Source organism: Symphalangus syndactylus, chromosome X (genome assembly GCF_028878055.3).
Source record: "Symphalangus syndactylus isolate Jambi chromosome X, NHGRI_mSymSyn1-v2.1_pri, whole genome shotgun sequence".
Taxonomy (NCBI): domain Eukaryota; kingdom Metazoa; phylum Chordata; class Mammalia; order Primates; family Hylobatidae; genus Symphalangus; species Symphalangus syndactylus.
This window is the reverse complement of record NC_072447.2, coordinates 6,231,928-6,376,106: the sequence shown is the minus strand read 5'-3', so window position 1 is coordinate 6,376,106 and position 144,179 is coordinate 6,231,928.

The window sequence follows — 144,179 nt, the reverse complement described above, 5'->3', positions numbered from 1 at the left end:
AACCTTACTTTTGATTGAGCCGTTCTGAAACACTCTTTCTGTAGAAACTGCAATTGGACATGCTAAGCGCTAAGAGGCCTACATTGGGAAAAAGAATATCTTCAAATAAAAACTACAAAGAGGCATTCTGTGAAACTTATTTCTGATCTGTAAATTCAGTTAACAGAGATAAAACATATTTTTGATTGAGCAGTTATGAAACACTCTTTGTGTAGAAAATGCAAGTGGAGATTCGGAGCGCTAAGAGGGTAATAGTGGAAAAAGGAATGTCTTCAGATATAAACTACAGAGAATCATTCGGTGGAACTTCTTTCTGATCTGTGCATTCAGCTAACAGATTTAAACCATACTTTTGATTGAGCAGATCTGAACACTCTTTCTGTAGAAAATGCAACTGGACATTTGGAGCGCTAAGAGCGTAGTAGTGGAAAAAGGAATATATTCAAATATAAACTACACAGAAGCATTCTGTGAAACTTCTTTCTGATCTGAGCATTCAGCTAACAGAATTAAACCATACTTTTGATTGAGCAGTTTTGAAACACTCTGTCTGTAGAAAATGCAACTGGACATTCGTAGCGCTAAGTGGGTAATAGTGGAAAAAAAATATGTTCAAATATAAACTACACAGAAGCATTGTATGAAACTTCTTTCTGTTCTGTGCATTCAACTAACAGAGTTGAACCTTACTTTTGATTGAGCCGTTCTGAAAAACTCTTTCTGTAGAAACTGCAATTGGACATTCTGAGCGCTAAGAGGCCTATATTGGGAAAAAGAATGTCTACAAATAAAAACTACACAGAAGAATTGTGTGAAACTTCTTTCTGTTCTGTTTGTTCAACTAAAAGAGTTGAACCTTAGTTTTGATTGAGCCGTTCTGAAACACTCTTTCTGTAGAAAATGCAAGTGGAGATTCGGAGCGCTAAGAGGGTAATAGTGGAAAAAGGAATGTCGCCAAATATAAACTACACAGAATCATTCTGTGAAACTTCTTTCTGATCTGTGCATTCAGCTAACAGAGTTAAACCATACTTTTGATTGAGCAGATCTGAACACTCTTTCTGTAGAAAATGCAACTGGACATTCGTAGCGCTAAGTGGGTAATAGTGGAAAAATAATATATTCAAATATAAACTACACAGAAGCATTGTATGAAACTTCTTTCTGTTCTGTGCATTCAACTAACAGAGTTGAACCTTACTTTTGATTGAGCCTTTCTGAAACACTCATTCTGTAGAAACTGCAATTGGACATTCTGAGCGCTAAGAGGCCTCTACTGGGAAAAATAATATCTTCAAATAAAAACTACACAGAAGCATTGTGTGAAACTTATTTCTGATATGTTCATTAAGCTAACAGAGTTAAACCATACTTTTGATTGCGCAGTTCTGAACACTCTTTCTGTAGAAAATGCAAGTGGACATTCGGAGCGCTAAGAGGGTAATAGTGGAAAAAGGAATATATTCAAATATAAACTACACAGTAGCATTCTGTGAAAATTCTTTCTGTTCTGTGCATTCAACTAACAGAGTTGAACCTTACTTTTGATTGAGCCGTTCTGAAACACTCTTTCTGTAGAAACTGCAATTGGACATGCTAAGCGCTAAGAGGCCTACATTGGGAAAAAGAATATCTTCAAATAAAAACTACACAGATGCATTCTGTGAAACTTATTTCTGATCTGTAAATTCAGTTAACAGAGATAAAACATATTTTTGATTGAGCAGTTATGAAACACTCTTTTTGTAGAAAATGCAAGTGGAGATTCGGAGCGCTAAGAGGGTAATAGTGGAAAAAGGAATGTCTTCAAATATAAAATACAGAGAATCATTCGGTGAAACTTCTTTCTGATCTGTGCATTCAGCTAACAGAGTTAAACCATACTTTTGATTGAGCAGATCTGAACACTCTTTCTGTAGAAAATGCAACGGGACATTTGGAGCGCTAAGAGCGTAGTAGTGGAAAAAGGAATATATTCAAATATAAACTACACAGAAGCATTCTGTGAAACTTCTTTCTGATCTGAGCATTCAGCTAACAGAGTTAAACCATACTTTTGATTGAGCAGTTTTGAAACACTCTGTCTGTGGAAAATGCAACTGGACATTCGTAGCGCTAAGTGGGTAATAGTGGAAAAAAGAATATGTTCAAATATAAACTACACAGAAGCATTGTATGAAACTTCTTTCTTTTCTGTGCATTCAACTAACAGAGTTGAACCTTACTTTTGATTGAGCCGTTCTGAAACACTCTTTCTGTGGAAACTGCAATTGGACATTCTGAGCGCTAAGAGGCCTATATTGGGAAAAAGTATGTCTACAAATAAAAACTACACAGAAGAATTGTGTGAAACTTCTTTCTGTTCTGTTTGTTCCACTAAAATAGTTGAACCTTAGTTTTGATTGAGCCGTTCTGAAACACTCTTTCTGTAGAAAATGCAAGTGGAGTTTCGGAGCGCTAAGAGGGTAATAGTGGAAAAAGGAATGTCTCCAAGTATAAACTACACAGAATCATTCGGTGAAACTTCTTTCTGATCTGTGCATTCAGCTAACAGAGTTAAACCATACTTTTGATTGAGCAGATCTGAACACTCTTTCTGTAGAAAATGCAACTGGACATTTGGAGCGCTAAGAGAGTAGTAGTGGAAAAAGGAATATATTCAAATATAAACTACACAGAAGCATTCTGTGAAACTTCTTTCTGATCTGAGCATTCAGCTAACAGAGTTAAACCATACTTTTGATTGAGCAGTTTTGAAACACTCTGTCTGTAGAAAATGCAACTGGACATTCGTAGCGCTAAGTGGGTAATAGTGGAAAAAAGAATATGTTCAAATATAAACTACACAGAATCATTGTATGAAACTTCTTTCTGTTCTGTGCATTCAACTAACAGAGTTGAACCTTACTTTTGATTGAGCCGTTCTGAAACACTCTTTCTGTAGAAACTGCAATTGGACATTCTGAGCGCTAAGAGGCCTATATTGGGAAAAAGAATGTCTACAAATAAAAACTACACAGAAGAATTGTGTGAAAGTTCTTTCTGTTCTGTTTGTTCAAATAAAAGATTTGAACCTTAGTTTTGATTGAGCCGTTCTGAAACACTCTTTCTGTAGAAAATGCAAGTGGAGATTCGGAGCGCTAAGAGGGTAATAGTGGAAAAAGGAATGTCTCCAAATATAAACTACACAGAATCATTCGGTGAAACTTCTTTCTGATCTGTGCATTCAGCTAACAGAGTTAAACCATACTTTTGATTGAGCAGATCTGAACACTCTTTCTGTAGAAAATGCAACTGGACATTTGGAGCGCTAAGAGCGTAGTAGTGGAAAAAGGAATATATTCAAATATAAACTACACAGAAGCATTCTGTGAAACTTCTTTCTGATCTGAGCATTCAGCTAACAGAGTTAAACCATACTTTTGATTGAGCAGTTTTGAAACACTCTGTCTGTAGAAAATGCAACTGGACATTCGTAGCGCTAAGTGGGTAATAGTGGAAAAAAGAATATGTTCAAATATAAACTACACAGAAGCATTGTATGAAACTTCTTTCTGTTCTGTGCATTCAACTAACAGAGTTGAACCTTATTTTTGATTGAGCCGTTCTGAAACACTCTTTCTGTAGAAACTGCAATTGGACATTCTGAGCGCTAAGAGGCCTATATTGGGAAAAAGAATGTCTACAAATAAAAACTACACAGAAGAATTGTGTGAAACTTCTTTCTGTTCTGTTTGTTCAACGAAAAGAGTTGAACCTTAGTTTTGATTGAGCCGTTCTGATACACTCTTTCTGTAGAAAATGCAAGTGGAGATTCGGAGCGCTAAGAGGGTAATAGTGGAAAAAGGAATGTCTCCAAATATAAACTACACAGAATCATTCTGTGAAACTTCTTTCTGATCTGTGCATTCAGCTAACAGATTTAAACCATACTTTTGATTGAGCAGATCTGAACACTCTTTCTGTAGAAAATGCAACTGGACATTTGGAGCGCTAAGAGCGTAGTAGTGGAAAAAGGAATATATTCAAATATAAACTACACAGAAGCATTCTGTGAAACTTCTTTCTGATCTGAGCATTCAGCTAACAGAGTTAAACCATACTTTTGATTGAGCAGTTTTGAAACACTCTGTCTGTAGAAAATGCAACTGGACATTCGTAGCGCTAAGTGGGTAATAGTGGAAAAAAGAATATGTTCAAATATAAACTACACAGAAGCATTGTATGAAACTTCTTTCTTTTCTTTGCATTCAACTAACAGAGTTGAACCTTACTTTTGATTGAGCCTTTCTGAAACACTCTTTCTGTAGAAACTGCAATTGGACATTCTGAGCGCTAAGAGGCCTCTATTGGGAAAAATAATATCTTCAAATAAAAACTACACAGAAGCATTGTGTGAAACTTATTTCTGATATGTTCATTAAGCTAACAGAGTTAAATCATACTTTTGATTGCGCAGTTCTGAACACTCTTTCTGTAGAAAATGCAAGTGGACATTCGGAGCGCTAAGAGTGTAATAGTGGAAAAAGGAATATATTCAAATATAAACTACACAGTAGCATTCTGTGAAAATTCTTTCTGTTCTGTGCATTCAACTAACAGAGTTGAACCTTACTTTTGATTGAGCCGTTCTGAAACACTCTTTCTGTAGAAACTGCAATTGGACATGCTAAGCGCTAAGAGGCCTACATTGGGAAAAAGAATATCTTCAAATAAAAACTACACAGATGCATTCTGTGAAACTTATTTCTGATGTGTAAATTCAGTTAACAGAGATAAAACATATTTTTGATTGAGCAGTTATGAAACACTCTTTTTGTAGAAAATGCAAGTGGAGATTCGGAGCGCTAAGAGGGTAATAGTGGAAAAAGGAATGTCTTCAAATATAAACTACACAGAATCATTCGGTGAAACTTCTTTCTGATCTGTGCATTCAGCTAACAGAGTTAAACCATACTTTTGATTGAGCAGATCTGAACACTCTTTCTGTAGAAAATGCAACTGGACATTTGGAGCGCTAAGAGAGTAGTAGTGGAAAAAGGAATATATTCAAATATAAACTACACAGAAGCATTCTGTGAAACTTCTTTCTGATCTGAGCATTCAGCTAACAGAGTTAAACCATACTTTTGATTGAGCAGTTTTGAAACACTCTGTCTGTAGAAAATGCAACTGGACATTCGTAGCGCTAACTGGGTAATAGTGGAAAAAAGAATATGTTCAAATATAAACTACACAGAAGCATTGTATGAAACTTCGTTCTGTTCTGTGCATTCAACTAACAGAGTTGAACCTTACTTTTGATTGAGCCTTTCTGAAACACTCTTTCTGTAGAAACTGCAATTGGACATTCTGAGCGCTAAGAGGCCTCTACTGGGAAAAATAATATCTTCAAATAAAAACTACACAGAAGCATTGTGTGAAACTTATTTCTGATATGTTCATTAAGCTAACAGAGTTAAACCATACTTTTGATTGCGCAGTTCTGAACACTCTTTCTGTAGAAAATGCAAGTGGACATTCGGAGCGCTAAGTGGGTAATAGTGGAAAAAGGAATATATTCAAATATAAACTACACAGTAGCATTCTGTGAAAATTCTTTCTGTTCTGTGCATTCAACTAACAGAGTTGAACCTTACTTTTGATTGAGCTGTTCTGAAACACTCTTTCTGTAGAAACTGCAATTGGACATGCTAAGCGCTAAGAGGCCTACATTGGGAAAAAGAATATCTTCAAATAAAAACTACAAAGAGGCATTCTGTGAAACTTATTTCTGATCTGTAAATTCAGTTAACAGAGATAAAACATATTTTTGATTGAGCAGTTATGAAACACTCTTTGTGTAGAAAATGCAAGTGGAGATTCGGAGCGCTAAGAGGGTAATAGTGGAAAAAGGAATGTCTTCAGATATAAACTACAGAGAATCATTCGGTGGAACTTCTTTCTGATCTGTGCATTCAGCTAACAGAGTTAAACCATACTTTTGATTGAGCAGATCTGAACACTCTTTCTGTAGAAAATGCAACTGGACATTTGGAGCGCTAAGAGCGTAGTAGTGGAAAAAGGAATATATTCAAATATAAACTACACAGAAGCATTCTGTGAAACTTCTTTCTGATCTGAGCATTCAGCTAACAGAATTAAACCATACTTTTGATTGAGCAGTTTTGAAACACTCTGTCTGTAGAAAATGCAACTGGACATTCTTAGCGCTAAGTGGGTAATAGTGGAAAAAAAATATGTTCAAATATAAACTACACAGAAGCATTGTATGAAACTTCTTTCTGTTCTGTGCATTCAACTAACAGAGTTGAACCTTACTTTTGATTGAGCCGTTCTGAAACACTCTTTCTGTAGAAACTGCAATTGGACATTCTGAGCGCTAAGAGGCCTATATTGGGAAAAAGAATGTCTACAAATAAAAACTACACAGAAGAATTGTGTGAAACTTCTTTCTGTTCTGTTTGTTCAACTAAAAGAGTTGAACCTTAGTTTTGATTGAGCCGTTCTGAAACACTCTTTCTGTCGAAAATGCAAGTGGAGATTCGGAGCGCTAAGAGGGTAATAGTGGAAAAAGGAATGTCTCCAAATATAAACTACACAGAACCATTCTGTGAAACTTCTTTCTGATCTGTGCATTCAGCTAACAGAGTTAAACCATACTTTTGATTGAGCAGATCTGAACACTCCTTCTGTAGAAAATGCAACTGGACATTTGGAGCGCTAAGAGGGTAGTAGTGGAAAAAGGAATATATTCAAATATAAACTACACAGAAGCATTCTGTGAAACTTCTTTCTGATCTGAGCATTCAGCTAACAGAGTTAAACCATACTTTTGATTGAGCAGTTTTGAAACACTCTGTCTGTAGAAAATGCAACTGGACATTCGTAGCGCTAAGTATTTAATAGTGGAAAAAAGAATATGTTCAAATATAAACTACACAGAAGCATTTTATGAAACTTCTTTCTGTTCTCTGCATTCAAATAACAGAGTTGAACCTTACTTTTGATTGAGCCTTTCTGAAACACTCTTTCTGTAGAAACTGCAATTGGACATTCTGAGCGCTAAGAGGCCTATATTGGGAAAAATAATATCTTCAAATAAAAACTACACAGAAGCATTGTGTGAAACTTATTTCTGATATGTTCATTAAGCTAACAGAGTTAAACCATACTTTTGATTGCGCAGTTCTGAACACTCTTTCTGTAGAAAATGCAAGTGGACATTCGGAGCGCTAAGAGGGTAATAGTGGAAAAAGGAATATATTCAAATATAAACTACACAGTAGCATTCTGTGAAAATTCTTTCTGTTCTGTGCATTCAACTAACAGAGTTGAACCTTACTTTTGATTGAGCCGTTCTTAAACGCTCTTTCTGTAGAAACTGCAATTGGACATTCTGTGCGCTAAGAGGCCTACATTGGGAAAAATAATATCTTCAAATAAAAACTACACAGAAGCATTGTGTGAAACTTATTTCTGATAGGTGCATTCAGCTAACAGAGTTAAAACATACTTTTGATTGCGCAGTTCCGAACACTCTTTCTGTAGAAAATGCAAGTGGACATTCGGAGCGCTAAGAGGGTAATAGTGGAAAAAGGAATATATTCAAATATAAACTACACAGTAGCATTCTGTGAAACTTCTTTCTGTTCTGTGCATTCAACTAACAGAGTTGAACCTTACTTTTGATTGAGCCGTTCTGAAACACTCTTTCTGTAGAAACTGCAATTGGACATTCTAAGCGCTAAGAGGCCTACATTGGGAAAAAGAATATCTTCAAATAAAAGCTACACAGATGCATTCTGTGAAACTTATTTCTGATCTGTAAATTCAGTTAACAGAGCTAAACCATATTTTTGATTGAGCAGTTCTGAAACACTCTTTTTGTAAAAAATGCAAGTGGACATTCGGAGCGCTAAGATTGTAATAGAGGAAAAAGGAATATCTCCAATTAAAAACTACACAGAAGCATGCTCTGAAACTCGTTTCTGTTCTCCGCATTCAACTAACAGAGTTGAGCCTTACTTTTGAAGGAGCAGTTCTTAAACACTCTTTGTGTATAAACTGCCAGTGGATATTCGGAGCGCTAAGTGGGTAATAGTCCAAAAAGGAGTATCTTCAAGTAAATACTACACAGAAGCATTCTGTGAAACTTCTTTCTGTTCTGTGCATTCAACTAAGAGAGTTGAACCTTACATTTGATTGAGCCGTTCTGAAACACTCTATCTGTAGAAACTGCAATTGGACATTCTGGGCGTTAAGAGGCCTATATTGGGAAAAATAATATCTTCAAATAAAAACTACATAGAAGCATTTTTTGAAACTTATTTCTGATATGTGCATTCAGCTAACAGAGTTAAACCATACTTTTGATTGCGCAGTTCAGAACACTCTTTCTGTAGAAAATGCAAGGGGACATTCGGAGCGCTAAGAGGGTAATAGTGGAAAAAGGAATATATTCGAATATAAAATAAACAGAAGCATTCTGTGAAACTTCTTTCTGTTCTGTGCATTCAATTACCAGGGTTGAACCTTACTTTTGATTGAGCCGTTCTGAAACACTCTTTCTGTAGAAACTGCAATTGGACATTCTGAGCACTAAGAGGCCTATATTGGGAAAAAGAATATCTACAAATAAAAACTACACAGAAGCATTCTGTGAAACTCCTTTCTGTTCTGTTCATTAAACTAAAAGAGTTGAACCTTAGTTTTGATTGAGCCGTTCTGAAACACTCTTTCTGTAGAAAATGCAGGTGGATATTCGGAGCGCTGAGAGGGTAATAGTGGAAAAAGGAATGTCTTCAAATATAAAATACACAGAATCATTCTGTGAAACTACTTACTGATCTGTGCATTCAGCTAACAGAGTTAAACCATACTGTTGATTGAGCAGATCTGAACACTCTTTCTGTAGAAAATGCAACTGGACATTTGGAGCGCTAAGAGGGTAGTAGTGGTAAAAGGAATATATTCAAATATAAACTACACAGAAGCATTCTGTGAAACTTCTTTCTGATCTGAACATTCAGCTAACAGAGTTAAACCATACTTTTGATTGAGCAGTTTGAAGCACTCTGTCTGTAGAAAATGCAACTGGACATTCGTAGCGCTAAGTGGGTAATAGTGGAAAAAAGAATATGTTCAAATATAAACTACACAGAAGCATTGTATGAAACTACTTTCTGTTCTGTGCATTCAACTAACAGAGTTGAACCTTACTTTTCATTGAGCCTTTCTGAAACACTCTTTCTGTAGAAACTGCAATTGGACATTCTGGGCGCTAAGAGGCCTATATTGGGAAAAATAATATCTTCAAATAAAAACTACACAGAAGCATTGTGTGAAACTTATTTCTGATATGTGCATTCAGCTAACAGAGTTAAACCATACTTTTGATTGCGCAGTTCCGAACACTCTTTCCGTAGAAAATGCAAGTGGACATTCGGAGCGCAAAGAGGGTAATAGTGGAAAAAGGAATATATTCAAATATAAACTACACAGTAGCATTCTGTAAAACTTCTTTCTGTTCTGTGCATTCAACTAACAGAGTTGAACCTTACTTTTGATTGAGCCGTTCTGAAACACTCTTTCTGTAGAAACTGCAATTGGACATTCTAAGCGCTAAGAGGCCTACATTGGGGAAAAGAATATCTTCAAATAAAAACTACACAGATGCATTCTGTGAAACTTATTTCTGATCTGTAAATTCAGTTAACAGAGCTAAACCATATTTTTGATTGAGCAGTTATGAAACACTCTTTTTGTAGAAAATGCAAGTGGACATTCGGAGCGCTAAGATTGTAATAGAGGAAAAAGGAATATCTCCAATTAAAAACTGCACAGAAGCATTCTCTGAAACCACTTTCTGTTCTCTGCATTCAACTAACAGAGTTCAGCCTTACTTTTCAAGGAGCAGTTCTGAAACACTCTTTGTGTAGAAACTGCCAGTGGATATTCGCAGCGCTAAGTGGGTAATAGTCCAAAAAGGAGTATCTTCAACTAAATACTACACAGAAGCATTCTGTGAAACTACTTTCTGTTCTGTGCATTCAACTAAGAAAGTTGAACCTTACATTTGATTGAGCCGTTCTGAAACACTCTTTCTGTTGAAACTGCAATTGGACATTCTGAGCGCTAAGAGGCCTATATTGGGATAAATAATATCTTCAAATAAAAACTACACAGAAGCATTGTTTGAAACTTATTTCTGAAATGTGCATTCAGCTAACAGAGTTAAACCATACTTTTGATTGCGCAGTTCAGAACACTCTTTCTGTAGAAAATGCAAGTGGACATTCGGAGCGCTAAGAGGGTAATAGTGGAAAAAGAATATTTTCAAATATAAACTACACAGAAGCATCCTGTGAAACTTCTTTCTGTTCTGTGCATTCAAACACCAGGGTTGAACCTTACTTTTGATTGAGCCGTTCTGAAACACTCTTTCTGTAGAAACTGCAATTGGACATTCTGAGCGCTAAGAGGCCTATATTGGGAAAAAGAATATCTACAAATAAAAACTACACAGAAGTATACTGTGAAAGTTCTTTCTGTTCTTTTCATTCAACTAAAAGAGTTGAACCTTAGTTTTGATTGAGCCGTTCTGAAACACTCTTTCTGTAGAAAATGCAAGTGGAGATTCTGAGCGCTAAGAGGGTAATAGTGGAAAAAGGAATGTCTTCAAATATAAACTACACAGAATCATTCCGTGAAACTTCTTTCTGATCTGTGCATTCAGCTAACAGAGTAAAAGCATACTTTTGATTGAGCAGATCTGAACACTCTTTCTGTAGAAAATGCAACTGGACATTTGGAGCGCTAAGAGTGTTGTAGTTGAAAAAGGAATATATTCAAATATAAACTACACAGAAGCATTCTGTGAAACTTCTTTCTGATCTGAGCTTTCAGCTAACAGAGTTAAACCATACATTTGATTGAGCAGTTTTGAAACACTCTGTCTGTAGAAAATGCAACTGGACATTCGTAGCGCTAAGTGGGTAATAGTGGAAAAAATAATATGTTCAAATATAAACTACACAGAAGCATTGTATGAAACTTCTTTCTGTTCTGTGCATTCAACTAACAGAGTTGAACCTTACATTTGATTGAGCCGTTCTGAAACACTCTTTCTGTAGCAACTGCAATTGGACATTCTGAGCGCTAAGAGGCCTATATTGGGAAAACAATGTCTACAAATAAAAACTACACAGAAGTATTCTGTGAAACTTCTTTCTGTTCTGTTCATTCAACTAAAAGAGTTGTACCTTAGTTTTGATTGAGCCGTTCTGAAACATTCTTTCTGTAGAAAATGCAAGTGGAGATTCGGAGCGCTAAGAGGGTAATAGTGGAAAAAGGAATGTCTTCAAATATAAACTACACAGAATCATTCTGTGAAACTTCTTTCTGATCTGAGCATTCAGCTAACAGAGTTAAACCATACTTTTGATTGAGCAGATCTGAACACTCCTTCTGTAGAAAATGCAACTGGACATTTGTAGCGCTAAGAGGGTAGTAGTGGAAAAAGGAATATATTCAAATATAAACTACACAGAAGCATTCTGTGAAACATCTTTCTGATCTGAGCATTCAGCTAACAGAGTTAAACCATACTTTTGATTGAGCAGTTTTGAAACACTCTGTCTGTAGAAAATGCAACTGGACATTCTTATCGCTAAGTGGGTAATAGTGGAAAAAAGAATATGTTCAAATATAAACTACACAGAAGCATTGTATGAAACTTCTTTCTGTTCTGTGCATTCAACTAACAGAGTTGAACCTTACTTTTGATTGAGCCTTTCTGAAACACTCTTTCTGTAGAAACTGCAATTGGACATTCTGAGCGCTAAGAGGCCTATATTGGGAAAAATAATATCTTCAAATAAAAACTACACAGAAGCATTGTGTGAAACTTATTTCTGATATGTGCATTAAGCTAACAGAGTTAAACCATACTTTTGATTGCGCAGTTCCGAACACTCTTTCTGTAGAAAATGCAAGTGGACATTCGGAGCACTAAGAGGGTAATAGTGGAAAAAGGAATATATTCAAATATAAACTACACAGTAGCATTCTGTGAAACTTCTTTCTGTTCTGTGCATTCAACTAACAGGGTTGAACCTTACTTTTGATTTAGCCGTTCTGAAACACTCTTTCTGTAGAAACTGCAATTGGACATTCTAAGTGCTAAGAGGCCTACATTGGGAAAAAGAATATCTTCAAATAAAAGCTACACAGATGCATTCTGTGAAACTTACTACTGAACTGTAAATTCAGTTAACAGAGCTAAACCATATTTTTGATTGAGCAGTTAGGAAACACTCTTTTTGTAGAAAATGCAAGTGGACATTCGGAGCGCTAAGATTGTAATAGAGGAAAAAGGAATATCTCCAATTAAAAACTACACAGAAGCATTCTCTGAAACCCCTTTCTGTTCTCCGCATTCAACTAACAGATTTGAGATTTACTTTTGAAGGAGCAGTTCTGAAACACTCTTTGTGTAGAAACTGCCAGTGGATATTCGGAGCGCTAAGTGGGTAATAGTCCAAAAAGGAGTATCTTCAACTAAATACTACACAGAAGCATTCTGTGAAACTACTTTCTGTTCTGTGCATTCAACTAAGAGAGTTGAACCTTACATTTGATTGAGCCGTTCTGAATCACTCTTTCTGTAGAAACTGCAATTGGACATACTGAGCGCTAAGAGGCCTATATTGGGAAAAATAATATCTTCAAATAAAAACTACACAGAAGCATTGTTTGAAACTTATTTCTGAAATGTGCATTCAGCTAACAGAGTTAAACCATACTTTTGATTGCGCAGTTCAGAACACTCTTTCTGTAGAAAATGCAAGTGGACATTCGGAGCACTAAGAGGGTAATAGTGGAAAAAGGAATATATTCAAATATAAACTACACAGAAGCATTCTGTGAAACTTCTTTCTGTTCTGTGCATTCAACTACCAGTGTTGAACCTTACTTTTGATTGAGCCGTTCTGAAGCACTCTTTCTGTAGAAACTGCAATTGGACATTCTGAGCGCTAAGAGGCCTATATTGGGAAAAAAATATCTACAAATAAAAACTACACAGAAGCATTCTGTGAAGCTTCTTTCTGTTCTGTTCATTCAACTAAAAGAGTTGAACCTTAGTTTTGATTGAGCCGTTCTGAAACACCCTTTCTGTAGAAAATGCAAGTGGAGATTCGGAACGCTAAGAGGGTAATAGTGGAAAAAGGAATGTCTTCAAATATAAACTACACAGAATCATTCTGTGAAACTTCTTTCTGATCTGTGCATTCAGCTAACAGAGTTAAACCATACTTTTGATTGAGCAGATCTGAACACTCTTTCTGTAGAAAATGCAACTGGACATTTGGAGCGCTAAGAGCGTAGTAGTGGAAAAAGGAATGTATTCAAATATAAACTACACAGAAGCATTCTGTGAAACTTCTTTCTGTTCTGTGCATTCAGCTAACAGAGTTGAACCTTACTTTTGATTGAGCCGTTCTGAAACACTCTTTCTGTAGAAACTGCAATTGGACATGCTAAGCGCTAAGAGGCCTACATTGGGAAAAAGAATATCTTCAAATAAAAACTACACAGATGCATTCTGTGAAACTTATTTCTGATCTGTAAATTCAGTTAACAGAGCTAAACCATATTTTTGATTGAGCAGTTATGAAACACTCTTTTTGTAGAAAATGCAAGTGGACATTCGGAGCGCTAAGATTGTAATAGAGGAAAAAGGAATATCTCCAATTAAAAACTACACAGAAGCATTCTCTTAAACACCTTTCTGTTCTCCGCATTCAACTAACAGAGTTGAGCCTTACTTTTGAAGGAGCAGTTCTGAAACACTCTTTGTGTAGAAACTGCCAGTGGATATGTGGAGCGCTAAGTGGGTAATAGTCCAAAAAGGAGTATCTTCAACTAAATACTACACAGAAGCATTCTCTGAAACCCCTTTCTGCTCTCCGCATTCAACTAACAGAGTTGAGCCTTACTTTTGAAGGAGTCGTTCTGAAACACTCTTTTTGTAGAAACTGCAATTGGACATTTTGAGCGCTAAGAGGCCTATATTGGGAAAAATAATATCTTCAAATAAAAACTACACAGAAGCATTGTGTGAAACTTATTTCTGATATGTGCATTAAGCTAACAGATTTAAACCATACTTTTGATTGCGCAGTTCCGAACACTCTTTCTGTAGCGAATTCAAGTGGACATTCGGAGCGCTAAGAGGGTAATAGTCGAAAAAGGAATATATTCAAATATAAACTACACAGTAGCATTCTGTGAAACTTCTTTCTGTTCTGTGCATTCAACTAACAGGGTTGAACTTTACTTTTGATTGAGCCGTTCTGAAACACTCTTTCTGTAGAAACTGCAATTGGACATTCTAAGTGCTAAGAGGCCTACATTGGGAAAAAGAATATCTTCAAATAAAAGCTACACAGATGCATTCTGTGAAACTTACTACTGAACTGTAAATTCAGTTAACAGAGCTAAACCATATTTTTGATTGAGCAGTTAGGAAACACTCTTTTTGTAGAAAATGCAAGTGGACATTCGGAGCGCTAAGATTGTAATAGAGGAAAAAGGAATATCTCCAATTAAAAACTACACAGAAGCATTCTCTGAAACCCCTTTCTGTTCTCCGCATTCAACTAACAGATTTGAGATTTACTTTTGAAGGAGCAGTTCTGAAACACTCTTTGTGTAGAAACTGCCAGTGGATATTCGGAGCGCTAAGTGGGTAATAGTCCAAAAAGGAGTATCTTCAACTAAATACTACACAGAAGCATTCTGTGAAACTACTTTCTGTTCTGTGCATTCAACTAAGAGAGTTGAACCTTACATTTGATTGAGCCGTTCTGAATCACTCTTTCTGTAGAAACTGCAATTGGACATACTGAGCGCTAAGAGGCCTATATTGGGAAAAATAATATCTTCAAATAAAAACTACACAGAAGCATTGTTTGAAACTTATTTCTGAAATGTGCATTCAGCTAACAGAGTTAAACCATACTTTTGATTGCGCAGTTCAGAACACTCTTTCTGTAGAAAATGCAAGTGGACATTCGGAGCACTAAGAGGGTAATAGTGGAAAAAGGAATATATTCAAATATAAACTACACAGAAGCATTCTGTGAAACTTCTTTCTGTTCTGTGCATTCAACTACCAGTGTTGAACCTTACTTTTGATTGAGCCGTTCTGAAGCACTCTTTCTGTAGAAACTGCAATTGGACATTCTGAGCGCTAAGAGGCCTATATTGGGAAAAAAATATCTACAAATAAAAACTACACAGAAGCATTCTGTGAAGCTTCTTTCTGTTCTGTTCATTCAACTAAAAGAGTTGAACCTTAGTTTTGATTGAGCCGTTCTGAAACACCCTTTCTGTAGAAAATGCAAGTGGAGATTCGGAACGCTAAGAGGGTAATAGTGGAAAAAGGAATGTCTTCAAATATAAACTACACAGAATCATTCTGTGAAACTTCTTTCTGATCTGTGCATTCAGCTAACAGAGTTAAACCATACTTTTGATTGAGCAGATCTGAACACTCTTTCTGTAGAAAATGCAACTGGACATTTGGAGCGCTAAGAGCGTAGTAGTGGAAAAAGGAATGTATTCAAATATAAACTACACAGAAGCATTCTGTGAAACTTCTTTCTGTTCTGTGCATTCAGCTAACAGAGTTGAACCTTACTTTTGATTAAGCCGTTCTGAAACACTCTTTCTGTAGAAACTGCAATTGGACATGCTAAGCGCTAAGAGGCCTACATTGGGAAAAAGAATATCTTCAAATAAAAACTACACAGATGCATTCTGTGAAACTTATTTCTGATCTGTAAATTCAGTTAACAGAGCTAAACCATATTTTTGATTGAGCAGTTATGAAACACTCTTTTTGTAGAAAATGCAAGTGGACATTCGGAGCGCTAAGATTGTAATAGAGGAAAAAGGAATATCTCCAATTAAAAACTACACAGAAGCATTCTCTTAAACACCTTTCTGTTCTCCGCATTCAACTAACAGAGTTGAGCCTTACTTTTGAAGGAGCAGTTCTGAAACACTCTTTGTGTAGAAACTGCCAGTGGATATGTGGAGCGCTAAGTGGGTAATAGTCCAAAAAGGAGTATCTTCAACTAAATACTACACAGAAGCATTCTCTGAAACCCCTTTCTGCTCTCCGCATTCAACTAACAGAGTTGAGCCTTACTTTTGAAGGAGTCGTTCTGAAACACTCTTTTTGTAGAAACTGCAATTGGACATTTTGAGCGCTAAGAGGCCTATATTGGGAAAAATAATATCTTCAAATAAAAACTACACAGAAGCATTGTGTGAAACTTATTTCTGATATGTGCATTAAGCTAACAGATTTAAACCATACTTTTGATTGCGCAGTTCCGAACACTCTTTCTGTAGCGAATTCAAGTGGACATTCGGAGCGCTAAGAGGGTAATAGTCGAAAAAGGAATATATTCAAATATAAACTACACAGTAGCATTCTGTGAAACTTCTTTCTGTTCTGTGCATTCAACTAACAGAGTTGAACCTTACTTTTGATTGAGCCGTTCTGAAACACTCTTTCTTTAGAAACTGCAATTGGACATTCTGAGCGCTAAGAGGCCTATATTGGGAAAAATAATATCTACAAATAAAAACTACACAGAAGCATTCTGTGAAACTTCTTTCTCTTCTGTTCATTCAACTAAAAGTGTTGAACCTTAGTTTTGATTGAGCCGTTCTGAAACACTCTTTCTGTAGAAAATGCAAGTGGATATTCGGAGCGCTAAGAGGGTAATAGTGGAAAAAGGAATGTCTTCAAGTATAAACTACACAGAATCATTCTGTGAAACATCTTTCTGATCTGTGCATTCAGCTAACAGAGTTAAACCATACTTTTCATTGAGCAGATCTGAACACTCTTTCTGTAGATAATGCAACTGGACATTTGGAGCAATAAGAGGGTAGTAGTGGAAAAAGGAATATATTCAAATATAAACTACAAAGAAGCATTCTGTGAAACTTCTTTCTGATCTGAGCATTCAGCTAACAGAGTTAAACCATACTTTTGATTGAGCAGTTTTGAAACACTCTGTCTGTAGAAAATGCACCTGGACATTCATAGCGCTAAGTGGGTAATAGTGGAAAAAAGAATATGTTCCAATATAAACTACACAGAAGCATTGTATGACACTTCTTTCTGTTCTGTGCATTCAACTAACAGAGTTGAACCTTACTTTTGATTGAGAAGTTCTCAAACACTCTTTCTGTAGAAACTGCAATTGGACATTCTGAGTGCTTAGACGCCTATATTGGGAAAAATAATATCTTCAAATAAAAAATACACAGTTGCATTCTGTGAAACTTATTTCTGATCTGTAAATTCAGTTAACAGAGCTAAACCATATTTTTGATTGAGCAGTTATGAAACACTCTTTTTGTAGAAAATGCGAGTGGACATTCGGAGCGCTAAGAGGGTAATAGTGGAAAAAGGAATATATTCAAATATAAACTACACAGTAGCATTCTGTGAAACTTCTTTCTGTTCTGTGCATTCAACTAACAGAGTTGAACCTTAGTTTTGATTGAGCCGTTCTGAAACACTCTTTCTGTAGAAACTGCAATTGGACATTCTAAGCGCTAAGAGGCCTACATTGGGAAAAAGAACATCTTCAAATAAAAACTACACAGATGCATTCTGTGAAACATATTTCTGATATGTAAATTCAGTTAACAAAGCTAAACCATATTTTTGTTTGAGCAGTTATGAAACACTCTTTTTGTAGAAAATGCAAGTGGACATTCGGAGCGCTAAGATTGTAATAGAGGAAAAAGGAATATCTCCAATTAAAAACTACACAGATGCATTCTCTGAAACCCCTTTCTGTTCTCCGCATTCAACTAACAGATTTGAGCTTTACTTTTGAAGGAGCAGTTCTGAAACACTCTTTGTGTAGAAACTGCCAGTGGATATTCGGAGCGCTAAGTGGGTAATAGTCCAAAAGGAGTATCTTCAACTAAATACTACACAGAAGCATTCTGTGAAACTTCTTTCTGTTCTGGGCATTCAACTAAGAGAGTTGAACCTTACATTTGATTGAGCCGTTCTGAAACACTCTTTCTGTAGAAACTGCAATCGGACATTCTGAGCGCTAAGAGGCCTATATTGGCAAAAATAATATCTTCAAATAAAAACTACACAGAAACATTGTTTGAAACTTATTTCTGATATGTGCATTCAGCTAACAGAGTTAAACCATACTTTTGATTGCGCAGTTCCGAACACTCTTTCTGTAGAAAATGCAAGTGGACATTCGGAGCGCTAAGAGGGTAATAGTGGAAAAAGGAATATATTCAAATATAAACTACACAGTAGCATTCTGTGAAACTTCTTTCTGTTCTGTGCATTCAACGAACAGATGTGAACCTTACTTTTGATTGAGCCGTTCTGAAACACTCTATCAGTAGAAACTGCAATTGGACATTCTGAGCGCTAAGAGGCCTACATTGGGAAAAAAATATCTTCAAATAAAAACTACACAGATGCATTCTGTGAAACTTATTTCTGATCTGTAAATTCAGTTAACAGAGCTAAACCATATTTTTGATTGAGCAGTTACTAAACACGCTTTTTGTAGAAAATGCAAGCGGACATTCTGAGCGCTAAGATTGTAATAGAGGAAAAAGGAATATCTCCAATTAAAAACTACACAGAAGCATTCTCTGTAACCCCTTTCTGTTCTCCGCATTCAGCTAACAGAATTGAGCCTTACTTTTGAAGGAGCAGTTCTGAAACACTCTTTGTGTAGAGACTGCCAGTGGATATTCGGAGCGCTAAGTGGGTAATAGTCCAAAAAGGAGTATCTTCAACTAAATACTACACAGAAGCATTCTGTGAAACTTCTTTCTGTTCTGTGCATTCAACTAAGAGAGTTGAACCTTGCATTTGATTGAGCCGTTCTGAAAAACTCTTTCTGTAGAAACTGCAATTGGACATTCTGAGCGATAAGAGCCCTATATTGGGAAAAATAATATCTTCAAATAAAAACTACACAGAAGCATTGTTTGAAAGTTATTTCTGATATGTGCATTAAGCTAACAGAGTTAAACCATACTTTTGATTGCGCAGTTCAGAACACTCTTTCTGTAGAAAATGCAAGTGGACATTCGGAGCGCTAAGAGGTTAATAGTGGAAAAAGGAATATATTCAAATATAAACTACACAGAAGCATTCTGTGAAACTTCTTTCTGTTCTGTGCATTTTACTACCAGGGTTGAACCTTACTTTTGATTGAGCCGTTCTGAAGCACTCTTTCTGTAGAAACTGCAATTGGACATTCTGAGCGCTAAGAGTCCTATATTGGGAAAAAGAATATCTACAAATAAAAACTACACAGAAGCATTCTGTGAAAGTTCTTTCTGTTCTGTTCATTCAACTAAAATAGTTGAACCTTAGTTTTGATTGAGCCGTTCTGAAACACACTTTCTGTAGAAAATGCAAGTGGAGATTCGGAGCGCTAAGAGGGTAATAGTGGATAAAGGAATGTCTTCAAATATAAACTACACAGAATCATTCTGTGTAACATCTTTCTGATCTGTGCATTCAGCTAACAGAGTTAAACCATACTTTTGATTGAGCAGATCTGAACACTCTTTCTGTAGAAAATGAAACTGGACATTTGGAGCGCTAAGAGAGTAGTAGTGGAAAAAGGAATATATTCAAATATAAACTACACAGAAGCATTCTGTGAAACTTCTTTCTGATCTGAGCATTCAGCTAACAGAGTTAAACCATACTTTTGATTGAGCAGTTTTGAAACACTCTGTCTGTAGAAAATGCAACTGGACATTCGTAGCGCTAAGTGGGTAATAGTGGAAAAAAGAATATGTTCAAATATAAACTACACAGAAGCATTGTATGGAACTTATTTCTGTTCTGTCCATTCAACTAACAGAGTTGAACCTTACTTTTGATTGAGCCGTTCTGAAACACTCTTTCTGTAGAAACTGCAATTGGACATTCTGAGCGCTAAGAGGCCTATATTGGGAAAAATAATATCTTCAAATAAAAACTACACAGAAGCATTGTGTGAAACTTATTTCTGATATGTGCATTCAGCTAACAGAGTTAAACCATACTTTTGATTGCGCAGTTCTGTACACCCTTTCTGTAGAAAATGCAAGTGGACATTCGGAGCGCTAAGAGGGTAATAGTGGAAAAAGGAATATATTCAAATATAAACTACACAGAAGCATTCTGTGAAACTTCTTTCTGTTCTGTGCATTCAACTAACAGAGTTGAACCTTACTTTTGATTGAGCCGTTCTGAAACACTCTTTCTGTAGAAACTGCAATTGGACATTCTAAGCGCTAAGAGGCCTACATTGGGAAAAAGAATATCTTCAAATAAAAACTACACAGATGCATTCTGTGAAATTTATTTCTGATCTGTAAATTCAGTTAACAGAGCTAAACCATATTTTTGATTGAGCAGTTATGAAACACTCTTTTTGTAGGTAATGCAAGTGGACATTCGGAGCGCTAAGATTGTAATAGAGGAACAAGGAATATCTCCAATTAAAAACTACACAGAAGCATTCTCTGAAACCCCTTTCTGTTCTCCGCATTCAACTAACAGATTTGAGCTTTACTTTTGAAGGAGCAGTTCTGAAACACACTTTGTGTAGAAACTGCCAGTGGATATTCGGAGCGCTAAGTGGGTAATAGTCCAAAAAGTAATATCTGCAACTAAATACTACACAGGAGCATTCTGTGAAACTTCTTTCTGTTCTGTGCATTCAACTAAGAGAGTTGAACCTTACATTTGTTTGAGCCGTTCTGAAACACTCTTTCTGTAGACACTGCAATTGGACATTCTGAGCGCTAAGAGGCCTATATTGGCAAAAATAATATCTTCCAATAAAAACTACACAGAAGCATTGTTTGAAACTTATTTCTGCTATGTGCATTCAGCTAACAGAGTTAAACAATACTTTTGATTGCGCAGATCAGAACACTCTTTCTGTAGAAAATGCAAGTGGACATTCGGAGCGCTAAGAGGGTAATAGTGGAAAAAGGAATATATTCAAATATAAACTACACAGAAGCATTCTGTGAAACTTCTTTCTGTTCTGTGCATTCAACTACCAGGGTTGAACCTTACTTTTGATTGAGCCGTTCTGAAGCACTCTTTCTGTAGAAACTGCAATTGGACATTCTGAGCGCTAAGAGGCCTATATTGGGAAAAAAATATCTACAAATAAAAACTACACAGAAGCATTCTGTGAAACTTCTTTCTGTTCTGTTCATTCAACTAAAAGTGTTGAACCTTAGTTTTGATTGAGCCGTTCTGAAACACTCTTTCTGTAGAAAATGCAAGTGGAGATTCGCAGCGCTAAGACGGTAATAGTGGAAAAAGGAATGTCTTCAAATATAAACTACACAAAATCATTCTGTGAAACATATTTCTGATCTGTGCATTCAGCTAACAGAGTTAAACCATACTTTTGATTGAGCAGTTCTGAACACTCTTTCTGTAGAAAATGCAACTGGACATTTGGAGCCCTAAGAGGGTATTAGTGGAAAAAGGAATATATTCAAATATAAACTACACAGAAGCATTCTGTGAAACTTCTTTCTGATCTGAGCATTCAGCTAACAGAGTTAAACCATACTTTTGATTGAGCAGTTTTGAAACACTCTGTCTGTAGAAAATGCAACTGGACATTCGTAGCGCTAAGTGGGTAATAGTGGAAAAAAGAATATGTTCAAATATAAACTACACAGAAGCATTGTATGAAACTTCTTTCTGTTCTGTGCATTCAACTAACAGAGTTGAACCTTACTTTTGATTGAGCCGTTCTGAAACACTCTTTCTATAGAAACTGCAATTGGACATTCTGAGCCCTAAGACGCCTATATTGGGAAAAATAATATCTTCAAATAAAAACTACACAGAAGCATTGTGTGAAACTTATTTCTGATATGTGCATTCAGCTAACAGAGTTAAACCATACTTTTGATTGCGCAGTTCCGATCACTCTTTCCTTAGAAAATGCAAGTGGACATTCGGAGCGCTAAGAGGGTAATAGTGGAAAAAGGAATATATTCAAATATAAACTACACAGTAGCATTCTGTGAAACTTCTTTCTCTTCTGTGCATTCAACGAACAGAGTTGAACCTTACTTTTGATTGAGCCGTTCTGAAGCACTCTTTCTGTAGAAACTGCAATTGGACATTCTGAGCGCTAAGAGGCCTACATTGGGAAATAGAATATCTTCAAATAAAAACTACACAGAAGCATTCTGTGAAACTTATTTCTGATCTGTGCATTCAGTTAACAGAGCTAAACCATACTTTTGATTGAGCAGTTATGAAACACTCTTTGTGTAGAAAATGCAAGTGGACCTTCGGAGCGCTAAGATTGTAATAGAGGAAAAAGGAATATCTCCAAATAAAAACTACACAGAAGCATTCTCTGAAACTCCTTTCCGTTCTCTGAATTCAACTAACAGAGTTTAGCCTTACTTTTGAAGGAACAGTTCTGAAACACTCTTTGTGTAGAAACTGCAAGTGGATATTCAGAGCGCTAAGTGGGTAATAGTCAAAAAAGGAATATCTTCAACTAAATTCGACACAGAATCATTCTGTGAAACTTCTTTCTGTTCTGTGCATTCAAGTAAAAGAGGTGAACCTTACTTTTCATTGAGCCGTTCTGAAACACTCTTTCTATAGAAACTGCAATTGGACATTCTGAGCGCTAAGAGGCCTATATTGGTAAAAAGAATATCTTCATATAAACACTACACAGAAGCATTCTGTGAAACTTCTTTCTGATCTGTGCATTCAGCTAACGGAGTTAAACCATACTTCTGATTGAGCCAAATAACGAATTCCTTTATGCATAGATATATATATACACATATATACACATATATATATACATATATACATACGCACACATATATATACATATATATACACACACACATACATATACATGTATATATACACACATACATACTTATATACACTTTTATACCTGCCAAGAAATGTAAGTTTGTCACTGCTTAGAGATTGCTGAAAGTAAAATGAAAGAGTTCCATCAAGTGGTCATATCAAGACACAGCAGTTTGTATTTCACCAATAGAAAGAGGAAAACAATTTCTCTGAAATCTAGTTCAGACATAGATTTCTAACCGAGCTATTAAAATTTTATGCCATGCAACATTAAAAAACACAATTAAATGCATTTTAAACATTATTACTAATTCATTTTCCAATTCATTTTTAAACTGCAAAGAAAATAGAAACTATGTGATTTTTATTTTTTATCTTTTTCATAACTAATACTCTCTCCATATAGTTTGCAGTTGAAAATGCGTGGCTATAATCTTAATTTGCATGTTAGTCATTTTTTTTAAATTAGCAGGTAAACCACAGGTAATACTAAACTAAGTATTTGGATTGCACCGAAAATTCAGAAACTAACTACTTGCAAATGACCTATACATCTTAAAATAGTACAAAATAAATACAAAGAAAACTCTACTCAAGGTTGTTTTAAAAAATAAAATAAGTTATAAAACATAAACATGAGTTAACTTGCTTCTTTTAACAATCTATAGTTTTTGCCTTGCCAAATTTCATCTCCTTCATAAAGACAGACAAAACAGGCATCTTTCTTTTTAAAGTATAATTGATTTAAGGGGTCATTTTCTCATTATTTTGGAAAAACCATCATGGCTTATTTTAATGTTATAAATGCTACTTCTAAATATATATTACAGATTAAGATTTGTTTCTTGCTTAATAAAGCAGTAGTTCATTTAAGCAACCATTGTTTAATTAAACTTTCTGAATATTATATATATATTACTAATGAGATGAGGTTAAACAATAGATTTTTATATAAAACCTATGAAATATATATTATCTAGACATAAAATTGGAAGCAATGTATTTAATGATTAAGATCATGGATTTTGGCATCAGAGAGATTTGATTTGAATCTAATCTCTTCCACTTTTTTTCTCTGTAACCTGGAGCAATGACAAGCGTACTTTGTTTCATTGCACTTTTCTTGTAGATGTTGTGTTTTTTACAAATTGAAAAACCATACTTTTGATTGCGCAGTTCTGAACACTCTTTCTGTAGAAAATGCAAGTGGACATTCGGAGGGCTAAGAGGGTAATAGTGGAGAAAGGAATATATTCAAATATAAACTACACAGTAGCATTCTGTGAAAATTCTTTCTGTTCTGTGCATTCAACTAACAGAGTTGAACCTTACTTTTGATTGAGCCGTTCTGAAACACTCTTTCTGTAGAAACTGCAATTGGACATGCTAAGCGCTAAGAGGCCTACATTGGGAAAAAGAATATCTTCAAATAAAAACTACACAGATGCATTGTGTGAAACTTATTTCTGATCTGTAAATTCAGTTAACAGAGATAAAACATATTTTTGATTGAGCAGTTATGAAACACTCTTTTTGTAGAAAATGCAAGTGGAGATTCGGAGCGCTAAGTGGGTAATAGTGGAAAAAGGAATGTCTTCAAATATAAACTACACAGAATCATTCGGTGAAACTTCTTTCTGATCTGTGCATTCAGCTAACAGAGTTAAACCATACTTTTGATTGAGCAGATCTGAACATTCTTTCTGTAGAAAATGCAACTGGACATTTGGAGCGCTAAGAGCGTAGTAGTGGAAAAAGGAATATATTCAAATATAAACTACACAGAAGCATTCTGTGAAACTTCTTTCTGATCTGAGCATTCAGCTAACAGAGTTAAACCATACTTTTGATTGAGCAGTTTGGAAACACTCTGTCTGTAGAAAATGCAACTGGACATTCGTAGCGCTAAGTGGGTAATAGTGGAAAAAAGCATATGTTCAAATATGAACTACACAGAAGCATTGTATGAAACTTCTTTCTGTTCTGTGCATTCAACTAACAGAGTTGAACCTTACTTTTGATTGAGCCGTTCTGAAACACTCTTTCTGTAGAAACTGCAATTGGACATTCTGAGCGCTAAGAGGCCTCTATTGGGAAAAAGAATGTCTACAATTAAAAACTACACAGAAGAATTGTGTGAAACTTCTTTCTGTTCTGTTTGTTCAACTAAAAGAGTTGAACCTTAGTTTTGATTGAGCCGTTCTGAAACACTCTTTCTGTAGAAAATGCAAGTGGAGATTCGGAGCGCTAAGAGGGTAATAGTGGAAAAAGGAATGTCTCCAAATATAAACTACACAGAATCATTCTGTGAAACTTCTTTCTGATCTGTGCATTCAGCTAACAGAGTTAAACCATACTTTTGATTGAGCATATCTGAACACTCTTTCTGTAGAAAATGCAACTGGACATTTGGAGCGCTAAGAGAGTAGTAGTGGAAAAAGGAATATATTCAAATATAAACTACACAGAAGCATTCTGTGAAACTTCTTTCTGATCTGGGCATTCAGCTAACAGAGTTAAACCATACTTTTGATTGAGCAGTTGTGAAACACTCTGTCTGTAGAAAATGCAACTGGACATTCGTAGCGCTAAGTGGGTAATAGTGGAAAAAAGAATATGTTCAAATATAAACTACACAGAAGCATTGTATGAAACTTCTTTCTGTTCTGTGCATTCAACTAACAGAGTTGAACCTTAGTTTTGATTGAGCCTTTCTGAAACACTCTTTCTGTAGAAACTGCAATTGGACATTCTGAGCGCTAAGAGGACTCTATTGGGAAAAATAATATCTTCAAATAAAAACTACACAGAAGCATTGTGTGAAACTTATTTCTGATATGTTCATTAAGCTAACAGAGTTAAACCATACTTTTGATTGCGCAGTTCTGAACACTCTTTCTGTAGAAAATGCAAGTGGACATTCGGAGCGCTAAGAGGGTAATAGTGGAAAAAGGAATGTCTTCAAATATAAACTACACAGAATCATTCGGTGAAACTTCTTTCTGATCTGTGCATTCAGCTAACAGAGTTAAACCATACTTTTGATTGAGCAGATCTGAACACTCTTTCTGTAGAAAATGCAACTGGACATTTGGAGCGCTAAGATTGTAGTAGTGGAAAAAGGAATATATTCAAATATAAACTACACAGAAGCATTCTGTGAAACTTCTTTCTGATCTGAGCATTCAGCTAACAGAGTTAAACCATACTTTTGATTGAGCAGTTTTGAAACACTCTGTCTGTAGAAAATGCAACTGGACATTCGTAGCGCTAAGTGGGTAATAGTGGAAAAAAGAATATGTTCAAATATAAATTACACAGAAGCATTGTATGAAACTTCTTTCTGTTCTGTGCATTCAACTAAAAGAGTTGAACCTTACTTTTGATTGAGCCTTTCTGAAACACTCTTTCTGTAGAAACTGCAATTGGACATTCTGAGCGCTAAGAGGCCTATATTGGGAAAAATAATATCTTCAAATAAAAACTACACAGAAGCATTGTGTGAAAATTATTTCTGATATGTTCATTAAGCTAACAGAGTTAAACCATACTTTTGATTGCGCAGTTCTGAACACTCTTTCTGTAGAAAATGCAAGTGGACATTCGGAGCGCTAAGAGGGTAATAGTGGAAAAAGGAATATATTCAAATATAAACTACACAGTAGCATTCTGTGAAAATTCTTTCTGTTCTGTGCATTCAACTAACAGAGTTGAACCTTACTTTTGATTGAGCCGTTCTGAAACACTCTTTCTGTAGAAACTGCAATTGGACATGCTAAGCGCTAAGAGGCCTACATTGGGAAAAAGAATATCTTCAAATAAAAACTACACAGATGCATTCTGTGAAACTTATTTCTGATCTGTAAATTCAGTTAACAGAGATAAAACATATTTTTGATTGAGCAGTTATGAAACACTCTTTTTGTAGAAAATGCAAGTGGAGATTCGGAGCGCTAAGAGGGTAATAGTGGAAAAAGGAATGTCTTCAAATATAAACTACACAGAATCATTCGGTGAAACTTCTTTCTGATCTGTGCATTCAGCTAACAGAGTTAAACCATACTTTTGATTGAGCAGATCTGAACACTCTTTCTGTTGAAAATGCAACTGGACATTTGGAGCGCTAAGAGCGTAGTAGTGGAAAAAGGAATATATTCAAATATAAACTACACAGAAGCATTCTGTGAAACTTCTTTCTGATCTGAGCATACAGCTAACAGAGTTAAACCATACTTTTGATTGAGCAGTTTTGAAACACTCTGTCTGTAGAAAATGCAACTGGACATTCGTAGCGCTAAGTGGGTAATAGTGGAAAAAAGAATATGTTCAAATATAAACTACACAGAAGCATTGTATGAAACTTCTTTCTGTTCTGTGCATTCAACTAACAGAGTTGAACCTTACTTTTGATTGAGCCGTTCTGAAACACTCTTTCTGTAGAAACTGCAATTGGACATTCTGAGCGCTAAGAGGCCTATATTGGGAAAATGAATGTCTACAAATAAAAACTACACAGAATGATTGTGTGAAACTTCTTTCTGTTCTGTTTGTTCAACTAAAAGAGTTAAACCTTAGTTTTGATTGAGCCGTTCTGAAACACTCTTTCTTTAGAAAATGCAAGTGGAGATTCGGAGCGCTAAGAGGGTAATAGTGGAAAAAGGAATGTCTCCAAATATAAACTACACAGAATCATTCTGTGAAACTTCTTTCTGATCTGTGCATTCAGCTAACAGAGTTAAACCATACTTTTGATTGAGCAGATCTGAACACTCTTTCTGTAGAAAATGCAACTGGACATTTGGAGCGCTAAGAGAGTAGTAGTGGAAAAAGGAATATATTCAAATATAAACTACACAGAAGCATTCTGTGAAACTTCTTTCTGATCTGAGCATTCAGCTAACAGAGTTAAACCATACTTTTGATTGAGCAGTTTTGAAACACTCTGTCTGTAGAAAATGCAACTGGACATTCGTAGCGCTAAGTGGGTAATAGTGGAAAAAAGAATATTTTCAAATATAAACTACACAGAAGCATTGTATGAAACTTCTTTCTGTTCTGTGCATTCAACTAACAGAGTTGAAAGTTACTTTTGATTGAGCCGTTCTGAAACACTCTTTCTGTAGAAACTGCAATTGGACATTCTGAGCGCTAAGAGGCCTTTATTGGGAAAAAGAATGTCTACAAATAAAAACTACACAGAAGAATTGTGTGAAACTACTTTCTGTTCTGTTTGTTCAACTAAAAGTGTTGAACCTTAGTTTTCATTGAGCCGTTCTGAAACACTCTTTCTGTAGATAATGCAAGTGGAGATTCGGAGCGCTAAGAGGGTAATAGTGGAAAAAGGAATGTCTCCAAATATAAACTACACAGAATCATTCTGTGAAACTTCTTACTGATCTGTGCGTTCAGCTAACAGAGTTAAACCATACTTTTGATTGAGCAGATCTGAACACTCTTTCTGTAGAAAATGCAACTGGACATTTGGAGCGCTAAGAGAGTAGTAGTGGAAAAAGGAATATATTCAAATATAAACTACACAGAAGCATTCTGTGAAATTTCTTTCTGATCTGAGCATTCAGCTAACAGAGTTAAACCATACTTTTGATTGAGCAGTTTTGAAACACTCTGTCTGTAGAAAATGCAACTGGACATTCGTAGCGCTAAGTGGGTATTAGTGGAAAAAAGAATATGTTCAAATATAAACTACACAGAAGCATTGTATGAAACATCTTTCTGTTCTGTGCATTCAACTAACAGAGTTGAACCTTACTTTTGATTGAGCCTTTCTGAAACACTCTTTCTGTAGAAACTGCAATTGGACATTCTGAGCGCTAAGAGGCCTCTATTGGGAAAAATAATATCTTCAAATAAAAACTACACAGAAGCATTGTGTGAAACCTATTTCTGATATGTTCATTAAGCTAACAGAGTTAAACCATACTTTTGATTGCGCAGTTCTGAACACTCTTTCTGTAGAAAATGCAAGTGGACATTCGGAGCGCTAAGAGGGTAATAGTGGAAAAAGGAATATATTCAAATATAAACTACACAGTAGCATTCTGTGAAAATTCTTTCTGTTCTGTGCATTCAACTAACAGAGTTGAACCTTACTTTTGATTGAGCCGTTCTGAAACACTCTTTCTGTAGAAACTGCAATTGGACATGCTAAGCGCTAAGAGGCCTACATTGGGAAAAAGAATATCTTCAAATAAAAACTACACAGATGCATTCTGTGAAACTTATTTCTGAACTGTAAATTCAGTTAACAGAGATAAAACATATTTTTGATTTAGCAGTTATGAAACACTTTTTTTGTAGAAAATGCAAGTGGAGATTCGGAGCGCTAAGATTGTAATAGTGGAAAAAGGAATGTCTTCAAATATAAACTACACAGAATCATTCGGTGAAACTCCTTTCTGATCTGTGCATTCAGCTAACAGAGTTAAACCATACTTTTGATTGAGCACATCTGAACACTCTTTCTGTTGAAAATGCAACTGGACATTTGGAGCGCTAAGAGCGTAGTAATGGAAAAAGGAATATATTCAAATATAAACTACACAGAAGCATTCTGTGAAACTTCTTTCTGATCTGAGCATACAGCTAACAGAGTTAAACCATACTTTTGATTGAGCAGTTTTGAAACACTCTGTCTGTAGAAAATGCAACTGGACATTCGTAGCGCTAAGTGGGTAATAGTGGAAAAGAGAATATGTTCAAATATAAACTACACAGAAGCATTGTATGAAACTTCTTTCTGTTCTGTGCATTCAACTAACAGAGTTGAACCTTACTTTTGATTGAGCCGTTCTGAAACACTCTTTCTGTAGAAACTGCAATTGGACTTTCTGAGCGCTAAGAGGCCTATATTGGGAAAAAGAATGTCTACAAATAAAAACTACACAGAAGAATTGTGTGAAATTACTTTCTGTTCTGTTTGTTCAACTAAATAGTTGAACCTTAGTTTTGATTGAGCCGTTCTGAAACACTCTTTATGTAGAAAATGCAAGTGGAGATTCGGAGCGTTAAGAGGGTATTAGTGGAAAAAGGAATGTCTCCAAATATAAACTACACAGAATCATTCTGTGAAACTTCTTTCTGATCTGCGCATTCAGCTAACAGTGTTAAACCATACTTTTGATTGAGCAGATCTGAACACTCTTTCTGTAGAAAATGCAACTGGACAATTTGAGCGCTAAGAGAGTAGTAGTGGAAAAAGGAATATATTCAAATATAAACTACACAGAAGCATTCTGTGAAAATTCTTTCTGATCTGAGCATTCAGCTAACAGAGTTAAACCATATTTTTGATTGAGCAGTTTTGAAACACTCTGTCTGTAGAAAATGCAACTGGACATTCGTAGCGCTAAGGGGGTAATAGTGGAAAAAAGAATATGTTCAAATATAAACTACACAGAAGCATTGTATGAAACTTCTTTCTGTTCTGTGCATTCAACTAACAGAGTTGAACCTTACTTTTGATTGAGCCTTTCTGAAACACTCTTTCTGTAGAAACTGCAATTGGACATTCTGAGCGCTAAGAGGCCTCTATTGGGAAAAATAATATCTTCAAATAAAAACTACACAGAAGCATTGTTTGAAACTTATTTCTGATATGTTCATTAAGCTAACAGAGTTAAACCATACTTTTGATTGCGCAGTTCTGAACAGTCTTTCTGTAGAAAATGCAAGTGGACATTCGGAGCGCTAAGACGGTAATAGTGGAAAAAGGAATATATTCAAATATCAACTACACAGTAGCATTCTGTGAAAATTCTTTCTGTTCTGTGCATTCAACTAACAGAGTTGAACCTTTCTTTTGATTGAGCCGTTCTGAAACACTCTTTCTGTAGAAAGTGCAATTGGACATGCTAAGCGCTAAGAGGCCTACATTGGGAAAAAGAATATCTTCAAATAAAACTACACAGATGCATTCTGTGAAACTTATTTCTGATCTGTAAATTCAGTTAACAGAGATAAAACATATTTTTGATTGAGCAGTTATGAAACACTCTTTTTGTAGAAAATGCAAGTGGAGATTCGGAGCGCTAAGAGGGTAATAGTGGAAAAAGGAATGTCTTCAAATATAAACTACACAGAATCATTCGGTGAAACTTCTTTATGATCTGTGCATTCAGCTAACAGAGTTAAACCATACTTTTGATTGAGCAGATCTGAACACTCTTTCTGTAGAAAATGCAACTGGACATTTGGAGCGCTAGGAGCGTAGTAGTGGAAAAAGGAATATATTCAAATATAAACTACACAGAAGCATTCTGTGAAACTTCTTTCTGATCTGAGCATTCAGCTAACAGAGTTAAACCATACTTTTGATTGAGCAGTTTTGAAATACTCTGTCTGTAGAAAATGCAACTGGACATTCGTGGCGCTAAGTGGGTAATAGTGGAAAAAAGAATATGTTCAAATATAAACTACACAGAAGCATTGTATGAAACTTCTTTCTGTTCTGTGCATTCAACTAACAGAGTTGAACCTTACTTTTGATTGAGCCGTTCTGAAACACTCTTTCTGTAGAAACTGCAATTGGACATTCTGAGCGCTAAGAGGCCTATATTGGGAAAAAGAATGTCTACAAATAAAAACTACACAGAAGAATTGTGTGAAACTACTTTCTGTTCTGTTTGTTCAACTAAAAGTGTTGAACCTTAGTTTTCATTGAGCCGTTCTGAAACACTCTTTCTGTAGATAATGCAAGTGGAGATTCGGAGCGCTAAGAGGGTAATAGTGGAAAAAGGAATGTCTCCAAATATAAACTACACAGAATCATTCTGTGAAACTTCTTTCTGATCTGTGCGTTCAGCTAACAGAGTTAAACCATACTTTTGATTGAGCAGATCTGAACACTCTTTCTGTAGAAAATGCAACTGGACATTTGGAGCGCTAAGAGAGTAGTAGTGGAAAAAGGAATATATTCAAATATAAACTACACAGAAGCATTCTGTGAAATTTCTTTCTGATCTGAGCATTCAGCTAACAGAGTTAAACCATACTTTTGATTGAGCAGTTTTGAAACACTCTGTCTGTAGAAAATGCAACTGGACATTCGTAGCGCTAAGTGGGTATTAGTGGAAAAAAGAATATGTTCAAATATAAACTACACAGAAGCATTGTATGAAACATCTTTCTGTTCTGTGCATTCAACTAACAGAGTTGAACCTTACTTTTGATTGAGCCTTTCTGAAACACTCTTTCTGTAGAAACTGCAATTGGACATTCTGAGCGCTAAGAGGCCTCTATTGGGAAAAATAATATCTTCAAATAAAAACTACACAGAAGCATTGTGTGAAACCTATTTCTGATATGTTCATTAAGCTAACAGAGTTAAACCATACTTTTGATTGCGCAGTTCTGAACACTCTTTCTGTAGAAAATGCAAGTGGACATTCGGAGCGCTAAGAGGGTAATAGTGGAAAAAGGAATATATTCAAATATAAACTACACAGTAGCATTCTGTGAAAATTCTTTCTGTTCTGTGCATTCAACTAACAGAGTTGAACCTTACTTTTGATTGAGCCGTTCTGAAACACTCTTTCTGTAGAAACTGCAATTGGACATGCTAAGCGCTAAGAGGCCTACATTGGGAAAAAGAATATCTTCAAATAAAAACTACACAGATGCATTCTGTGAAACTTATTTCTGAACTGTAAATTCAGTTAACAGAGATAAAACATATTTTTGATTTAGCAGTTATGAAACACTTTTTTTGTAGAAAATGCAAGTGGAGATTCGGAGCGCTAAGATTGTAATAGTGGAAAAAGGAATGTCTTCAAATATAAACTACACAGAATCATTCGGTGAAACTCCTTTCTGATCTGTGCATTCAGCTAACAGAGTTAAACCATACTTTTGATTGAGCACATCTGAACACTCTTTCTGTTGAAAATGCAACTGGACATTTGGAGCGCTAAGAGCATAGTAATGGAAAAAGGAATATATTCAAATATAAACTACACAGAAGCATTCTGTGAAACTTCTTTCTGATCTGAGCATACAGCTAACAGAGTTAAACCATACTTTTGATTGAGCAGTTTTGAAACACTCTGTCTGTAGAAAATGCAACTGGACATTCGTAGCGCTAAGTGGGTAATAGTGGAAAAGAGAATATGTTCAAATATAAACTACACAGAAGCATTGTATGAAACTTCTTTCTGTTCTGTGCATTCAACTAACAGAGTTGAACCTTACTTTTGATTGAGCCGTTCTGAAACACTCTTTCTGTAGAAACTGCAATTGGACTTTCTGAGCGCTAAGAGGCCTATATTGGGAAAAAGAATGTCTACAAATAAAAACTACACAGAAGAATTGTGTGAAATTACTTTCTGTTCTGTTTGTTCAACTAAATAGTTGAACCTTAGTTTTGATTGAGCCGTTCTGAAACACTCTTTATGTAGAAAATGCAAGTGGAGATTCGGAGCGTTAAGAGGGTATTAGTGGAAAAAGGAATGTCTCCAAATATAAACTACACAGAATCATTCTGTGAAACTTCTTTCTGATCTGCGCATTCAGCTAACAGTGTTAAACCATACTTTTGATTGAGCAGATCTGAACACTCTTTCTGTAGAAAATGCAACTGGACAATTTGAGCGCTAAGAGAGTAGTAGTGGAAAAAGGAATATATTCAAATATAAACTACACAGAAGCATTCTGTGAAACTTCTTTCTGATCTGAGCATTCAGCTAACAGAGTTAAACCATATTTTTGATTGAGCAGTTTTGAAACACTCTGTCTGTAGAAAATGCAACTGGACATTCGTAGCGCTAAGGGGGTAATAGTGGAAAAAAGAATGTGTTCAAATATAAACTACACAGAAGCATTGTATGAAACTTCTTTCTGTTCTGTGCATTCAACTAACAGAGTTGAACCTTACTTTTGATTGAGCCTTTCTGAAACACTCTTTCTGTAGAAACTGCAATTGGACATTCTGAGCGCTAAGAGGCCTCTATTGGGAAAAATAATATCTTCAAACAAAAACTACACAGAAGCATTGTTTGAAACTTATTTCTGATATGTTCATTAAGCTAACAGAGTTAAACCATACTTTTGATTGCGCAGTTCTGAACAGTCTTTCTGTAGAAAATGCAAGTGGACATTCGGAGCGCTAAGACGGTAATAGTGGAAAAAGGAATATATTCAAATATCAACTACACAGTAGCATTCTGTGAAAATTCTTTCTGTTCTGTGCATTCAGCTAACAGAGTTAAACCATACTTATGATTGAGCAGTTTTGAAACATTCTGTCTGTAGAAAATGCAACTGGACATTCGTAGCGCTAAGTGGGTAATAGTGGAAAAAGTAATATATTCAAATATAAACTACACAGTAGCATTCTGTGAAAATTCTTTCTGTTCTGTGCATTCAACTAACAGAGTTGAACCTTACTTTTGATTGAGCCGTTCTGAAACACTCTTTCTGTAGAAACTGCAATTGGACATGCTAAGCGCTAAGAGGCCTACATTGGGAGAAAGAATATCTTCAAATAAAAACTACACAGATGCATTCTGTGAAACTTATTTCTGATCTCTAAATTCAGTTAACAGAGATAAAACATATTTTTGGTTGAGCAGTTATGAAACACTCTTTTTGTAGAAAATGCAAGTGGAGATTCGGAGCGCTAAGAGGGTAATAGTGGAAAAAGGAATGTCTTCAAATATAAACTACGCAGAATCATTCGGTGAAACTTCTTTCTGTTCTGTGCATTCAGCTAACAGAGTTAAACCATACTTTTGATTGAGCAGTTTTGAAACACTCTGTCTGTAGAAAATGCAACTGGACATTCGTAGCGCTAAGTGGGTAATAGCGGAAAAAAGAATATGTTCAAATATAAACTACACAGAAGCATTGCATGAAACTTCTTTCTGTTCTGTGCATTCAACTAACAGAGTTGAACCTTACTTTTGATTGAGCCTTTCTGAAACACTCTTTCTGTAGAAACTGCAATTGGACATTCTGAGCGCTAAGAGGCCTCTATTGGGGAAAAATAATATCTTCAAATAAAAACTACACAGAAGCATTGTGTGAAACTTATTTCTGATATGTTCATTAAGCTAACAGAGTTAAAACATACTTTTGATTGCGCAGTTCTGAACACTCTTTCTGTAGAAAATGCAAGTGGACATTCGGAGCGCTAAGAGGGTAATAGTGGAAAAAGGGATATATTCAAATATAAACTACACAGTAGCATTCTGTGAAAATTCTTTCTGTTCTGTGCATTCAACTAACAGAGTTGAACCTTACTTTTGATTGAGCCGTTCTGAAACACTCTTTCTGTAGAAACTGCAATTGGACATCCTAAGCGCTAAGAGGCCTACATTGGGAAAAAGAATATCTTCAAATAAAAACTACACAGATGCATTCTGTGAAACTTATTTCTGATCTGTAAATTCAGTTAACAGAGATAAAACATATTTTTGATTGAGCAGTTATGAAACACTCTTTTTGTAGAAAATGCAAGTAGAGATTCGGAGCGCTAAGAGGGTAATAGTGGAAAAAGGAATGTCTTCAAATATAAACTACACAGAATCATTCGGTGAAACTTCTTTCTGATCTGTGCATTCAGCTAACAGAGTTAAACCATACTTTTGATTGAGCAGATCTGAACACTCTTTCTGTTGAAAATGCAACTGGACATTTGGAGCGCTAAGAGCGTAGTAGTGGAAAAAGGAATATATTCAAATATAAACTACACAGAAGCATTCTGTGAAACTTCTTTCTGATCTGAGCATTCAGCTAACAGAGTTAAACCATACTTTTGATTGAGCAGTTTTGAAACACTCTGTCTGTAGAAAATGCAACTGGACATTCGTAGCGCTAAGTGGGTAATAGTGGAAAAAAGAATATGTTCAAATATAAACTACACAGAAGCATTGTATGAAACTTCTTTCTGTTCTGTGCATTCAACTAACAGAGTTGAACCTTACTTTTGATTGAGCCGTTCTGAAACACTCTTTCTGTAGAAACTGCAATTGGACATTCTGAGCGCTAAGAGGCCTATATTGGGAAAAAGAATGTCTACAAATAAAAACTACACAGAAGAATTGTGTGAAACTTCTTTCTGTTCTGTTTGTTCAACTAAAAGATTTGAACCTTAGTTTTGATTGAGTCGTTCTGAAACACTCTTTCTGTAGAAAATGCAAGTGGAGATTCGGAGCGCTAAAAGGGTAATAGTGAAAAAAGGAATGTCTCCAAATATAAACTACACAGAATCATTCTGTGAAACTTCTTTCTGATCTGTGCATTCAGCTAACAGAGTTAAACCATACTTTTGATTGAGCAGATCTGAACACTCTTTCTGTAGAAAATGCAACTGGACATTTGGAGCGCTAAGAGAGTAGCAGTGGAAAAAGGAATATATTCAAATATAAACTACACAGAAGCATTCTGTGAAACTTCTTTCTGATCTGAGCATTCAGCTAACAGAGTTAAACCATACTTTTGATTGAGCAGTTTTGAAACACTCTGTCTGTAGAAAATGCAACTGGACATTCGTAGCGCTAAGTGGGTAATAGTGGAAAAAAGAATATGTTCAAATATAAACTACACAGAAGCATTGCATGAAACTTATTTCTGTTCTGTGCATTCAACTAACAGAGTTGAACCTTACTTTTGATTGAGCCTTTCTGAAACACTCTTTCTGTAGAAACTGCAATTGGACATTCTGAGCGCTAAGAGGCCTCTATTGGGAAAAATAATATCTTCAAATAAAAACTACACAGAAGCATTGTGTGAAACTTATTTCTGATATGTTCATTAGGCTAACAGAGTTAAAACATACTTTTGATTGCGCAGTTCTGAACACTCTTTCTGTAGAAAATGCAAGTGGACATTCCGAGCGCTAAGAGGGTAATAGTGGAAAAAGGGATATATTCAAATATAAACTACACAGTAGCATTCTGTGAAAATTCTTTCTGTTCTGTGCATTCAACTAACAGAGTTGAACCTTACTTTTGATTGAGCCGTTCTGAAACACTGTTTCTGTAGAAACTGCAATTGGACATGCTAAGCGCTAAGAGGCCTACATTGGGAAAAAGAATATCTTCAAATAAAAACTACACAGATGCATTCTGTGAAACTTATTTCTGATCTGTAAATTCAGTTAACAGAGATAAAACATATTTTTGATTGAGCAGTTATGAAACACTCTTTTTGTAGAAAATGCAAGTGGAGATTCGGAGCGCTAAGACGGTAATAGTGGAAAAAGGAATGTCTTCAAATATAAACTACACAGAATCATTCGGTGAAACTTCTTTCTGATCTGTGCATTCAGCTAACAGAGTTAAACCATACTTTTGATTGAGCAGATCTGAACACTCTTTCTGTTGAAAATGCAACTGGACATTTGGAGCGCTAAGAGCGTAGTAGTGGAAAAAGGAATATATTCAAATATAAACTACACAGAAGCATTCTGTGAAACTTCTTTCTGATCTGAGCATTCAGCTAACAGAGTTAAACCATACTTTTGATTGAGCAGTTTTGAGACACTCTGTCTGTAGAAAATGCAACTGGACATTCGTAGCGCTAAGTGGGTAATAGTGGAAAAAAGAATATGTTCAAATATAAACTACACAGAAGCATTGTATGAAACTTCTTTCTGTTCTGTGCATTCAACTAACAGAGTTGAACCTTACTTTTGATTGAGCCGTTCTGAAACACTCTTTCTGCAGAAACTGCAATTGGACATTCTGAGCGCTAAGAGGCCTATATTGGGAAAAAGAATGTCTACAAATAAAAACTACACAGAAGAATTGTGTGAAACTTCTTTCTGTTCTGTTTGTTCAACTAAAAGAGTTGAACCTTAGTTTTGATTGAGTCGTTCTGAAACACTCTTTCTGTAGAAAATGCAAGTGGAGATTCGGAGCGCTAAGAGGGTAATAGTGGAAGAAGGAATGTCTACAAATATAAACTACACAGAATCATTCTGTGAAACTTCTTTCTGATCTGTGCATTCAGCTAACAGAGTTAAAACATACTTTTGATTGAGCAGATCTGAACACTCTTTCTGTAGAAAATGCAACTGGACATTTGGAGTGCTAAGAGAGTAGTAGTGGAAAAAGGAATATATTCAAATATAAACTACACAGAAGCATTCTGTGAAACTTCTTTCTGATCTGAGCATTCAGCTAACAGAGTTAAACCATACTTTTGATTGAGCAGTTTTGAAACACTCTGTCTGTAGAAAATGCAACTGGACATTCGTAGCGCTAAGTGGGTAATAGTGGAAAAAAGAATATGTTCAAATATAAACTACACAGAAGCATTGTATGAAACTTCTTTCTGTTCTGTGCATTCAACTAACAGAGTTGAACCTTACTTTTGATTGAGCCTTTCTGAAACACTCTTTCTGTAGAAACTGCAATTGGACATTCTGAGCGCTACGAGGCCTCTATTGGGAAAAATAATATCTTCAAATAAAAACTACACAGAAGCATTGTGTGAAACTTATTTCTGATATGTTCATTAAGCTAACAGAGTTAAAACATACTTTTGATTGCGCAGTTCTGAACACTCTTTCTGTAGAAAATGCAAGTGGACATTCGGAGCGCTAAGAGGGTAATAGTGGAAAAAGGGATATATTCAAATATAAACTACACAGTAGCATTCTGTGAAAATTCTTTCTGTTCTGTGCATTCAACTAACAGAGTTGAACCTTACTTTTGATTGAGCCGTTCTGAAACACTCTTTCTGTAGAAACTGCAATTGGACATCCTAAGCGCTAAGAGGCCTACATTGGGAAAAAGAATATCTTCAAATAAAAACTACACAGATGCATTCTGTGAAACTTATTTCTGATCTGTAAATTCAGTTAACAGAGATAAAACATATTTTTGATTGAGCAGTTATGAAACACTCTTTTTGTAGAAAATGCAAGTAGAGATTCGGAGCGCTAAGAGGGTAATAGTGGAAAAAGGAATGTCTTCAAATATAAACTACACAGAATCATTCGGTGAAACTTCTTTCTGATCTGTGCATTCAGCTAACAGAGTTAAACCATACTTTTGATTGAGCAGATCTGAACACTCTTTCTGTTGAAAATGCAACTGGACATTTGGAGCGCTAAGAGCGTAGTAGTGGAAAAAGGAATATATTCAAATATAAACTACACAGAAGCATTCTGTGAAACTTCTTTCTGATCTGAGCATTCAGCTAACAGAGTTAAACCATACTTTTGATTGAGCAGTTTTGAAACACTCTGTCTGTAGAAAATGCAACTGGACATTCGTAGCGCTAAGTGGGTAATAGTGGAAAAAAGAATATGTTCAAATATAAACTACACAGAAGCATTGTATGAAACTTCTTTCTGTTCTGTGCATTCAACTAACAGAGTTGAACCTTACTTTTGATTGAGCCGTTCTGAAACACTCTTTCTGTAGAAACTGCAATTGGACATTCTGAGCGCTAAGAGGCCTATATTGGGAAAAAGAATGTCTACAAATAAAAACTACACAGAAGAATTGTGTGAAACTTCTTTCTGTTCTGTTTGTTCAACTAAAAGATTTGAACCTTAGTTTTGATTGAGTCGTTCTGAAACACTCTTTCTGTAGAAAATGCAAGTGGAGATTCGGAGCGCTAAGAGGGTAATAGTGAAAAAAGGAATGTCTCCAAATATAAACTACACAGAATCATTCTGTGAAACTTCTTTCTGATCTGTGCATTCAGCTAACAGAGTTAAACGATACTTTTGATTGAGCAGATCTGAACACTCTTTCTGTAGAAAATGCAACTGGACATTTGGAGCGCTAAGAGAGTAGCAGTGGAAAAAGGAATATATTCAAATATAAACTACACAGAAGCATTCTGTGAAACTTCTTTCTGATCTGAGCATTCAGCTAACAGAGTTAAACCATACTTTTGATTGAGCAGTTTTGAAACACTCTGTCTGTAGAAAATGCAACTGGACATTCGTAGCGCTAAGTGGGTAATAGTGGAAAAAAGAATATGTTCAAATATAAACTACACAGAAGCATTGCATGAAACTTATTTCTGTTCTGTGCATTCAACTAACAGAGTTGAACCTTACTTTTGATTGAGCCTTTCTGAAACACTCTTTCTGTAGAAACTGCAATTGGACATTCTGAGCGCTAAGAGGCCTCTATTGGGAAAAATAATATCTTCAAATAAAAACTACACAGAAGCATTGTGTGAAACTTATTTCTGATATGTTCATTAGGCTAACAGAGTTAAAACATACTTTTGATTGCGCAGTTCTGAACACTCTTTCTGTAGAAAATGCAAGTGGACATTCGGAGCGCTAAGAGGGTAATAGTGGAAAAAGGGATATATTCAAATATAAACTACACAGTAGCATTCTGTGAAAATTCTTTCTGTTCTGTGCATTCAACTAACAGAGTTGAACCTTACTTTTGATTGAGCCGTTCTGAAACACTGTTTCTGTAGAAACTGCAATTGGACATGCTAAGCGCTAAGAGGCCTACATTGGGAAAAAGAATATCTTCAAATAAAAACTACACAGATGCATTCTGTGAAACTTATTTCTGATCTGTAAATTCAGTTAACAGAGATAAAACATATTTTTGATTGAGCAGTTATGAAACACTCTTTTTGTAGAAAATGCAAGTGGAGATTCGGAGCGCTAAGAGGGTAATAGTGGAAAAAGGAATGTCTTCAAATATAAACTACACAGAATCATTCGGTGAAACTTCTTTCTGATCTGTGCATTCAGCTAACAGAGTTAAACCATACTTTTGATTGAGCAGATCTGAACACTCTTTCTGTTGAAAATGCAACTGGACATTTGGAGCGCTAAGAGCGTAGTAGTGGAAAAAGGAATATATTCAAATATAAACTACACAGAAGCATTCTGTGAAACTTCTTTCTGATCTGAGCATTCAGCTAACAGAGTTAAACCATACTTTTGATTGAGCAGTTTTGAAACACTCTGTCTGTAGAAAATGCAACTGGACATTCGTAGCGCTAAGTGGGTAATAGTGGAAAAAAGAATATGTTCAAATATAAACTACACAGAAGCATTGTATGAAACTTCTTTCTGTTCTGTGCATTCAACTAACAGAGTTGAACCTTACTTTTGATTGAGCCGTTCTGAAACACTCTTTCTGCAGAAACTGCAATTGGACATTCTGAGCGCTAAGAGGCCTATATTGGGAAAAAGAATGTCTACAAATAAAAACTACACAGAAGAATTGTGTGAAACTTCTTTCTGTTCTGTTTGTTCAACTAAAAGAGTTGAACCTTAGTTTTGATTGAGTCGTTCTGAAACACTCTTTCTGTAGAAAATGCAAGTGGAGATTCGGAGCGCTAAGAGGGTAATAGTGGAAAAAGGAATGTCTCCAAATATAAACTACACAGAATCATTTTGTGAAACTTCTTTCTGATCTGTGCATTCAGCTAACAGATTTAAACCATACTTTTGCTTGAGCAGATCTGAACACTCTTTCTGTAGAAAATGCAACTGGACATTTGGAGCGCTAAGAGAGTAGTAGTGGAAAAAGGAATATATTCAAATATAAACTACACAGAAGCATTCTGTGAAACTTCTTTCTGATCTGAGCATTCAGCTAACAGAGTTAAACCATACTTTTGATTGAGCAGTTTTGAAACACTCTGTCTGTAGAAAATGCAACTGGACATTCGTAGCGCTAAGTGGGTAATAGTGGAAAAAAGAATATGTTCAAATATAAACTACACAGAAGCATTGCATGAAACTTATTTCTGTTCTGTGCATTCAACTAACAGAGTTGAACCTTACTTTTGATTGAGCCTTTCTGAAACACTCTTTCTGTAGAAACTGCAATTGGACATTCTGAGCGCTAAGAGGCCTCTATTGGGAAAAATAATGTCTTCAAATAAAAACTACACTGAAGCATTGTGTGAAACTTATTTCTGATATGTTCATTAGGCTAACAGAGTTAAAACATACTTTTGATTGCGCAGTTCTGAACACTCTTTCTGTAGAAAATGCAAGTGGACATTCGGAGCGCTAAGAGGGTAATAGTGGAAAAAGGGATATATTCAAATATAAACTACACAGTAGCATTCTGTGAAAATTCTTTCTGTTCTGTGCATTCAACTAACAGAGTTGAACCTTACTTTTGATTGAGCCGTTCTGAAACACTGTTTCTGTAGGAATTGCAATTGGACATGCTAAGCGCTAAGAGGCCTACATTGGGAAAAAGAATATCTTCAAATAAAAACTACACAGATGCATTCTGTGAAACTTATTTCTGATCTGTAAATTCAGTTAACAGAGATAAAACATATTTTTGATTGAGCAGTTATGAAACACTCTTTTTGTAGAAAATGCAAGTGGAGATTCGGAGCGCTAAGAGGGTAATAGTGGAAAAAGGAATGTCTTCAAATATAAACTACACAGAGTCATTCGGTGAAACTTCTTTCTGATCTGTGCATTCAGCTAACAGAGTTAAACCATACTTTTGATTGAGCAGATCTGAACACTCTTTCTGTTGAAAATGCAACTGGACATTTGGAGCGCTAAGAGCGTAGTAGTGGAAAAAGGAATATATTCAAATATAAACTACACAGAAGCATTCTGTGAAACTTCTTTCTGATCTGAGCATTCAGCTAACAGAGTTAAACCATACTTTTGATTGAGCAGTTTTGAAACACTCTGTCTGTAGAAAATGCAACTGGACATTCGTAGCGCTAAGTGGGTAATAGTGGAAAAAAGAATATGTTCAAATATAAACTACACAGAAGCATTGTATGAAACTTCTTTCTGTTCTGTGCATTCAACTAACAGAGTTGAACCTTACTTTTGATTGAGCCGTTCTGAAACACTCTTTCTGTAGAAACTGCAATTGGACATTCTGAGCGCTAAGAGGCCTATATTGGGAAAAAGAATGTCTACAAATAAAAACTACACAGAAGAATTGTGTGAAACTTCTTTCTGTTCTGTTTGTTCAACTAAAAGAGTTGAACCTTAGTTTTGATTGAGCCGTTCTGAAACACTCTTTCTGTAGAAAATGCAAGTGGAGATTCCGAGCGCTAAGAGGGTAATAGTGGAAAAAGGAATGTCTCCAAATATAAACTACACAGAATCATTCTGTGAAACTTCTTTCTGATCTGTGCATTCAGCTAACAGAGTTAAACCATACTTTTGATTGAGCAGATCTGAACACTCTTTCTGTAGAAAATGCAACTGGACATTTGGAGCGCTAAGAGAGTAGTAGTGGAAAAAGGAATATATTCAAATATAAACTACACAGAAGCATTCTGTGAAACTTCTTTCTGAAGTGAGCCTTCAGCTAACAGAGTTAAACCATACTTTTGATTGAGCAGTTTTGAAACACTCTGTCTGTGGAAAATGCAACTGGACATTCGTAGCGCTAAGTGGGTAATAGTGGAAAAAAGAATATGTTCAAATATAAACTACACAGAAGCATTGTATGAAACTACTTTCTGTTCTGTGCATTCAACTAACAGAGTTGAACCTTACTTTTGATTGAGCCTTTCTGAAACACTCTTTCTGTAAAAACTGCAATTGGACATTCTGAGCGCTAAGAGGCCTCTATTGGGAAAAATAATATCTTCAAATAAAAATTACACAGAAGCATTGTGTGAAACTTATTTCTGATATGTTCATTAAGCTAACAGAGTTAAACCATACTTTTGATTGCGCAGTTCTGAACACTCTTTCTGTAGAAAATGCAAGTGGACTTTCGGAGCGCTAAGAGGGTAATAGTGGAAAAAGGAATATATACAAATATAAACTACACAGTAGCATTCTGTGAAAATTCTTTCTGTTCTGTGCATTCAACTAACAGTGTTGAACCTTACTTTTGATTGAGCCGTTCTGAAACACTGTTTCTGTAGAAACTGCAATTGGACATGCTAAGCGCTAAGAGGCCTACATTGGGAAAAAGAATGTCTTCCAATAAAAACTACACAGATGCATTCTGTGAAACTTATTTCTGATCTGTAAATTCAGTTAACAGAGATAAAACATATTTTTGATTGAGCAGTTATGAAACACTCTTTTTGTAGAAAATGCAAGTTGAGCTTCGGAGCGCTAACAGGGTAATAGTGGAAAAAGGAATGTCTTCAAATATAAACTACACAGAATCATTCGGTGAAACTTCTTTCTGATCTGTGCATTCAGCTAACAGAGTTAAACCATACATTTGATTGAGCAGATCTGAACACTCTTTCTGTTGAAAATGCAACTGGACATTTGGAGCGCTAAGAGCGTAGTAGTGGAAAAAGGAATATATTCAAATATAAACTACACAGAAGCATTCTGTGAAACTTCTTTCTGATCTGAGCATACAGCTAACAGAGTTAAACCATACTTTTGATTGAGCAGTTTTGAAACACTCTGTCTGTAGAAAATGCAACTGGACATTCGTAGCGCTAAGTGGGTAATAGTGGAAAAGAGAATATGTTCAAATATAAACTACACAGAAGCATTGTATGAAACTTCTTTCTGTTCTGTGCATTCTACTAACAGAGTTGAACCTTACTTTTGATTGAGCCGTTCTGAAACACTCTTTCTGTAGAAACTGCAATTGGACATTCTGAGCGCTAAGAGGCCTATATTGGGAAAAAGAATATCTACAAATAAATACTACACAGAAGAATTGTGTGAAACTTCTTTCTGTTCTGTTTGTTCAACAAAAGGAGTTGAACCTTAGTTTTGATTGAGTCGTTCTGAAACACTCTTTCTGTAGAAAATGCAAGTGGAGATTCGGAGCGCTAAGAGGGTAATAGTGGAAGAAGGAATGTCTACAAATATAAACTACACAGAATCATTCTGTGAAACTTCTTTCTGATCTGTGCATTCAGCTAACAGATTTAAAACATACTTTTGATTGAGCAGATCTGAACACTCTTTCTGTAGAAAATGCAACTGGACATTTGGAGTGCTAAGAGAGTAGTAGTGGAAAAAGGAATATATTCAAATATAAACTACACAGAAGCATTCTGTGAAACTTCTTTCTGATCTGAGCATTCAGCTAACAGAGTTAAACCATACTTTTGATTGAGCAGTTTTGAAACACTCTGTCTGTAGAAAATGCAACTGGACATTCGTAGCGCTAAGTGGGTAATAGTGGAAAAAAGAATATGTTCAAATATAAACTACACAGAAGCATTGTATGAAACTTCTTTCTGTTCTGTGCATTCAACTAACAGAGTTGAACCTTACTTTTGATTGAGCCTTTCTGAAACACTCTTTCTGTAGAAACTGCAATTGGACATTCTGAGCGCTACGAGGCCTCTATTGGGAAAAATAATATCTTCAAATAAAAACTACACAGAAGCATTGTGTGAAACTTATTTCTGATATGTTCATTAAGCTAACAGAGTTAAACCATACTTTTGATTGCGCAGTTCTGAACACTCTTTCTGTAGAAAATGCAAGTGGACATTCGGAGCGCTAAGAGGGTAATAGTGGAAAAAGGAATATATTCAAATATAAACTACACAGTAGCATTCTGTGAAAACTCTTTCTGTTGTGTGCATTCAGCTAACAGAGTTGAACCTTACTTTTGATTGAGCCGTTCTGAAACTCTCTTTCTATAGAAACTGCAATTGGACATGCTAAGCGCTAAGAGGCCTACATTGGGAAAAAGAATATCTTCAAATAAAAACTACACAGATGCATTCTGTGAAACTTATTTCTGATCTGTAAATTCAGTTAACAGAGATAAAACATATTTTTGATTGAGCAGTTATGAAACACTCTTTTCGTAGAAAATGCAAGTGGAGATTCGGAGCGCTAAGAGGGTAATAGTGGAAAAAGGAATGTCTTCAAATATAAACTACACAGAATCATTCGGTGAAACTTCTTTCTGATCTGTGCATTCAGCTAACAGAGTTAAACCATACTTTTGATTGAGCAGATCTGAACACTCTTTCTGTAGAAAATGCAACTGGACATTTGGAGCGCTAAGAGCGTAGTAGTTGAAAAAGGAATATATTCAAATATAAACTACACAGAAGCATTCTGTGAAACTTCTTTCTGATCTGAGCATTCAGCTAACAGAGTTAAAGCATACTTTGATTGAGCAGTTTTGAAACACTCTGTCTGTAGAAAATGCAACTGGACATTCGTAGCGCTAAGTGGGTAATAGTGGAAAAAAGAATATGTTCAAATATAAACTACACAGAAGCATTGTATGAAACTTCTTTCTGTTCTGTGCATTCAACTAACAGAGTTGAACCTTACTTTTGATTGAGCCGTTCTGAGACACTCTTTCTGTAGAAACTGCAATTGGACATTCTGAGCGCTAAGAGGCCTATATTGGGAAAAAGAATGTCTACAAATAAAAACTACACAAAAGAATTGTGTGAAACTTCTTTCTCTTCTGTTTGTTCAACTAAAAGAGTTGAACCTTAGTTTTGATTGAGCCGTTCTGAAACACTCTTTCTGTAGAAAATGCAAGTGGAGATTCGGAGCGCTAAGAGGGTAATAGTGGAAAAAGGAATGTCTCCAAATATAAACTACACAGAATCATTCTGTGAAACTTCTTTCTGATCTGTGCATTCAGCTAACAGAGTTAAACCATACTTTTGATTGAGCAGATCTGAACACTCTTTCTGTAGAAAATGCAACTGGACATTTGGAGCGCTAAGAGAGTAGTAGTGGAAAAAGGAATATATTCAAATATAAACTACACAGAAGCATTCTGTGAAACTTCTTTCTGATCTGAGCATTCAGCTAACAGAGTTAAACCATACTTTTGATTGAGCAGTTTTGAAACAGTCTGTCTGTAGAAAATGCAACTGGACATTCGTAGCGCTAAGTGGGTAATAGTGGAAAAAAGAATATGTTCAAATATAAACTACAAAGAAGCATTGTATGAAACTTCTTTCTGTTCTGTGCATTCAACTAACAGAGTTGAACCTTACTTTTGATTGAGCCTTTCTGAAACACTCTTTCTGTAGAAACTGCAATTGGACATTCTGAGCGCTAAGAGGCCTCTATTGGGAAAAATAATATCTTCAAATAAAAACTACACAGAAGCATTGTGTGAAACTTATTTCTGATATGTTCATTAAGCTAACAGAGTTAAACCATACTTTTGATTGCGCAGTTCTGAACACTCTTTCTGTAGAAAATGCAAGTGAACATTCGGAGCGCTAAGAGGGTAATAGTGGAAAAAGGAATATATTCAAATATAAACTACACAGTAGCATTCTGTGAAAATTCTTTCTGTTCTGTGCATTCAACTAACAGAGTTGAACCTTACTTTTGATTGAGCCGTTCTGAAGCACTCTTTCTGTAGAAACTGCAATTGGACATGCTAAGCGCTAAGAGGCCTACATTGGGAAAAAGAATATCTTCAAATAAAAACTACACAGATGCATTCTGTGAAACTTATTTCTGATCTGTAAATTCAGTTAACAGAGATAAAACATATTTTTGATTGAGCAGTTATGAAACACTCTTTTCGTAGAAAATGCAAGTGGAGATTCGGAGCGCTAAGAGGGTAATAGTGGAAAAAGGAATGTCTTCAAATATAAACTACACAGAATCATTCGGTGAAACTTCTTTCTGATCTGTGCATTCAGCTAACAGAGTTAAACCATACTTTTGATTGTGCAGATCTGAACACTCTTTCTGTTGAAAATGCAACTGGACATTTGGAGCGCTAAGAGCGTAGTAGTGGAAAAAGGAATATATTCAAATATAAACTACACAGAAGCATTCTGTGAAACTTCTTTCTGATCTGAGCATACAGCTAACAGAGTTAAACCATACTTTTGATTGAGCAGTTTTGAAACACTCTGTCTGTAGAAAATGCAACTGGACATTCGTAGCGCTAAGTGGGTAATAGTGGAAAAAAGAATATGTTCAAATATAAACTACACAGAAGCATTGTATGAAACTTCTTTCTGTTCTGTGCATTCAACTAACAGAGTTGAACCTTACTTTTGATTGAGCCGTTCTGAGACACTCTTTCTGTAGAAACTGCAATTGGACATTCTGAGCGCTAAGAGGCCTATATTGGGAAAAAGAATGTCTACAAATAAAAACTACACAAAAGAATTGTGTGAAACTTCTTTCTCTTCTGTTTGTTCAACTAACAGAGTTGAACCTTACTTTTGATTGAGCCGTTCTGAAACACTCTTTCTGTAGAAACTGCAATTGGACATTCTGAGCGCTAAGAGGCCTATATTGGGAAAAAGAATATCTACAAATAAAAACTACACAGAAGAATTGTGTGAAACTTCTTTCTGTTCTGTTTGTTCAACAAAAGGAGTTGAACCTTAGTTTTGATTGAGTCGTTCTGAAACACTCTTTCTGTAGAAAATGCAAGTGGAGATTCGGAGCGCTAAGAGGGTAATAGTGGAAGAAGGAATGTCTACTAATATAAACTACACAGAATCATTCTGTGAAACTTCTTTCTGATCTGTGCATTCAGCTAACAGAGTTAAACCATACTTTTGATTGAGCAGATCTGAACACTCTTTCTGTAGAAAATGCAACTGGACATTTGGAGTGCTAAGAGAGTAGTAGTGGAAAAAGGAATATATTCAAATATAAACTACACAGAAGCATTCTGTGAAACTTCTTTCTGATCTGAGCATTAAGCTAACAGAGTTAAACCATACTTTTGATTGAGCAGTTTTGAAACACTCTGTCTGTAGAAAATGCAACTGGACATTCGTAGCGCTAAGTGGGTAATAGTGGAAAAAAGAATATGTTCAAATATAAACTACACAGAAGCATTGTATGAAACTCCTTTCTGTTCTGTGCATTCAACTAACAGAGTTGAACCTTACTTTTGATTGAGCCTTTCTGAAACACTCTTTCTGTAGAAACTGCAATTGGACATTCTGAGCGCTACGAGGCCTCTATTGGGAAAAATAATATCTTCAAATAAAAACTACACAGAAGCATTGTGTGAAACTTATTTCTGATATGTTCATTAAGCTAACAGAGTTAAACCATACTTTTGATTGCGCAGTTCTGAACACTCTTTCTGTAGAAAATGCAAGTGGACATTCGGAGCGCTAAGAGGGTAATAGTGGAAAAAGGAATATATTCAAATATAAACTACACAGTAGCATTCTGTGAAAACTCTTTCTGTTCTGTGCATTCAGCTAACAGAGTTGAACCTTACTTTTGATTGAGCCGTTCTGAAACTCTCTTTCTGTAGAAACTGCAATTGGACATGCTAAGCGCTAAGAGGCCTACACTGGGAAAAAGAATATCTTCAAATAAAAACTACACAGATGCATTCTGTGAAACTTATTTCTGATCTGTAAATTCAGTTAACAGAGATAAAACATATTTTTGATTGAGCAGTTATGAAACACTCTTTTCGTAGAAAATGCAAGTGGAGATTCGGAGCGCTAAGAGGGTAATAGTGGAAAAAGGAATGTCTTCAAATATAAACTACACAGAATCATTCGGTGAAACTTCTTTCTGATCTGTGCATTCAGCTAACAGAGTTAAACCATACTTTTGATTGAGCAGATCTGAACACTCTTTCTGTTGAAAATGCAACTGGACATTTGGAGCGCTAAGAGCGTAGTAGTGGAAAAAGGAATATATTCAAATATAAACTACACAGAAGCATTCTGTGAAACTTCTTTCTGATCTGAGCATACAGCTAACAGAGTTAAACCATACTTTTGATTGAGCAGATTTGAAACACTCTGTCTGTAGAAAATGCAACTGGACATTCGTAGCGCTAAGTGGGTAATAGTGGAAAAAAGAATATGTTCAAATATAAACTACACAGAAGCATTGTATGAAACTTCTTTCTGTTCTGTGCATTCAACTAACAGAGTTGAACCTTACTTTTGATTGAGCCGTTCTGAAACACTCTTTCTGTAGAAACTGCAATTGGACATTCTGAGCGCTAAGAGGCCTATATTGGGAAAAAGAATGTCTACAAATAAAAACTACACAGAAGAATTTTGTGAAACTTCTTTCTGTTCTGTTTGTTCAACTAAAAGAGTTGAAACTTAGTTTTGATTAAGCCGTTCTGAAACACTCTTTCTGTAGAAAATGCAAGTGGAGATTCGGAGCGCTAAGAGGGTAATAGTGGAAGAAGGAATGTCTACAAATATAAACTACACAGAATCATTCTGTGAAACTTCTTTCTGATCTGTGCATTCAGCTAACAGAGTTAAACCATACTTTTGATTGAGCAGATCTGAACACTCTTTCTGTAGAAAATGCAACTGGACATTTGGAGTGCTAAGAGAGTAGTAGTGGAAAAAGGAATATATTCAAATATAAACTACACAGAAGCATTCTGTGAAACTTCTTTCTGATCTGAGCATTCAGCTAACAGAGTTAAACCATACTTTTGATTGAGCAGTTTTGAAACACTCTGTCTGTAGAAAATGCAACTGGACATTCGTAGCGCTAAGTGGGTAATAGTGGAAAAAAGAATATGTTCAAATATAAACTACACAGAAGCATTGTATGAAACTTCTTTCTGTTCTGTGCATTCAACTAACAGAGTTGAACCTTGCTTTTGATTGAGCCGTTCTGAAACACTCCTTCTGTAGAAACTGCAATAGGACATTCTGAGCGCTAAGAGGCCTATATTGGGAAAAAGAATGTCTACAAATAAAAACTACCCAGAAGAATTTTGTGAAACTTCTTTCTCTTCTGTTTGTTCAACTAAAAGAGTTGAAACTTAGTTTTGATTGAGCCGTTCTGAAACACTCTTTCTGTAGAAACTGCAATTGGACATTCTGAGCGCTAAGAGGCATCTATTGGGAAAAATAATATCTTCAAACAAAAACTACACAGAAGTATTGTGTGAAACTTATTACTGATATGTTCATTAAGCTAACAGAGTTAAACCATACTTTTGATTGCGCAGTTCTGAACACTCTTTCTGTAGAAAATGCAAGTGGACATTCGGAGCGCTAAGAGGGTAATAGTGGAAAAAGGAATATATTCAAATATAAACTACACAGTAGCATTCTGTGAAAATTCTTTCTGTTCTGTGCATTCAACTAACAGAGTTGATCCTTACTTTTGATTGAGCCGTTATGAAACACTCTTTCTGTAGAAACTGCAATTGGACATGCTAAGCGCTAAGAGGCCTACATTGGGAAAAAAATATCTTGAAATAAAAACAACACAGATGCACTCTGTGAAACTTATTTCTGATCTGTAAATTCAGTTAACAGAGATAAAACATATTTTTGATTGAGCAGTTATGAAACACTCTTTTTGTAGAAAATGCAAGTGGAGATTCGGAGCGCTAAGAGGGTAATAGTGGAAAAAGGAATGTCTTCAAATATAAACTACACAGAATCATTCGGTGAAACTTCTTTCTGATCTGTGCATTCAGCTAACAGAGTTAAACCATACTTTTGATTGAGCAGATCTGAACACTCTTTCTGTTGAAAATGCAACTGGACATTTGGAGCGGTAAGAACGTAGTAGTGGAAAAAGGAATATATTCAAATATAAACTACACAGAAGCATTCTGTGAAACTTCTTTCTGATCTGAGCATTCAGCTAACAGAGTTAAACCATACTTTTGATTGAGCAGATCTGAACACTCTTTCTGTAGAAACTGCAATTGGACATTCTGAGCGCTAAGAGGCCTATATTGGGAAAAAGAATGTCTACAAATAAAAACTACACAGAAGAATTCTGTGAAACTTCTTTCTGTTCTGTTTGTTCAACTAAAAGAGTTGAACCTTAGTTTTGATTGAGCCGTTCTGAAACACTCTTTCTGTAGAAAATGCAAGTGGAGATTCGGAGCGCTAAGAGGGTAATAGTGGAAGAAGGAATGTCTACTAATATAAACTACACAGAATCATTCTGTGAAACTTCTTTCTGATCTGTGCATTCAGCTAACAGAGTTAAAACATACTTTTGATTGAGCAGATCTGAACACTCTTTCTGTAGAAAATGCAACTGGACATTTGGAGTGCTAAGAGAGTAGTAGTGGAAAAAGGAATATATTCAAATATAAACTACACAGAAGCATTCTGTGAAACTTCTTTCTGATCTGAGCATTCAGCTAACAGAGTTAAACCATACTTTTGATTGAGCAGTTTTGAAACACTCTGTCTGTAGAAAATGCAACTGGACATTCGTAGCGCTAAGTGGGTAATAGTGGAAAAAAGAATATGTTCAAATATAAACTACACAGAAGCATTGTATGAAACTTCTTTCTGTTCTGTGCATTCAACTAACAGAGTTGAACCTTACTTTTGATTGAGCCTTTCTGAAACACTCTTTCTGTAGAAACTGCAATTGGACATTCTGAGCGCTACGAGGCCTCTATTGGGAAAAATAATATCTTCAAATAAAAACTACACAGAAGCATTGTGTGAAACTTATTTCTGATATGTTCATTAAGCTAACAGAGTTAAACCATACTTTTGATTGCGCAGTTCTGAACACTCTTTCTGTAGAAAATGCAAGTGGACATTCGGAGCGCTAAGAGGGTAATAGTGGAAAAAGGAATATATTCAAATATAAACTACACAGTAGCATTCTGTGAAAATTCTTTCTGTTCTGTGCATTCAACTAACAGAGTTGAACCTTACTTTTGATTGAGCCGTTCTGAAACACTCTTTCTGTAGAAACTGCAATTGGACATGCTAAGCGCTAAGAGGCCTACATTGGGAAAAAGAATATCTTCAAATAAAAACTACACAGATGCATTCTGTGAAACTTATTTCTGATCTGTAAATTCAGTTAACAGAGATAAAACATATTTTTGATTGAGCAGTTATGAAACACTCTTTTCGTAGAAAATGCAAGTGGAGATTCGGAGCGCTAAGAGGGTAATAGTGGAAAAAGGAATGTCTTCAAATATAAACTACACAGAATCATTCGGTGAAACTTCTTTCTGATCTGTGCATTCAGCTAACAGAGTTAAACCATACTTTTGATTGAGCAGATCTGAACACTCTTTCTGTTGAAAATGCAACTGGACATTTGGAGCGCTAAGAGCGTAGTAGTGGAAAAAGGAATATATTCAAATATAAACTACACAGAAGCATTCTGTGAAACTTCTTTCTGATCTGAGCATACAGCTAACAGAGTTAAACCATACTTTTGATTGAGCAGATTTGAAACACTCTGTCTGTAGAAAATGCAACTGGACATTCGTAGCGCTAAGTGGGTAATAGTGGAAAAAAGAATATGTTCAAATATAAACTACACAGAAGCATTGTATGAAACTTCTTTCTGTTCTGTGCATTCAACTAACAGAGTTGAACCTTACTTTTGATTGAGCCGTTCTGAAACACTCTTTCTGTAGAAACTGCAATTGGACATTCTGAGCGCTAAGAGGCCTATATTGGGAAAAAGAATGTCTACAAATAAAAACTACACAGAAGAATTTTGTGAAACTTCTTTCTGTTCTGTTTGTTCAACTAAAAGAGTTGAAACTTAGTTTTGATTAAGCCGTTCTGAAACACTCTTTCTGTAGAAAATGCAAGTGGAGATTCGGAGCGCTAAGAGGGTAATAGTGGAAGAAGGAATGTCTACAAATATAAACTACACAGAATCATTCTGTGAAACTTCTTTCTGATCTGTGCATTCAGCTAACAGAGTTAAACCATACTTTTGATTGAGCAGATCTGAACACTCTTTCTGTAGAAAATGCAACTGGACATTTGGAGTGCTAAGAGAGTAGTAGTGGAAAAAGGAATATATTCAAATATAAACTACACAGAAGCATTCTGTGAAACTTCTTTCTGATCTGAGCATTCAGCTAACAGAGTTAAACCATACTTTTGATTGAGCAGTTTTGAAACACTCTGTCTGTAGAAAATGCAACTGGACATTCGTAGCGCTAAGTGGGTAATAGTGGAAAAAAGAATATGTTCAAATATAAACTACACAGAAGCATTGTATGAAACTTCTTTCTGTTCTGTGCATTCAACTAACAGAGTTGAACCTTGCTTTTGATTGAGCCGTTCTGAAACACTCCTTCTGTAGAAACTGCAATAGGACATTCTGAGCGCTAAGAGGCCTATATTGGGAAAAAGAATGTCTACAAATAAAAACTACCCAGAAGAATTTTGTGAAACTTCTTTCTCTTCTGTTTGTTCAACTAAAAGAGTTGAAACTTAGTTTTGATTGAGCCGTTCTGAAACACTCTTTCTGTAGAAACTGCAATTGGACATTCTGAGCGCTAAGAGGCATCTATTGGGAAAAATAATATCTTCAAACAAAAACTACACAGAAGTATTGTGTGAAACTTATTACTGATATGTTCATTAAGCTAACAGAGTTAAACCATACTTTTGATTGCGCAGTTCTGAACACTCTTTCTGTAGAAAATGCAAGTGGACATTCGGAGCGCTAAGAGGGTAATAGTGGAAAAAGGAATATATTCAAATATAAACTACACAGTAGCATTCTGTGAAAATTCTTTCTGTTCTGTGCATTCAACTAACAGAGTTGATCCTTACTTTTGATTGAGCCGTTATGAAACACTCTTTCTGTAGAAACTGCAATTGGACATGCTAAGCGCTAAGAGGCCTACATTGGGAAAAAAATATCTTGAAATAAAAACAACACAGATGCACTCTGTGAAACTTATTTCTGATCTGTAAATTCAGTTAACAGAGATAAAACATATTTTTGATTGAGCAGTTATGAAACACTCTTTTTGTAGAAAATGCAAGTGGAGATTCGGAGCGCTAAGAGGGTAATAGTGGAAAAAGGAATGTCTTCAAATATAAACTACACAGAATCATTCGGTGAAACTTCTTTCTGATCTGTGCATTCAGCTAACAGAGTTAAACCATACTTTTGATTGAGCAGATCTGAACACTCTTTCTGTTGAAAATGCAACTGGACATTTGGAGCGGTAAGAACGTAGTAGTGGAAAAAGGAATATATTCAAATATAAACTACACAGAAGCATTCTGTGAAACTTCTTTCTGATCTGAGCATTCAGCTAACAGAGTTAAACCATACTTTTGATTGAGCAGATCTGAACACTCTTTCTGTAGAAACTGCAATTGGACATTCTGAGCGCTAAGAGGCCTATATTGGGAAAAAGAATGTCTACAAATAAAAACTACACAGAAGAATTCTGTGAAACTTCTTTCTGTTCTGTTTGTTCAACTAAAAGAGTTGAACCTTAGTTTTGATTGAGCCGTTCTGAAACACTCTTTCTGTAGAAAATGCAAGTGGAGATTCGGAGCGCTAAGAGGGTAATAGTGGAAGAAGGAATGTCTACTAATATAAACTACACAGAATCATTCTGTGAAACTTCTTTCTGATCTGTGCATTCAGCTAACAGAGTTAAAACATACTTTTGATTGAGCAGATCTGAACACTCTTTCTGTAGAAAATGCAACTGGACATTTGGAGTGCTAAGAGAGTAGTAGTGGAAAAAGGAATATATTCAAATATAAACTACACAGAAGCATTCTGTGAAACTTCTTTCTGATCTGAGCATTCAGCTAACAGAGTTAAACCATACTTTTGATTGAGCAGTTTTGAAACACTCTGTCTGTAGAAAATGCAACTGGACATTCGTAGCGCTAAGTGGGTAATAGTGGAAAAAAGAATATGTTCAAATATAAACTACACAGAAGCATTGTATGAAACTTCTTTCTGTTCTGTGCATTCAACTAACAGAGTTGAACCTTACTTTTGATTGAGCCTTTCTGAAACACTCTTTCTGTAGAAACTGCAATTGGACATTCTGAGCGCTACGAGGCCTCTATTGGGAAAAATAATATCTTCAAATAAAAACTACACAGAAGCATTGTGTGAAACTTATTTCTGATATGTTCATTAAGCTAACAGAGTTAAACCATACTTTTGATTGCGCAGTTCTGAACACTCTTTCTGTAGAAAATGCAAGTGGACATTCGGAGCGCTAAGAGGGTAATAGTGGAAAAAGGAATATATTCAAATATAAACTACACAGTAGCATTCTGTGAAAATTCTTTCTGTTCTGTGCATTCAACTAACAGAGTTGAACCTTACTTTTGATTGAGCCGTTCTGAAACACTCTTTCTGTAGAAACTGCAATTGGACATGCTAAGCGCTAAGAGGCCTACATTGGGAAAAAGAATATCTTCAAATAAAAACTACACAGATGCATTCTGTGAAACTTATTTCTGATCTGTAAATTCAGTTAACAGAGATAAAACATATTTTTGATTGAGCAGTTATGAAACACTCTTTTCGTAGAAAATGCAAGTGGAGATTCGGAGCGCTAAGAGGGTAATAGTGGAAAAAGGAATGTCTTCAAATATAAACTACACAGAATCATTCGGTGAAACTTCTTTCTGATCTGTGCATTCAGCTAACAGAGTTAAACCATACTTTTGATTGAGCAGATCTGAACACTCTTTCTGTTGAAAATGCAACTGGACATTTGGAGCGCTAAGAGCGTAGTAGTGGAAAAAGGAATATATTCAAATATAAACTACACAGAAGCATTCTGTGAAACTTCTTTCTGATCTGAGCATACAGCTAACAGAGTTAAACCATACTTTTGATTGAGCAGATTTGAAACACTCTGTCTGTAGAAAATGCAACTGGACATTCGTAGCGCTAAGTGGGTAATAGTGGAAAAAAGAATATGTTCAAATATAAACTACACAGAAGCATTGTATGAAACTTCTTTCTGTTCTGTGCATTCAACTAACAGAGTTGAACCTTACTTTTGATTGAGCCGTTCTGAAACACTCTTTCTGTAGAAACTGCAATTGGACATTCTGAGCGCTAAGAGGCCTATATTGGGAAAAAGAATGTCTACAAATAAAAACTACACAGAAGAATTTTGTGAAACTTCTTTCTGTTCTGTTTGTTCAACTAAAAGAGTTGAAACTTAGTTTTGATTAAGCCGTTCTGAAACACTCTTTCTGTAGAAAATGCAAGTGGAGATTCGGAGCGCTAAGAGGGTAATAGTGGAAGAAGGAATGTCTACAAATATAAACTACACAGAATCATTCTGTGAAACTTCTTTCTGATCTGTGCATTCAGCTAACAGAGTTAAACCATACTTTTGATTGAGCAGATCTGAACACTCTTTCTGTAGAAAATGCAACTGGACATTTGGAGTGCTAAGAGAGTAGTAGTGGAAAAAGGAATATATTCAAATATAAACTACACAGAAGCATTCTGTGAAACTTCTTTCTGATCTGAGCATTCAGCTAACAGAGTTAAACCATACTTTTGATTGAGCAGTTTTGAAACACTCTGTCTGTAGAAAATGCAACTGGACATTCGTAGCGCTAAGTGGGTAATAGTGGAAAAAAGAATATGTTCAAATATAAACTACACAGAAGCATTGTATGAAACTTCTTTCTGTTCTGTGCATTCAACTAACAGAGTTGAACCTTGCTTTTGATTGAGCCGTTCTGAAACACTCCTTCTGTAGAAACTGCAATAGGACATTCTGAGCGCTAAGAGGCCTATATTGGGAAAAAGAATGTCTACAAATAAAAACTACCCAGAAGAATTTTGTGAAACTTCTTTCTCTTCTGTTTGTTCAACTAAAAGAGTTGAAACTTAGTTTTGATTGAGCCGTTCTGAAACACTCTTTCTGTAGAAACTGCAATTGGACATTCTGAGCGCTAAGAGGCATCTATTGGGAAAAATAATATCTTCAAACAAAAACTACACAGAAGTATTGTGTGAAACTTATTACTGATATGTTCATTAAGCTAACAGAGTTAAACCATACTTTTGATTGCGCAGTTCTGAACACTCTTTCTGTAGAAAATGCAAGTGGACATTCGGAGCGCTAAGAGGGTAATAGTGGAAAAAGGAATATATTCAAATATAAACTACACAGTAGCATTCTGTGAAAATTCTTTCTGTTCTGTGCATTCAACTAACAGAGTTGATCCTTACTTTTGATTGAGCCGTTATGAAACACTCTTTCTGTAGAAACTGCAATTGGACATGCTAAGCGCTAAGAGGCCTACATTGGGAAAAAAATATCTTGAAATAAAAACAACACAGATGCACTCTGTGAAACTTATTTCTGATCTGTAAATTCAGTTAACAGAGATAAAACATATTTTTGATTGAGCAGTTATGAAACACTCTTTTTGTAGAAAATGCAAGTGGAGATTCGGAGCGCTAAGAGGGTAATAGTGGAAAAAGGAATGTCTTCAAATATAAACTACACAGAATCATTCGGTGAAACTTCTTTCTGATCTGTGCATTCAGCTAACAGAGTTAAACCATACTTTTGATTGAGCAGATCTGAACACTCTTTCTGTTGAAAATGCAACTGGACATTTGGAGCGGTAAGAACGTAGTAGTGGAAAAAGGAATATATTCAAATATAAACTACACAGAAGCATTCTGTGAAACTTCTTTCTGATCTGAGCATTCAGCTAACAGAGTTAAACCATACTTTTGATTGAGCAGATCTGAACACTCTTTCTGTAGAAACTGCAATTGGACATTCTGAGCGCTAAGAGGCCTATATTGGGAAAAAGAATGTCTACAAATAAAAACTACACAGAAGAATTCTGTGAAACTTCTTTCTGTTCTGTTTGTTCAACTAAAAGAGTTGAACCTTAGTTTTGATTGAGCCGTTCTGAAACACTCTTTCTGTAGAAAATGCAAGTGGAGATTCGGAGCGCTAAGAGGGTAATAGTGGAAGAAGGAATGTCTACTAATATAAACTACACAGAATCATTCTGTGAAACTTCTTTCTGATCTGTGCATTCAGCTAACAGAGTTAAAACATACTTTTGATTGAGCAGATCTGAACACTCTTTCTGTAGAAAATGCAACTGGACATTTGGAGTGCTAAGAGAGTAGTAGTGGAAAAAGGAATATATTCAAATATAAACTACACAGAAGCATTCTGTGAAACTTCTTTCTGATCTGAGCATTCAGCTAACAGAGTTAAACCATACTTTTGATTGAGCAGTTTTGAAACACTCTGTCTGTAGAAAATGCAACTGGACATTCGTAGCGCTAAGTGGGTAATAGTGGAAAAAAGAATATGTTCAAATATAAACTACACAGAAGCATTGTATGAAACTTCTTTCTGTTCTGTGCATTCAACTAACAGAGTTGAACCTTACTTTTGATTGAGCCTTTCTGAAACACTCTTTCTGTAGAAACTGCAATTGGACATTCTGAGCGCTACGAGGCCTCTATTGGGAAAAATAATATCTTCAAATAAAAACTACACAGAAGCATTGTGTGAAACTTATTTCTGATATGTTCATTAAGCTAACAGAGTTAAACCATACTTTTGATTGCGCAGTTCTGAACACTCTTTCTGTAGAAAATGCAAGTGGACATTCGGAGCGCTAAGAGGGTAATAGTGGAAAAAGGAATATATTCAAATATAAACTACACAGTAGCATTCTGTGAAAATTCTTTCTGTTCTGTGCATTCAACTAACAGAGTTGAACCTTACTTTTGATTGAGCCGTTCTGAAACACTCTTTCTGTAGAAACTGCAATTGGACATGCTAAGCGCTAAGAGGCCTACATTGGGAAAAAGAATATCTTCAAATAAAAACTACACAGATGCATTCTGTGAAACTTATTTCTGATCTGTAAATTCAGTTAACAGAGATAAAACATATTTTTGATTGAGCAGTTATGAAACACTCTTTTCGTAGAAAATGCAAGTGGAGATTCGGAGCGCTAAGAGGGTAATAGTGGAAAAAGGAATGTCTTCAAATATAAACTACACAGAATCATTCGGTGAAACTTCTTTCTGATCTGTGCATTCAGCTAACAGAGTTAAACCATACTTTTGATTGAGCAGATCTGAACACTCTTTCTGTTGAAAATGCAACTGGATATTTGGAGCGCTAAGAGCGTAGTAGTGGAAAAAGGAATATATTCAAATATAAACTACACAGAAGCATTCTGTGAAACTTCTTTCTGATCTGAGCATACAGCTAACAGAGTTAAACCATACTTTTGATTGAGCAGATTTGAAACACTCTGTCTGTAGAAAATGCAACTGGACATTCGTAGCGCTAAGTGGGTAATAGTGGAAAAAAGAATATGTTCAAATATAAACTACACAGAAGCATTGTATGAAACTTCTTTCTGTTCTGTGCATTCAACTAACAGAGTTGAACCTTACTTTTGATTGAGCCGTTCTGAAACACTCTTTCTGTAGAAACTGCAATTGGACATTCTGAGCGCTAAGAGGCCTATATTGGGAAAAAGAATGTCTACAAATAAAAACTACACAGAAGAATTTTGTGAAACTTCTTTCTGTTCTGTTTGTTCAACTAAAAGAGTTGAAACTTAGTTTTGATTAAGCCGTTCTGAAACACTCTTTCTGTAGAAAATGCAAGTGGAGATTCGGAGCGCTAAGAGGGTAATAGTGGAAGAAGGAATGTCTACAAATATAAACTACACAGAATCATTCTGTGAAACTTCTTTCTGATCTGTGCATTCAGCTAACAGAGTTAAACCATACTTTTGATTGAGCAGATCTGAACACTCTTTCTGTAGAAAATGCAACTGGACATTTGGAGTGCTAAGAGAGTAGTAGTGGAAAAAGGAATATATTCAAATATAAACTACACAGAAGCATTCTGTGAAACTTCTTTCTGATCTGAGCATTCAGCTAACAGAGTTAAACCATACTTTTGATTGAGCAGTTTTGAAACACTCTGTCTGTAGAAAATGCAACTGGACATTCGTAGCGCTAAGTGGGTAATAGTGGAAAAAAGAATATGTTCAAATATAAACTACACAGAAGCATTGTATGAAACTTCTTTCTGTTCTGTGCATTCAACTAACAGAGTTGAACCTTGCTTTTGATTGAGCCGTTCTGAAACACTCCTTCTGTAGAAACTGCAATAGGACATTCTGAGCGCTAAGAGGCCTATATTGGGAAAAAGAATGTCTACAAATAAAAACTACCCAGAAGAATTTTGTGAAACTTCTTTCTCTTCTGTTTGTTCAACTAAAAGAGTTGAAACTTAGTTTTGATTGAGCCGTTCTGAAACACTCTTTCTGTAGAAACTGCAATTGGACATTCTGAGCGCTAAGAGGCATCTATTGGGAAAAATAATATCTTCAAACAAAAACTACACAGAAGTATTGTGTGAAACTTATTACTGATATGTTCATTAAGCTAACAGAGTTAAACCATACTTTTGATTGCGCAGTTCTGATCACTCTTTCTGTAGAAAATGCAAGTGGACATTCGGAGCGCTAAGAGGGTAATAGTGGAAAAAGGAATATATTCAAATATAAACTACACAGTAGCATTCTGTGAAAATTCTTTCTGTTCTGTGCATTCAACTAACAGAGTTGATCCTTACTTTTGATTGAGCCGTTATGAAACACTCTTTCTGTAGAAACTGCAATTGGACATGCTAAGCGCTAAGAGGCCTACATTGGGAAAAAAATATCTTGAAATAAAAACAACACAGATGCACTCTGTGAAACTTATTTCTGATCTGTAAATTCAGTTAACAGAGATAAAACATATTTTTGATTGAGCAGTTATGAAACACTCTTTTTGTAGAAAATGCAAGTGGAGATTCGGAGCGCTAAGAGGGTAATAGTGGAAAAAGGAATGTCTTCAAATATAAACTACACAGAATCATTCGGTGAAACTTCTTTCTGATCTGTGCATTCAGCTAACAGAGTTAAACCATACTTTTGATTGAGCAGATCTGAACACTCTTTCTGTTGAAAATGCAACTGGACATTTGGAGCGGTAAGAACGTAGTAGTGGAAAAAGGAATATATTCAAATATAAACTACACAGAAGCATTCTGTGAAACTTCTTTCTGATCTGAGCATTCAGCTAACAGAGTTAAACCATACTTTTGATTGAGCAGATCTGAACACTCTTTCTGTAGAAACTGCAATTGGACATTCTGAGCGCTAAGAGGCCTATATTGGGAAAAAGAATGTCTACAAATAAAAACTACACAGAAGAATTCTGTGAAACTTCTTTCTGTTCTGTTTGTTCAACTAAAAGAGTTGAACCTTAGTTTTGATTGAGCCGTTCTGAAACACTCCTTCTGTAGAAACTGCAATTGGACATTCTGAGCGCTAAGAGGCCTACATTGGGAAAAAGAATGTCTACAAATAAAAACTACACAGAAGAATTGTGTGAAACTTCTTTCTGTTCTGTTTGTTCAACTAAAAGAGTTGAACCTTAGTTTTGATTGAGCCGTTCTGAAACACTCTTTCTGTAGAAAATGCAAGTGGAGATTCGGAGCGCTAAGAGGGTAGTAGTGGAAAAAGGAATATATTCAAATATAAGCTACACAGAAGCATTCTGTGAAACTTCTTTCTGATCTGAGCATTCAGCTAACAGAGTTAAACCATACTTTTGATTGAGCAGTTTTGAAACACTCTGTCTGTACAAAATGCAACTGGACATTCGTAGCACTAAGTGGGTAATAGTGGAAAAAAGAATATGTTCAAATATAAACTACACAGAAGCATTGTATGAAACTTCTTTCTGTTCTGTGCATTCAACTAACAGAGTTGAACCTTACTTTTGATTGAGCCGTTCTGAAACACTCTTTCTGTAGAAACTGCAATTGGACATTCTGAGTGCTAAGAGGCCTATATTGGGAAAATGAATGTCTACAAATAAAAACTACACAGAAGAATTGTGTGAAACTACTTTCTGTTCTGTTTGTTCAACTAAAAGAGTTGAACCTTAGTTTTGTTTGAGCCGTTCTGACACACTCTTTCTGTAGAAAATGCAAGTGGAGATTCGGAGCGCTAAGAGGGTAATAGTGGAAAAAGGAATGTCTCCAAATATAAACTACACAGAATCATTCTGTGAAACTTCTTTCTGGTCTGTGCATTCAGCTAACAGAGTTAAACCATACTTTTGATTGAGCAGATCTGAACACTCTTTCTGTTGAAAATGCAACTGGACATTTGGAGCGCTAAGAGCGTAGTAGTGGAAAAAGGAATATATTCAAATATAAACTACACAGAAGCATTCTGTGAAACTTCTTTCTGATCTGAGCATTCAGCTAACAGAGTTAAACCATACTTTTGATTGAGCAGTTTTGAAACACTCTGTCTGTAGAAAATGCAACTGGACATTCGTAGCGCTAAGTGGGTAATAGTGGAAAAAAGAATATGTTCAAATATAAACTACACAGAAGCATTGTATGAAACTTCTTTCTGTTCTGTGCATTCAACTAACAGAGTTGAACCTTACTTTTGATTGAGCCGTTCTGAAACACTCTTTCTGTAGAAACTGCAATTGGACATTCTGAGCGCTAAGAGGCCTATATTGGGAAAAAGAATGTCTACAAATAAAAACTACACAGAAGAATTGTGTGAAACTTCTTTCTGTTCTGTTTGTTCAACTAAAAGAGTTGAACCTTAGTTTTGATTGAGCCGTTCTGAAACACTCTTTCTGTAGAAAATGCAAGTGGAGATTCGGAGCGCTAAGAGGGTAATAGTGGAAAAAGGAATGTCTCCAAATATAAACTACACAGAATCATTCTGTGAAACTTCTTTCTGATCTGTGCATTCAGCTAACAGAGTTAAACCATACTTTTGATTGAGCAGATCTGAACACTCTTTCTGTAGAAAATGCAACTGGACATTTGGAGTGCTAAGAGAGTAGTAGTGGAAAAAGGAATATATTCAAATATAAACTACACAGAAGCATTCTGTGAAACTTCTTTCTGATCTGAGCATTCAGCTAACAGAGTTAAACCATACTTTTGATTGAGCAGTTTTGAAACACTCTGTCTGTAGAAAATGCAACTGGACATTCGTAGCGCTAAGTGGGTAATAGTGGAAAAAAGAATATGTTCAAATATAAACTACACAGAAGCATTGTATGAAACTTCTTTCTGTTCTGTGCATTCAACTAACAGAGTTGAACCTTGCTTTTGATTGAGCCGTTCTGAAACACTCCTTCTGTAGAAACTGCAATAGGACATTCTGAGCGCTAAGAGGCCTATATTGGGAAAAAGAATGTCTACAAATAAAAACTACCCAGAAGAATTTTGTGAAACTTCTTTCTCTTCTGTTTGTTCAACTAAAAGAGTTGAAACTTAGTTTTGATTGAGCCGTTCTGAAACACTCTTTCTGTAGAAACTGCAATTGGACATTCTGAGCGCTAAGAGGCATCTATTGGGAAAAATAATATCTTCAAACAAAAACTACACAGAAGTATTGTGTGAAACTTATTACTGATATGTTCATTAAGCTAACAGAGTTAAACCATACTTTTGATTGCGCAGTTCTGAACACTCTTTCTGTAGAAAATGCAAGTGGACATTCGGAGCGCTAAGAGGGTAATAGTGGAAAAAGGAATATATTCAAATATAAACTACACAGTAGCATTCTGTGAAAATTCTTTCTGTTCTGTGCATTCAACTAACAGAGTTGATCCTTACTTTTGATTGAGCCGTTATGAAACACTCTTTCTGTAGAAACTGCAATTGGACATGCTAAGCGCTAAGAGGCCTACATTGGGAAAAAAATATCTTGAAATAAAAACAACACAGATGCACTCTGTGAAACTTATTTCTGATCTGTAAATTCAGTTAACAGAGATAAAACATATTTTTGATTGAGCAGTTATGAAACACTCTTTTTGTAGAAAATGCAAGTGGAGATTCGGAGCGCTAAGAGGGTAATAGTGGAAAAAGGAATGTCTTCAAATATAAACTACACAGAATCATTCGGTGAAACTTCTTTCTGATCTGTGCATTCAGCTAACAGAGTTAAACCATACTTTTGATTGAGCAGATCTGAACACTCTTTCTGTTGAAAATGCAACTGGACATTTGGAGCGGTAAGAACGTAGTAGTGGAAAAAGGAATATATTCAAATATAAACTACACAGAAGCATTCTGTGAAACTTCTTTCTGATCTGAGCATTCAGCTAACAGAGTTAAACCATACTTTTGATTGAGCAGATCTGAACACTCTTTCTGTAGAAACTGCAATTGGACATTCTGAGCGCTAAGAGGCCTATATTGGGAAAAAGAATGTCTACAAATAAAAACTACACAGAAGAATTCTGTGAAACTTCTTTCTGTTCTGTTTGTTCAACTAAAAGAGTTGAACCTTAGTTTTGATTGAGCCGTTCTGAAACACTCCTTCTGTAGAAACTGCAATTGGACATTCTGAGCGCTAAGAGGCCTACATTGGGAAAAAGAATGTCTACAAATAAAAACTACACAGAAGAATTGTGTGAAACTTCTTTCTGTTCTGTTTGTTCAACTAAAAGAGTTGAACCTTAGTTTTGATTGAGCCGTTCTGAAACACTCTTTCTGTAGAAAATGCAAGTGGAGATTCGGAGCGCTAAGAGGGTAGTAGTGGAAAAAGGAATATATTCAAATATAAGCTACACAGAAGCATTCTGTGAAACTTCTTTCTGATCTGAGCATTCAGCTAACAGAGTTAAACCATACTTTTGATTGAGCAGTTTTGAAACACTCTGTCTGTACAAAATGCAACTGGACATTCGTAGCACTAAGTGGGTAATAGTGGAAAAAAGAATATGTTCAAATATAAACTACACAGAAGCATTGTATGAAACTTCTTTCTGTTCTGTGCATTCAACTAACAGAGTTGAACCTTACTTTTGATTGAGCCGTTCTGAAACACTCTTTCTGTAGAAACTGCAATTGGACATTCTGAGTGCTAAGAGGCCTATATTGGGAAAATGAATGTCTACAAATAAAAACTACACAGAAGAATTGTGTGAAACTAATTTCTGTTCTGTTTGTTCAACTAAAAGAGTTGAACTTTAGTTTTGTTTGAGCCGTTCTGACACACTCTTTCTGTAGAAAATGCAAGTGGAGATTCGGAGCGCTAAGAGGGTAATAGTGGAAAAAGGAATGTCTCCAAATATAAACTACACAGAATCATTCTGTGAAACTTCTTTCTGGTCTGTGCATTCAGCTAACAGAGTTAAACCATACTTTTGATTGAGCAGATCTGAACACTCTTTCTGTTGAAAATGCAACTGGACATTTGGAGCGCTAAGAGCGTAGTAGTGGAAAAAGGAATATATTCAAATATAAACTACACAGAAGCATTCTGTGAAACTTCTTTCTGATCTGAGCATTCAGCTAACAGAGTTAAACCATACTTTTGATTGAGCAGTTTTGAAACACTCTGTCTGTAGAAAATGCAACTGGACATTCGTAGCGCTAAGTGGGTAATAGTGGAAAAAAGAATATGTTCAAATATAAACTACACAGAAGCATTGTATGAAACTTCTTTCTGTTCTGTGCATTCAACTAACAGAGTTGAACCTTACTTTTGATTGAGCCGTTCTGAAACACTCTTTCTGTAGAAACTGCAATTGGACATTCTGAGCGCTAAGAGGCCTATATTGGGAAAAAGAATGTCTACAAATAAAAACTACACAGAAGAATTGTGTGAAACTTCTTTCTGTTCTGTTTGTTCAACTAAAAGAGTTGAACCTTAGTTTTGATTGAGCCGTTCTGAAACACTCTTTCTGTAGAAAATGCAAGTGGAGATTCGGAGCGCTAAGAGGGTAATAGTGGAAAAAGGAATGTCTCCAAATATAAACTACACAGAATCATTCTGTGAAACTTCTTTCTGATCTGTGCATTCAGCTAACAGAGTTAAACCATACTTTTGATTGAGCAGATCTGAACACTCTTTCTGTAGAAAATGCAACTGGACATTTGGAGCGCTAAGAGAGTAGTAGTGGAAAAAGGAATATATTCAAATATAAACTACACAGAAGCATTCTGTGAAACTTATTTCTGATCTGAGCATTCAGCTAACAGAGTTAAACCATACTTTTGATTGAGCAGTTTTGAAACACTCTGTCTGTAGAAAATGCAACTGGACATTCGTAGCGCTAAGTGGGTAATAGTGGAAAAAAAAATATGTTCAAATATAAACTACACAGAAGCATTGTATGAAACTTCTTTCTGTTCTGTGCATTCAACTAACAGAGTTGAACCTTACTTTTGATTGAGCCTTTCTGAAACACTCTTTCTGTAGAAACTGCAATTGGACATTCTGAGCGCTAAGAGGCCTCTATTGGGAAAAATAATATCTTCAAATAAAAACTACACAGAAGCATTGTGTGAAACTTATTTCTGATATGTTCATTAAGCTAACAGAGTTAAACCATACTTTTGATTGCGCAGTTCTGAACACTCTTTCTGTAGAAAATGCAAGTGGACATTCGGAGCGCTAAGAGGGTAATAGTGGAAAAAGGAATATATTCAAATATAAACTACACAGTAGCATTCTGTGAAAATTCTTTCTGTTCTGTGAATTCAAATAACAGAGTTGAACCTTACTTTTGATTGAGCCGTTCTGAAACACTCTTTCTGTAGTAACTGCAATTGGACATGCTAAGCGCTAAGAGGCCTACATTGGGAAAAAGAATATCTTCAAATAAAAACTACACAGATGCATTCTGTGAAACTTATTTCTGATCTGTAAATTCAGTTAACAGATATAAAACATATTTTTGATTGAGCAGTTATGAAACACTCTTTTTGTAGAAAATGCAAGTGGAGATTCGGAGCGCTAAGAGTGTAACAGTGGAAAAAGGAATGTCTTCAAATATAAACTACACAGAATCATTCGGTGAAACTTCTTTCTGATCTGAGCATTCAGCTAACAGAGTTAAACCATACTTTTGATTGAGCAGTTTTGAAACACTCTGTCTGTAGACAATGCAACTGGACATTCGTAGCGCTAAGTGGGTAATAGTGGAAAAAAGAATATGTTCAAATATGAACTACACAGAAGCATTGTATGAAACTTCTTTCTGTTCTGTGCATTCAACTAACAGAGTTGAACGTTACTTTTGATTGAGCCGTTCTGAAACACTCTTTCTGTAGAAACTGCAATTGGACATTCTGAGCGCTAAGAGGCCTATATTGGGAAAAAGAATGTCTACAAATAAAAACTACACAGAAGAATTGTGTGAAACTCCTTTCTGTTCTGTCTGTTCAACTAAAAGAGTTGAACCTTAGTTTTGATTGAGCCGTTCTGAAACACTCTTTCTGTAGAAAATGCAAGTGGAGATTCGGAGTGCTAAGAGGGTAATAGTGGAAAAAGGAATGTCTCCAAATATAAACTACACAGAATCATTCTGTGAAACTTCTTTCTGATCTGTGCATTCAGCTAACAGAGTTAAACCATACTTTTGATTGAGCAGATCTGAACACTCTTTCTGTAGAAAATGCAACTGGACATTTGGAGCGCTAAGAGAGTAGTAGTGGAAAAAGGAATATATTCAAATATAAACTACACAGAAGCATTCTGTGAAACTTCTTTCTGATCTGAGCATTCAGCTAACAGAGTTAAACCATATTTTTGATTGAGCAGTTTTGAAACACTCTGTCTGTAGAAAATGCAACTGGACATTCGTAGCGCTAAGTGGGTAATAGTGGAAAAAAGAATATGTTCAAATATAAACTACACAGAAGCATTGTATGAAACTTCTTTCTGTTCTGTGCATTCAACTAACAGAGTTGAACCTTACTTTTGATTGAGCCGTTCTGAAACACTCTATCTGTAGAAATTGCAATTGGACATTCTGAGCGCTAAGAGGCCTATATTGGGAAAAAGAATGTCTACAAATAAAAACTACACAGAAGAATTGTGTGAAACTTCTTTCTGTTCTGTTTGTTCAACTAAAAGAGTTGAACCTTATTTTTGATTGAGCCGTTCTGAAACACTCTTTCTGTAGAAAATGCAAGTGGAGATTCGGAGCGCTAAGAGGGTAATAGTGGAAAAAGGAATGTCTCCAAATATAAACTACAAAGAATCATTCTGTGAAACTTCTTTCTGATCTGTGTATTCAGCTAACAGATTTAAACCATACTTTTGATTGAGCAGATCTGAACACTCTTTCTGTAGAAAATGCAACTGGACATTTGGAGCGCTAAGAGAGTAGTAGTGGAAAAAGGAATATATTCAAATATAAACTACACAGAAGAATTCTGTGAAACTTCTTTCTGATCTGAGCATTCAGCTAACAGAGTTAAACCATACTTTAGATTGAGCAGTTTTGAAACACTCTGTCTGTAGAAAATGCAACTGGACATTCGTAGCGCTAAGTGTGTAATAGTGGAAAAAAGAATATGTTCAAATATAAATTACACAGAAGCATTGTATGAAACTTCTTTCTGTTCTCTGCATTCAACTAACAGAGTTGAACCTTACTTTTGATTGAGCCTTTCTGAAACACTCTTTCTGTAGAAACTGCAATTGGACATTCTGAGCGCTAAGAGGCCTCTATTGGGAAAAATAATATCTTCAAATAAAAACTACACAGAAGCATTGTGTGAAACTTATTTCTGATATGTTCATTAAGCTAACAGAGTTAAACCATACTTTTGATTGCGCAGTTCTGAACACTCTTTCTGTAGAAAATGCAAGTGGACATTCGGAGCGCTACGAGGGTAATAGTGGAAAAAGGAATATATTCAAATATAAACTACACAGTAGCATTCTGTGAAAATTCTTTCTGTTCTGTGCATTCAACTAACAGAGTTGAACCTTACTTTTGATTGAGCCGTTCTGAAACACTCTTTCTGTAGAAACTGCAATTGGACATGCTAAGCGCTAAGAGGCCTACATTGGGAAAAAGAATATCTTCAAATAAAAACTACACAGATGCATTCTGTGAAACTTATTTCTGATCTATAAATTCAGTTAACAGAGATAAAACATATTTTTGATTGAGCAGTTATGAAACACTCTTTTTGTAGAAAATGCAAGTGGAGATTCGGAGCGCAAAGGGGGTAATAGTGGAAAAAGGAATGTCTTCAAATATAAACTACACAGAATCATTAGGTGAAACTTCTTTCTGATCTGTGCATTCAGCTAACAGAGTTAAACCATACTTTTGATTGAGCAGATCTGAACACTCTTTCTGTGGAAAATGCAACTGGACATTTGGAGCGCTAAGAGCGTAGTAGTGGAAAAAGGAATATATTCAAATATAAACTACACAGAAGCATTCTGTGAAACTTCTTTCTGATCTGAGCATTCAGCTAACAGAGTTAAACCATACTTTTGATTGAGCAGTTTTGAAACACTCTGTCTGTAGAAAATGCAACTGGACATTCGTAGCGCTAAGTGGGTAATAGTGGAAAAAAGAATATGTTCAAATATAAACTACACAGAAGCATTGTATGAAACTTCTTTCTGTTCTGTGCATTCAACTAACAGAGTTGAACCTTACTTTTGATTGAGCCGTCCTGAAACACTCTTTCTGTAGAAACTGCAATTGGACATTCTGAGCGCTAAGAGGCCTATATTGGGAAAAAGAATGTCTACAAATAAAAACTACACAGAAGAATTGTGTGAAACTTCTTTCTGTTCTGTTTGTTCAACTAAAAGAGTTGAACCTTAGTTTTGATTGAGCCGTTCTGAAACACTCTTTCTGTAGAAAATGCAAGTGGAGATTCGGAGCGCTAAGAGGGTAATAGTGGAAAAAGGAATGTCTCCAAATATAAACTACACAGAATCATTCTGTGAAACTTCTTTCTGATCTGTGCATTCAGCTAACAGAGTTAAACCATACTTTTGATTGAGCAGATCTGAACACTCTTTCTGTAGAAAATGCAACTGGACATTTGGAGCGCTAAGAGAGTAGTAGTGGAAAAAGGAATATATTCAAATATAAACTACACAGAAGCATTCTGTGAAACTTATTTCTGATCTGAGCATTCAGCTAACAGAGTTAAACCATACTTTTGATTGAGCAGTTTTGAAACACTCTGTCTGTAGAAAATGCAACTGGACATTCGTAGCGCTAAGTGGGTAATAGTGGAAAAAAAAATATGTTCAAATATAAACTACACAGAAGCATTGTATGAAACTTCTTTCTGTTCTGTGCATTCAACTAACAGAGTTGAACCTTACTTTTGATTGAGCCTTTCTGAAACACTCTTTCTGTAGAAACTGCAATTGGACATTCTGAGCGCTAAGAGGCCTCCATTGGGAAAAATAATATCTTCAAATAAAAACTACACAGAAGCATTGTGTGAAACTTATTTCTGATATGTTCATTAAGCTAACAGAGTTAAACCATACTTTTGATTGCGCAGTTCTGAACACTCTTTCTGTAGAAAATGCAAGTGGACATTCGGAGCGCTAAGAGGGTAATAGTGGAAAAAGGAATATATTCAAATATAAACTACACAGTAGCATTCTGTGAAAATCCTTTCTGTTCTGTGAATTCAACTAACAGAGTTGAACCTTACTTTTGATTGAGCCGTTGTGAAACACTCTTTCTGTAGTAACTGCAATTGGACATGCTAAGCGCTAAGAGGCCTACATTGGGAAAAAGAATATCTTCAAATAAAAACTACACAGATGCATTCTGTGAAACTTATTTCTGATCTGTAAATTCAGTTAACAGATATAAAACATATTTTTGATTGAGCAGTTATGAAACACTCTTTTTGTAGAAAATGCAAGTGGAGATTCGGAGCGCTAAGAGGGTAACAGTGGAAAAAGGAATGTCTTCAAATATAAACTGCACAGAATCATTCGGTGAAACTTCTTTCTGATCTGAGCATTCAGCTAACAGAGTTAAACCATACTTTTGATTGAGCAGTTTTGAAACACTCTGTCTGTAGACAATGCAACTGGACATTCGTAGCGCTAAGTGGGTAATAGTGGAAAAAAGAATATGTTCAAATATGAACTACACAGAAGCATTGTATGAAACTTCTTTCTGTTCTGTGCATTCAACTAACAGAGTTGAACGTTACTTTTGATTGAGCCGTTCTGAAACACTCTTTCTGTAGAAACTGCAATTGGACATTCTGAGCGCTAAGAGGCCTATATTGGGAAAAAGAATGTCTACAAATAAAAACTACACAGAAGAATTGTGTGAAACTCCTTTCTGTTCTGTCTGTTCAACTAAAAGAGTTGAACCTTAGTTTTGATTGAGCCGTTCTGAAACACTCTTTCTGTAGAAAATGCAAGTGGAGATTCGGAGTGCTAAGAGGGTAATAGTGGAAAAAGGAATGTCTCCAAATATAAACTACACAGAATCATTCTGTGAAACTTCTTTCTGATCTGTGCATTCAGCTAACAGAGTTAAACCATACTTTTGATTGAGCAGATCTGAACACTCTTTCTGTAGAAAATGCAACTGGACATTTGGAGCGCTAAGAGAGTAGTAGTGGAAAAAGGAATATATTCAAATATAAACTACAGAGAAGCATTCTGTGAAACTTCTTTCTGATCTGAGCATTCAGCTAACAGAGTTAAACCATATTTTTGATTGAGCAGTTTTGAAACACTCTGTCTGTAGAAAATGCAACTGGACATTCGTAGCGCTAAGTGGGTAATAGTGGAAAAAAGAATATGTTCAAATATAAACTACACAGAAGCATTGTATGAAACTTCTTTCTGTTCTGTGCATTCAACTAACAGAGTTGAACCTTACTTTTGATTGAGCCGTTCTGAAACACTCTATCTGTAGAAATTGCAATTGGACATTCTGAGCGCTAAGAGGCCTATATTGGGAAAAAGAATGTCTACAAATAAAAACTACACAGAAGAATTGTGTGAAACTTCTTTCTGTTCTGTTTGTTCAACTAAAAGAGTTGAACCTTATTTTTGATTGAGCCGTTCTGAAACACTCTTTCTGTAGAAAATGCAAGTGGAGATTCGGAGCCCTAAGAGGGTAATAGTGGAAAAAGGAATGTCTCCAAATATAAACTACAAAGAATCATTCTGTGAAACTTCTTTCTGATCTGTGCATTCAGCTATCAGATTTAAACCATACTTTTGATTGAGCAGATCTGAACACTCTTTCTGTAGAAAATGCAACTGGACATTTGGAGCGCTAAGAGAGTAGTAGTGGAAAAAGGAATATATTCAAATATAAACTACACAGAAGAATTCTGTGAAACTTCTTTCTGATCTGAGCATTCAGCTAACAGAGTTAAACCATATTTTTGATTGAGCAGTTTTGAAACACTCTGTCTGTAGAAAATGCAACTGGACATTCGTAGCGCTAAGTGTGTAATAGTGGAAAAAAGAACATGTTCAAATATAAACTACAAAGAAGCATTGTATGAAACTTCTTTCTGTTCTGTGCATTCAACTAACAGAGTTGAAAATTACTTTTGATTGAGCCGTTCTGAAACACTCTTTCTGTAGAAACTGCAATTGGACATTCTGAGTGCTAAGAGGCCTATATTGGGAAAAAGAATGTCTACAAATAAAAACTACACAGAAGAATTGTGTGAAACTTCTTTCTGTTCTGTTTGTTCAACTAAAAGCGTTGAACCTTAGTTTTGATTGAGCCGTTCTGAAACATTCTTTCTGTAGAAAATGCAAGTGGAGATTCGGAGCGCTAAGAGGGTAATAGTGGAAAAAGGAATGTCTCCAAATATAAACTACACAGAATCATTCTGTGAAACTTCTTTCTGATCTGTGCATTCAGCTAACAGAGTTAAACCACACTTTTGATTGAGGAGATCTGAACACTCTTTCTGTAGAAAATGCAACTGGACATTTGGAGCGCTAAGAGAGTAGTAGTGGAAAAAGGAATATATTCAAATATAAACTACACAGAAGCATTCTGTGAAACTTCTTTCTGATCTGAGCATTCAGCTAACAGAGTTAAACCATACTTTTGATTGAGCAGTTTTGAAACACTCTGTCTGTAGAAAATGCAATTGGACATTCGTAGCGCTAAGTGGGTAATAGTGGAAAAAAGAATATGTTCAAATATAAACTACACAGAAGCATTGTATGAAACTTCTTTCTGTTCTGTGCATTCAACTAACAGAGTTGAACCTTACTTTTGATTGAGCCTTTCTGAAACACTCTTTCTGTAGAAACTGCAATTGGACATTCTGAGCGCTAAGAGGCCTCTATTGGGAAAAATAATATCTTCAAATAAAAACTACACAGAAGCATTGTGTGAAACTTATTTCTGATATGTTCATTAAGCTAACAGAGTTAAACCATACTTTTGATTGCGCAGTTCTGAACACTCTTTCTGTAGAAAATGCAAGTGGACATTCGGAGCGCTAAGAGGGTAATAGTGGAAAAAGGAATATATTCAAATATAAACTACACAGTAGCATTCTGTGAAAATTCTTTCTGTTCTGTGCATTCAACTAACAGAGTTGAACCTTACATTTGATTGAGCCGTTCTGAAACACTCTTTGTGTAGAAACTGCAATTGGACATGCTAAGCGCTAAGAGGCCTACATTAGGAAAAAGAATATCTTCAAATAAAAACTAAACAGATGCATTCTGTGAAACTTATTTCTGATCTGTAAATTCAATTAACAGAGATAAAACATATTTTTGATTGAGCAGTTATGAAACACTCTTTTTGTAGAAAATGCAAGTGGAGATTCGGAGCGCTAAGAGGTTAATAGTGGAAAAAGGAATGTCTTCAAATATAAACTACACAGAATCATTCGGTGAAACTTCTTTCTGATCTGTGCATTCAGCTAACAGAGTTAAACCATACTTTTGATTGAGCACATCTGAACACTCTTTCTGTTGAAAATGCAACTGGACATTTGGAGCGCTAAGAGCGTAGTAGTGGAAAAAGGAATATATGCAAATATAAACTACACAGAAGCATTCTGTGAAACTTCTTTCTGATCTGAGCATACAGCTAACAGAGTTAAACCATACTTTTGATTGAGCAGCTTTGAAACTCTCTGTCTGTAGAAAATGCAACTGGACATTCGTAGCGCTAAGTGGGTAATAGTGGAAAAAAGAATATGTTCAAATATAAACTACACAGAAGCATTGTATGAAACTTCTTTCTGTTCTGTGCATTCAACTAACAGAGTTGAACCTTACTTTTGATTGAGCCATTCTGAAACACTCTTTCTGTAGAAACTGCAATTGGACATTCTGAGCGCTAAGAGGCCTATATTGGGAAAAAGAATGTCTACAAATAAAAACTACACAGAAGAATTGTGTGAAACTACTTTCTGTTCTGTTTGTTCAACTAAAAGAGTTGAACCTTAGTTTTGATTGAGCCGTTCTGAAACACTCTTTCTGTAGAAAATGCAAGTCGAGATTTGGAGCGCTAAGAGGGTAATAGTGGAAAAAGGAATGTCTCCAAATATAAACTACACAGAATCATTCTGTGAAACTTCTTTCTGATCTGTGCATTCTGCTAACAGAGTTAAACCATAGTTTTGATTGAGCAGATCTGAACACTCTTTCTGTAGAAAATGCAAGTGGACATTTGGAGCGCTAAGAGAGTAGTAGTGGAAAAAGGAATATATTCAAATATAAACTACACAGAAGCATTCTGTGAAACTTCTTTCTGATCTGAGCATTCAGCTAACATAGTTAATCCATACTTATGATTAAGTAGTTTTGAAACACTCTGTCTGTAGAAAATGCAATTGGACATTCGTAGCGCTAAGTGGGTAATAGTGGAAAAAGGAATATGTTCAAATATAAACTACACAGAAGCATTGTATGAAACTTCTTTCTGTTCTGTGCATTCAACTAACAGAGTTGAACCTTACTTTTGATTGAGCCTTTCTGAAACACTCTTTCTGTAGAAACTGCAATTGGACATTCTGAGCGCTAAGAGGCCTCTATTGGGAAAAATAATATCTTCAAATAAAAACTACACAGAAGCATTGTGTGAAACTTATTTCTGATATGTTCATTAAGCTAACAGAGTTAAACCATACTTTTGATTGCGCAGTTCTGAACACTCTTTCTGTAGAAAATGCAAGTGGACATTTGGAGCGCTAAGAGGGTAATAGTGGAAAAAGGAATATATTCAAATATAAACTACACAGTAGCATTCTGTGAAAATTCTTTCTGTTCTGTGCATTCAACTAACAGAGTTGAACCTTACTTTTGATTGAGCCGTTGTGAAACACTCTTTGTGTAGAAACTGCAATTGGACATGCTAAGCGCTAAGAGGCCTACATTAGGAAAAAGAATATCTTCAAATAAAAACTACACAGATGCATTCTGTGAAACTTATTTCTGATCTGTAAATTCAGTGAACAGAGATAAAACATATTTTTGATTGAGCAGTTATGAAACACTCTTTTTGTAGAAAATGCAAGTGGAGATTCGGAGCGCTAAGATGGTAATAGTGGAAAAAGGAATGTCTTCAAATATAAACTACACAGAATCATTCGGTGAAACTTCTTTCTGATCTGTGCATTCAGCTAACAGAGTTAAACCATACTTTTGATTGAGCACATCTGAACACTCTTTCTGTTGAAAATGCAACTGGACATTTGGAGCGCTAAGAGCGTAGTAGTGGAAAAAGTAATATATGCAAATATAAACTACACAGAAGCATTCTGTGAAACTTCTTTCTGATCTGAGCATACAGCTAACAGAGTTAAACCATACTTTTGATTGAGCAGTTTTGAAACTCTCTGTCTGTAGAAAATGCAACTGGACATTCGTAGCGCTAAGTGGGTAATAGTGGAAAAAAGAATATGTTCAAATATAAACTACACAGAAGCATTGTATGAAACTTCTTTCTGTTCTGTGCATTCAACTAACAGAGTTGAACCTTACTTTTGATTGAGCCGTTCTGAAACACTCTTTCTGTAGAAACTGCAATTGGACATTCTGAGCGCTAAGAGGCCTATATTGGGAAAAAGAATGTCTACAAATAAAAACTACACAGAAGAATTGTGTGAAACTACTTTCTGTTCTGTTTGTTCAACTAAAAGAGTTGAACCTTAGTTTTGATTGAGCCGTTCTGAAACACTCTTTCTGTAGAAAATGCAAGTGGAGATTCGGAGCGCTAAGAGGGTAATAGTGGAAAAAGGAATGTCTCCAAATATAAACTACACAGAATCATTCTGTGAAACTTCTTTCTGATCTGTGCATTCAGCTAACAGAGTTAAACCATACTTTTGATTGAGCAGATCTGAACACTCTTTCTGTAGAAAATGCAACTGGACATTTGGAGCGCTAAGAGAGTAGTAGTGGAAAAAGGAATATATTCAAATATAAACTACACAGAAGCATTCTGTGAAACTTCTTTCTGATCTGAGCATTCAGCTAACAGAGTTAAACCATACTTATGATTGAGCAGTTTTGAAACACTCTGTCTGTAGAAAATGCAATTGGACATTCGTAGCGCTAAGTGGGTAATAGTGGAAAAAAGAATATGTTCAAATATAAACTACACAGAAGCATTGTATGAAACTTCTTTCTGTTCTGTGCATTCAACTAACAGAGTTGAACCTTACTTTTGATTGAGCCTTTCTGAAACACTCTTTCTGTAGAAACTGCAATTGGACATTCTGAGCGCTAAGAGGACTCTATTGGGAAAAATAATATCTTCAAATAAAAACTACACAGAAGCATTGTGTGAAACTTATTTCTGATATGTTCATTAAGCTAACAGAGTTAAACCATACTTTTGATTGCGCAGTTCTGAACACTCTTTCTGTAGAAAATGCAAGTGGACATTCGGAGCGCTACGAGGGTAATAGTGGAAAAAGGAATATATTCAAATATAAACTACACAGTAGCATTCTGTGAAAATTCTTTCTGTTCTGTGCATTCAACTAACAGAGTTGAACCTTACTTTTGATTGAGCCGTTCTGAAACACTCTTTCTGTAGAAACTGCAATTGGACATGCTAAGCGCTAAGGGGCCTACATTAGGAAAAAGAATATCTTCAAATAAAAACTACACAGATGCATTCTGTGAAACTTATTTCTGATCTGTAAATTCAGTTAACAGAGATAAAACATATTTTTGATTGAGCAGTTATGAAACACTCTTTTTGTAGAAAATGCAAGTGGAGATTCGGAGCGCTAAGAGTGTAATAGTGGAAAAAGGAATGTCATCAAATATAAACTACACAGAATCATTCGGTGAAACTTCTTTCTGAACTGTGCATTCAGCTAACAGAGTTAAACCATACTTTTGATTGAGCAGATCTGAACACTCTTTCTGTAGAAAATGCAACCGGACATTTGGAGCGCTAAGAGCGTAGTAGTGGAAAAAGGAATATATGCAAATATAAACTACACAGAAGCATTCTGTGAAACTTCTTTCTGATCTGAGCATACAGCTAACAGAGTTAAACCATACTTTTGATTGAGCAGTTTTGAAACTCTCTGTCTGTAGAAAATGCAACTGGACATTCGTAGCGCTAAGTGGGTAATAGTGGAAAAAAGAATATGTTCAAATATAAACTACACAGAAGCATTGTATGAAACTTCTTTCTGTTCTGTGCATTCAACTAACAGAGTTGAACCTTACTTTTGATTGAGCCGTTCTGAAACACTCTTTCTGTAGAAACTGCAATTGGACATTCTGAGCGCTAAGAGGCCTATATTGGGAAAAAGAATGTCTACAAATAAAAACTACACAGAAGAATTGTGTGAAACTACTTTCTGTTCTGTTTGTTCAACTAAAAGAGTTGAACCTTAGTTTTGATTGAGCCGTTCTGAAACACTCTTTCTGTAGAAAATGCAAGTGGAGATTCGGAGCGCTAAGAGGGTAATAGTGGAAAAAGGAATGTCTCCACATATAAACTACACAGAATCATTCTGTGAAACTTCTTTCTGATCTGTGCATTCAGCTAACAGAGTTAAACCATACTTTTGATTGAGCAGATCTGAACACTCTTTCTGTAGAAAATGCACCTGGACATTTGGAGCGCTAAGAGAGTAGTAGTGGAAAAAGGAATATATTCAAATATAAACTACACAGAAGCATTCTGTGAAACTTCTTTCTGATCTGAGCATTCAGCTAACAGAGTTAAATCATACTTATGATTGAGCAGTTTTGAAACACTCTGTCTGTAGAAAATGCAATTGGACATTCGTAGCGCTAAGTGGGTAATAGTGGAAAAAAGAATATGTTCAAATATAAACTACACAGATGCATTGTATGAAACTTCTTTCTGTTCTGTGCATTCAACTAACAGAGTTGAACCTTACTTTTGATTGAACCTTTCTGAAACACTCTTTCTGTAGAAACTGCAATTGGACATTCTGAGCGCTAAGAGGACTCTATTGGGAAAAATAATATCTTCAAATAAAAACTACACAGAAGCATTGTGTGAAACTTATTTCTGATATTTTCATTAAGCTAACAGAGTTAAACCATACTTTTGATTGCGCAGTTCTGAACACTCTTTCTGTAGAAAATGCAAGTGGACATTCGGAGCGCTACGAGGGTAATAGTGGAAAAAGGAATATATTCAAATATAAACTACACAGTAGCATTCTGTGAAAATACTTTCTGTTCTGTGCATTCAACTAACAGAGTTGAACCTTACTTTTGATTGAGCCGTTCTGAAACACTCTTTGTGTAGAAACTGCAATTGGACATGCTAAGCGCTAAGAGGCCTACATTAGGAAAAAGAATATCTTCAAATAAAAACTACACAGATGCATTCTGTGAAACTTATTTCTGATCAGTAAATTCAGTTAACAGAGATAAAACATATTTTTGATTGAGCAGTTATGAAACACTCTTTTTGTAGAAAATGCAAGTGGAGATTCGGAGCGCTAAGAGGGTAATAGTGGAAAAAGGAATGTCATCAAATATAAACTACACAGAATCATTCGGTGAAACTTCTTTCTGATCTGTGCATTCAGCTAACAGAGTTAAACCATACTTTTGATTGAGCACATCTGAACACTCTTTCTGTTGAAAATGCAACTGGACATTTGGAGCGCTAAGAGCGTAGTAGTGGAAAAAGGAATATATGCAAATATAAACTACACAGAAGCATTCTGTGAAACTTCTTTCTGATCTGAGCATACAGCTAACAGAGTTAAACCATACTTTTGATTGAGCAGTTTTGAAACTCTCTGTCTGTAGAAAATGCAACTGGACATTCGTAGCGCTAAGTGGGTAATAGTGGAAAAAAGAATATGTTCAAATATAAACTACACAGAAGCATTGTATGAAACTTCTTTCTGTTCTGTGCATTCAACTAACAGAGTTGAACCTTACTTTTGATTGAGCCGTTCTGAAACACTCTTTCTGTAGGAACTGCAATTGGACATTCTGAGCGCTAAGAGGCCTATATTGGGAAAAAGAATGTCTACAAATAAAAACTACACAGAAGAATTGTGTGAAACTACTTTCCGTTCTGTTTGTTCAACTAAAAGAGTTGAACCTTAGTTTTGATTGAGCCGTTCTGAAACACTCTTTCTGTAGAAAATGCAAGTGGAGATTCGGAGCGCTAAGAGGGTAATAGTGGAAAAAGGAATGTCTCCAAATATAAACTACAAAGAATCATTCTGTGAAAATTCTTTCTGATCTGTGCATTCAGCTAACAGATTTAAACCATACTTTTGATTGAGCAGTTTTGAAACACTCTGTCTGTAGAAAATGCAACTGGACATTTGGAGCGCTAAGAGAGTAGTAGTGGAAAAAGGAATATATTCAAATATAAACTACACAGAAGAATTCTGTGAAACTTCTTTCTGATCTGAGCATTCAGCTAACAGAGTTAAACCATACTTTTGATTGAGCAGTTTTGAAACACTCTGTCTGTAGAAAATGCAACTGGACATTCGTAGTGCTAAGTGTGTAATAGTGGAAAAAAGAATATGTTCAAATATAAATTACACAGAAGCATTGTATGAAACTTCTTTCTGTTCTGTGCATTCAACTAACAGAGTTGAACCTTACTTTTGATTGAGCCTTTCTGAAACACTCTTTCTGTAGAAACTGCAATTGGACATTCTGAGCGCTAAGAGGACTCTATTGGGAAAAATAATATCTTCAAATAAAAACTACACAGAAGCATTGTGTGAAACTTATTTCTGATATGTTCATTAAGCTAACAGAGTTAAACCATACTTTTGATTGGGCAGTTCTGAACACTCTTTCTATAGAAAATGCAAGTGGACATTCGGAGCGCTAAGAGGGTAATAGTGGAAAAAGGAATATATTCAAATATAAACTACACAGTAGCATTCTGTGAAAATTCTTTCTGTTCTGTGCATTCAACTAACAGAGTTGAACCTTACTTTTGATTGAGCCGTTCTGAAACACTCTTTCTGTAGAAACTGCAATTGGACATGCTAAGCGCTAAGAGGCCTACATTGGGAAAAAGAATATCTTCAAATAAAAACTACACAGATGCATTCTGTGAAACTTATTTCTGATCTGTAAATTCAGTTAACAGAGATAAAACATATTTTTGATTGAGCAGTTATGAAACACTCTTTTTGTAGAAAATGCAAGTGGAGATTCGGAGCGCAAAGGGGGTAATAGTGGAAAAAGGAATGTCTTCAAATATAAACTACACAGAATCATTAGGTGAAACTTCTTTCTGATCTGTGCATTCAGCTAACAGAGTTAAACCATACTTTTGATTGAGCAGATCTGAACACTCTTTCTGTGGAAAATGCAACTGGACATTTGGAGCGCTAAGAGCGTAGTAGTGGAAAAAGGAATATATTCAAATATAAACTACACAGAAGCATTCTGTGAAACTTCTTTCTGATCTGAGCATACAGCTAACAGAGTTAAACCATACTTTTGATTGAGCAGTTTTGAAACACTCTGTCTGTAGAAAATGCAACTGGACATTCGTAGCGCTAAGTTGGTAATAGTGGAAAAAAGAATATGTTCAAATATAAACTACACAGAAGCATTGTATGAAACTTCTTTCTGTTCTGTGCATTCAACTAACAGAGTTGAAAATTACTTTTGATTGAGCCGTTCTGAAACACTCTTTCTGTAGAAACTGCAATTGGACATTCTGAGCGCTAAGAGGCCTATATTGGGAAAAAGAATGTCTACAAATAAAAACTACACAGAAGAATTGTGTGAAACTTCTTTCTGTTCTGTTTGTTCAACTAAAAGCGTTGAACCTTAGTTTTGATTGAGCCGTTCTGAAACACTCTTTCTGTAGAAAATGCAAGTGGAGATTCGGAGCGCTAAGAGGGTAATAGTGGAAAAAGGAATGTCTCCAAATATAAACTACACAGAATCATTCTGTGAAACTTCTTTCTGATCTGTGCATTCAGCTAACAGAGTTAAACCACACTTTTGATTGAGGAGATCTGAACACTCTTTCTATAGAAAATGCAACTGGACATTTGGAGCGCTAAGAGAGTAGTAGTGGAAAAAGGAATATATTCAAATATAAACTACACAGAAGCATTCTGTGAAACTTCTTTCTGATCTGAGCATTCAGCTAACAGAGTTAAACCATACTTTTGATTGAGCAGTTTTGAAACACTCTGTCTGTAGAAAATGCAATTGGACATTCGTAGCGCTAAGTGGGTAATAGTGGAAAAAAGAATATGTTCAAATATAAACTACACAGAAGCATTGTATGAAACTTCTTTCTGTTCTGTGCATTCAACTAACAGAGTTGAACCTTACTTTTGATTGAGCCTTTCTGAAACACTCTTTCTGTAGAAACTGCAATTGGACATTCTGAGCGCTAAGAGGCCTCTATTGGGAAAAATAATATCTTCAAATAAAAACTACACAGAAGCATTGTGTGAAACTTATTTCTGATCTGTAAATTCAGTTAACAGAGATAAAACATATTTTTGATTGAGCAGTTATGAAACACTCTTTTTGTAGAAAATGCAAGTGGAGATTCGGAGCGCTAAGAGGGTAATAGTGGAAAAAGGAATGTCTTCAAATATAAACTACACAGAATCATTCGGTGAAACTTCTTTCTGATCTGTGCATTCAGCTAACAGAGTTAAACCATACTTTTTTTGAGCACATCTGAACACTCTTTCTGTTGAAAATGCAACTGGACATTTGGAGCGCTAAGAGCGTAGTAGTGGAAAAAGTAATATATGCAAATATAAACTACACAGAAGCATTCTGTGAAACTTCTTTCTGATCTGAGCATACAGCTAACAGAGTTAAACCATACTTTTGATTGAGCAGTTTTGAAACTCTCTGTCTTTAGAAAATGCAACTGGACATTCGTAGCGCTAAGTGGGTAATAGTGGAAAAAAGAATATGTTCAAATATAAACTACACAGAAGCATTGTATGAAACTACTTTCTGTTCTGTGCATTCAACTAACAGAGTTGAACCTTACTTTTGATTGAGCCGTTCTGAAACACTCTTTCTGTAGAAACTGCAATTGGACATTCTGAGCGCTAAGAGGCCTATATTGGGAAAAAGAATGTCTACAAATAAAAACTACACAGAAGAATTGTGTGAAACTACTTTCTGTTCTGTTTGTTCAACTAAAAGAGTTGAACCTTAGTTTTGATTGAGCCGTTCTGAAACACTCTTTCTGTAGAAAATGCAAGTGGAGTTTCGGAGCGCTAAGAGGGTAATAGTGGAAAAAGGAATGTCTCCAAATATAAACTACACAGAATCATTCTGTGAAACTTCTTTCTGAATTGTGCATTCAGCTAACAGAGTTAAACCATACTTTTGATTGAGCAGATCTGAACACTCTTTCTGTAGAAAATGCACCTGGACATTTGGAGCGCTAAGAGAGTAGTAGTGGAAAAAGGAATATATTCAAATATAAACTACACAGAAGCATTCTGTGAAACTTCTTTCTGATCTGAGCATTCAGCTAACAGAGTTAAACCATACTTATGATTGAGCAGTTTTGAAACACTCTGTCTGTAGAAAATGCAATTGGACATTCGTAGCGCTAAGTGGGTAATAGTGGAAAAAAGAATATGTTCAAATATAAACTACACAGAAGCATTGTATGAAACTTCTTTCTGTTCTGTGCATTCAACTAACAGAGTTGAACCTTACTTTTGATTGAACCTTTCTGAAACACTCTTTATGTAGAAACTGCAATTGGACATTCTGAGCGCTAAGAGGACTCTATTGGGAAAAATAATATCTTCAAATAAATACTACACAGAAGCATTGTGTGAAACTTAATTCTGATATGTTCATTAAGCTAACAGAGTTAAAACATACTTTTGATTGCGCAGTTCTGAACACTCTTTCTGTAGAAAATGCAAGTGGACATTCGGAGCGCTACGAGGGTAATAGTGGAAAAAGGAATATATTCAAATATAAACTACACAGTAGCATTCTGTGAAAATTCTTTCTGTTCTGTGCATTCAACTAACAGAGTTGAACCTTACTTTTGATTGAGCCGTTCTCAAACACTCTTTGTGTAGAAACTGCAATTGGACATGCTAAGCGCTAAGAGGCCTACATTAGGAAAAAGAATATCTTCAAATAAAAACTACACAGATGCATTCTGTGAAACTTATTTCTGATCAGTAAATTCAGTTAACAGAGATAAAACATATTTTTGATTGAGCAGTTATGAAACACTCTTTTTGTAGAAAATGCAAGTGGAGATTCGGAGCGCTAAGAAGGTAATAGTGGAAAAAGGAATGTCATCAAATATAAACTACACAGAATCATTCGGTGAAACTTCTTTCTGATCTGTGCATTCAGCTAACAGAGTTAAACCATACTTTTGATTGAGCACATCTGAACACTCTTTCTGTTGAAAATGCAACTGGACATTTGGAGCGCTAAGAGCGTAGTAGTGGAAAAAGGAATATATGCAAATATAAACTACACAGAAGCATTCTGTGAAACTTCTTTCTGATCTGAGCATACAGCTAACAGAGTTAAACCATACTTTTGATTGAGCAGTTTTGAAACTCTCTGTCTGTAGAAAATGCAACTGGACATTCGTAGCGCTAAGTGGGTAATAGTGGAAAAAAGAATATGTTCAAATATAAACTACACAGAAGCATTGTATGAAACTTCTTTCTGTACTGTGCATTCAACTAACAGAGTTGAACCTTACTTTTGATTGAGCCGTTCTGAAACACTCTTTCTGTAGGAACTGCAATTGGACATTCTGAGCGCTAAGAGGCCTATATTGGGAAAAAGAATGTCTACAAATAAAAACTACACAGAAGAATTGTGTGAAACTACTTTCCGTTCTGTTTGTTCAACTAAAAGAGTTGAACCTTAGTTTTGATTGAGCCGTTCTGAAACACTCTTTCTGTAGAAAATGCAAGTGGAGATTCGGAGCGCTAAGAGGGTAATAGTGGAAAAAGGAATGTCTCCAAATATAAACTACACAGAATCATTCTGTGAAACTTCTTTCTGATCTGTGCATTCAGCTAACAGAGTTAAACCATACTTTTGATTGAGCAGATCTGAACACTCTTTCTGTAGAAAATGCAACTGGACATTTGGAGCGCTAAGAGAGTAGTAGTGGAAAAAGGAATATATTCAAATATAAACTACACAGAAGCATTCTGTGAAACTTCTTTCTGATCTGAGCATTCAGCTAACAGAGTTAAACCATACTTATGATTGAGCAGTTTTGAAACACTCTGTCTGTAGAAAATGCAACTGGACATTCGTAGCGCTAAGTGGGTAATAGTGGAAAAAAGAATATTTTCAAATATAAACTACACAGAAGCATTGTATGAAACTTCTTTCTGTTCTGTGCATTCAACTAACAGAGTTGAACCTTACTTTTGATTGAGCCTTTCTGAAACACTCTTTCTGTAGAAACTGCAATTGGACATTCTGAGCGCTAAGAGGTCTATATTGGGAAAAATAATATCTTCAAATAAAAACTACACAGAAGCATTGTGTGAAACTTATTTCTGATATGTTCATTAAGCTAACAGAGTTAAACCATACTTTTGATTGCGCAGTTCTGAACACTCTTTCTGTAGAAAATGCAAGTGGACATTCGGAGCGCTAAGAGGGTAATAGTGGAAAAAGGAATATATTCAAATATAAACTACACAGTAGCATTCTGTGAAAATTCTTTCTGTTCTGTGCATTCAACTAACAGAGTTGAACCTTACTTTTGATTGAGCCGTTCTGAAACTCTCTTTGTGTAGAAACTGCAATTGGACATGCTAAGCGCTAAGAGGCCTACATTAGGAAAAAGAATATCTTCAAATAAAAACTACACAGATGCATTCTGTGAAACTTATTTCTGATCTGTAAATTCAGTTAACAGAGATAAAACATATTTTTGATTGAGCAGTTATGAAACACTCTTTTTGTAGAAAATGCAAGTGGAGATTCGGAGCGCTAAGAGGGTAATAGTGGAAAAAGGAATGTCTTCAAATATAAACTACACAGAATCATTCGGTGAAACTTCTTTCTGATCTGTGCATTCAGCTAACAGAGTTAAACCATACTTTTGATTGAGCAGATCTGAACACTCTTTCTGTAGAAAATGCAACTGGACATTTGGAGCACTAAGAGCGTAGTAGTGGAAAAAGGAATATATGCAAATATAAACTACACAGAAGCATTCTGTGAAACTTCTTTCTGATCTGAGCATACCGCTAACAGAGTTAAACCATACTTTTGATTGAGCAGTTTTGAAACTCTCTGTCTGCAGAAAATGCAACTGGACATTCGTAGCGCTAAGTGGGTAATAGTGGAAAAAAGAATATGTTCAAATATAAACTACACAGAAGCATTGTATGAAACTACTTTCTGTTCTGTGCATTCAACTAACAGAGTTGAACCTTACTTTTGATTGAGCCGTTCTGAAACACTCTTTCTGTAGAAACTGCAATTGGACATTCTGAGCGCTAAGAGGCCTATATTGGGAAAAAGAATGTCTACAAATAAAAACTACACAGAAGAATTGTGTGAAACTACTTTCTGTTCTGTTTGTTCAACTAAAAGAGTTGAACCTTAGTTTTGATTGAGCCGTTCTGAAACACACTTTCTGTAGAAAATGCAAGTGGAGATTCGGAGCGCTAAGAGGGTAATAGTGGAAAAAGGAATGTCTCCAAATATAAACTACACAGAATCATTCTGTCAAACTTCTTTCTGATCTGTGCATTCAGCTAACAGAGTTAAACCATACTTTTGATTGAGCAGATCTGAACACTCTTTCTGTAGAAAATGCAACTGGACATTTGGAGCGCTAAGAGAGTAGTAGTGGAAAAAGGAATATATTCAAATATAAACTACACAGAAGCATTCTGTGAAACTTCTTTCTGATCTGAGCATTCAGCTAACAGAGTTAAACCATACTTATGATTGAGCAGTTTTGAAACACTCTGTCTGTAGAAAATGCAACTGGACATTCGTAGCGCTAAGTGGGTAATAGTGGAAAAAAGAATATGTTCAAATATAAACTACACAGAAGCATTGTATGAAACTTCTTTCTGTTCTGTGCATTCAACTAACAGATTTGAACCTTACTTTTGATTGAGCCTTTCTGAAACACTCTTTCTGTAGAAATTGCAATTGGACATTCTGAGCGCTAAGAGGACTCTATTGGGAAAAATAATATCTTCAAATAAAAACTACACAGAAGCATTGTGTGAAACTTATTTCTGATATGTTCATTAAGCTAACAGAGTTAAACCATACTTTTGATTGCGCAGTTCTCAACACTCTTTCTGTAGAAAATGCAAGTGGACATTCGGAGCGCTACGAGGGTAATAGTGGAAAAAGGAATATATTCAAATATAAACTACACAGTAGCATTCTGTGAAAATTCTTTCTGTTCTGTGCATTCAACTAACAGAGTTGAACCTTACTTTTGATTGAGCCGTTCTGAAACACTCTTTGTGTAGAAACTGCAATTGGACATGCTAAGCGCTAAGAGGCCTACATTAGGAAAAAGAATATCTTCAAATAAAAACTACACAGATGCATTCTGTGAAACTTATTTCTGATCTGTAAATTCAGTTAACAGAGATAAAACATATTTTTGATTGAGCAGTTATGAAACACTCTTTTTGTAGAAAATGCAAGTGGAGATTCGGAGCGCTAAGAGGGTAATAGTGGAAAAAGGAATGTCTTCAAATATAAACTACACAAAATCATTCGGTGAAACTTCTTTCTGATCTGTGCATTCAGCTAACAGAGTTAAACCATACTTTTGATTGAGCAGATCTGAACACTCTTTCTGTTGAAAATGCAACTGGACATTTGGAGCGCTAAGAGCGTAGTAGTGGAAAAAGGAATATATGCAAATATAAACTACACAGAAGCATTCTGTGAAACTTCTTTCTGATCTGAGCATACAGCTAACAGAGTTAAACCATACTTTTGATTGAGCAGTTTTGAAACTCTCTGTCTGCAGAAAATGCAACTGGACATTCGTAGCGCTAAGTGGGTAATAGTGGAAAAAAGTATATGTTCAAATATAAATTACACAGAAGCATTGTATGAAACTACTTTCTGTTCTGTGCATTCAACTAACAGAGTTGAACCTTACTTTTGATTGAGCCGTTCTGAAACACTCTTTCTGTAGAAACTGCAATTGGACATTCTGAGCGCTAAGAGGCCTATATTGGGAAAAAGAATGTCTACAAATAAAAACTACACAGAAGAATTGTGTGAAACTACTTTATGTTCTGTTTGTTCAACTAAAAGAGTTGAACCTTAGTTTTGATTGAGCCGTTCTGAAACACACTTTCTGTAGAAAATGCAAGTGGAGATTCGGGGCGCTAAGAGGGTAATAGTGGAAAAAGGAATGTCTCCAAATATAAACTACACAGAATCATTCTGTCAAACTTCTTTCTGATCTGTGCATTCAGCTAACAGAGTTAAACCATACTTTTGATTGAGCAGATCTGAACATTCTTTCTGTAGAAAATGCAACTGGACATTTGGAGTGCTAAGAGAGTAGTAGTGGAAAAAGTAATATATTCAAATATAAACTACACAGAAGCATTCTGTGAAACTTCTTTCTGATCTGAGCATTCAGCTAACAGAGTTAAACCATACTTATGATTGAGCAGTTTTGAAACACTCTGTCTGTAGAAAATGCAATTGGACATTCGTAGCGCTAAGTGGGTAATAGTGGAAAAAAGAATATGTTCAAATATAAACTACACAGAAGCATTGTATGAAACTTCTTTCTGTTCTGTGCATTCAACTAACAGATTTGAACCTTACTTTTGATTGAGCCTTTCGGAAACACTCTTTCTGTAGAAACTGCAATTGGACATTCTGAGCGCTAAGAGGACTCTATTGGGAAAAATAATATCTTCAAATAAAAACTACACAGAAGCATTGTGTGAAACTTATTTCTGATATGTTCATTAAGCTAACAGAGTTAAACCATACTTTTGATTGCGCAGTTCTGAACACTCTTTCTGTAGAAAATGCAAGTGGACATTCGGAGCGCTACGAGGGTAATAGTGGAAAAAGGAATATATTCAAATATAAACTACACAGTAGCATTCTGTGAAAATTCTTTCTGTTCTGTGCATTCAACTAACAGAGTTGAACCTTACTTTTGATTGAGCCGTTCTGAAACACTCTTTGTGTAGAAACTGCAATTGGACATGCTAAGCGCTAAGAGGCCTACATTAGGAAAAAGAATATCTTCAAATAAAAACTACACAGATGCATTCTGTGAAACTTATTTCTGATCTGTAAATTCAGTTAACAGAGATAAAACATATTTTTGATTGAGCAGTTATGAAACACTCTTTTTGTAGAAAATGCAAGTGGAGATTCGGAGCGCTAAGAGGGTAATAGTGGAAAAAGGAATGTCTTCAAATATAAACTACACAGAATCATTCGGTGAAACTTCTTTCTGATCTGTGCATTCAGCTAACAGAGTTAAACCATACTTTTGATTGAGCAGATCTGAACACTCTTTCTGTTGAAAATGCAACTGGACATTTGGAGCGCTAAGAGCGTAGTAGTGGAAAAAGGAATATATGCAAATATAAACTACACAGAAGCATTCTGTGAAACTTCTTTCTGATCTGAGCATACAGCTAACAGAGTTAAACCATACTTTTGATTGAGCAGTTTTGAAACTCTCTGTCTGCAGAAAATGCAACTGGACATTCGTAGCGCTAAGTGGGTAATAGTGGAAAAAAGAATATGTTCAAATATAAAGTACACAGAAGCATTGTATGAAACTACTTTCTGTTCTGTGCATTCAACTAACAGAGTTGAACCTTACTTTTGATTGAGCCGTTCTGAAACACTCTTTCTGTAGAAACTGCAATTGGACATTCTGAGCGCTAAGAGGCCTATATTGGGAAAAAGAATGTCTACAAATAAAAACTACACAGAAGAATTGTGTGAAACTACTTTCTGTTCTGTTTGTTCAACTAAAAGAGTTGAACCTTAGTTTTGATTGAGCCGTTCTGAAACACACTTTCTGTAGAAAATGCAAGTGGAGATTCGGAGCGCTAAGAGGGTAATAGTGGAAAAAGGAATGTCTCCAAATATAAACTACACAGAATCATTCTGTCAAACTTCTTTCTGATCTGTGCATTCAGCTAACAGAGTTAAACCATACTTTTGATTGAGCAGATCTGAACATTCTTTCTGTAGAAAATGCAACTGGACATTTGGAGCGCTAAGAGAGTAGTAGTGGAAAAAGTAATATATTCAAATATAAACTACACAGAAGCATTCTGTGAAACTTCTTTCTGATCTGAGCATTCAGCTAACAGAGTTAAACCATACTTATGATTGAGCAGTTTTGAAACACTCTGTCTGTAGAAAATGCAATTGGACATTCGTAGCGCTAAGTGGGTAATAGTGGAAAAAAGAATATGTTCAAATATAAACTACACAGAAGCATTGTATGAAACTTCTTTCTGTTCTGTGCATTCAACTAACAGATTTGAACCTTACTTTTGATTGAGCCTTTCTGAAACACTCTTTCTGTAGAAACTGCAATTGGACATTCTGAGCGCTAAGAGGACTCTATTGGGAAAAATAATATCTTCAAATAAAAACTACACAGAAGCATTGTGTGAAACTTATTTCTGATATGTTCATTAAGCTAACAGAGTTAAACCATACTTTTGATTGCGCAGTTCTCAACACTCTTTCTGTAGAAAATGCAAGTGGACATTCGGAGCGCTACGAGGGTAATAGTGGAAAAAGGAATATATTCAAATATAAACTACACAGTAGCATTCTGTGAAAATTCTTTCTGTTCTGTGCATTCAACTAACAGAGTTGAACCTTACTTTTGATTGAGCCGTTCTGAAACACTCTTTGTGTAGAAACTGCAATTGGACATGCTAAGCGCTAAGAGGCCTACATTAGGAAAAAGAATATCTTCAAATAAAAACTACACAGATGCATTCTGTGAAACTTATTTCTGATCTGTAAATTCAGTTAACAGAGATAAAACATATTTTTGATTGAGCAGTTATGAAACACTCTTTTTGTAGAAAATGCAAGTGGAGATTCGGAGCGCTAAGAGGGTAATAGTGGAAAAAGGAATGTCTTCAAATATAAACTACACAGAATCATTCGGTGAAACTTCTTTCTGATCTGTGCATTCAGCTAACAGAGTTAAACCATACTTTTGATTGAGCAGATCTGAACACTCTTTCTGTTGAAAATGCAACTGGACATTTGGAGCGCTAAGAGCGTAGTAGTGGAAAAAGGAATATATGCAAATATAAACTACACAGAAGCATTCTGTGAAACTTCTTTCTGATCTGAGCATACAGCTAACAGAGTTAAACCATACTTTTGATTGAGCAGTTTTGAAACTCTCTGTCTGCAGAAAATGCAACTGGACATTCGTAGCGCTAAGTGGGTAATAGTGGAAAAAAGAATATGTTCAAATATAAACTACACAGAAGCATTGTATGAAACTACTTTCTGTTCTGTGCATTCAACTAACAGAGTTGAACCTTACTTTTGATTGAGCCGTTCTGAAACACTCTTTCTGTAGAAACTGCAATTGGACATTCTGAGCGCTAAGAGGCCTATATTGGGAAAAAGAATGTCTACAAATAAAAACTACACAGAAGAATTGTGTGAAACTACTTTCTGTTCTGTTTGTTCAACTAAAAGAGTTGAACCTTAGTTTTGATTGAGCCGTTCTGAAACACACTTTCTGTAGAAAATGCAAGTGGAGATTCGGAGCGCTAAGAGGGTAATAGTGGAAAAAGGAATGTCTCCAAATATAAACTACACAGAATCATTCTGTCAAACTTCTTTCTGATCTGTGCATTCAGCTAACAGAATTAAACCATACTTTTGATTGAGCAGATCTGAACACTCTTTCTGTAGAAAATGCAACTGGACATTTGGAGCGCTAAGAGAGTAGTAGTGGAAAAAGGAATATATTCAAATATAAACTACACAGAAGCATTCTGTGAAACTTCTTTCTGATCTGAGCATTCAGCTAACAGAGTTAAACCATACTTATGATTGAGCAGTTTTGAAACACTCTGTCTGTAGAAAATGCAACTGGACATTCGTAGCGCTAAGTGGGTAATAGTGGAAAAAAGAATATGTTCAAATATAAACTACACAGAAGCATTGTATGAAACTTCTTTCTGTTCTGTGCATTCAACTAACAGATTTGAACCTTACTTTTGATTGAGCCTTTCTGAAACACTCTTTCTGTAGAAACTGCAATTGGACATTCTGAGCGCTAAGAGGACTCTATTGGGAAAAATAATATCTTCAAATAAAAACTACACAGAAGCATTGTGTGAAACTTATTTCTGATATGTTCATTAAGCTAACAGAGTTAAACCATACTTTTGATTGCGCAGTTCTCAACACTCTTTCTGTAGAAAATGCAAGTGGACATTCGGAGCGCTACGAGGGTAATAGTGGAAAAAGGAATATATTCAAATATAAACTACACAGTAGCATTCTGTGAAAATTCTTTCTGTTCTGTACATTCAACTAACAGAGTTGAACCTTACTTTTGATTGAGCCGTTCTGAAACACTCTTTGTGTAGAAACTGCAATTGGACATGCTAAGCGCTAAGAGGCCTACATTAGGAAAAAGAATATCTTCAAATAAAAACTACACAGATGCATTCTGTGAAACTTATTTCTGATCTGTAAATTCAGTTAACAGAGATAAAACATATTTTTGATTGAGCAGTTATGAAACACTCTTTTTGTAGAAAATGCAAGTGGAGATTCGGAGCGCTAAGAGGGTAATAGTGGAAAAAGGAATGTCTTCAAATATAAACTACACAGAATCATTGGGTGAAAATTCTTTCTGATCTGTGCATTCAGCTAACAGAGTTAAACCATACTTTTGATTGAGCAGATCTGAACACTCTTTCTGTAGAAAATGCAACTGGACATTTGGAGCGCTAAGAGAGTAGTAGTGGAAAAAGGAATATATTCAAATATAAACTACACAGAAGCATTCTGTGAAACTTCTTTCTGATCTGAGCATTCAGCTAACAGAGTTAAACCATACTTATTATTGAGCAGTTTTGAAACACTCTGTCTGTAGAAAATGCAATTGGACATTCGTAGCGCTAAGTGGGTAATAGTGGAAAAAAGAATATGTTCAAATATAAACTACACAGAAACATTGTATGAAACTTCTTTCTGTTCTGTGCATTCAACTAACAGATTTGAACCTTACTTTTGATTGAGCCTTTCTGAAACACTCTTTCTGTAGAAACTGCAATTGGACATTCTGAGCGCTAAGAGTACTCTATTGGGAAAAATAATATCTTCAAATAAAAACTACACAGAAGCATTGTGTGAAACTTATTTCTGATATGTTCATTAAGCTAACAGAGTTAAACCATACTTTTGATTGCGCAGTTCTCAACACTCTTTCTGTAGAAAATGCAAGTGGACATTCGGAGCGCTACGAGGGTAATAGTGGAAAAAGGAATATATTCAAATATAAACTACACAGTAGCATTCTGTTAAAATTCTTTCTGTTCTGTGCATTCAACTAACAGAGTTGAACCTTACTTTTGATTGAGCCGTTCTGAAACACTCTTTGTGTAGAAACTGGAATTTTACATGCTAAGCGCTAAGAGGCCTACATTAGGAAAAAGAATATCTTCAAATAAAAACTACACAGATGCATTCTGTGAAACTTATTTCTGATCTGTAAATTCAGTTAACAGAGATAAAACATATTTTTGATTGAGCAGTTATGAAACACTCTTTTTGTAGAAAATGCAAGTGGAGATTCGGAGCGCTAAGAGGGTAATAGTGGAAAAAGGAATGTCTTCAAATATAAACTACACAGAATCATTCGGTGAAACTTCTTTCTGATCTGTGCATTCAGCTAACAGAGTTAAACCATACTTTTGATTGAGCACATCTGAACACTCTTTCTGTTGAAAATGCAACTGGACATTTGGAGCGCTAAGAGCGTAGTAGTGGAAAAAGGAATATATGCAAATATAAACTACACAGAAGCATTCTGTGAAACTTCTTTCTGATCTGAGCATACAGCTAACAGAGTTAAACCATACTTCTGATTGAGCAGTTTTGAAACTCTCTGTCTGTAGAAAATGCAACTGGACATTCGTAGCGCTAAGTGGGTAATAGTGGAAAAAATAATATGTTCAAATATAAACTACACAGAAGCATTGTATGAAACTTCTTTCTGTTCTGTGCATTCAACTAACAGAGTTGAACCTTACTTTTGATTGAGCCGTTCTGAAACACTCTTTCTGTAGAAACTGCAATTGGACATTCTGAGCGCAAAGAGGCCTATATTGGGAAAAAGAATGTCTACAAATAAAAACTACACAGAAGAATTGTGTGAAACTACTTTCTGTTCTGTTTGTTCAACTAAAAGAGTTGAACCTTAGTTTTGATTGAGCCGTTCTGAAACACTCTTTCTGTAGAAAATGCAAGTGGAGATTCGGAGCGCTAAGAGGTTAATAGTGGAAAAAGGAATGTCTCCAAATATAAACTACACAGAATAATTCTGTGAAACTTCTTTCTGATCTGTGCATTCAGCTAACAGAGTTAAACCATACTTTTGATTGAGCAGATCTGAACACTCTTTCTGTAGAAAATGCAACTGGACATTTGGAGCGCTAAGAGAGTAGTAGTGGAAAAAGGAATATATTCAAATATAAACTACACAGAAGCATTCTGTGAAACTTCTTTCTGATCTGAGCATTCAGCTAACAGAGTTAAACCATACTTATGATTGAGCAGTTTTGAAACACTCTGTCTGTAGAAAATGCAACTGGACATTTGTAGCGCTAAGTGGGTAATAGTGGAAAAAAGAATATTTTCAAATATAAACTACACAGAAGCAATGTATGAAACTTCTTTCTGTTCTGTGCATTCAACTAACAGAGTTGAACCTTACTTTTGATTGAGCCTTTCTGAAACACTCTTTCTGTAGAAACTGCAATTGGACATTCTGAGCGCTAAGAGGCCTATATTGGGAAAAATAATATCTTCAAATAAAAACTACACAGAAGCATTGTGTGAAACTTATTTCTGATATGTTCATTAAGCTAACAGAATTAAACCATACTTTTGATTGAGCAGTTCTGAACACTCTTTCTGTAGAAAATGCAAGTGGACATTCGGAGCGCTAAGAGGGTAATAGTGGAAAAAGGAATATATTCAAATATAAACTACACAGTAGCATTCTGTGAAAATTCTTTCTGTTCTGTGCATTCAACTAACAGAGTTGAACCTTACTTTTGATTGAGCCGTTCTGAAACACTCTTTGTGTAGAAACTGCAATTGGACATGCTAAGCGCTAAGAGGCCTACATTAGGAAAAAGAATATCTTCAAATAAAAACTACACAGATGCATTCTGTGAAACTTATTTCTGATCTGTACATTCAGTTAACAGAGATAAAATATATTTTTGATTGAGCAGTTATGAAACACTCTTTTTGTAGAAAATGCAAGTGGAGATTCGGAGCGCTAAGAGGGTAATAGTGGAAAAAGGAATGTCTTCAAATATAAACTACACAGAATCATTCGGTGAAACTTCTTTCTGACCTGTGCATTCAGCTAACAGAGTTAAACCATACTTTTGATTGAGCACATCTGAACACTCTTTCTGTTGAAAATGCAACTGGACATTTGGAGCGCTAAGAGCGTAGTAGTGGAAAAAGGAATATATGCAAATATAAACTACACAGAAGCATTCTGTGAAACTTCTTTCTGATCTGAGCATACAGCTAACAGAGTTAAACCATACTTTTGATTGAGCAGTTTTGAAACTCTCTGTCTGTAGAAAATGCAACTGGACATTCGTAGCGCTAAGTGGGTAATAGTGGAAAAAACTACACAGAATCATTGTGTCAAACTTCTTTCTGATCTGTGCATTCAACTAACAGAGTTAAAACATACTTTTGATTGAGCAGATCTGAGCACTCTTTCTGTAGAAAATGCAACTGGACATTTGGAGCGCTAAGAGAGTAGTAGTGGAAAAAGGAATATATTCAAATATAAACTACACAGAAGCATTCTGTGAAACTTCTTTCTGATCTGAGCATTCAGCTAACAGAGTTAAACCATACTTATGATTGAGCAGTTTTGAAACACTCTGTCTGTAGAAAATGCAATTGGACAATCGTAGCGCTAAGTGGGTAATAGTGGAAAAAAGAATATGTTCAAATATAAACTACACAGAAGCATTGTATGAAACTTCTTTCTGTTCTGTGCATTCAACTAACAGATTTGAACCTTACTTTTGATTGAGCCTTTCTGAAACACTCTTTCTGTAGAAACTGCAATTGGACATTCTGAGCGCTAAGAGGACTCTATTGGGAAAAATAATATCTTCAAATAAAAACTACACAGAAGCATTGTGTGAAACTTATTTCTGATATGTTCATTAAGCTAACAGAGTTAAACCATACTTTTGATTGCGCAGTTCTCAACACTCTTTCTGTAGAAAATGCAAGTGGACATTCGGAGCGCTACGAGGGTAATCGTGGAAAAAGGAATATATTCAAATATAAACTACACAGTAGCATTCTGTGAAAATTCTTTCTGTTCTGTACATTCAACTAACAGAGTTGAACCTTACTTTTGATTGAGCCGTTCTGAAACACTCTTTGTGTAGAAACTGCAATTGGACATGCTAAGCGCTAAGAGGCCTACATTAGGAAAAAGAATATCTTCAAATAAAAACTACACAGATGCATTCTGTGAAACTTATTTCTGATCTGTAAATTCAGTTAACAGAGATAAAACATATTTTTGATTGAGCAGTTATGAAACACTCTTTTTGTAGAAAATGCAAGTGGAGATTCGGAGCGCTAAGAGGGTAATAGTGGAAAAAGTAATGTCTTCAAATATAAACTACACAGAATCATTCGGTGAAACTTCTTTCTGATCTGTGCATTCAGCTAACAGAGTTAAACCATACTTTTGATTGAGCACATCTGAACACTCTTTCTGTTGAAAATGCAACTGGACATTTGGAGCGCTAAGAGCGTAGTAGTGGAAAAGGGAATATATGCAAATATAAACTATACAGAAGCATTCTGTGAAACTTCTTTCTGATCTGAGCATACAGCTAACAGAGTTAAACCATACTTTTGATTGAGCAGTTTTGAAACTCTCTCTCTGTAGAAAATGCAACTGGACATTCGTAGCGCTAAGTGGGTAATAGTGGAAAAAAGAATATGTTCAAATATAAACTACACAGAAGCATTGTATGAAACTTCTTTCTGTTCTGTGCATTCAACTAACAGAGTTGAACCTTACTTTTGATAGAGCCGTTCTGAAACACTCTTTCTGTAGAAACTGCCATTGGACATTCTGAGCGCTAAGAGGCCTATATTGGGAAAAAGAATGTCTACAAATAAAAACTACACAGAAGAATTGTGTGAAACTACTTTCTGTTCTGTTTGTTCAACTAAAAGAGTTGAACCTTAGTTTTGATTGAGCCGTTCTGAAACACTCTTTCTGTAGAAAATGCAAGTGGAGATTCGGAGCGCTAAGAGGGTAATAGTGGAAAAAGGAATGTCTCCAAATATAAACTACACAGAATCATTCTGTCAAACTTCTTTCTGATCTGTGCATTCAGCTAACAGAGTTAAACCATACTTTTGATTGAGCAGATCTGAACACTCTTTCTGTAGAAAATGCAACTGGACATTTGGAGCGCTTAGAGAGTAGTAGTGGAAAAAGGAATATATTCAAATATAAACTACACAGAAGCATTCTGTGAAACTTCTTTCTGATCTGAGCATTCAGCTAACAGAGTTAAACCATACTTATTATTGTGCAGTTTTGAAACACTCTGTCTGTAGAAAATGCAATTGGACATTCGTAGCGCTAAGTGGGTAATAGTGGAAAAAAGAATATGTTCAAATATAAACTACACAGAAGCATTGTATGAAACTTCTTTCTGTTCTGTGCATTCAACTAACAGATTTGAACCTTACTTTTGATTGAGCCGTTCTGAAACACTCTTTCTGTAGAAACTGCAATTGGACATTCTGAGCGCTAAGAGGACTCTATTGGGAAAAATAATATCTTCAAATAAAAACTACACAGAAGCATTGTGTGAAACTTATTTCTGATATGTTCATTAAGCTAACAGAGTTAAACCATACTTTTGATTGCGCAGTTCTCAACACTCTTTCTGTAGAAAATGCAAGTGGACATTCGGAGCGCTACGAGGGTAATAGTGGAAAAAGGAATATATGCAAATATAAACTACACAGTAGCATTCTGTGAAAATTCTTTCTGTTCTGTGCATTCAACTAACAGAGTTGAACCTTACTTTTGATTGAGCCGTTCTGAAACACTCTTTGTGTAGAAACTGCAATTGGACATGCTAAGCGCTAAGAGGCCTACATTAGGAAAAAGAATATCTTCAAATAAAAACTACACAGATGCATTCTGTGAAACTTATTTCTGATCTGTAAATTCAGTTAACAGAGATAAAACATATTTTTGATTGAGCAGTTATGAAACACTCTTTTTGTAGAAAATGCAAGTGGAGATTCGGAGCGCTAAGAGGGTAATCGTGGAAAAAGGAATGTCTTCAAATATAAACTACACAGAATCATTCGGTGAAACTTCTTTCTGATCTGTGCATTCAGCTAACAGAGTTAAACCATACTTTTGATTGAGCACATCTGAACACTCTTTCTGTTGAAAATGCAACTGGACATTTGGAGCGCTAAGAGCGTAGTAGTGGAAAAGGGAATATATGCAAATATAAACTACACAGAAGCATTCTGTGAAACTTCTTTCTGATCTGAGCATACAGCTAACAGAGTTAAACCATACTTTTGATTGAGCAGTTTTGAAACTCTCTGTCTGTAGAAAATGCAACTGGACATTCGTAGCGCTAAGTGGGTAATAGTGGAAAAAAGAATATGTTCAAATATAAACTACACAGAAGCATTGTATGAAACTTCTTTCTGTTCTGTGCATTCAACTAACAGAGTTGAACCTTACTTTTGATTGAGCCGTTCTGAAACACTCTTTCTGTAGAAACTGCAATTGGACATTCTGAGCGCTAAGAGGCCTATATTGGGAAAAAGAATGTCTACAAATAAAAACTACACAGAAGAATTGTGTGAAACTACTTTCTGTTCTGTTTGTTCAACTAAAAGAGTTGAACCTTAGTTTTGATTGAGCCGTTCTGAAACACTCTTTCTGTAGAAAATGCAAGTGGAGATTCGGAGCGCTAAGAGGGTAATAGTGGAAAAAGGAATGTCTCCAAATATAAACTACACAGAATCATTCTGTGAAACTTCTTTATGATCTGTGCATTCAGCTAACAGAGTTAAACCATACTTTTGATTGAGCAGATCTGAACACTCTTTCTGTAGAAAATGCAACTGGACATTTGGAGCGCTAAGAGAGTAGTAGTGGAAAAAGGAATGTCTCCAAATATAAACTACACAGAATCATTCTGTGAAACTTCTTTATGATCTGTGCATTCAGCTAACAGAGTTAAACCATACTTTTGATTGAGCAGATCTGAACACTCTTTCTGTAGAAAATGCAACTGGACATTTGGAGCGCTAAGAGAGTAGTAGTGGAAAAAGGAATATATTCAAATATAAACTACACAGAATCATTCTGTGAAACTTCTTTCTGATCTGTGCATTCAGCTAACAGAGTTAAACCATACTTTTGATTGAGCAGATCTGAACACTCTTTCTGTAGAAAATGCAAGTGGACATTCGGAGCGCTAAGAGGGTAATAGTGGAAAAAGGAATATATTCAAATATAAACTACACAGTAGCATTCTGTGAAAATTCTTTCTGTTCTGTGCATTCAACTAACAGAGTTGAACCTTACTTTTGATTGAGCCATTCTGAAACACTGTTTCTGTAGAAACTGCAATTGGACATGCTAAGCGCTAAGAGGCCTACATTGGGAAAAATAATATCTTCAAATAAAAACTACACAGATGCATTCTGTGAAACTTATTTCTGATCTGTAAATTCAGTTAACAGAGATAAAACATATTTTTGATTGAGCAGTTATGAAACACTCTTTCTGTAGAAAATGCAACTGGACATTTGGAGCGCTAAGAGAGTAGTAGAGGAAAAAGGAATATATTCAAATATAAACTACACAGAAGCATTCTCTGAAACTTCTTTCGGATCTGAGCATTCAGCTAACAGAGTTAAACCATACTTATGATTGAGCAGTTTTGAAACACTCTGTCTGTAGGAAATGCAACTGGACATTCGTAGCGCTAAGTGGGTAATAGTGGAAAAAAGAATATTTTCAAATATAAACTACACAGAAGCATTGTATGAAACTTCTTTCTGTTCTGTGCATTCAACTAACAGAGTTGAACCTTACTTTTGATTGAGCCTTTCTGAAACACTCTTTCTGTAGAAACTGCAATTGGACATGCTAAGCGCTAAGAGGCCTACATTGGGAAAAAGAATATCTTCCAATAAAAAATACACAGATGCATTCTGTGAAACATATTTCTGATCTGTAAATTCAGTTAACAGAGATAAAACATATTTTTGATTGAGCAGTTATGAAACACACTTTTTGTAGAAAATGCAAGTGGAGATTCGGAGCGCTAAGAGGGTAATAGTGGAAAAAGGAATGTCTTCAAATATAAACTACACAGAATCATTCGGTGAAACTTCTTTCTGATCTGTGCATTCAGCTAACAGAGTTAAACCATACTTTTGATTGAGCAGATCTGAACACTCTTTCTGTTGAAAATGCAACTGGACATTTGGAGCGCAAGAGCGTAGTAGTGGAAAAAGGAATATATTCAAATATAAACTACACAGAAGCATTCTGTGAAACTTCTTTCTGATCTGAGCATTCAGCTAACAGAGTTAAACCATACTTTTGATTGAGCAGTTTTGAAACACTCTGTCTGTAGAAAATGCAACTGGACATTCGTAGCGCTAAGTGGGTAATAGTGGAAAAAAGAATATGTTCAAATATAAACTACACAGAAGCATTGTATGAAACTTCTTTCTGTTCTGTGCATTCAACTAACAGAGTTGAACCTTACTTTTGATTGAGCCGTTCTGAAACACTCTTTCTGTAGAAACTGCAATTGGACATTCTGAGCGCTAAGAGGCCTATATTGGGAAAAAGAATATCTACAAATAAAAACTACACAGAAGAATTGTGTGAAACTTCTTTCTGTTCTGTTTGTTCAACTAAAAGAGTTGAACTTTAGTTTTGATTGAGCCGTTCTGAAACACTCTTTCTGTAGAAAATGCAAGTGGAGATTCGGAGCGCTTAGAGGGTAATAGTGGAAAAAGGAATGTCTCCAAATATAAACTATACAGAATCATTCTGTGAAACTTCTTTCTGATCTGTGCATTCAGCTAACAGAGTTAAACCATACATTTGATTGAGCAGATCTGAACACTCTTTCTGTAGAAAATGCAACTGGACATTTGGAGCGCTAAGAGAGTAGTAGTGGAAAAAGGAATATATTCAAATATAAACTACACAGAAGCATTCTGTGAAACTTCTTTCTGATCTGAGCATTCAGCTAACAGAGTTAAACCATACTTTTGATTGAGCAGTTTTGAAACACTCTGTCTGTAGAAAATGCAACTGGACATTCATAGCGCTAAGTGGGTAATAGTGGAAAAAAGAATATGTTCAAATATAAACTACACAGAAGCATTGTATGAAACTTCTTTCTGTTCTGTGCATTCAACTAACAGAGTTGAACCTTACTTTTGATTGAGCCTTTCTGAAACACTCTTTCTGTAGAAACTGCAATTGGACATTCTGAGCGCTAAGAGGCCTATATTGGGAAAAATAATATCTTCAAATAAAAACTACACAGAAGCATTGTGTGAAACTTATTTCTGATATGTTCATTAAGCTAACAGAATTAAACCATACTTTTGATTGAGCAGTTCTGAACACTCTTTCTGTAGAAAATGCAAGTGGACATTCGGAGCGCTAAGAGGGTAATAGTGGAAAAAGGAATATATTCAAATATAAACTACACAGTAGCATTCTGTGAAAATTCTTTCTGTTCTGTGCATTCAACTAACAGAGTTGAACCTTACTTTTGATTGAGCCGTTCTGAAACACTCTTTGTGTAGAAACTGCAATTGGACATGCTAAGCGCTAAGAGGCCTACATTAGGAAAAAGAATATCTTCAAATAAAAACTACACAGATGCATTCTGTGAAACTTATTTCTGATCTGTACATTCAGTTAACAGAGATAAAATATATTTTTGATTGAGCAGTTATGAAACACTCTTTTTGTAGAAAATGCAAGTGGAGATTCGGAGCGCTAAGAGGGTAATAGTGGAAAAAGGAATGTCTTCAAATATAAACTACACAGAATCATTCGGTGAAACTTCTTTCTGACCTGTGCATTCAGCTAACAGAGTTAAACCATACTTTTGATTGAGCACATCTGAACACTCTTTCTGTTGAAAATGCAACTGGACATTTGGAGCGCTAAGAGCGTAGTAGTGGAAAAAGGAATATATGCAAATATAAACTACACAGAAGCATTCTGTGAAACTTCTTTCTGATCTGAGCATACAGCTAACAGAGTTAAACCATACTTTTGATTGAGCAGTTTTGAAACTCTCTGTCTGTAGAAAATGCAACTGGACATTCGTAGCGCTAAGTGGGTAATAGTGGAAAAAACTACACAGAATCATTGTGTCAAACTTCTTTCTGATCTGTGCATTCAACTAACAGAGTTAAAACATACTTTTGATTGAGCAGATCTGAGCACTCTTTCTGTAGAAAATGCAACTGGACATTTGGAGCGCTAAGAGAGTAGTAGTGGAAAAAGGAATATATTCAAATATAAACTACACAGAAGCATTCTGTGAAACTTCTTTCTGATCTGAGCATTCAGCTAACAGAGTTAAACCATACTTATGATTGAGCAGTTTTGAAACACTCTGTCTGTAGAAAATGCAATTGGACAATCGTAGCGCTAAGTGGGTAATAGTGGAAAAAAGAATATGTTCAAATATAAACTACACAGAAGCATTGTATGAAACTTCTTTCTGTTCTGTGCATTCAACTAACAGATTTGAACCTTACTTTTGATTGAGCCTTTCTGAAACACTCTTTCTGTAGAAACTGCAATTGGACATTCTGAGCGCTAAGAGGACTCTATTGGGAAAAATAATATCTTCAAATAAAAACTACACAGAAGCATTGTGTGAAACTTATTTCTGATATGTTCATTAAGCTAACAGAGTTAAACCATACTTTTGATTGCGCAGTTCTCAACACTCTTTCTGTAGAAAATGCAAGTGGACATTCGGAGCGCTACGAGGGTAATCGTGGAAAAAGGAATATATTCAAATATAAACTACACAGTAGCATTCTGTGAAAATTCTTTCTGTTCTGTACATTCAACTAACAGAGTTGAACCTTACTTTTGATTGAGCCGTTCTGAAACACTCTTTGTGTAGAAACTGCAATTGGACATGCTAAGCGCTAAGAGGCCTACATTAGGAAAAAGAATATCTTCAAATAAAAACTACACAGATGCATTCTGTGAAACTTATTTCTGATCTGTAAATTCAGTTAACAGAGATAAAACATATTTTTGATTGAGCAGTTATGAAACACTCTTTTTGTAGAAAATGCAAGTGGAGATTCGGAGCGCTAAGAGGGTAATAGTGGAAAAAGTAATGTCTTCAAATATAAACTACACAGAATCATTCGGTGAAACTTCTTTCTGATCTGTGCATTCAGCTAACAGAGTTAAACCATACTTTTGATTGAGCACATCTGAACACTCTTTCTGTTGAAAATGCAACTGGACATTTGGAGCGCTAAGAGCGTAGTAGTGGAAAAGGGAATATATGCAAATATAAACTATACAGAAGCATTCTGTGAAACTTCTTTCTGATCTGAGCATACAGCTAACAGAGTTAAACCATACTTTTGATTGAGCAGTTTTGAAACTCTCTCTCTGTAGAAAATGCAACTGGACATTCGTAGCGCTAAGTGGGTAATAGTGGAAAAAAGAATATGTTCAAATATAAACTACACAGAAGCATTGTATGAAACTTCTTTCTGTTCTGTGCATTCAACTAACAGAGTTGAACCTTACTTTTGATAGAGCCGTTCTGAAACACTCTTTCTGTAGAAACTGCCATTGGACATTCTGAGCGCTAAGAGGCCTATATTGGGAAAAAGAATGTCTACAAATAAAAACTACACAGAAGAATTGTGTGAAACTACTTTCTGTTCTGTTTGTTCAACTAAAAGAGTTGAACCTTAGTTTTGATTGAGCCGTTCTGAAACACTCTTTCTGTAGAAAATGCAAGTGGAGATTCGGAGCGCTAAGAGGGTAATAGTGGAAAAAGGAATGTCTCCAAATATAAACTACACAGAATCATTCTGTCAAACTTCTTTCTGATCTGTGCATTCAGCTAACAGAGTTAAACCATACTTTTGATTGAGCAGATCTGAACACTCTTTCTGTAGAAAATGCAACTGGACATTTGGAGCGCTTAGAGAGTAGTAGTGGAAAAAGGAATATATTCAAATATAAACTACACAGAAGCATTCTGTGAAACTTCTTTCTGATCTGAGCATTCAGCTAACAGAGTTAAACCATACTTATTATTGTGCAGTTTTGAAACACTCTGTCTGTAGAAAATGCAATTGGACATTCGTAGCGCTAAGTGGGTAATAGTGGAAAAAAGAATATGTTCAAATATAAACTACACAGAAGCATTGTATGAAACTTCTTTCTGTTCTGTGCATTCAACTAACAGATTTGAACCTTACTTTTGATTGAGCCTTTCTGAAACACTCTTTCTGTAGAAACTGCAATTGGACATTCTGAGCGCTAAGAGGACTCTATTGGGAAAAATAATATCTTCAAATAAAAACTACACAGAAGCATTGTGTGAAACTTATTTCTGATATGTTCATTAAGCTAACAGAGTTAAACCATACTTTTGATTGCGCAGTTCTCAACACTCTTTCTGTAGAAAATGCAAGTGGACATTCGGAGCGCTACGAGGGTAATAGTGGAAAAAGGAATATATGCAAATATAAACTACACAGTAGCATTCTGTGAAAATTCTTTCTGTTCTGTGCATTCAACTAACAGAGTTGAACCTTACTTTTGATTGAGCCGTTCTGAAACACTCTTTGTGTAGAAACTGCAATTGGACATGCTAAGCGCTAAGAGGCCTACATTAGGAAAAAGAATATCTTCAAATAAAAACTACACAGATGCATTCTGTGAAACTTATTTCTGATCTGTAAATTCAGTTAACAGAGATAAAACATATTTTTGATTGAGCAGTTATGAAACACTCTTTTTGTAGAAAATGCAAGTGGAGATTCGGAGCGCTAAGAGGGTAATCGTGGAAAAAGGAATGTCTTCAAATATAAACTACACAGAATCATTCGGTGAAACTTCTTTCTGATCTGTGCATTCAGCTAACAGAGTTAAACCATACTTTTGATTGAGCACATCTGAACACTCTTTCTGTTGAAAATGCAACTGGACATTTGGAGCGCTAAGAGCGTAGTAGTGGAAAAGGGAATATATGCAAATATAAACTACACAGAAGCATTCTGTGAAACTTCTTTCTGATCTGAGCATACAGCTAACAGAGTTAAACCATACTTTTGATTGAGCAGTTTTGAAACTCTCTGTCTGTAGAAAATGCAACTGGACATTCGTAGCGCTAAGTGGGTAATAGTGGAAAAAAGAATATGTTCAAATATAAACTACACAGAAGCATTGTATGAAACTTCTTTCTGTTCTGTGCATTCAACTAACAGAGTTGAACCTTACTTTTGATTGAGCCGTTCTGAAACACTCTTTCTGTAGAAACTGCAATTGGACATTCTGAGCGCTAAGAGGCCTATATTGGGAAAAAGAATGTCTACAAATAAAAACTACACAGAAGAATTGTGTGAAACTACTTTCTGTTCTGTTTGTTCAACTAAAAGAGTTGAACCTTAGTTTTGATTGAGCCGTTCTGAAACACTCTTTCTGTAGAAAATGCAAGTGGAGATTCGGAGCGCTAAGAGGGTAATAGTGGAAAAAGGAATGTCTCCAAATATAAACTACACAGAATCATTCTGTGAAACTTCTTTATGATCTGTGCATTCAGCTAACAGAGTTAAACCATACTTTTGATTGAGCAGATCTGAACACTCTTTCTGTAGAAAATGCAACTGGACATTTGGAGCGCTAAGAGAGTAGTAGTGGAAAAAGGAATGTCTCCAAATATAAACTACACAGAATCATTCTGTGAAACTTCTTTATGATCTGTGCATTCAGCTAACAGAGTTAAACCATACTTTTGATTGAGCAGATCTGAACACTCTTTCTGTAGAAAATGCAACTGGACATTTGGAGCGCTAAGAGAGTAGTAGTGGAAAAAGGAATATATTCAAATATAAACTACACAGAATCATTCTGTGAAACTTCTTTCTGATCTGTGCATTCAGCTAACAGAGTTAAACCATACTTTTGATTGAGCAGATCTGAACACTCTTTCTGTAGAAAATGCAAGTGGACATTCGGAGCGCTAAGAGGGTAATAGTGGAAAAAGGAATATATTCAAATATAAACTACACAGTAGCATTCTGTGAAAATTCTTTCTGTTCTGTGCATTCAACTAACAGAGTTGAACCTTACTTTTGATTGAGCCATTCTGAAACACTGTTTCTGTAGAAACTGCAATTGGACATGCTAAGCGCTAAGAGGCCTACATTGGGAAAAATAATATCTTCAAATAAAAACTACACAGATGCATTCTGTGAAACTTATTTCTGATCTGTAAATTCAGTTAACAGAGATAAAACATATTTTTGATTGAGCAGTTATGAAACACTCTTTCTGTAGAAAATGCAACTGGACATTTGGAGCGCTAAGAGAGTAGTAGAGGAAAAAGGAATATATTCAAATATAAACTACACAGAAGCATTCTCTGAAACTTCTTTCGGATCTGAGCATTCAGCTAACAGAGTTAAACCATACTTATGATTGAGCAGTTTTGAAACACTCTGTCTGTAGGAAATGCAACTGGACATTCGTAGCGCTAAGTGGGTAATAGTGGAAAAAAGAATATTTTCAAATATAAACTACACAGAAGCATTGTATGAAACTTCTTTCTGTTCTGTGCATTCAACTAACAGAGTTGAACCTTACTTTTGATTGAGCCTTTCTGAAACACTCTTTCTGTAGAAACTGCAATTGGACATGCTAAGCGCTAAGAGGCCTACATTGGGAAAAAGAATATCTTCCAATAAAAAATACACAGATGCATTCTGTGAAACATATTTCTGATCTGTAAATTCAGTTAACAGAGATAAAACATATTTTTGATTGAGCAGTTATGAAACACACTTTTTGTAGAAAATGCAAGTGGAGATTCGGAGCGCTAAGAGGGTAATAGTGGAAAAAGGAATGTCTTCAAATATAAACTACACAGAATCATTCGGTGAAACTTCTTTCTGATCTGTGCATTCAGCTAACAGAGTTAAACCATACTTTTGATTGAGCAGATCTGAACACTCTTTCTGTTGAAAATGCAACTGGACATTTGGAGCGCAAGAGCGTAGTAGTGGAAAAAGGAATATATTCAAATATAAACTACACAGAAGCATTCTGTGAAACTTCTTTCTGATCTGAGCATTCAGCTAACAGAGTTAAACCATACTTTTGATTGAGCAGTTTTGAAACACTCTGTCTGTAGAAAATGCAACTGGACATTCGTAGCGCTAAGTGGGTAATAGTGGAAAAAAGAATATGTTCAAATATAAACTACACAGAAGCATTGTATGAAACTTCTTTCTGTTCTGTGCATTCAACTAACAGAGTTGAACCTTACTTTTGATTGAGCCGTTCTGAAACACTCTTTCTGTAGAAACTGCAATTGGACATTCTGAGCGCTAAGAGGCCTATATTGGGAAAAAGAATATCTACAAATAAAAACTACACAGAAGAATTGTGTGAAACTTCTTTCTGTTCTGTTTGTTCAACTAAAAGAGTTGAACTTTAGTTTTGATTGAGCCGTTCTGAAACACTCTTTCTGTAGAAAATGCAAGTGGAGATTCGGAGCGCTTAGAGGGTAATAGTGGAAAAAGGAATGTCTCCAAATATAAACTATACAGAATCATTCTGTGAAACTTCTTTCTGATCTGTGCATTCAGCTAACAGAGTTAAACCATACATTTGATTGAGCAGATCTGAACACTCTTTCTGTAGAAAATGCAACTGGACATTTGGAGCGCTAAGAGAGTAGTAGTGGAAAAAGGAATATATTCAAATATAAACTACACAGAAGCATTCTGTGAAACTTCTTTCTGATCTGAGCATTCAGCTAACAGAGTTAAACCATACTTTTGATTGAGCAGTTTTGAAACACTCTGTCTGTAGAAAATGCAACTGGACATTCATAGCGCTAAGTGGGTAATAGTGGAAAAAAGAATATGTTCAAATATAAACTACACAGAAGCATTGTATGAAACTTCTTTCTGTTCTGTGCATTCAACTAACAGAGTTGAACCTTACTTTTGATTGAGCCTTTCTGAAACACTCTTTCTGTAGAAACTGCAATTGGACATTCTGAGCGCTAAGAGGCCTCTATTGGGAAAAATAATATCTTCAAATAAAAACTACACAGAAGCATTGTGTGAAACTTATTTCTGATATGTTCATTAAGCTAACAGAGTTAAACCATACTTTTGATTGCGCAGTTCTGAACGCTCTTTCTGTAGAAAATGCAAGTGGACATTCGGAGCGCTAAGAGGGTAATAGTGGAAAAAGGAATATATTCAAATATAAACTACACAGTAGCATTCTGTGAAAATTTTTTCTGTTCTGTGCATTCAACTAACAGAGTTGAACCTTACTTTTGATTGAGCCGTTCTGAAACACTCTTTCTGTAGAAACTGCAATTGGACATGCTAAGCGCTAAGAGGCCTACATTGGGAAAAAGAATATCTTCAAATAAAAACTACACAGATGCATTCTGTGAAACTTATTTCTGATCTGTAAATTCAGTTAAGAGAGATAAAACATATTTTTGATTGAGCAGTTATGAAACACTCTTTTTGTAGAAAATGCAAGTGGAGATTCGGAGCGCTAAGAGGGTAATAGTGGAAAAAGGAATGTCTTCAAATATAAACTACACAGAATCATTCGGTGAAACTTCTTTCTGATCTGTGCATTCAGCTAACAGAGTTAAACCATACTTTTGATTGAGCACATCTGAACACTCTTTCTGTTGAAAATGCAACTGGACATTTGGAGCGCTAAGAGCGTAGTAGTGGAAAAAGGAATATATGCAAATATAAACTACACAGAAGCATTCTGTGAAACTTCTTTCTGATCTGAGCATACAGCTAACAGAGTTAAACCATACTTTTGATTGAGCAGTTTTGAAACTCTCTGTCTGTAGAAAATGCAACTGGACATTCGTAGCGCTAAGTGGGTAATAGTGGAAAAAACTACACAGAATCATTGTGTCAAACTTCTTTCTGATCTGTGCATTCAACTAACAGAGTTAAAACATACTTTTGATTGAGCAGATCTGAGCACTCTTTCTGTAGAAAATGCAACTGGACATTTGGAGCGCTAAGAGAGTAGTAGTGGAAAAAGGAATATATTCAAATATAAACTACACAGAAGCATTCTGTGAAACTTCTTTCTGATCTGAGCATTCAGCTAACAGAGTTAAACCATACTTATGATTGAGCAGTTTTGAAACACTCTGTCTGTAGAAAATGCAATTGGACAATCGTAGCGCTAAGTGGGTAATAGTGGAAAAAAGAATATGTTCAAATATAAACTACACAGAAGCATTGTATGAAACTTCTTTCTGTTCTGTGCATTCAACTAACAGATTTGAACCTTACTTTTGATTGAGCCTTTCTGAAACACTCTTTCTGTAGAAACTGCAATTGGACATTCTGAGCGCTAAGAGGACTCTATTGGGAAAAATAATATCTTCAAATAAAAACTACACAGAAGCATTGTGTGAAATTTATTTCTGATATGTTCATTAAGCTAACAGAGTTAAACCATACTTTTGATTGCGCAGTTCTCAACACTCTTTCTGTAGAAAATGCAAGTGGACATTCGGAGCGCTACGAGGGTAATCGTGGAAAAAGGAATATATTCAAATATAAACTACACAGTAGCATTCTGTGAAAATTCTTTCTGTTCTGTACATTCAACTAACAGAGTTGAACCTTACTTTTGATTGAGCCGTTCTGAAACACTCTTTGTGTAGAAACTGCAATTGGACATGCTAAGCGCTAAGAGGCCTACATTAGGAAAAAGAATATCTTCAAATAAAAACTACACAGATGCATTCTGTGAAACTTATTTCTGATCTGTAAATTCAGTTAACAGAGATAAAACATATTTTTGATTGAGCAGTTATGAAACACTCTTTTTGTAGAAAATGCAAGTGGAGATTCGGAGCGCTAAGAAGGTAATAGTGGAAAAAGTAATGTCTTCAAATATAAACTACACAGAATCATTCGGTGAAACTTCTTTCTGATCTGTGCATTCAGCTAACAGAGTTAAACCATACTTTTGATTGAGCACATCTGAACACTCTTTCTGTTGAAAATGCAACTGGACATTTGGAGCGCTAAGAGCGTAGTAGTGGAAAAGGGAATATATGCAAATATAAACTATACAGAAGCATTCTGTGAAACTTCTTTCTGATCTGAGCATACAGCTAACAGAGTTAAACCATACTTTTGATTGAGCAGTTTTGAAACTCTCTCTCTGTAGAAAATGCAACTGGACATTCGTAGCGCTAAGTGGGTAATAGTGGAAAAAAGAATATGTTCAAATATAAACTACACAGAAGCATTGTATGAAACTTCTTTCTGTTCTGTGCATTCAACTAACAGAGTTGAACCTTACTTTTGATAGAGCCGTTCTGAAACACTCTTTCTGTAGAAACTGCCATTGGACATTCTGAGCGCTAAGAGGCCTATATTGGGAAAAAGAATGTCTACAAATAAAAACTACACAGAAGAATTGTGTGAAACTACTTTCTGTTCTGTTTGTTCAACTAAAAGAGTTGAACCTTAGTTTTGATTGAGCCGTTCTGAAACACTCTTTCTGTAGAAAATGCAAGTGGAGATTCGGAGCGCTAAGAGGGTAATAGTGGAAAAAGGAATGTCTCCAAATATAAACTACACAGAATCATTCTGTCAAACTTCTTTCTGATCTGTGCATTCAGCTAACAGAGTTAAACCATACTTTTGATTGAGCAGATCTGAACACTCTTTCTGTAGAAAATGCAACTGGACATTTGGAGCGCTTAGAGAGTAGTAGTGGAAAAAGGAATATATTCAAATATAAACTACACAGAAGCATTCTGTGAAACTTCTTTCTGATCTGAGCATTCAGCTAACAGAGTTAAACCATACTTATGATTGTGCAGTTTTGAAACACTCTGTCTGTAGAAAATGCAATTGGACATTCGTAGCGCTAAGTGGGTAATAGTGGAAAAAAGAATATGTTCAAATATAAACTACACAGAAGCATTGTATGAAACTTCTTTCTGTTCTGTGCATTCAACTAACAGATTTGAACCTTACTTTTGATTGAGCCTTTCTGAAACACTCTTTCTGTAGAAACTGCAATTGGACATTCTGAGCGCTAAGAGGACTCTATTGGGAAAAATAATATCTTCAAATAAAAACTACACAGAAGCATTGTGTGAAACTTATTTCTGATATGTTCATTAAGCTAACAGAGTTAAACCATACTTTTGATTGCGCAGTTCTCAACACTCTTTCTGTAGAAAATGCAAGTGGACATTCGGAGCGCTACGAGGGTAATAGTGGAAAAAGGAATATATTCAAATATAAACTACACAGTAGCATTCTGTGAAAATTCTTTCTGTTCTGTGCATTCAACTAACAGAGTTGAACCTTACTTTTGATTGAGCCGTTCTGAAACACTCTTTGTGTAGAAACTGCAATTGGACATGCTAAGCGCTAAGAGGCCTACATTAGGAAAAAGAATATCTTCAAATAAAAACTACACAGATGCATTCTGTGAAACTTATTTCTGATCTGTAAATTCAGTTAACAGAGATAAAACATATTTTTGATTGAGCAGTTATGAAACACTCTTTTTGTAGAAAATGCAAGTGGAGATTCGGAGCGCTAAGAGGGTAATCGTGGAAAAAGGAATGTCTTCAAATATAAACTACACAGAATCATTCGGTGAAACTTCTTTCTGATCTGTGCATTCAGCTAACAGAGTTAAACCATACTTTTGATTGAGCACATCTGAACACTCTTTCTGTTGAAAATGCAACTGGACATTTGGAGCGCTAAGAGCGTAGTAGTGGAAAAGGGAATATATGCAAATATAAACTACACAGAAGCATTCTGTGAAACTTCTTTCTGATCTGAGCATACAGCTAACAGAGTTAAACCATACTTTTGATTGAGCAGTTTTGAAACTCTCTGTCTGTAGAAAATGCAACTGGACATTCGTAGCGCTAAGTGGGTAATAGTGGAAAAAAGAATATGTTCAAATATAAACTACACAGAAGCATTGTATGAAACTTCTTTCTGTTCTGTGCATTCAACTAACAGAGTTGAACCTTACTTTTGATTGAGCCGTTCTGAAACACTCTTTCTGTAGAAACTGCAATTGGACATTCTGAGCGCTAAGAGGCCTATATTGGGAAAAAGAATGTCTACAAATAAAAACTACACAGAAGAATTGTGTGAAACTACTTTCTGTTCTGTTTGTTCAACTAAAAGAGTTGAACCTTAGTTTTGATTGAGCCGTTCTGAAACACTCTTTCTGTAGAAAATGCAAGTGGAGATTCGGAGCGCTAAGAGGGTAATAGTGGAAAAAGGAATGTCTCCAAATATAAACTACACAGAATCATTCTGTGAAACTTCTTTATGATCTGTGCATTCAGCTAACAGAGTTAAACCATACTTTTGATTGAGCAGATCTGAACACTCTTTCTGTAGAAAATGCAACTGGACATTTGGAGCGCTAAGAGAGTAGTAGTGGAAAAAGGAATGTCTCCAAATATAAACTACACAGAATCATTCTGTGAAACTTCTTTATGATCTGTGCATTCAGCTAACAGAGTTAAACCATACTTTTGATTGAGCAGATCTGAACACTCTTTCTGTAGAAAATGCAACTGGACATTTGGAGCGCTAAGAGAGTAGTAGTGGAAAAAGGAATATATTCAAATATAAACTACACAGAATCATTCTGTGAAACTTCTTTCTGATCTGTGCATTCAGCTAACAGAGTTAAACCATACTTTTGATTGAGCAGATCTGAACACTCTTTCTGTAGAAAATGCAAGTGGACATTCGGAGCGCTAAGAGGGTAATAGTGGAAAAAGGAATATATTCAAATATAAACTACACAGTAGCATTCTGTGAAAATTCTTTCTGTTCTGTGCATTCAACTAACAGAGTTGAACCTTACTTTTGATTGAGCCATTCTGAAACACTGTTTCTGTAGAAACTGCAATTGGACATGCTAAGCGCTAAGAGGCCTACATTGGGAAAAATAATATCTTCAAATAAAAACTACACAGATGCATTCTGTGAAACTTATTTCTGATCTGTAAATTCAGTTAACAGAGATAAAACATATTTTTGATTGAGCAGTTATGAAACACTCTTTCTGTAGAAAATGCAACTGGACATTTGGAGCGCTAAGAGAGTAGTAGAGGAAAAAGGAATATATTCAAATATAAACTACACAGAAGCATTCTCTGAAACTTCTTTCGGATCTGAGCATTCAGCTAACAGAGTTAAACCATACTTATGATTGAGCAGTTTTGAAACACTCTGTCTGTAGGAAATGCAACTGGACATTCGTAGCGCTAAGTGGGTAATAGTGGAAAAAAGAATATTTTCAAATATAAACTACACAGAAGCATTGTATGAAACTTCTTTCTGTTCTGTGCATTCAACTAACAGAGTTGAACCTTACTTTTGATTGAGCCGTTCTGAAACACTCTTTCTGTAGAAACTGCAATTGGACATTCTGAGCGCTAAGAGGCCTATATTGGGAAAAAGAATATCTACAAATAAAAACTACACAGAAGAATTGTGTGAAACTTCTTTCTGTTCTGTTTGTTCAACTAAAAGAGTTGAACTTTAGTTTTGATTGAGCCGTTCTGAAACACTCTTTCTGTAGAAAATGCAAGTGGAGATTCGGAGCGCTAAGAGGGTAATAGTGGAAAAAGGAATGTCTCCAAATATAAACTATACAGAATCATTCTGTGAAACTTCTTTCTGATCTGTGCATTCAGCTAACAGAATTAAACCATACTTTTGATTGAGCAGATCTGAACACTCTTTCTGTAGAAAATGCAACTGGACATTTGGAGCGCTAAGAGCGTAGTAGTGGAAAAAGGAATATATTCAAATATAAACTACACAGAAGCATTCTGTGAAACTTCTTTCTGATCTGAGCATTCAGCTAACAGAGTTAAACCATACTTTTGATTGAGCAGTTTTGAAACACTCTGTCTGTAGAAAATGCAACTGGACATTCGTAGCGCTAAGTGGGTAATAGTGGAAAAAAGAATATGTTCAAATATAAACTACACAGAAGCATTGTATGAAACTTCTTTCTGTTCTGTGCATTCAACTAACAGAGTTGAACCTTACTTTTGATTGAGCCTTTCTGAAACACTCTTTCTGTAGAAACTGCAATTGGACATTCTGAGCGCTAAGAGGCCTATATTGGGAAAAATAATATCTTCAAATAAAAACTACACAGAAGCATTGTGTGAAACTTATTTCTGATATGTTCATTAAGCTAACAGAGTTAAACCGTACATTTGATTGCGCAGTTCTGAACACTCTTTCTGTAGAAAATGCAAGTGGACATTCGGAGCGCTAAGAGGGTAATAGTGGAAAAAGGAATATATTCAAATATAAACTACACAGTAGCATTCTGTGAAAATTCTTTCTGTTCTGTGCATTCAACTAACAGAGTTGAAACTTACTTTTGATTGAGCCGTTCTGAAACACTCTTTCTGTAGAAACTGCAATTGGACATGCTAAGCGCTAAGAGGCCTACATTGGGAAAAAGAATATCTTCAAATAAAAACTACACAGATGCATTCTGTGAAACTTATTTCTGATCTGTAATTTCAGTTAACAGAGATAAAACATATTTTTGATTGAGCAGTTATGAAACACTCTTTTTGTAGAAAATGCAAGTGGAGATTCGGAGCGCTAAGAGGGTAATAGTGGAAAAAGGAATGTCTTCAAATATAAACTACACAGAATCATTCGGTGCAAATTCTTTCTGATCTGTGCATTCAGCTAACAGAGTTAAACCATACTTTTGATTGAGCAGATCTGAACACTCTTTCTGTAGAAAATGCAACTGGACATTTGGAGCGCTAAGAGCGTATTAGTGGAAAAAGGAATATATTCAAATATAAACTACACAGAAGCATTCTGTGAAACTTCTTTCTGATCTGAGCATTCAGCTAACAGAGTTAAACCATACTTTTGATTGAGCAGTTTTGAAACACTCTGTCTGTAGAAAATGCAACTGGACATTCGTAGCGCTAAGTGGGTAATAGTGGAAAAAAGAATATGTTCAAATATAAACTACACAGAAGCATTGTATGAAACTTCTTTCTGTTCTGTGCATTGAACTAACAGAGTTGAACCTTACTTTTGATTGAGCCGTTCTGAAACACTCTTTCTGTAGAAACTGCAATTGGACATTCTGAGCGCTAAGAGGCCTATATTGGGAAAAAGAATATCTACAAATAAAAACTACACAGAAGAATTGTGTGAAACTTCTTTCTGTTCTGTTTGTTCAACTAAAAGAGTTGAACTTTAGTTTTGATTGAGCCGTTCTGAAACACTATTTCTGTAGAAAATGCAATTGGAGATTCGGAGCGCTAAGAGGGTAATAGTGGAAAAAGGAATGTCTCCAAATATAAACTATACAGAATCATTCTGTGAAACTTCTTTCTGATCTGTGCATTCAGCTAACAGAGTTAAACAATACATTTGATTGAGCAGATCTGAACACTCTTTCTGTAGAAAATGCAACTGGACATTTGGAGCGCTAAGAGAGTAGTAGTGGAAAAAGGAATATATTCAAATATAAACTACACAGAAGCATTCTGTGAAACTTCTTTCTGATCTGAGCATTCAGCTAACAGAGTTAAACCATACTTTTGATTGAGCAGTTTTGAAACACTCTGTCTGTAGAAAATGCAACTGGACATTCATAGCGCTAAGTGGGTAATAGTGGAAAAAAGAATATGCTCAAATATAAACTACACAGAAGCATTGTATGAAACTTCTTTCTGTTCTGTGCATTCAACTAACAGAGTTGAACCTTACTTTTGATTGAGCCTTTCTGAAACACTCTTTCTGTAGAAACTGCAATTGGACATTCTGAGCGCTAAGAGGCCTCTATTGGGAAAAATAATATCTTCAAATAAAAACTACACAGAAGCATTGTGTGAAACTTATTTCTGATATGTTCATTAAGCTAACAGAGTTAAACCATACTTTTGATTGCGCAGTTCTGAACGCTCTTTCTGTAGAAAATGCAAGTGGACATTCGGAGCGCTAAGAGGGTAATAGTGGAAAAAGGAATATATTCAAATATAAACTACACAGTAGCATTCTGTGAAAATTCTTTCTGTTCTGTGCATTCAACTAACAGAGTTGAACCTTACTTTTGATTGAGCCGTTCTGAAACACTCTTTCTGTAGAAACTGCAATTGGACATGCTAAGCGCTAAGAGGCCTACATTGGGAAAAAGAATATCTTCAAATAAAAACTACACAGATGCATTCTGTGAAACTTATTTCTGATCTGTAATTTCAGTTAACAGAGATAAAACATATTTTTGATTGAGCAGTTATGAAACACTCTTTTTGTAGAAAATGCAAGTGGAGATTCGGAGCGCTAAGTGGGTAATTGTGGAAAAAGGAATGTCTTCAAATATAAACTACACAGAATCATTCGGTGAAAATTCTTTCTGATCTGTGCATTCAGCTAACAGAGTTAAACCATACTTTTGATTGAGCAGATCTGAACACTCTTTCTGTAGAAAATGCAACTGGACATTTGGAGCGCTAAGAGCGTAGTAGTGGAAAAAGGAATATATTCAAATATAAACTACACAGAAGCATTCTGTGAAACTTCTTTCTGATCTGAGCATTCAGCTAACAGAGTTAAACCATACTTTTGATTGAGCAGTTTTGAAACACTCTGTCTGTAGAAAATGCAACTGGACATTCGTAGCGCTAAGTGGGTAATAGTGGAAAAAAGAATATGTTCAAATATAAACTACACAGAAGCATTGTATGAAACTTCTTTCTGTTCTGTGCATTCAACTAACAGAGTTGAACCTTACTTTTGATTGAGCCGTTCTGAAACACTCTTTCTGTAGAAACTGCAATTGGACATTCTGAGCGCTAAGAGGCCTATATTGGGAAAAAGAATATCTACAAATAAAAACTACACAGAAGAATTGTGTGAAACTTCTTTCTGTTCTGTTTGTTCAACTAAAAGAGTTGAACTTTAGTTTTGATTGAGCCGTTCTGAAACACTCTTTCTGTAGAAAATGCAAGTGGAGATTCGGAGCGCTAAGAGGGTAATAGTGGAAAAAGGAATGTCTCCAAATATAAACTATACAGAATCATTCTGTGAAACTTCTTTCTGATCTGTGCATTCAGCTAACAGAGTTAAACCATACTTTTGATTGAGCAGATCTGAACACTCTTTCTGTAGAAAATGCAACTGGACATTTGGAGCGCTAAGAGCGTAGTAGTGGAAAAAGGAATATATTCAAATATAAACTACACAGAAGCATTCTGTGAAACTTCTTTCTGATCTGAGCATTCAGCTAACAGAGTTAAACCATACTTTTGATTGAGCAGTTTTGAAACACTCTGTCTGTAGAAAATGCAACTGGACATTCGTAGCGCTAAGTGGGTAATAGTGGAAAAAAGAATATGTTCAAATATAAACTACACAGAAGCATTGTATGAAACTTCTTTCTGTTCTGTGCATTCAACTAACAGAGTTGAACCTTACTTTTGATTGAGCCTTTCTGAAACACTCTTTCTGTAGAAACTGCAATTGGACATTCTGAGCGCTAAGAGGCCTCTATTGGGAAAAATAATATCTTCAAATAAAAACTACACAGAAGCATTGTGTGAAACTTATTTCTGATATGTTCATTAAGCTAACAGAGTTAAACCATACTTTTGATTGCGCAGTTCTGAACACTCTTTCTGTAGAAAATGCAAGTGGACATTCGGAGCGCTAAGAGGGTAATAGTGGAAAAAGGAATATATTCAAATATAAACTACACAGTAGCATTCTGTGAAAATTCCTTCTGTTCTGTGCATTCAACTAACAGAGTTGAACCTTACTTTTGATTGAGCCGTTCTGAAACACTCTTTCTGTAGAAACTGCAATTGGACATGCTAAGCGCTAAGAGGCCTACATTGGGAAAAAGAATATCTTCAAATAAAAACTACACAGATGCATTCTGTGAAACTTATTTCTGATGTGTAATTTCAGTTAACAGAGATAAAACATATTTTTGATTGAGCAGTTATGAAACACTCTTTTTGTAGAAAATGCAAGTGGAGATTCGGAGCGCTAAGAGGGTAATAGTGGAAAAAGGAATGTCTTCAAATATAAACTACACAGAATCATTCGGTGAAACTTCTTTCTGATCTGTGCATTCAGCTAACAGAGTTAAACCATACTTTTGATTGAGCAGATCTGAACACTCTTTCTGTTGAAAATGCAACTGGACATTTGGAGCGCTAAGAGCGTAGTAGTGGAAAAAGGAATATATTCAAATATAAACTACACAGAAGCATTCTGTGAAACTTCTTTCTGATCTGAGCATTCAGCTAACAGAGTTAAACCATACTTTTGATTGAGCAGTTTTGAAACACTCTGTCTGTAGAAAATGCAACTGGACATTCGTAGCGCTAAGTGGGTAATAGTGGAAAAAAGAATATGTTCAAATATAAACTACACAGAAGCATTGTATGAAACTTCTTTCTGTTCTGTGCATTCAACTAACAGAGTTGAACCTTACTTTTGATTGAGCCGTTCTGAAACACTCTTTCTGTAGAAACTGCAATTGGACATTCTGAGCGCTAAGAGGCCTATATTGGGAAAAAGAATGTCTACAAATAAAAACTACACAGAAGAATTGTGTGAAACTTCTTTCTGTTCTGTTTGTTCAACTAAAAGAGTTGAACCTTAGTTTTGATTGAGCCGTTCTGAAACACTCTTTCTGTACAAAATGCAAGTGGAGATTCGGAGCGCTAAGAGGGTAATAGTGGAAAAAGGAATGTCTCCAAATATAAACTACACAGAATCATTCTGTGAAACTTCTTTCTGATCTGTGCATTCAGTTAACAGAGTTAAACCATACTTTTGATTGAGCAGATCTGAACACTCTTTCTGTAGAAAATGCAACTGGACATTTGGAGCGCTAAGAGAGTAGTAGTGGAAAAAGGAATATATTCAAATATAAACTACACAGAAGCATTCTGTGAAACTTCTTTCTGATCTGAGCATTCAGCTAACAGAGTTAAACCATACTTTTGATTGAGCAGTTTTGAAACACTCTGTCTGTAGAAAATGCAACTGGACATTCATAGCGCTAAGTGGGTAATAGTGGAAAAAAGAATATATTCAAATATAAACTACACAGAAGCATTGTATGAAACTTCTTTCTGTTCTGTGCTTTCAACTTACAGAGTTGAACCTTACTTTGATTGAGCCTTTCTGAAACACTCTTTCTGTAGAAACTGCAATTGGACATTCTGAGTGCTAAGAGGCCTCTATTGGGAAAAATAATATCTTCAAATAAAAACTACACAGAAGCATTGTGTGAAACTTATTTCTGATATGTTCATTAAGCTAACAGAGTTAAACCATACTTTTGATTGCGCAGTTCTGAACCCTCTTTCTGTAGAAAATGCAAGTGGACATTCGGAGCGCTAAGAGGGTAATAGTGGAATAAGGAATATACTCAAATATAAACTACACAGTAGCATTCTGTGAAAATTCTTTCTGTTCTGTGCATTCAACTAACAGAGTTGAACCTTACTTTTGATTGAGCCGTTCTGAAACACTCTTTCTTTAGTAACTGCAATTGGACATGCTAAGCGCTAAGAGGCCTACAATGGGAAAAAGAATATCTTCAAATAAAAACTCCACAGATGCATTCTGTGAAACTTATTTCTGATCTGTAAATTCAGTTAACAGATATAAAACATATTTTTGATTGAGCAGTTATGAAACACTCTTTTTGTAGAAAATGCAAGTGGAGATTCGGAGCGCTAAGAGGATAACAGTGGAAAAAGGAATGTCTTCAAATATAAACTACACAGAATCATTCGGTGAAATTTCTTTCTGATCTGTGCATTCAGCTAACAGAGTTAAACCATACTTTTGATTGATCAGATCTGAACACTCTTTCTGTAGAAAATGCAACTGGACATTTGGAGCGCTAAGAGCGTAGTAGTGGAAAAAGGAATATATTCAAATATAAACTACACAGAAGCATTCTGTGAAACTTCTTTCTGATCTGAGCATTCAGCTAACAGAGTTAAACCATACTTTTGATTGAGCAGTTTTGAAACACTCTGTCTGTAGAAAATGCAACTGGACATTCGTAGCGCTAAGTGGGTAATAGTGGAAAAAAGAATATGTTCAAATATAAACTACACAGAAGCATTGTATGAAACTTATTTCTGTTCTGTGCATTCAACTAACAGAGTTGAACCTTACTTTTGATTGAGCCGTTCTGAAACACTCTTTCTGTAGAAACTGCAATTGGACATTCTGAGCGCTAAGAGGCCTATATTGGGAAAAAGAATGTCTACAAATAAAAACTACACAGAAGAATTGTGTGAAACTTCTTTCTGTTCTGTTTGTTCAACTAAAAGAGTTGAACCTTAGTTTTGATTGAGCCGTTCTGAAACACTCTTTCTGTAGAAAATGCAAGTGGAGATTCGGAGCGCTAAGAGGGTAATAGTGGAAAAAGTAATGTCTTCAAATATAAACTACACAGAATCATTCTGTGAAACTTCTTTCTGATCTGTGCATTCAGCTAACAGAGTTAAACCATACTTTTGATTGAGCAGATCTGAACACTCTTTCTGTGGAAAATGCAACTGGACATTTGGAGCGCTCAGAACGTAGTAGTGGAAAAAGGAATATATTCAAATATAAACTACACAGAAGCATTCTGTGAAACTTCTTTCTGATCTGAGCATTCAGCTAACAGAGTTAAACCATACTTTTGATTGAGCAGTTTTGAAACACTCTGTCTGTAGAAAATGCAACTGGACATTCGTAGCGCTAAGTGGGTAATAGTGGAAAAAAGAATATGTTCAAATATAAACTACACAGAAGCATTGTATGAAACTTCTTTCTGTTCTGTGCATTCAACTAACAGAGTTGAACCTTACTTTTGATTGAGCCTTTCTGAAACACTCTTTCTGTAGAAATTGCAATTGGACATTCTGAGCGCTAAGAGGCCTCTATTGGGAAAAATAATATCTTCAAATAAAAACTACACAGAAGCATTGTGTGAAACTTATTTCTGATATGTTCATTAAGCTAACAGAGTTAAACCATACTTTTGATTGCGCAGTTCTGAACACTCTTTCTGTAGAAAATGCAAGTGGACATTCGGAGCGCTAAGAGGGTAATAGTGGAAAAAGGAATATATTCAAATATAAACTACACAGTAGCATTCTGTGAAAATTCCTTCTGTTCTGTGCATTCAACTAACAGAGTTGAACCTTACTTTTGATTGAGCCGTTCTGAAACACTCTTTCTGTAGAAACTGCAATTGGACATGCTAAGCGCTAAGAGGCCTACATTGGGAAAAAGAATATCTTCAAATAAAAACTACACAGATGCATTCTGTGAAACTTATTTCTGATGTGTAATTTCAGTTAACAGAGATAAAACATATTTTTGATTGAGCAGTTATGAAACACTCTTTTTGTAGAAAATGCAAGTGGAGATTCGGAGCGCTAAGAGGGTAATAGTGGAAAAAGGAATGTCTTCAAATATAAACTACACAGAATCATTCGGTGAAACTTCTTTCTGATCTGTGCATTCAGCTAACAGAGTTAAACCATACTTTTGATTGAGCAGATCTGAACACTCTTTCTGTTGAAAATGCAACTGGACATTTGGAGCGCTAAGAGCGTAGTAGTGGAAAAAGGAATATATTCAAATATAAACTACACAGAAGCATTCTGTGAAACTTCTTTCTGATCAGAGCATTCAGCTAACAGAGTTAAACCATACTTTTGATTGAGCAGTTTTGAAACACTCTGTCTGTAGAAAATGCAACTGGACATTCGTAGCGCTAATTGGGTAATAGTGGAAAAAAGAATATTTTCAAATATAAACTACACAGAAGCATTGTATGAAACTTCTTTCTGTTCTGTGCATTCAACTAACAGAGTTGAACCTTACTTTTGATTGAGCCGTTCTGAAACACTCTTTCTGTAGAAACTGCAATTGGACATTCTGAGCGCTAAGAGGCCTATATTGGGAAAAAGAATGTCTACAAATAAAAACTACACAGAAGAATTGTGTGAAACTTCTTTCTGTTCTGTTTGTTCAACTAAAAGAGTTGAACCTTAGTTTTGATTGAGCCGTTCTGAAACACTCTTTCTGTAGAAAATGCAAGTGGAGATTCGGAGCGCTAAGAGGGTAATAGTGGAAAAAGGAATGTCTCCAAATATAAACTACACAGAATCATTCTGTGAAACTTCTTTCTGATCTGTGCATTCAGTTAACAGAGTTAAACCATACTTTTGATTGAGCAGATCTGAACACTCTTTCTGTAGAAAATGCAACTGGACATTTGGAGCGCTAAGAGAGTAGTAGTGGAAAAAGGAATATATTCAAATATAAACTACACAGAAGCATTCTGTGAAACTTCTTTCTGATCTGAGCATTCAGCTAACAGAGTTAAACCATACTTTTGATTGAGCAGTTTTGAAACACTCTGTCTGTAGAAAATGCAACTGGACATTCATAGCGCTAAGTGGGTAATAGTGGAAAAAAGAATATGTTCAAATATAAACTACACAGAAGCATTGTATGAAACTTCTTTCTGTTCTGTGCATTCAACTAACAGAGTTGAACCTTACTTTTGATTGAGCCTTTCTGAAACACTCTTTCTGTAGAAACTGCAATTGGACATTCTGAGCGCTAAGAGGCCTCTATTGGGAAAAATAATATCTTCAAATAAAAACTACACAGAAGCATTGTGTGAAACTTATTTCTGATATGTTCATTAAGCTAACAGAGTTAAACCATACTTTTGATTGCGCAGTTCTGAACACTCTTTCTGTAGAAAATGCAAGTGGACATTCGGAGCGCTAAGAGGGTAATAGTGGAAAAAGGAATATACTCAAATATAAACTACACAGTAGCATTCTGTGAAAATTCTTTCTGTTCTGTGCATTCAACTAACAGAGTTGAACCTTACTTTTGATTGAGCCGTTCTGAAACACTCTTTCTTTAGTAACTGCAATTGGACATGCTAAGCGCTAAGAGGCCTACATTGGGAAAAAGAATATCTTCAAATAAAAACTACACAGATGCATTCTGTGAAACTTATTTCTGATCTGTAAATTCAGTTAACAGATATAAAACATATTTTTGATTGAGCAGTTATGAAACACTCTTTTTGTAGAAAATGCAAGTGGAGATTCGGAGCGCTAAGAGGATAACAGTGGAAAAAGGAATGTCTTCAAATATAAACTACACAGAATCATTCGGTGAAACTTCTTTCTGATCTGTGCATTCAGCTAACAGAGTTAAACCATACTTTTGATTGAGCAGATCTGAACACTCTTTCTGTAGAAAATGCAACTGGACATTTGGAGCGCTAAGAGCGTACTAGTGGAAAAAGGAATATATTCAAATATAAACTACACAGAAGCATTCTGTGAAACTTCTTTCTGATCTGAGCATTCAGCTAACAGAGTTAAACCATACTTTTGATTGGGCAGTTTTGAAACACTCTGTCTGTAGAAAATGCAACTGGACATTCGTAGCGCTAAGTGGATAATAGTGGAAAAAAGAATATGTTCAAATATAAACTACACAGAAACATTGTATGAAACTTATTTCTGTTCTGAGCATTCAACTAACAGAGTTGACCTTACTTTTGATTGAGCCGTTCTGAAACATTCTTTCTGTAGAAACTGCAATTGGACATTCTGAGCGCTAAGAGGCCTATATTGGGAAAAAGAATGTCTACAAATAAAAACTACACAGAAGAATTGTGTGAAACTTTTTTCTGTTCTGTTTGTTCAACTAAAAGAGTTGAAACTTAGTTTTGATTGAGCCGTTCTGAAACACTCTTTCTGTAGAAAATGCAAGTGGAGATTCGGAGCGCTAAGAGGGTAATAGTGGAAAAAGTAATGTCTTCAAATATAAACTACACAGAATCATTCTGTGAAACTTCTTTCTGATCTGTGCATTCAGCTAACAGAGTTAAACCATACTTTTGATTGAGCAGATCTGAACACTCTTTCTGTAGAAAATGCAACTGGACATTTGGAGCGCTAAGAGCGTAGTAGTGGAAAAAGGAATATATTCAAATATAAACTACACAGAAGCATTCTGTGAAACTTCTTTCTGATCTGAGCATTCAGCTAACAGAGTTAAACCATACATTTGATTGAGCAGTTTTGAAACACTCTGTCTGTAGAAAATGCAACTGGACATTCGTAGCGCTAAGTGGGTAATAGTGGAAAAAAGAATATGTTCAAATATAAACTACACAGAAGCATTTTATGAAACTTCTTTCTGTTCTGTGCATTCAACTAACAGAGTTGAACCTTACTTTTGATTGAGCCTTTCTGAAACACTCTTTCTGTAGAAACTGCAATTGGACATTCTGAGCGCTAAGAGGCTTCTATTGGGAAAAATAATATCTTCAAATAAAAACTACACAGAAGCATTGTGTGAAACTTATTTCTGATATGTTCATTAAGCTAACAGAGTTAAACCATACTTTTGATTACGCAGTTCTGAACGCTCTTTCTGTAGAAAATGCAAGTGGACATTCGGAGCGCTAAGACGGTAATAGTGGAAAAAGGAATATATTCAAATATAAACTACACAGTAGCATTCTGTGAAAATTCTTTCTGTTCTGTGCATTCAACTAACAGAGTTGAACCTTACTTTTGATTGAGCCGTTCTGAAACACTCTTTCTGTAGTAACTGCAATTGGACACGCTAAGCGCTAAGAGGCCTACATTGGGAAAAAGAATATCTTCAAATAAAAACTACACAGATGCATTCTGTGAAACTTATTTCTGATCTGTAAATTCAGTTAACAGATATAAAACATATTTTTGATTGAGCAGTTATGAAACTCTCTTTTTGTAGAAAATGCAAGTGGAGATTCGGAGCGCTAAGAGGGTAAAAGTGGAAAAAGGAATGTCTTCAAGTATAAACTACACAGAATCATTCGGTGAAACTTCTTTCTGATCTGTGCATTCAGCTAACAGAGTTAAACCATACTTTTGATTGAGCAGATCTGAACACTCTTTCTGTAGAAAATGCAACTGGACATTTGGAGCGCTAAGAGCGTAGTTGTGGAAAAAGGAATATATTCAAATATAAACTACACAGAAGCATTCTGTGAAACTTCTTTCTGATCTGAGCATTCAGCTAACAGAGTTAAACCATACTTTTGATTGAGCAGTTTTGAAACACTCTGTCTTTGGAAAATGCAACTGGACATTCATAGCGCTAAGTGGGTAATAGTGGAAAAAAGAATATGTTCAAATATAAACTACACAGAAGCATTGTATGAAACTTCTTTCTGTTCTGTGCATTCAACTAACAGAGTTGAACCTTACTTTTGATTGAGCCTTTCTGAAACACTCTTTCTGTAGAAACTGCAATTGGACATTCTGAGCGCTAAGAGGCCTCTATTGGGAAAAATAATATCTTCAAATAAAAACTACACAGAAGCATTGTGTGAAACTTATTTCTGATATGTTCATTAAGCTAACAGAGTTAAACCATACTTTTGATTGCGCAGTTCTGAACACTCTTTCTGTAGAAAATGCAAGTGGACATTCGGAGCGCTAAGAGGGTAATAGTGGAAAAAGGAATATACTCAAATATAAACTACACAGTAGCATTCTGTGAAAATTCTTTCTGTTCTGTGCATTCAACTAACAGAGTTGAACCTTACTTTTGATTGAGCCGTTCTGAAACACTCTTTCTTTAGTAACTGCAATTGGACATGCTAAGCGCTAAGAGGCCTACATTGGGAAAAAGAATATCTTCAAATAAAAACTACACAGATGCATTCTGTGAAACTTATTTCTGATCTGTAAATTCAGTTAACAGAAATAAAACATATTTTTGATTGAGCAGTTATGAAACACTCTTTTTGTAGAAAATGCAAGTGGAGATTCGGAGCGCTAAGAGGATAACAGTGGAAAAAGGAATGTCTTCAAATATAAACTACACAGAATCATTCGGTGAAACTTCTTTCTGATCTGTGCATTCAGCTAACAGAGTTAAACCATACCTTTGATTGATCAGATCTGAACACTCTTTCTGTAGAAAATGCAACTGGACATTTGGAGCGCTAAGAGCGTAGTAGTGGAAAAAGGGATATATTCAAATATAAACTACACAGAAGCATTCTGTGAAACTTCTTTCTGATCTGAGCATTCAGCTAACAGAGTTAAACCATACTTTTGATTGAGCAGTTTTGAAACACTCTGTCTGTCGGAAATGCAACTGGACATTCGTAGCGCTAAGTGGGTAATAGTGGAAAAAAGAATATGTTCAAATATAAACTACACAGAAGCATTGTATGAAACTTATTTCTGTTCTGTGCATTCAACTAACAGAGTTGAACCTTACTTTTGATTGAGCCGTTCTGAAACACTCTTTCTGTAGAAACTGCAATTGGACATTCTGAGCGCTAAGAGGCCTATATTGGGAAAAAGAATGTCTACAAATAAAAACTACACAGAAGAATTGTGTGAAACTTCTTTCTGTTCTGTTTGTTCAACTAAAAGAGTTGAACCTTAGTTTTGATTGAGCCGTTCTGAAATACTCTTTCTGTAGAAAATGCAAGTGGAGATTCGGAGCGCTAAGAGGGTAATAGTGGAAAAAGTAATGTCTTCAAATATAAACTACACAGAATCATTCTGTGAAACTTCTTTCTGATCTGTGCATTCAGCTAACAGAGTTAAACCATACTTTTGATTGAGCAGATCTGAACCCTCTTTCTGTAGAAAATGCAACTGGACATTTGGAGCGCTAAGAGCGTAGTAGTGGAAAAAGGAATATATTCAAATATAAACTACACAGAAGCATTCTGTGAAACTTCTTTCTGATCTGAGCATTCAGCTAACAGAGTTAAACCATACTTTTGATTGAGCAGTTTTGAAACACTCTGTCTGTAGAAAATGCAACTGGACATTCATAGTGCTAAGTGGGTAATAGTGGAAAAAAGAATATGTTCAAATATAAACTACACAGAAACATTGTATGAAACTTCTTTCTGTTCTGTGCATTCAACTAACAGAGTTGAACCTTACTTTTGATTGAGCCTTTCTGAAACACTCTTTCTGTAGAAACTGCAATTGGACATTCTGAGCGCTAAGAGGACTCTATTGGGAAAAATAATATCTTCAAATAAACACTACACAGAAGCATTGTGTGAAACTTATTTCTGATATGTTCATTAAGCTAACAGAGTTAAACCATACTTTTGATTGCGCAGTTCTGAACACTCTTTCTGTAGAAAATGCAAGTGGACATTCGGAGCGCTAAGACGGTAATAGTGGAAAAAGGAATATATTCAAATATAAACTACACAGTAGCATTCTGTGAAAATTCTTTCTGTTCTGTGCATTCAACTAACAGAGTTGAACCTTACTTTTGATTGAGCCGTTCTGAAACACTCTTTCTGTAGTAACTGCAATTGGACATGCTAAGCGCTAAGAGGCCTACATTGGGAAAAAGAATATCTTCAAATAAAAACTACACAGATGCATTCTGTGAAACTTATTTCTGATCTGTAAATTCAGTTAACAGATATAAAACATATTTTTGATTGAGCAGTTATGAAACTCTCTTTTTGTAGAAAATGCAAGTGGAGATTCGGAGCGCTAAGAGGGTAACAGTGGAAAAAGGAATGTCTTCAAGTATAAACTACACAGAATCATTCGGTGAAACTTCTTTCTGATCTGTGCATTCAGCTAACAGAGTTAAACCATACTTTTGATTGAGCAGATCTGAACACTCTTTCTGTAGAAAATGCAACTGGACATTTGGAGCGCTAAGAGCGTAGTTGTGGAAAAAGGAATATATTCAAATATAAACTACACAGAAGCATTATGTGAAACTTCTTTCTGATCTGAGCATTCAGCTAACAGAGTTAAACCATACTTTTGATTGAGCAGTTTTGAAACATTCTGTCTGTAGAAAATGCAACTGGACATTCGTAGCGCTAAGTGGGTAATAGTGGAAAAAAGAATATGTTCAAATATAAACTACACAGAAGCATTGTATGAAACTTCTTTCTGTTCTGTGCATTCAAGTAACAGAGTTGAACCTTACATTTGATTGAGCCGTTCTGAAACACTCTTTCTGTAGAAACTGGAATTGGACATTCTGAGCGCTAAGAGGCCTATATTGGGAAAAAGAATGTCTACAAATAAAAACTACACAGAAGAATTGTGTGAAACTTCTTTCTGTTCTGTTTGTTCAACTAAAAGAGTTGAACCTTAGTTTTGATTGAGCCGTTCTGACACACTCTTTCTGTAGAAAATGCAAGTGGAGATTCGGAGCGCTAAGAGGGTAATAGTGGAAAAAGGAATGTCTCCAAATATAAACTACACAGAATCATTCTGTGAAACTTTTTCTGATCTGTGCATTCAGCTAACAGAGTTAAACCATACTTTTGATTGAGCAGATCTGAACACTCTTTCTGTAGAAAATGCAACTGGACATTTGGAGCGCTAAGAGAGTTGTAGTGGAAAAAGCAATATATTCAAATATAAACTACACAGAAGCATTCTGTGAAACTTCTTTCTGATCTGAGCATTCAGCTAACAGAGTTAAACCGTACTTTTGATTGAGCAGTTTTGAAACACTCTGTCTGTAGAAAATGCAACTGGACATTCGTAGCGCTAAGTGGGTAATAGTGGAAAAAAGAATATGTTCAAATATAAACTACACAGAAGCATTGTATGAAACTTCTTTCTGTTCTGTGCATTCAACTAACAGAGTTGAACCTTACATTTGATTGAGCCTTTCTGAAACACTCTTTCTGTAGAAACTGCAATTGGACATTCTGACTGCTAAGAGGTCTCTATTGGGAAAAATAATATCTTCAAATAAAAACTACACAGAAGCATTGTGTGAAACTTATTTCTGATATGTTCATTAAGCTAACAGAGTTAAACCATACTTTTGATTGTGCAGTTCTGAACACTCTTTCTGTAGAAAATGCAAGTGGACATTCGGAGCGCTAAGAGGGTAATAGTGGAAAAAGGAATATATTCAAATATAAACTACACAGTAGCATTCTGTGAAAATTCTTTCTGTTCTGTGCATTCAACTAACAGAGTTGAACCTTACTTTTGATTGAGCCGTTCTGAAACACTCTTTCTGTAGTAACTGCAATTGGACATGCTAAGCGCTAAGAGGCCTACATTGGGAAAAAGAATATCTTCAAATAAAAACTACACAGATGCATTCTGTGAAACTTATTTCTGATCTGTAAATTCAGTTAACAGATATAAAACATATTTTTGATTGAGCAGTTATGAAACACTCTTTTTGTAGAAAATGCAAGTGGAGATTCGGAGCGCTAAGAGGGTAACAGTGGAAAAAGGAATGTCTTCAAGTATAAACTACACAGAATCATTCGGTGAAACTTCTTTCTGATCTGTGCATTCAGCTAACAGAGTTAAACCATACTTTTGATTGAGCAGATCTGAACACTCTTTCTGTAGAAAATGCAACTGGACATTTGGAGCGCTAAGAGCGTAGTAGTGGAAAAAGGAATATATTCAAATATAAACTACACAGAAGCATTCTGTGAAACTTCTTTCTGATCTGAGCATTCAGCTAACAGAGTTAAACCATACTTTTGATTGAGCAGTTTTGAAACACTCTGTCTGTAGAAAATGCAACTGGACATTCGTAGCGCTAAGTGGGTAATAGTGGAAAAAAGAATATTTTCAAATATAAACTACACAGAAGCATTGTATGAAACTTCTTTCTGTTCTGCGCATTCAACTAACAGAGTTGAACCTTACTTTTGATTGAGCCGTTCTGAAACACTCTTTCTGTAGAAACTGCAATTGGACATTCTGAGCGCTAAGAGGCCTATATTGGGAAAAAGAATGTCTACAAATAAAAACTACACAGAAGAATTGTGTGAAACTTCTTTCTGTTCTGTTTGTTCAACTAAAAGAGTTGAACCTTAGTTTTGATTGAGCCGTTCTGAAACACTCTTTCTGTAGAAAATGCAAGTGGAGATTCGGAGCGCTAAGAGGGTAATAGTGGAAAAAGGAATGTCTCCAAATAAAACTACACAGAATCATTCTGTGAAACTTCTTTCTGATCTGTGCATTCAGCTAACAGAGTTTAACCATACTTTTGATTGAGCAGATCTGAACACTCTTTCTGTAGAAAATGCAACTGGACAGTTGGAGCGCTAAGAGCTTAGTAGTGGTAAAAGGGATATATTCAAATATAAACTACACAGAAGCATTCTGTGAAACTTCTTTCTGATCTGAGCATTCAGCTAACAGAGTTAAACCATACTTTTGATTGAGCAGTTTTGAAACACTCTGTCTGTCGGAAATGCAACTGGACATTCGTAGCGCTAAGTGGATAATAGTGGAAAAAAGAATATGTTCAAATATAAACTACACAGAAGCATTGTATGAAACTTATTTCTGTTCTGTGCATTCAACTAACAGAGTTGAACCTTACTTTTGATTGAGCCGTTCTGAAACACTCTTTCTGTAGAAACTGCAATTGGACATTCTGAGCGCTAAGAGGCCTATATTGGGAAAAAGAATGTCTACAAATAAAAACTACACAGAAGAATTGTGTGAAACTTCTTTCTGTTCTGTTTGTTCAACTAAAAGAGTTGAACCTTAGTTTTGATTGAGCCGTTCTGAAACACTCTTTCTGTAGAAAATGCAAGTGGAGATTCGGAGCGCTAAGAGGGTAATAGTGGAAAAAGTAATGTCTTCAAATATAAACTACACAGAATCATTCTGTGAAACTTCTTTCTGATCTGTGCATTCAGCTAACAGAGTTAAACCATACTTTTGATTGAGCAGATCTGAACCCTCTTTCTGTAGAAAATGCAACTGGACATTTGGAGCGCTAAGAGCGTAGTAGTGGAAAAAGGAATATATTCAAATATAAACTACACAGAAGCATTCTGTGAAACTTCTTTCTGATCTGAGCATTCAGCTAACAGAGTTAAACCATACTTTTGATTGAGCAGTTTTGAAACACTCTGTCTGTAGAAAATGCAACTGGACATTCATAGTGCTAAGTGGGTAATAGTGGAAAAAAGAATATGTTCAAATATAAACTACACAGAAACATTGTATGAAACTTCTTTCTGTTCTGTGCATTCAACTAACAGAGTTGAACCTTACTTTTGATTGAGCCTTTCTGAAACACTCTTTCTGTAGAAACTGCAATTGGACATTCTGAGCGCTAAGAGGACTCTATTGGGAAAAATAATATCTTCAAATAAACACTACACAGAAGCATTATGTGAAACTTATTTCTGATATGTTCATTAAGCTAACAGAGTTAAACCATACTTTTGATTGCGCAGTTCTGAACACTCTTTCTGTAGAAAATGCAAGTGGACATTCGGAGCGCTAAGAGGGTAATAGTGGAAAAAGGAATATACTCAAATATAAACTACACAGTAGCATTCTGTGAAAATTCTTTCTGTTCTGTGCATTCAACTAACAGAGTTGAACCTTACTTTTGATTGAGCCGTTCTGAAACACTCTTTCTTTAGTAACTGCAATTGGACATGCTAAGCGCTAAGAGGCCTACATTGGGAAAAAGAATATCTTCAAATAAAAACTACACAGATGCATTCTGTGAAACTTATTTCTGATCTGTAAATTCAGTTAACAGAAATAAAACATATTTTTGATTGAGCAGTTATGAAACACTCTTTTTGTAGAAAATGCAAGTGGAGATTCGGAGCGCTAAGAGGATAACAGTGGAAAAAGGAATGTCTTCAAATATAAACTACACAGAATCATTCGGTGAAACTTCTTTCTGATCTGTGCATTCAGCTAACAGAGTTAAACCATACTTTTGATTGAGCAGATCTGAACACTCTTTCTGTAGAAAATGCAACTGGACATTTGGAGCGCTAAGAGCGTAGTAGTGGAAAAAGGGATATATTCAAATATAAACTACACAGAAGCATTCTGTGAAACTTCTTTCTGATCTGAGCATTCAGCTAACAGAGTTAAACCATACTTTTGATTGAGCAGTTTTGAAACACTCTGTCTGTCGGAAATGCAACTGGACATTCGTAGCGCTAAGTGGGTAATAGTGGAAAAAAGAATATGTTCAAATATAAACTACACAGAAGCATTGTATGAAACTTATTTCTGTTCTGTGCATTCAACTAACAGAGTTGAACCTTACTTTTGATTGAGCCGTTCTGAAACACTCTTTCTGTAGAAACTGCAATTGGACATTCTGAGCGCTAAGAGGCCTATATTGGGAAAAAGAATGTCTACAAATAAAAACTACACAGAAGAATTGTGTGAAACTTCTTTCTGTTCTGTTTGTTCAACTAAAAGAGTTGAACCTTAGTTTTGATTGAGCCGTTCTGAAACACTCTTTCTGTAGAAAATGCAAGTGGAGATTCGGAGCGCTAAGAGGGTAATAGTGGAAAAAGTAATGTCTTCAAATATAAACTACACAGAATCATTCGGTGAAACTTCTTTCTGATCTGTGCATTCAGCTAACAGAGTTAAACCATACTTTTGATTGAGCAGATCTGAACACTCTTTCTGTAGAAAATGCAACTGGACATTTGGAGCGCTAAGAGCGTAGTAGTGGAAAAAGGAATATATTCAAATATAAACTACACAGAAGCATTCTGTGAAACTTCTTTCTGATCTGAGCATTCAGCTAACAGAGTTAAACCATACTTTTGATTGAGCAGTTTTGAAACACTCTGTCTGTAGAAAATGCAACTGGACATTCGTAGCGCTAAGTGGGTAATAGTGGAAAAAAGAATATGTTCAAATATAAACTACACAGAAGCATTGTATGAAACTTCTTTCTGTTCTGTGCATTCAACTAACAGAGTTGAACCTTACTTTTGATTGAGCCTTTCTGAAACACTCTTTCTGTAGAAACTGCAATTGGACATTCTGAGCGCTAAGAGGACTCTATTGGGAAAAATAATATCTTCAAATAAACACTACACAGAAGCATTGTGTGAAACTTATTTCTGATATGTTCATTAAGCTAACAGAGTTAAACCATACTTTTGATTGCGCAGTTCTGAACACTCTTTCTGTAGAAAATGCAAGTGGACATTCGGAGCGCTAAGACGGTAATAGTGGAAAAAGGAATATATTCAAATATAAACTACACAGTAGCATTCTGTGAAAATTCTTTCTGTTCTGTGCATTCAACTAACAGAGTTGAACCTTACTTTTGATTGAGCCGTTCTGAAACACTCTTTCTGTAGTAACTGCAATTGGACATGCTAAGCGCTAAGAGGCCTACATTGGGAAAAATAATATCTTCAAATAAAAACTACACAGATGCATTCTGTGAAACTTATTTCTGATCTGTAAATTCAGTTAACAGATATAAAACATATTTTTGATTGAGCAGTTATGAAACTCTCTTTTTGTAGAAAATGCAAGTGGAGATTCGGATCGCTAAGAGGGTAACAGTGGAAAAAGGAATGTCTTCAAGTATAAACTACACAGAATCATTCGGTGAAACTTCTTTCTGATCTGTGCATTCAGCTAACAGAGTTAAACCATACTTTTGATTGAGCAGATCTGAACACTCTTTCTGTAGAAAATGCAACTGGACATTTGGAGCGCTAAGAGCGTAGTTGTGGAAAAAGGAATATATTCAAATATAAACTACACAGAAGCATTATGTGAAACTTCTTTCTGATCTGAGCATTCAGCTAACAGAGTTAAACCATACTTTTGATTGAGCAGTTTTGAAACATTCTGTCTGTAGAAAATGCAACTGGACATTCGTAGCGCTAAGTGGGTAATAGTGGAAAAAAGAATATGTTCAAATATAAACTACACAGAAGCATTGTATGAAACTTCTTTCTGTTCTGTGCATTCAAGTAACAGAGTTGAACCTTACTTTTGATTGAGCCGTTCTGAAACACTCTTTCTGTAGAAACTGGAATTGGACATTCTGAGCGCTAAGAGGCCTATATTGGGAAAAAGAATGTCTACAAATAAAAACTACACAGAAGAATTGTGTGAAACTTCTTTCTGTTCTGTTTGTTCAACTAAAAGAGTTGAACCTTAGTTTTGATTGAGCCGTTCTGACACACTCTTTCTGTAGAAAATGCAAGTGGAGATTCGGAGCGCTAAGAGGGTAATAGTGGAAAAAGGAATGTCTCCAAATATAAACTACACAGAATCATTCTGTGAAACTTTTTCTGATCTGTGCATTCAGCTAACAGAGTTAAACCATACTTTCGATTGAGCAGATCTGAACACTCTTTCTGTAGAAAATGCAACTGGACATTTGGAGCGCTAAGAGAGTAGTAGTGGAAAAAGGAATATATTCAAATATAAACTACACAGAAGCATTCTGTGAAACTTCTTTCTGATCTGAGCATTCAGCTAACAGAGTTAAACCATACTTTTGATTGAGCAGTTTTGAAACACTCTGTCTGTAGAAAATGCAACTGGACATTCGTAGCGCTAAGTGGGTAATAGTGGAAAAAAGAATATATTCAAATATAAACTACACAGAAGCATTGTATGAAACTTCTTTCTGTTCTGTGCATTCAACTAACAGAGTTGAACCTTACATTTGATTGAGCCTTTCTGAAACACTCTTTCTGTAGAAACTGCAATTGGACATTCTGACCGCTAAGAGGTCTCTATTGGGAAAAATAATATCTTCAAATAAAAACTACACAGAAGCATTGTGTGAAACTTATTTCTGATATGTTCATTAAGCTAACAGAGTTAAACCATACTTTTGATTGTGCAGTTCTGAACACTCTTTCTGTAGAAAATGCAAGTGGACATTCGGAGCGCTAAGAGGGTAATAGTGGAAAAAGGAATATATTCAAATATAAACTACACAGTAGCATTCTGTGAAAATTCTTTCTGTTCTGTGCATTCAACTAACAGAGTTGAACCTTACTTTTGATTGAGCCGTTCTGAAACACTCTTTCTGTAGTAACTGCAATTGGACATGCTAAGCGCTAAGAGGCCTACATTGGGAAAAAGAATATCTTCAAATAAAAACTACACAGATGCATTCTGTGAAACATATTTCTGATCTGTAAATTCAGTTAACAGATATAAAACATATTTTTGATTGAGCAGTTATGAAACACTCTTTTTGTAGAAAATGCAAGTGGAGATTCGGAGCGCTAAGAGGGTAACAGTGGAAAAAGGAATGTCTTCAAGTATAAACTACACAGAATCATTCGGTGAAACTTCTTTCTGATCTGTGCATTCAGCTAACAGAGTTAAACCATACTTTTGATTGAGCAGATCTGAACACTCTTTCTGTAGAAAATGCAACTGGACATTTGGAGCGCTAAGAGCGTAGTAGTGGAAAAAGGAATATATTCAAATATAAACTACACAGAAGCATTCTGTGAAACTTCTTTCTGATCTGAGCATTCAGCTAACAGAGTTAAACCATACTTTTGATTGAGCAGTTTTGAAACACTCTGTCTGTAGAAAATGCAACTGGACATTCGTAGCGCTAAGTGGGTAATAGTGGAAAAAAGAATATGTTCAAATATAAACTACACAGAAGCATTGTATGAAACTTCTTTCTGTTCTGCGCATTCAACTAACAGAGTTGAACCTTACTTTTGATTGAGCCGTTCTGAAACACTCTTTCTGTAGAAACTGCAATTGGACATTCTGAGCGCTAAGAGGCCTATATTGGGAAAAAGAATGTCTACAAATAAAAACTACACAGAAGAATTGTGTGAAACTTCTTTCTGTTCTGTTTGTTCAACTAAAAGAGTTGAACCTTAGTTTTGATTGAGCCGTTCTGAAACACTCTTTCTGTAGAAAATGCAAGTGGAGATTCGGAGCGCTAAGAGGGTAATAGTGGAAAAAGGAATGTCTCCAAATAAAACTACACAGAATCATTCTGTGAAACTTCTTTCTGATCTGTGCATTCAGCTAACAGAGTTTAACCATACTTTTGATTGAGCAGATCTGAACACTCTTTCTGTAGAAAATGCAACTGGACATTTGGAGCGCTAAGAGAGTAGTAGTGGAAAAAGGAATATATTCATATATAAACTACACAGAAGCATTCTGTGAAACTTCTTTCTGATCTGAGCATTCAGCTAACAGAGTTAAACCATACTTTTGATTGAGCAGTTTTGAAACACTCTGTCTGTAGAAAATGCAACTGGACATTCGTAGCGCTAAGTGGGTAATAGTGGAAAAAGAATACGTTCAAATATAAACTACACAGAAGCATTGTATGAAACTTCTTTCTGTTCTGTGCATTCAACTAACAGAATTGAACCTTACATTTGATTGAGCCTTTCTGAAACACTCTTTCTGTAGAAACTGCAATTGGACATTCTGAGCGCTAAGAGGCCTCTATTGGGAAAAATAATATCTTCAAATAAAAACTACACAGAAGCATTGTGTGAAACTTATTTCTGATATGTTCATTAAGCTAACAGAGTTAAACCATACTTTTGATTGCGCAGTTCTGAACACTCTTTCTGTAGAAAATGCAAGTGGACATTCGGAGCGCTAAGAGGGTAATAGTGGAAAAAGGAATATATTCAAATATAAACTACACAGTAGCATTCTGTGAAAATTCTTTCTGTTCTGTGCATTCAACTAACAGAGTTGAACCTTACTTTTGATTGAGCCGTTCTGAAACACTCTTTCTGTAGTAACTGCAATTGGACATGCTAAGCGCTAAGAGGCCTACAATGGGAAAAAGAATATCTTCAAATAAAAACTACACAGATGCATTCTGTGAAACTTATTTCTGATCTGTAAATTCAGTTAACAGATATAAAACATATTTTTGATTGAGCAGTTATGAAACACTCTTTTTGTAGAAAATGCAAGTGGAGATTCGGAGCGCTAAGAGGGTAACAGTGGAAAAAGGAATGTCTTCAAGTATAAACTACACAGAATCATTCGGTGAAACTTCTTTCTGATCTGTGCATTCAGCTAACAGAGTTAAACCATACTTTTGATTGAGCAGATCTGAACACTCTTTCTGTAGAAAATGCAACTGGACATTTGGAGCGCTAAGAGCGTAGTAGTGGAAAAAGGAATATATTCAAATATAAACTACACAGAAGCATTCTGTGAAACTTCTTTCTGATCTGAGCATTCAGCTAACAGAGTTAAACCATACTTTTGATTGAGCAGTTTTGAAACACTCTGTCTGTAGAAAATGCAACTGGACATTCGTAGCGCTAAGTGGGTAATAGTGGAAAAAAGAATATGTTCAAATATAAACTACACAGAAGCATTGTATGAAACTTCTTTCTGTTCTGTGCATTCAACTAACAGAGTTGAACCTTACTTTTGATTGAGCCGTTCTGAAACACTCTTTCTGTAGAAACTGCAATTGGACATTCTAGCGCTAAGAGGCCTATATTGGGAAAAAGAATGTCTACAAATAAAAACTACACAGAAGAATTGTGTGAAACTTCTTTCTGTTCTGTTTGTTCAACTAAAAGAGTTGAACCTTAGTTTTGATTGAGCCGTTCTGAAACACTCTTTCTGTAGAAAATGCAAGTGGAGATTCGGAGCGCTAAGAGGGTAATAATGGAAAAAGGAATGTCTCCAAATAAAACTACACAGAATCATTCTGTGAAACTTCTTTCTGATCTGTGCATTCAGCTAACAGAGTTAAACCATACTTTTGATTGAGCAGATCTGAACACCCTTTCTGTAGAAAATGCAACCGGACATTTGGAGCGCTAAGAGAGTAGTAGTGGAAAAAGGAATATATTCAAATATAAACTACACAGAAGCATTCTGTGAAACTTCTTTCTGATCTGAGCATTCAGCTAACAGAGTTAAACCATACTTTTGATTGAGCAGTTTTGAAACACTCTGTCTGTAGAAAATGCAACTGGACATTCGTAGCGCTAAGTGGGTAATAGTGGAAAAAGAATACGTTCAAATATAAACTACACAGAAGCATTGTATGAAACTTCTTTCTGTTCTGTGCATTCAACTAACAGAGTTGAACCTTACTTTTGATTGAGCCTTTCTGAAACACTCTTTCTGTAGAAACTGCAATTGGACATTCTGAGCGCTAAGAGGCCTCTATTGGGAAAAATAATATCTTCAAATAAAAACTACACAGAAGCATTGTGTGAAACTTATTTCTGATATGTTCATTAAGCTAACAGAGTTAAACCACACTTTTGATTGCGCAGTTCTGAACACTCTTTCTGTAGAAAATGCAAGTGGACATTCGGAGCGCTAAGAGGGTAATAGTGGAAAAAGGAATATATTCAAGTATAAACTACACAGTAGCATTCTGTGAAAATACTTTCTGTTCTGTGCATTCAACTAACAGAGTTGAACCTTAATTTTGATTGAGCCGTTCTGAAACACTTTCTTTAGTAACTGCAATTGGACATGCTAAGCGCTAAGAGGCCTACATTGGGAAAAAGAATATCTTCAAATAAAAACTACACAGATGCATTCTGTGAAACTTATTTCTGATCTGTAAATTCAGTTAACAGATATAAAACATATTTTTGATTGAGCAGTTATGAAACACTCTTTTTGTAGAAAATGCAAGTGGAGATTCGGAGCGCTAAGAGGGTAACAGTGGAAAAAGGAATGTCTTCAAATATAAACTACACAGAATCATTCGGTGAAACTTCTTTCTGATCTGTGCATTCAGCTAACAGAGTTAAACCATACTTTTGATTGAGCAGATCTGAACACTCTTTCTGTAGAAAATGCAACTGGACATTTGGAGCGCTAAGAGCGTAGTAGTGGAAAAAGGAATATATTCAAATATAAACTACACAGAAGCATTCTGTGAAACTTCTTTCTGATCTGAGCATTCAGCTAACAGAGTTAAACCATACTTTTGATTGAGCAGTTTTGAAACACTCTGTCTGTAGAAAATGCAACTGGACATTCGTAGCGCTAAGTGGGTAATAGTGGAAAAAAGAATATGTTCAAATATAAACTACACAGAAGCATTGTATGAAACTTCTTTCTGTTCTGTGCATTCAACTAGCAGAGTTGAACCTTACTTTTGATTGAGCCGTTCTGAAACACTCTTTCTGTAGAAACTGCAATTGGACATTCTGAGCGCTAAGAGGCCTATATTGGGAAAAAGAAGGTCTACAAATAAAAACTACACAGAAGAATTGTGTGAAACTTCTTTCTGTTCTGTTTGTTCAACTAAAAGAGTTGAACCTTAGTTTTGATTGAGCCGTTCTGAAACACTCTTTCTGTAGAAAATGCAAGTGGAGATTCGGAGTGCTAAGAGGGTAATAGTGGAAAAAGGAATGTCTCCAAATATAAACTACACAGAATCATTCTGTGAAACTTCTTTCTGATCTGTGCATTCAGCTAACAGAGTTTAACCATACTTTTGATTGAGCAGATCTGAACATTCTTTCTGTAGAAAATGCAACTGGACATTTGGAGCGCTAAGAGAGTAGTAGTGGAAAAAGGAATATATTCAAATACAAACTACACAGAAGCATTCTGTGAAACTTCTTTCTGATCTGAGCATTCAGCTAACAGAGTTAAACCATACTTTTGATTGAGCAGTTTTGAAACACTCTGTCTGTAGAAAATGCAACTGGACATTCGTAGCGCTAAGTGGGTAATAGTGGAAAAAAGAATATGTTCAAATATAAACTACACAGTAGCATTGTATGAAACTTCTTTCTGTTCTGTGCATTCAAATAACAGAGTTGAACCTTACTTTTGATTGAGCCTTTCTGAAACACTTTTTCTGTAGAAACTGCAATTGGACATTCTGAGCGCTAAGAGGCCTCTATTGGGAAAAATAATATCTTCAAATAAAAACTACACAGAAGCATTGTGTGAAACTTATTTCTGATATGTTCATTAAGCTAACAGAGTTAAACCATACTTTTGATTGCGCAGTTCTGAACACTCTTTCTGTAGGAAATGCAAGTGGGCATTCGGAGCGCTAAGAGGGTAATAGTGGAAAAAGGAATATATTCAAATATAAACTACACAGTAGCATTCTGTGAAAATTCTTTCTGTTCTGTGCATTCAACTAACAGAGTTGAACCTTACTTTTGATTGAGCCGTTCTGAAACACTCTTTCTTTAGTAACTGCAATTGGACATGCTAAGCGCTAAGAGGCCTACATTGGGAAAAAGAATATCTTCAAATAAAAACTACACAGATGCATTCTGTGAAACTTATTTCTGATCTGTAAATTCAGTTAACAGATATAAAACATATTTTTGATTGAGCAGTTATGAAACACTCTTTTTGTAGAAAATGCAAGTGGAGATTCGGAGCGCTAAGAGGGTAATAGTGGAAAAAGGAATATATTCAAATATAAACTACACAGTAGCATTCTGTGAAAATTCTTTCTGTTCTGTGCATTCAACTAACAGAGTTGAACCTTACTTTTGATTGAGCCGTTCTGAAACACTCTTTCTGTAGTAACTGCAATTGGACATGCTAAGCGCTAAGAGGCCTACATTGGGAAAAAGAATATCTTCAAATAAAAACTACACAGATGCATTCTGTGAAACTTATTTCTGATCTGTAAATTCAGTTAACAGATATAAAACATATTTTTGATTGAGCAGTTATGAAACACTCTTTTTGTAGAAAATGCAAGTGGAGATTCGGAGCGCTAAGAGGGTAACAGTGGAAAAAGGAATGTCTTCAAATATAAACTACACAGAATCATTCGGTGAAAATTCTTTCTGATCTGTGCATTCAGCTAACAGAGTTAAACCATACTTTTGATTGAGCAGATCTGAACACTCTTTCTGTAGAAAATGCAACTGGACATTTGGAGCGCTAAGAGCGTAGTAGTGGAAAAAGGAATATATTCAAATATAAACTACACAGAAGCATTCTGTGAAACTTCTTTCTGATCTGAGCATTCAGCTAACAGAGTTAAACCATACTTTTGATTGAGCAGTTTTGAAACACTCTGTCTGTAGAAAATGGAACTGGACATTCGTAGCGCTAAGTGGGTAATAGTGGAAAAAATATATGTTCAAATATAAACCACACAAGCATTGTATGAAACTTCTTTCTGTTCTGTGCATTCAACTAACAGAGTTGAACCTTACTTTTGATTGAGGCGTTCTGAAACACTCTTTCTGTAGAAACTGCAATTGGACATTCTGAGCGCTAAGAGGCCTATATTGGGAAAAAGAATGTCTACAAATAAAAACTACACAGAAGAATTGTGTGAAACTTCTTTCTGTTCTGTTTGTTCAACTAAAAGAGTTGAACCTTAGTTTTGATTGAGCCGTTCTGAAACACACTTTCTGTAGAAAATGCAAGTGGAGATTCGGAGCGCTAAGAGGGTAATAGTGGAAAAAGGAATGTCTCCAAATATAAACTACACAGAATCATTCTGTGAAACTTCTTTCTGATCTGTGCATTCAGCTAACAGAGTTAAACCATTCTTTTGATTGAGCAGATCTGAACACTCTTTCTGTAGAAAATGCAACTGGACATTTGGAGCGCTAAGAGAGTAGTAGTGGAAAAAGGAATATATTCAAATATAAACTAAACAGAAGCATTCTGTGAAACTTCTTTCTGATCTGAGCATTCAGCTAACAGAGTTAAACCATACTTTTGATTGAGCAGTTTTGAAACACTCTGTCTGTAGAAAATGCAACTGGACATTCGTAGCGCTAAGTGGGTAATAGTGGAAAAAAGAATATGTTCAAATATAAACTACACAGAAGCATTGTATGAAACTTCTTTCTGTTCTGTGCATTCAACTAACAGAGTTGAACCTTACTTTTTATTGAGCCTTTCTGAAACACTCTTTCTGTAGAAACTGCAATTGGACATTCTGAGCGCTAAGAGGCCTCTATTGGGAAAAATAATATCTTCAAATAAAAACTACACAGAAGCATTGTGTGAAACTTATTTCTGATATGTTCATTAAGCTAACAGAGTTAAACCATACTTTTGATTGCGCAGTTCTGAACACTCTTTCTGTAGAAAATGCAAGTGGACATTCGGAGCGCTAAGAGGGTAATAGTGGAAAAAGGAATATATTCAAATATAAACTACACAGTAGCATTCTGTGAAAATTCTTTCTGTTCTGTGCATTCAACTGAGTTGAACCTTACTTTTGATTGAGCCGTTCTGAAACACTCTTTCTGTAGAAACTGCAATTGGACATGCTAAGCGCTAAGAGGCCTACATTGGGAAAAAGAATATCTTCAAATAAAAACTACACAGATGCATTCTGTGAAACTTATTTCTGATCTGTAAATTCAGTTAATAGAGATAAAACATATTTTTGATTGAGCAGTTATGAAACACTCTTTTTGTAGAAAATGCAAGTGGAGATTCGGAGCGCTAAGAGGGTAATAGTGGAAAAAGGAATGTCTTCACATATGAACTACACAGAATCATTCGGTGAAACTTCTTTCTGATCTGTGCATTCAGCTAACAGAGTTAAACCATACTTTTGATTGAGCAGATCTGAACACTCTTTCTGTTGAAAATGCAACTGGACATTTGGAGCGCTAAGAGCGTAGTAGTGGAAAAAGGAATATATTCAAATATAAACTACACAGAAGCATTCTGTGAAACTTCTTTCTGATCTGAGCATTCAGCTAACAGAGTTAAACCATACTTTTGATTGAGCAGTTTTGAAACACTCTGTCTGTAGAAAATGGAACTGGACATTCGTAGCGCTAAGTGGGTAATAGTGGAAAAAATATATGTTCAAATATAAACTACACAGAAGCATTGTATGAAACTTCTTTCTGTTCTGTGCATTCAACTAACAGAGTTGAACCTTACTTTTGATTGAGGCGTTCTGAAACACTCTTTCTGTAGAAACTGCAATTGGACATTCTGAGCGCTAAGAGGCCTATATTGGGAAAAAGAATGTCTACAAATAAAAACTACACAGAAGAATTGTGTGAAACTTCTTTCTGTTCTGTTTGTTCAACTAAAAGAGTTGAACCTTAGTTTTGATTGAGCCGTTCTGAAACACACTTTCTGTAGAAAATGCAAGTGGAGATTCGGAGCGCTAAGAGGGTAATAGTGGAAAAAGGAATGTCTCCAAATATAAACTACACAGAATCATTCTGTGAAACTTTTTTCTGATCTGTGCATTCAGCTAACAGAGTTAAACCATACTTTTGATTGAGCAGATCTGAACACTCTTTCTGTAGAAAATGCAACTGGACATTTGGAGCGCTAAGAGAGTAGTAGTGGAAAAAGGAATATATTCAAATATAAACTAAACAGAAGCATTCTGTGAAACTTCTTTCTGATCTGAGCATTCAGCTAACAGAGTTAAACCATACTTTTGATTGAGCAGTTTTGAAACACTCTGTCTGTAGAAAATGCAACTGGACATTCGTAGCGCTAAGTGGGTAATAGTGGAAAAAAGAATATGTTCAAATATAAACTACACAGAAGCATTGTATGAAACTTCTTTCTGTTCTGTGCATTCAACTAACAGAGTTGAACCTTACTTTTTATTGAGCCTTTCTGAAACACTCTTTCTGTAGAAACTGCAATTGGACATTCTGAGCGCTAAGAGGCCTCTATTGGGAAAAATAATATCTTCAAATAAAAACTACACAGAAGCATTGTGTGAAACTTATTTCTGATATGTTCATTAAGCTAACAGAGTTAAACCATACTTTTGATTGCGCAGTTCTGAACACTCTTTCTGTAGAAAATGCAAGTGGACATTCGGAGCGCTAAGAGGGTAATAGTGGAAAAAGGAATATATTCAAATATAAACTACACAGTAGCATTCTGTGAAAATTCTTTCTGTT